The sequence below is a fragment of the Centruroides vittatus genome, unplaced genomic scaffold (genome assembly GCF_030686945.1).
Source record: "Centruroides vittatus isolate TY-2023 unplaced genomic scaffold, ASM3068694v2 contig_89, whole genome shotgun sequence".
In the NCBI taxonomy this organism is placed as follows: domain Eukaryota; kingdom Metazoa; phylum Arthropoda; class Arachnida; order Scorpiones; family Buthidae; genus Centruroides; species Centruroides vittatus.
In genome coordinates, this window is record NW_027122580.1 from 725,977 (window position 1) to 847,680 (window position 121,704).

At 35.3% G+C, this 121,704-nt stretch overlaps 6 protein-coding genes and 1 pseudogene across 7 annotated transcripts; 4 read left to right on the top strand and 3 right to left on the bottom strand.

The window, feature by feature from the left end:
* Window positions 1-1,218: 1,218 nt before the first annotated feature.
* Window positions 1,219-34,461, bottom strand: Prp19 (pre-mRNA processing factor 19). Of its 2 annotated transcripts, XM_067280729.1 has the most exons (13): window positions 34,402-34,461; window positions 21,150-21,299; window positions 15,979-16,055; window positions 12,226-12,283; window positions 10,272-10,355; window positions 10,134-10,192; window positions 9,983-10,060; window positions 9,764-9,880; window positions 9,494-9,679; window positions 8,036-8,261; window positions 3,941-4,197; window positions 3,792-3,853; window positions 1,219-1,501 (listed from the first exon to the last, which is right to left on the bottom strand). In XM_067280729.1, exons 1-13 carry the CDS (start codon window positions 34,418-34,420, stop codon window positions 1,360-1,362), a joined length of 1,515 nt encoding a protein of 504 aa, XP_067136830.1. In that variant the 5' UTR covers window positions 34,421-34,461; the 3' UTR covers window positions 1,219-1,359. The 2 variants fall into 2 exon arrangements, with proteins under 2 accessions (XP_067136830.1, XP_067136831.1); XM_067280730.1 differs by lacking the exons at window positions 21,150-21,299; window positions 34,402-34,461 and adding an exon at window positions 16,267-16,363.
* A 1,165-nt stretch (window positions 34,462-35,626) lies between these two features.
* Window positions 35,627-36,676, top strand: LOC136983850 (THAP domain-containing protein 6-like). The gene is made up of 3 exons (XM_067280718.1): window positions 35,627-35,750; window positions 36,311-36,501; window positions 36,617-36,676. The coding sequence occupies exons 1-3, from the start codon at window positions 35,627-35,629 to the stop codon at window positions 36,674-36,676; spliced, it is 375 nt and encodes a 124-aa protein (XP_067136819.1).
* A 3,928-nt stretch (window positions 36,677-40,604) lies between these two features.
* On the bottom strand, window positions 40,605-72,330 carry LOC136983817 (INO80 complex subunit B). Its single transcript, XM_067280683.1, has 10 exons — window positions 72,070-72,330; window positions 71,434-71,508; window positions 70,427-70,604; window positions 64,356-64,408; window positions 56,036-56,208; window positions 53,316-53,376; window positions 53,092-53,192; window positions 44,177-44,233; window positions 41,300-41,418; window positions 40,605-40,764 (listed from the first exon to the last, which is right to left on the bottom strand). Exons 1-10 carry the CDS (start codon window positions 72,116-72,118, stop codon window positions 40,641-40,643), a joined length of 990 nt encoding a protein of 329 aa, XP_067136784.1. The 5' UTR covers window positions 72,119-72,330; the 3' UTR covers window positions 40,605-40,640.
* A 3,564-nt stretch (window positions 72,331-75,894) lies between these two features.
* Window positions 75,895-77,047, top strand: LOC136983851 (uncharacterized; annotated as a pseudogene).
* Window positions 77,048-84,706: 7,659 nt separating this feature from the next.
* Window positions 84,707-85,528, bottom strand: LOC136983852 (uncharacterized). The gene has a single exon (XM_067280719.1). The coding sequence runs from the start codon at window positions 85,526-85,528 to the stop codon at window positions 84,707-84,709; it is 822 nt and encodes a 273-aa protein (XP_067136820.1).
* Window positions 85,529-86,529: 1,001 nt separating this feature from the next.
* LOC136983853 (protein GVQW3-like) lies at window positions 86,530-86,910 on the top strand. The gene has a single exon (XM_067280720.1). It carries the CDS (start codon window positions 86,530-86,532, stop codon window positions 86,908-86,910), a length of 381 nt encoding a protein of 126 aa, XP_067136821.1.
* A 30,034-nt stretch (window positions 86,911-116,944) lies between these two features.
* Window positions 116,945-119,564, top strand: LOC136983813 (xaa-Arg dipeptidase-like). The gene is made up of 6 exons (XM_067280678.1): window positions 116,945-117,184; window positions 118,299-118,450; window positions 118,516-118,665; window positions 118,725-118,866; window positions 118,925-119,173; window positions 119,250-119,564. Exons 1-6 carry the CDS (start codon window positions 116,950-116,952, stop codon window positions 119,540-119,542), a joined length of 1,221 nt encoding a protein of 406 aa, XP_067136779.1. The 5' UTR covers window positions 116,945-116,949; the 3' UTR covers window positions 119,543-119,564.
* The last annotated feature ends 2,140 nt before the right edge of the window (window positions 119,565-121,704 follow it).

Here is a 121,704-nt window from a genome sequence, read left to right on the forward strand (position 1 = left end):
TTTCCCTAAACATGGCGTCGCTCTAGCCACTCTAGTATATTCTAGCTCGTTGTCTACCCCAAAACTAACAAACACATATAAAAAAACAGACAATTCGTAAAATTAAAAATTCGTGGGAAGAATTTGCTTTCGAAGAACCGCTTTTCTGCGATGTGCTGTGTTAACAGTTTCTGACATACAATAACTAACAGTATGTTGTTCCAAAACATTTCCTAAATTGGAAATAATTCGTAACCATATTTATATATATTTTACCAATAAATAAATAAAAAATATCTGTCAAATTGTACGCTTTCTAAGCGTGCAAATATTTTTATCACCCAGTTGTGGACCCGAAATTACCGAGTCTCTTCAGTCACAAAACCTGGAGGTTTTAGTAAAACCAATGTGATCATCTCGCATCCGTTGATGTTGAGAGAGATCATTTTCGCAGTTCAAAGATTTACTTTTCTCGCCCTATCTGCAACCGATGAAGAGTGTAGACGACTGTTTGTAAACAATGACTGATGGATCAGATTCGGAAAGTGATTAGGTGATTCAAATTTTTTATCATTTTCTCGAGTTTTACGTAATCTACGTATACTTTTATGCAGAATAAATGGTTTTAAACATTTTTAGCAGACTTTTTGGTCGTTTTAAAAAATAAGATTTATCTTAACTTCCCAAATTTATTTACTTAATGCACTGTAGTATTTTTAGATTTGTCATCAGAAACTCACTCATCTATTTTGTCGTTTAAAATTTCGAAATATATAACTTCTCGTGCAATATTTGATTTTTATCGATATACTCGTACTTTTTTCCTACAATAATTTCATTTGCTAATTTATAGCTTTTGAAATTGAAGCTGAAAATTTAAAAACTGCGTGAAAGAAATTCTATTTTTCATCTTTGTTTACATTTATGGAGAGGACATGAAAAGCTACTTTCTTTAATTGATAATCATTAACGTTCCATACAATTACTGTAAATATTACTGAAAATAAACTTAATGTGTATCTTATTGTGTTTAATTTGCAAATTTATTGTTTTAAGAATTTCATTAAGCGATATTTAAATATATTACATAATTATGGAAGAACAAATCAAACTTTCAGTCATTAATTAATGTGTTTGAATATTTTTAATTGAATTTTATTCGAAAAGTTAAATTGTCTTATTCTTTAATATCAAATAAGATTCTTATAATTTAATTATTTAAGAAGTAAAGAGTAATAGTTTTTATTTTTTAATAAATGGATTTATTATAAATTTCACAGAGACTTGCATAATGACGACGTTAAGTGACGGAAAGGTGAATTAATTCCTACGAACGTTTCGGCCGTCTAACCTAGTTTTTGATGCTCGTTATTCTTGGCATCATATGCCGTAAATTTTTAGCGTCCTGTCCATGCTGACCGAGGCGATGAAGTGTGCGTGTTGGCCGAAACGAACGCCCGTGGCCAGAGCGGTGTGGTCGGAAAAGACTTTCAGATTGTCCCACTGTTTACATAAATATATTCTGTAGACAAAGAAAAAACAAATAAGATAATTATTCGTGTATCGCATAGACAATCTTAAATACAATTATTACAACTATATTGTGTTCAAAAATTAATAAATGTCTAAAAGTTTGAACCAAATGATAGCTGGAAATGGCACATTCGTGAAAGTTTAAATTCAATTCGGGTTGAAGTTTTTCAGACACATCTAAATGTTATTCAAATTAGTATGATTTCAGAATTATTAATTATTTATAACATTATTAACATGCAGTGTTCTATTTGCAATATAAATTCTTGAATCATTAAAATCAAATATATAACAAAGCATAAAATCCCAGCAAAACTGGGTTTTTAGTGTTATGCTGTTATAAAATCAAACGCACCAGCCGGATTGCTTTAAAGAATAAACGCGAGCGGGAGAGAGGAGCGGTTCGGAGAAATCGTCGGTCGTATCTCGCCGCTCGTTTCGACCCGGTAAGTTCGAGAACGCTACCGTAGGTGCGCACGTCCGTAGAGCTTATGACTTATCTAACTCCGCAGTTGCTCTTAATGACGTATTCGTTGCCATAAAGCACGAGTTAGTCTGATGTCCTAGAGTTTTTCACTCCTCCTTCCTATCCTTAATTAACATTCCAAATTGTCTCTAGGAATACAAGTGCCAAATCACTTTTTCCAGAAATATCTCAAAAAAATCTCCCAACTATTTACTGCTCACAACTTTTTTTTTTAAATTACTTATAAGCACCTTTAAGACAACTTATTTCTAACGACAGAGATCACTACCAAACGTATGAAAAATCCAGTGTCTATCTTATTTCCGTAAGACGGCAACTAATGACGAGACGATACGCTAACCTAGTCGTAGGAGCCGCGACCAGCAAACTTAAAACCCAGCTAAAGGAATAGGCCACAGTAGTCTCCCAAAAAAGCATACAGAGCTTGCAAAATTGGTAACCCGAGAACAGAGCCGTAACTAGGGTATGGCCAACGTGGCCCCCGCCATAGGCGCCGAGAAGGTTTCGGAATAATATGTATTCAAAATTAATAACACAAAAAAACTTTTATATTTATATTTATATAGTATTTATGATCTGTAATTTCTGCGAACATATATTTCAAAAATAAACCACCATTTTTATTTTTATTTAATAACAAAAATTAAAAAGGTGCCATTTTTATTCTTGGTCATAGGCGTCCAAAATCCTAGTTACGGCACTGCTCGAGAACACTACACACTATTTTGGGATCATGTAAGTTGTCTGTTTTCCCCAGAGACAATACCACCATCTTCTACTGGGAATCCTTCTTTATTTATAATCATCAACTCTGCAATTCTGATGTACTCTGATCACTGAGAAGCATTTGCAGTCTTTCACACTGAAAGTGATCACTTCACCCCCTAAAAATCCCCCATTTAGCCCATCTTTATTTTCTTTTGCAGACTCTCCCATATTATTTAATCTATTTAAATTGGTTCAACTTACTGTGTATATTTTACCAGGATTTTGTGACTATTTTAATTTTTATTATAATTTATGCTAATTTTGTTTACATTGTATTTATTATAAATATTTATTCTTATACATGCCTCCACTATTCCTGTTGATGTAAAGAAGACTATTCAAATTCTACCCTGAAAGTTAAATTAGCTTAACTGAAAGTACTAGAGTTGTAACTAAAGTTATTTTGTGTTTTAAAAAATTTTAACAGTACCTATTTTATTTTCTTGACATTATTTTCTAAACAGTGTGATACACATATATTACAAGTTATTTTCTGCAAGTCAGGTTTAGTTCAGTGGTGGGATCACTATGTAAATGCAGAAGAGGCTACTGAAAAGGGGATGGCAGCTAGATTTAAATTACTTAAGAATTAAAATTTTTATAGACCAAATCAAGTTTCTTTTTGATTGCACCTTGTATAATAAATGTTTAACAGTCTGCAAACACAATGCACAAAGCTAAACATAATTAATAAAATATAATAATTTAAATTTTTAACACAGTTTTTCAATTCATAACAGAAATTCAAATCAATAAAAAAACAAGTATTCTGGAATGTAGAATTAGATACTAAAATAATAAGATTTACTTAATATTAGTTTTTATAGCGAGAATTTATTATGACCAGATGTAATAATCTTTAATTTCTTAGTTTTTAAAAGAAATATTCAATTTTCAATCTGCAAGAATTTATTTTTTACATTGTTCCAAAATGTGTTAAATATCATTGAATGAAATATCAAATTAGTCATCGAAATATCTATTTTAATAAATATAATATCAATATTAAAATAAAATTATTTACCTAACATCAGTACCAGCAACGGCTAAAAATGTTCCACTCTGATCAAAACTTAAATTTTTAACCTAAAAAATAAAGAATTTACATATATAAAATTAATGGCAATTGTTATTTATCAAGAACAGAAAAGCAGATTAAAGTTTCAACTATACCTCATAACCTTCATCAAGGGTAATTGATTTAAAATTTTTCAATTTTCTTAAATCCCATAATTTGACAACTGAATCATCTGCTGAAGTTGCCAAATAGTAACCATTTTCTGAGAAAGCAATTGCAGAAATAGGCCCAGAATGACCAGGAAAGTTTGCAACATTTGTCCTTTCCTTCAGATCCCAAATTTTAATGAGAGAATCAGATGTACCAGTTCCAAAAATAAGACCATCTGGATGAAACTGTGCTGTTGTCAAAGCTAATAAAAGAACATTTTTCTAATTAATAAAATAATAATTATAACATTCCTTTGAATAATAATATTTTAAATGTTATATATTGATAAAGTGTTTTTTTGATAAAGTAAAATTATTGACTAGCTAGTCGTTACCCGCAACTTTACCCGTGCGGATTTTGCAAGCAAACACCGTTTATTCGGTATTTCGACAACCGTAGTAATTGTTATATAACACCTATCGCCGAGAATGACGAGAATTGTTGAGAATCAAACAAACTGTTTTCAATTTGATCAATTTTCTGGAACGTTTACAATCGTTCTATAATTGAACCAATACGCAATAACAAATTCAAATTTAAAACGGTTAAGAAATCGAAAAATATAATAATATTTGTAACAATGTCTGAAATGTTATCAATTTAATACACCTAAGTATTCAATGAACACCGAACGTAGTCGAAAGCAAAAAAATTGCATCTAAAATAGTACAGTAGAAGCCGTTCTTCACGTTAAGCCTTAATGCACTCCCTCTCCCCCTGCGGGGGAATTTTGAAAAATCCCTTCTTAGTGTGCGTTTCCACGACGTACCCTAACTGTGTACCAAATTTCACCTCTAGGTTCGGTGGTTTGCTCTGGTTGATGATGAATCAATCAGTCGGGACAAGTAATTTTATATATTTAGATATTCACGGTTTCAGTTATCCATGATCACAATTCAAAAATAAAATTCTAAAATAAACAATTTGTAAGCTTTAAATTGTGCACCATTCTGAGGTCTCATCTCATTCCACTGAAGACATAAATCATCTTTGTCCAACATATCCGTGCTGTGTCAATATATGTTACCCACCATTAGTCACTTAGTAACCATTTTAGTTGCCAGACTGACTGTCATACCACAGTGCTTTTGTTTAAGTAACTCTACAATTTACTTAATAATGACCTCAAAATTCAAGCATTGTGATGTTGGAAGTTTGGATATGCCAAAGAGAAACCTTAGAGTGCTTCCTTTAAGTGAAAAGATAAAAGTTCTTGACTTAAAAAGAAAAACATATGCTAAATGACAAATTTTTATTGAAGTATGTTGTTGTAATTGTTCTATTTTATTATTAGTTATTCTTGTTTACCTCTTACTGTACCAAATCTATAAATTAAGCTTTATCATGGGTGTGTATGTACAGAAAACAAAGTACAGTACATGTAGGATTGATATTATCTTTGGTTTCAGGCATCCACCTGGTCTTGAAATGTAACTCCTACAGATAAGAATGGTTACTGTGTATCAGATGTATATCATTTCATTTTGCTAATGAAATCAAAATTAATGATAACACCATTGCTATATTAATTTTTGTTTCATTTTTTAACTCTAGTTTTAACTCTACTCATTTTTTATAGTAACCATCATATACAATTTAATTATTAAATAATTTTCAACTCAGAAGACAACAGTAAAATACACTTTTGCATATATTTTCTAAATAATATGTGTATGAAATGTATTAAATGAAACAGAATTTCAGTCTTCTATTGGATGATCTGCTAATTCCAATCCACCAGGGCCCAGATTCACAAATTCTTAGAACATATAACATAGTATTTCTCCAATATCATAAAGTTAGCAGAATAATATTTTATACTTCATATTCACAAAACATGTCATAACATTTATAACAGAAAAAAATGATAACGAGAGTACACTTTATGATATCACTAGTAACTGCTTCCATTTTAATAAAGCCAATTGGAAGGCATTTCTTAGTGACATATTTTCAAATTTTCTTGCTTCAGATGTTTGCAATATCTTAGAAAAGATAATATTTTATTTCATTAGAATAAAAATGTGTGGGAGTTCCTTTTAGGTAAATTGTTTAATATGTATAAACTGACAATACTTAAACCTCACTTTAGGATTTACGCAGAAAATTACAACAGTTTTATTGCAGAAATGAACTAATATTCTTTGTGACATTTTTCAACACTGTAAATTCACTTTATAATTCACACTGAATATTGTATCACATCAGTGAAATAACTGAATCAAAGATATTTTAGAATGTTATTAGTCCTAATTAAAGAAGGCAAATCAATATATCTAATATTATAAATTATTCTTATTTTATATTGAGTTATAAAAAATGTAAATAGCAATTTTAATATGCATAATACTAACATCATTCACAATTACCACATTTTATTACATTTACTGTTTGAATTTACCAAAGGATAACATTGAGATCATCATATTAAATTATATTGTAATATTTTTTCCATAAAGATAAATCGACAGTAGAGCATCGATTATCCGACGCAATTGGGGACCGGAGTTGGTCGAATAACTGAAAAAACGAATAACCGAAAAGTATGAAAAAATATATTATTAGTATAGTATATTAGTATATCCCATGTTATTATTGGGTTGTTCGGAAAGTAATTTCGTTTTTCTATTACTAGAGGAATTAGATGTATTTTTACAAGCCGATTTTATTTTAAACCACATTTTCATTATATACTTCAACAGCTGACATTTTAAGGCTTATTTGTAAAAAATTTTGTTTGATTCTGTACAATTGTTTTTTTTCGGTGACCCATCAAATTTGGAAAATCGAAAGCATCATTTTCGGCATATTTTGCTTTTTTATAACTAAAAAATCAAAATGCTGTTCAAACAAGAAAAAAATTGTCGTACATGTTTGGAGAAGAGGTGTAGAGAGAAAGACGGTGCCAAAACTGGTTTACAAAATTGCGTTCTGGCAATTTTTATATCGAAGATACACCACATTCTGGACGGCCATTCGAAGCCAACGAAAACAAAATAAAGGTACCGATTGAAGCAATCTGCCGTATAACAACGCGTAAAATCACTAAGAGATTAAATCTGTTAAATCAAACCGTTTAGTATTACTTAAAACGAATTGGTTTCGTTTCGAAGCTCGATATATGGGTTCCACGTGTTATTAACGAGAGATGCTCTCTATGGTTGGATTTTAAAGAAATTTTTTTTTGAGCTTTTACCAGACAATTTAACAATTGATTCGAAAGTGTACCGCCACGGAGTAAACAAATTGAGTAATATGGTCGAACAGAAAAGGCCAGAATTGATTAACTAACAGAGTGTAATGTTTTGCCACGATAATGCCAAATTTCACACAAGTTTGGTAACTCGTCAGAAACTGTTATAACTTAGATGGAATGCGTTATCGCACCGACCGTATTCGCCAGATCGGGGACACTCGGATTATTACTTGTTCTGGTCTATACAAATATTTTTAACTGTAAGACATTTACTTGAAATGTCAAAAATCACTCGGATCAGTTTTTTGTAAACGATCAAAATTTTTATGAATGTGAAATCGTGCTACTACCAGAAACAATGACAACAGGTATTTGACCAAAATGGTCAATATATAATTCAATAAAATATTTATTTATTATACGAATATTGCATTTATTTTTCTATGGAAAAAACGAAATTACTTTCCGAACAACCCAATAGTATATCGCTATTAACCTACTTCGCATTGAATTTTCATCGATGTTAAGCCTAACAAAATTTTTTAAAAATAGTAATCGTCGCTATTGTATCGTTAAAAATTATTTCTTTATTTTGCACAAAATAAATACAAAAAAAGAAAAAATTGAAAATTAAACCTGGTTTAAATACTGGCCTCTCTTTCATGGTCGAGCCAGTGTTGCCAGCTAAAACACGCAAACATTTAACAAAAATAATATTAGAGTATCCAAGACACAGCCAAATATTGTAGACCACATCACTAGTGGACACTTGAATTTGCCGACTAGAATGTGGTCGGTCGATCGGGGGTCGGATAATCGATATTCTACTGTAATTTCAACTCACCATGAGGAGTAGAAGTGTCTCCAACCTTTGTCAAAACTCTGCCTGTTCTTAAATCAGAAAATGCCCAATGCTCATCTGTTGATGTACTAAGAAGATAATCTCCTGTTGCATGTAAACTAAGACCTGTAACTGGACCTTCATGAGCTCGAATTGCTTGAACAGTTTGAGAAGTTGGTACATGCCAAATACGAATAATTGTATCTGGAGAAGCTGTAATAACTGTCTCCTAAAATGAAAAACAAATTTATTTATTTTTTAATAAACTGGTAGTCAAGAGTTAAAAAAATTTAAACTAAATCCAAACAATTTAATAAAAATAAATTGTATATATATCTGAAAATACAATACAGGTAGCTCTTGGTTTACGCCTGCTCAATTTACACCGATTCACAATAACGCCACTGCACAATTTGCCATTTTGTGGTGTAGTTCCCCGATTTTCCTTATGCTAGACTGATTTTCATTTCAGTGTTGATGTATATACTGAGCCACAACATTGTACATTCATTAAAACAAAGATTTTTATTGAATAATTTATTTTCTCTGTTTAATATTATTGAGTATGTATACATTTGCATTAAATTAATATTAAAATACTAAATGTTTAGGTACCCACAAGTAAAGTTATTAAACCTAATAGTCCAATAAATGGCGTCCGAATCCAGAGCGCCAATGAATGCGAATAGTTCGTATCCCGTATCGGTTCGTTCAGGAAAACACCTTACGACGCAGTAGCACTTCTGCGATCACAAACTATTGTTAATGAGACGAAACCAACTTCAATTTTTCCACCCAAACTAATCTTATATATGCGCTACGGCAGCCAGTGGTCGATCAATCAGCGTCTCCGCTCATCTGTAGCTCTATGTTGGGTTAGCATATCATTTCAACTATGGAAAGTTTGACAGATGAACTTTGTGAGTTAGACAACAATTGGGAGCAAAGTGCAAATGTAAAAAGGAGCATCATTGCATCCATTCGACCATATTCCGAAATTCTTAATGAAAAGAAACAAAAATGTAAACGATTAAAGACGGATACTCGTACTTTTTTCCGAAAAATGTAAGAGATTCAAAATTTTGAAATATCATTTGTTTTTCTTAAGATGTTGTAATAAAAACATTTCACTTTATTTTATTATAAAATATATTATAAATTTAATTTTAAAAAATGTATGTATTCTGTATTATATTGTATTGATAAACAAAATTATTTGCTTGTTTTTCATTTATGTAGAACCAAACCCTATACCTCACTGTAAATGTGGGTTCATTTTATGCCGATTCGATTTGCACCGGCTTTTGTAGGAACGGAACTGCGACGTAAACCGAGGGCTACCTGTATATAATATAAATTTCATGTCACTGTTATTTTAATTTAAATTTTAAGAATTACTATTAATTTAAAATTAAATAATTATTATTATGTATAAAAAAAAAGAAACTTAAAGATATTTACTTCTTCTGTATGATATATAACAGATGTAACTTTCTTTGTATGGCCTTTCAAAATTGTAATTACTTGCTCAGTATCTTTATTAAAAATAGTTGCATTTTTGTCATTTCCACCAGTCAATATTTTACTAGTATCACTGGGACAAACATCCATTGCAAGAATACCCGGAACACTAGCACTATGCAAACCCTATAAAAATAAAATAAATTTTAATTTCACTGTTTATTTAACATTTTTAAAAATTAAATTAGTTATTAAAGTTTTTTCATATACAGGATGTGATGCAAGTGTGTGATAGGAACGAATATCTTCTGGCTTAGCAAGTTCTTCTGGAACAGTCTTGCCTCTTTTCTTTCGTTCTGTGGTGAGAAGAGTTGCTTTATCTTGTAGCTATATAGATCAATAAAAAATAAACTTATTAAAAACAGAACAAATATCGAAACAATTAAATTTAAAGTTTTAATTCAAATTGATTGAAGTAAGAAAAAATACCTTCTGAATAACTTCAGGTGTCATTCCTGCTTCTTCCATTGGTTGTTCAGCTAAACCACCTGCTTCTGCACCATATTGCTTAATAAATAATTAAACTGTTAATCTTTGTTATAATTAAATTGCATTATATTAAATAAATATTAAAACTTACTGGCTGTTGCACTCCTGGAACTGCTGCTATACCAGCCTGAGGTTTCAATGTTGCCAAAGCTAAAATTATAATTTAAACAATGTTCATTAAATTAAAATTATAATTTATGAAATTTAATCAGATTCATAATCCATTTACCTTCTCTAGCAGCAGTTACTTCTTTTGTTAAACGAGCAATTACACGGCAAGCAGCATCATGTTGATATAATGCATGTGAAAGTTCTATAAAAGATTAAAAAAAAACAAAAACTTAAAAACTAAAATTTTATATTAATCTAAATACCATATTTACTCGCATATAAGATGATCTTGCATAAAAAACGAAGTATGACTTTAAAGACCAAGATAAAAAAAATTAGATCTATTAATACAATTCTAATTTTATTTCATTTAATCACAAATAAAATATTATCAAATGCATGTATTAAGGCAAACAACCATGTTTTCTTGATATCACTTTTTGTCTACTCGGACTCGCTCTCTGAAGCTTCATTACAACTCTCCTCTTTTTCACTTTCACTTCACAGAGCATCATCCTCTGATCTGTCGAGTGAATTTGAAATGCAGTATTTCCCGAATGACCTTTCTGTCAGTTCTTGAGAAATGCTTTTCCACACATCTGATACCCATGTAGCAAAACCAAAAGATTATAATGCGCATGACCGGAAAAAGTTTATTTTTAATGATTCAGAATGTGCAAATATTCATTAAAAATAGAGTTAACAAATATGAAATAACTACATTTATAATCATTGCTAAGTGACCAGCTATTTTCAGACCATCTCTTTGAAAGCAATATTCACCTTGACCTCGATAGCACCCAGCTATAATGGCAGCATGAACTTCTCTACACGATTCACAAAAATTATTGCAAAAAACGCAAAGAATCCTTTGCTCGTGCGTATAGGACAACCTAGGTTTTTGAAGCAATGAAAAATGAATAAAAACCTCATCTTATACTCAAGTAAATATGGTAAACAATAACCTTGATACCATTCATATAAAAAACTAGCCTGTTTGCAATATTCATTGACACTCAATCACATGCATTTTTTTTTTAACATGCATAAGGTAGGTAGTAGATTTTCTGCTGATTTTTCAATTACACTGTACATAATTCTGAAAAATCCTGTATTGTATCTTCTTTGCACATGCCAAATTTCAACATCATATCTAAAATGAAATGAGCTGGAAATAAATGATGAGAAGGATAAGATGTTTCTCAGAAAATAAAGCTATGAAAACATTTAAACTATTGAAAGCAATAGTACCCCAGGCTATCTTACTAAGACAAGCATTTAGGATTGTAGCAACTTGCAGAACGTCCAGTCATTACAACACGTATAACTGATAAACATCCATTACTTCATTTTTGATGACATCGGGTTGCTGAAAATGACATTAGAGCAGGTAATTGTTGCATATGCATGTGATAAGTCAAAAAAGATTTTTGACTTAAATTTTTAGTTAGATGGATAGCATGGAGTATGAGGATATCATGGAAGCAAAGCCAAGACACATTTTTTAAAAATGTAATTTATTTTATAATATTATCCAATCACCAGTGAACATTTTTTGTCTTTTACATAATTTACTGTGGCCATAGACTCAAATAAAAGGTTGAACCTCCGTATATTTTAAATGAGTTCTTGGTGTGAAAAAAGACAAGAGAAGACATCTTTTGGATAGTCTACACTTATGATTATAACTAAGTCAGTTTGATCAAAAATGCCCATGAAAAAACTAGGATGCATGGAAAACTGCCACTATTACAATTTATTGCAAAAAATTTGAAATTAAAATAATTAATTATTATGTATTCTTAAAATGTTATACTTTGATCTACCAATTTCCCTATGTATCAGTTTATTTTTGACCTTTAATTAAAATTGTTTTACATAGTTATGTTAACTATTACTTTATTTTAAGAATTAATCATTTTTAACATAGATTAAAAATTCTGCTTATTGTAATAACTTTGGGACTTGCCTATATTGATAATAATGACAAGACTGGTAGTATTAAGTAAGATAAGTAAATAACACTACATTTTATAAGTCAATACTTAATATTTAATAAATGTCTTCCTTACCTTGGCGAGCTGTTTGGAGTTGTTGTCGTAATGTAAAACTATGTAACATGACAGCATCCTACATTTATTAAAAATTAACACAATAAATAATGTAAAAAGAATCTATTTATAGTTTTGCTAATACAATTTACTAAAATTAATTTTTCAAAACCTGTTGTATTTGTATTAATAATTAATCTAAAAGTAGGAGTTCGACAGCTAAGATAATTTTTAAATTTTACACAAACGTTAAAGACGATTTTAACATTATTATCTAACAGACTTTCAACTTTTAATTTTAGTGATGTTCATTAAATATATTAGTAGTGCAGCAGAGTCCTAATTAAATTAGATCCAACAAAGATTTTGCATTATCTGAGGTAAACTGGAAAAGAGTACTTTTACCAACAAAGATAAGAAGCTTTGAAAAGAATTTACTCTTGTGGAAGTCTCACTACAATATGAATTTTAAAAGGACATTGAAATTTCAATTGTAATCATCATAAAACTTTGATTTTGTAGCAATGGTTGTACACTTTGTCAATAGTTTTCTACCTAAAATTCTGTGTTATCCAAAGTATGTTCATCCATTTTACCTTGGATAAAAAAGTACTCTTCTGTATTACTTCATACAAATATTTTGTAAAATATTACCGTATTTACTCACATATAAGACGAGGTTTTTATTCATTTATCACTGCCTCAAATTCCTAGGTCATCCTATACGCGCAAGTGAAAGACTCTGCATTTTTGCAAATAATTTTTGTGAACTGTGTATTTTCATTTTTTTTACCGGATACTTATCCTCTTGTTTTTAAAAACATAAGTATTTTATCTGGGTCATTTGAATCGTTCTTGTACCAATATATTGCAAGGAGTAAAGGTTAATAGCAATAGGAAAAGCAAAGCTTTTGAATTGAATTCCAGATTGAAATTCCAAAATCACACGGGAGCACGATATAAGTTTTAATCCATTCCCACACGAAAACATGATTATTTGGAAATCAGAATTCGGAGAAACTCGTAAGTGTAATCGACGAAGAGTCGATTCGACCGTTAAGAATTGACAAAAAAGGTTTCTCCGTTGTCCGGCTTTACGTGAACAAATTATGTTGTCGATTTTACAAGATTTTTCCTTAAAGTTTAAAATGCCAGTAATTTTTGTGGGACAGTGTGTGCATTTACATTCATTTGATATTTTACTTGTGATTAAATGAAATAAAATTAGAATTGTATTAATAAATCTAATTTTCTTTAGTTTGATCTTTTAAGTCAAACCTCATCCTATATGCAAAGTCATCTTATATTCGAGTACATACGGTATATATATATTTTTTTTTTACATTTTTATAAATTTCAATGCATACTTTATTATTGAATCATGAAATTTTAAAACAACTTGGAACTCATTAGTTATTATGTTGTAGCTTTTTTAAAATTACAATTACAATTAAAACAGCAACTTTGCTTTTTACAACTCGTGACATCAAAAATAGTAAAACTTTTTGCAATTTTTTGTTTTTAACTATGTTTAGTCTTCATTGCATTTTGTATTTATTGAGTACTTAGGTGTATTAAATTGATAACATTTCAGACATTGTTATAGATCTTTTTATATATTTTGATTTTTTAACCAAATGTTTAAACCGTTTTAAATTTGAATTTGTTATTGCATATTGGTTCGATTATAGAACGATTATAAATGTTCCAGAAAATTGATCAGGTTAAAAATGTTTGTTTGAAGCAGTAAAATGATTCTCGGCAATAAAGGGTATGTGTTATAAAACAATTACTATGGTTGTTGAAGATTACTGTTGATAGTAATAACTTAATTTCCAAACGTACAATATTTACCAAATCAATCAAATCGTTTGCCCAAGCAATGCCGGGCTCATTTGCTAGTAATAATACTAAACATTCTAATGATACATAAATTACTATATTTTAATGCATTTTCATCATAAGTAGGCAAATAAGGTAGAATTAAATTACAGTGCACTCTCACTATAATCCAAATAAATTCTTTTCACTTTCTGCTAAGTATTGAAGTCAAAAACAAACAGTAGTCATTACTTTTTAAAAATCATGACACACTTAAAATGTACTAAACAATTTAAAATAAAAATCTGTACTAAATACCAAGTAAAATTGTTTAAAATACTATGTTTCCTTGATTAAATTTGAAGATTCAAATAAATCCAAGTCTACAAATAAACTCTGGGGAATAACAATGCTGTTAAATATAAACCTGAGATTGACACGCGAGAAACATGATGAAGTACTGCACTGTATAGGGTAATGTAGTTTGGAGTGGCAGTTAAAGATTTTAACTAAAATTCCATCTCTTCAAATTGTTTTGAAGTTGGACAGAATTTTTTATTCCAAGGTTTACAGGAATATTTTTTTTGGAATTATTAATATAATAACCAAAGTATGCTTGTTTGTTCATGGTTTCATTTGTTGTCTTTCTTTCTCAACAGTCATAACACATTGTAATATTTATTATTTATGATTCTTTTTTATTGTTATGTTGTTATTATTAATATTAATAGTAACAGTTTTATATTATTTATTAATTTTATTATTAAAATATCCAAAGTTTAATTGTTAATCAGATATGGCTACTTCATGTCATTTGGCATTACCATTTTTTTATTTAGAATTTTCCCTTACCTCATTTAAGAAACCAAAAAAATATCAAGATCTCTATTACTCAGAAAAAAACAGCAAGAAAACATTTTTCAAGGTTATAGAATTTTTGGTATGGTTCTGCATATGGATGCAACTGGCAAAAGTATCTATACCGTCATCATCTGCTACTTTATCCTGTTGGATCAATCTGAAAAGTAAGTAGAGTTTGTTGGGAACAATATATTGCTTAGGGGGCTCTGACTGACCTGACTAACAGAAAAGGCAGAACTATATTCAACAATATTTATAATTTTACTAGTTTCCCATCATGTCTGACAGAGGACTATGTAGTAAAACTATAAATATTGTTGAAAATAGAACATGGGAAAGTTGTAATCAAATTCATGAGTCACAAGCTTATTAGCCAAAGAATAATTAGAAGAACTTAAATTGGAAAGAGCTGATGAGTCTGAACCAGAAGATGATAGTTAGATTTTGATTCTTACAAAGACATTGAAGCAGATACAAATGACAATGTACCAGTAATAACAAAACTAAAAGATGCTGAATTGGATTAACTATGAAAATGGTAATTATTTCAAATGTATCTGTAACCCAAAAACAGTCAATAAATGGTTCTTATAGTTTGGAAAACATGTGAGTTTTAAGGTACTTCTTTCAGTTTTTACCCACTTGTCTCCTGTTACAAGGTAATAAATTCTGATCTCAAAAAAACTGTGGGTCTACAAGGGATACGCGTTTCAAAAACAAATCCCCAGGGTTTAATTGAGGAAATACAGTATATGTATTGCCCGTAGTCCTTTTTGATTTTTTCTTTACGTATAACCCTCTTAATCTTCACTTTTCGTCGAACCAAATATTTCTACACAATAAGTAGTTCCGATTAGCAAGAGTGTACTTATTTAGATAACTTAAAAATAAATTTAAATGTAAAAAATAAGCACACATCAATTTTCTATTATGTTTTTTATGATAATTTTCTTCTCAATTTTCAACTTGTAATAAAAATAATTATTTCAATAATTTAAACAGGAAATTATTTTCAGTACAAAAGATTAAAATTTTTTAAAATATAGAAATATGTTAAAAAATTTAGAAAAATCTAAATATAAAATTTTATACCCATTCATCTTGAAGAGCTTTAAGAATAGCAGGAATACTGGTGGCCGAAGGAGGACGAGGTTTCACAACCGAAGGAGCTGAAAAGTATTCATATAATATAATATTTAAATATTAATTAATAATCTTCAAAAATCATCAAGAAAATAAAACTTTCATTTTAATATTCATAAAGTTTGTGAATAGCATTTAGTTAAAAGCAATAAAAATTAAATGATTCAATTAAGTAATACTAATAATAAAAATAATAATGGTCCAGAAGTACTCAGCAGAGATAAATTACAAACTTACTACCAGACCTGTGCATTTGCTGAGAGAAATTTTTATTAACAAATGTTTTCAGTTTACTCCCATAAGCCATCATCAGGTTTTTAAATCCATTTTTAGAAAATGTTCCACAAATAGAACATTCCATTTAAATTTTGACTTTTGAAGTATTCGAAATACAATTTAAAGTTAAACAAGTTAAATAAATAAATTATGAAAAATATAAGGTTAACAAAATACAAATACAAATGAAATTAAGAAAAATATAGAATAAAAACTGAAAGTATAACACAAAAGCCAAATATGAGTATAGGCGACACATAATTCGGGGGATTTTATGTCCTAAACCTTCTTCCAATGCTGTATTTCCAAGTTGAAGGTAATGCATTTGCATTAGGTTTCTCAAACGGAATCCCGAGATCCCGGTTGTTTTTTATCCCGGGAAATCCTGCAAATTTCTTAAAGATTCACTTTTTTCTTATTCTGTGTCAAGGTTGAGGAAATTTTGCAAATAGAAAGTATAATTAACTCGTAAACTGTCAGAATACATTTGTATTTATTAATTTTAAACCTACTTATTAGTTCTTTAAATATTTGCTCGTTATGGCGTGTCACAAATGGTCAATAATCAATACGTGGCTTATTTGTGGTAGGACTCTCAAAATTCTTTACTTGTCGGAACTTGTAATATCTGGAATAATTGCGCTTAAGCCGTCTTAATTTTTAACCGTGCCCGGTAGCTTCGATAACTGCATAATGCCAGGTTAGGCAAATTAGGCAAGGATATAAATAATAAGAAAGCTGCAAGTACGAAGTTTTTCTCCGTAAACCCGATTATTAAAGACAAACAAACTGCCAAATTATTGGGCTACGATGTTTCTATTAAAGCAGTCGAGGTAGACAAATCGAGAATGCCAGAGAGCAAAAGAAGTACAATCTCAAAAACAAACTAGAAATCTTCCAGGCTGCATGTGAAAAACACATAACATCTGTCTTCTCTTAAATGCATTAAACACGATTCCAATCACATCAATTGAATCGGAAAGGGCATTCTCGGTAGCAAGACTTTTCATTATTAAAATAAAAATTAGATTGATTGATCGGAGTATTGACCATCTTTGCTTTTTAAAATCTTATAAAAATTTACAATAATATTTTGCATTATGTTTTATTTAAAAATCAAAAATTACCTTCTAAGTTAGAAGCTTGATCTAAATTTGTTTTTTTTTTTTTTTAAATTTTTAACTCAATTCAAAGCATTTTTTTTTTGTTGTATGCAGTTTACAGCAAACTTTAATAAATTTTTTCTATTTGTGAAAATTTCTACATAATTCATAAAACTCTTCAAGCCTGGAATAAATTATATACAATAACTACTCATTGAACCTTTAAATGCAATTCCAGAATAAATAATGCAAACTGTTAATTATTTATCCTGGAATTGCATTTAAAGGTTCAACAGGTAGTTATTCTATGTAATTCAAAGGTAATTTTTAATATATATCTTACACAGCATTATTAATATGAGTTTGGAAGTTGCAGAATGTATTAAATTACTTTAAAAAATGAAAAATAATTATATCATTTGATTCTAAGATATTTTGTATATCTTAAAAATAATTAATTCTATCCTGGGAAACAGTTCACTTTTATCCTGGAATCCCGGGACAAACAAAAGACCGAGATATGAGAAACCCTAGTTTGCATCCTTTGCATTTCAGCACTGCTCTTGTAAATTTCTATTTTTTCATATCCATAGCAATGGTTTGAGAATGTACCTTTTTAGCAATGTTTGCTTCATCCCACTTTATAACAGAGCCTTTCACCTGTGACACTGTCACTAAAATTGTATTACTAAGGACTTTTTCTACATTGTACCTGTACTCCTTGAGTTGCCACTATGAGGTTTCTTTTTGGACCCTTAACTGTTGTTTTTCATAGGGTATTTTGTATATCCAGTCTGTTGTTTCTTTAGTTTGTCTTTACCATTCCTCAGTAAGTTGTAACTATTAGGAGCTCTTTTGAAAACTATTCTTGAGTTTTTGTAAGTTGCCAGCTCATTTTACTATAAATAAGTTGACAACTTACAAACAATGAGTATACAAAATTCCCTATGAAAATCAACAGTTAGGGATCCAAAAAGATTATGTTGGAGTCACAAAAAGAAACCTCTTAGTGGAGACTCAAGGAGCATTAGTGCAATGTAGAAAAATTCCATAGTAATACAATTTTAGTAGCAATGTCACAGGTGGAAGGCTCTGTTATAAAGTGAGATGAAGCAAACATTGCTAAAAAGGTACATTCTCCAACCATTGCTATGGATATGAAAAAAATATAAATATACAAGAGCAAGATCAAAGAGTAATGCTTGAAATGCAAGGGATGCAAACGCATTACCTTCAGCTTGAAAATACATCATTGAAAACAGTTTAGGACATAAAATCCCCAAATTATGTGCCTCTATAATCATATTTGACTTTTGTGTTATACTTTCAGTTTTTATTTTATATTTTTCTTAATTCCATTTTTATTTGTATTTTGTTAACCTTATATATTTTTTAAGTTTATTTTTATTTATTGTTAACCTTATATTTTTCATAATTTACTTATTTAATTCATTTAAGTATCTACATACAATCATGGAACACCGGGGATGTAAACCACACTTTCAGGAACTTCTTGCCGGTGTTGGACACAAAACGAAAAATCGTCGTTAACGTTTTCGAACTTGGTAGTTCTTCTTCAGACGGTTAAAAAACTAGGAACGCAGGTTGAACAATGGAACTAATTATTTTTAAATCGAAATCGAATGCTTCACGATGCAGCTGGTTGATCGGACATGTGCATACGGTGCGAGTAGATGGCGATTAAAGGTCCGTGTCGATCAGGGTCTGCCAGGTGGTGGGCAAATTGAGTTCTTCTTTATAGTTTATGCAGGTGGTGGCGCGGCTGTGTTTGTAAATGGAGATAGCCTCCAACCACCTCAGATGTTCAGGGTGAGGCGATGTGATGATAAGCCTGGCTTGGTTGAGGGCCGCTTCGATGTCTGGATCGGTCGCGTAAGTTGAGAGAGCCGTAAAATTTCTCCCATGGAGAATATCCGCATTGTGCTCACGTATTCTGAATCCCAAGGATCTCTTGGTTGAGCCGATATAAACAAGGTTTCTGTCAAACCTGTGATCCTTAAGAGGTATGGAGTAAACGCCCGGAAGTCTGTTGGGGTCGGGGGAATCCTTCCCGTTACAGAGGATGTCCAAGATGGTGGGACATCTTCTGTATGTGATCTTAATACGGCGCTTGTGGGTGATCCTCTTATATAACGACGCCATGTACAGATTATATGTGACAGGGATCCGTGTCTCATCCTCAGGTTGATTGCCAAGACGCGAGCGGATGTCAGAGATACGTGCTGTACGACGGTGACAGTTAATTAATCTATTAATAAGCTTGTGGTACCCGTGGATGGTCGCTACGTGTCTGATATGTTCCAATTCGCGCCACCACAGACGCGCCACCACCTGCATAAACTATAAAGAAGAACTCAATTTGCCCACCGCCCGGCAGACCCCGATCGACACGGACCTTTAATCGCCATCTACTCGCACCGTATGCGCATGTCCGATCAACCAGCTGCATCGTGAAGCATTCGATTTCGATTTAAAAATAATTCGTTCCATTATTTGATCTGCGTTCCTAGTTTTTTAACCGTCTGAAGAAGAACTACCAAGTTCGAAAATGTTAACGACGATTTTTCGTTTTGTGTCCAACACCGGCAAGAGGTTCCCGAAAGTGTGGTTAATTCATTTAACTTTAAATTTGTATTTAGAATACTTCAAAAGTTAAAATTAATGGAAAATCAAATGGAATGTTCTATTTGTGAAACATTTTTTAAAGATGTATTTAAAAACCTGGGATTATGGTCTGTGGGATTACGCTGAAAACATTTGTTAATAAAACTTTCTCTCACCAAATGCACAGGTGTTGTTGTAAGTTTGTAAAAATAACAACATTTAAAAATTTATTCTGCCTATAATTTTATATAAAATTTCAATTCTAATAATATTAAAATATACTTTTATCTTAAATTTTTCAGAAATCAGAATTGGATTCATTATATTTAAGAAAATAAATATATTCATAAAATAATTATCAGATATGAAGGTGATCACCGACGATCACTGTTTTATAATTTCATCGATTCAACAGCTTGATAATATCTAACATTAAAAACTATAGTAATAACTTTAAACATTTTAGAACGAAGAAGAGGTCTTGGTTCTAATTTGTTTAAAGTGTTTGGATCAGTTTAGAAAAAGTCTAAAAATGCTTGGATGTTTGAGTTAAATATTGTACTCCAAAGAAACAGTTATTTTTGATCAGAAATTTATTTCAAATATTGTATTCCCTGTAATAATCACTCACTTTAAAGTTGTTATTATAATTGTCCATCTAACTGATATTGTGAAGTAAACTGCACTGAATAACCTAAATAGCAGTATAGTACATTAGTGAGGTTCAATATTATCAAATAATCAACTATCAATAAGATAATTTCCAATATCAAAGTCAGAAAAATGAATATTGATGAATATCATTATTGATATTTGTTTTTACTGTTATTGGAAATTATCAATATTTAAAAGTTAATGAAGGTAATTCATCCAAATGGTTCTTTTATATATTTGCATGATATTCCAATTTAACTAGTTTTACATTAGTTTTTATATTAGTCTCTTTTGGAATCGTGCTCTTTTTCCGATTACAACGTTGTTATGTTTTTACTCCAATAACTGTCCACCAAAAAATGAAAATAAATTGTTCAGTGAACAATTACAGAAAACACGGTAATTGAATTTAATGCAATGTATCGACATACATATTTTATAATAAAAAAAATTCATATTTACTTTTAATTTCTATCAACATATCTTCTGTTAATTCTTTTCCATTAATAGGGTCAGTTCCATTTTCTTGTATATATTTCACAATGAGTCTCTTGTCAAAGATACTTCCAGATATCGGAGACAAAACTGGTTGTTCGGGTACCTCGTTACTAACTGAAAATAAATTTTTACAGTAGAAAATTAAAATCTTAATATTCATTAAAAAAATTGAAAACAAAACTTCCTGAGGTGTGAAAAAGATAAGATAACACTTTTATGCATTGTCTTGTTTGGATGTTTTTTAAATAAATTTTTTAAGCTTGTAAAAAAAGTCAAACTTACTGTAATAATAAAAATAATCAAACAAAATAACTTCTTTATACAGTTTAAGTTTTACATTGATTTATTATCATACAATTAAGGAGTGGAGAATAATTGAAGAGGTCAGAAATATTTTTAGAAACAACATGAATTCAAACTTCAGTTCACAGATCATAACATTGTAATTTAATAAATAATTATTCTCTTTTGAATGCATATTAATTTGACTAAATTTTGAAAAAAATATTTGAATAGGCAAAAGTTTAATTATTATTTAAAGTTATAATCATATGGAAAACATTTTGAATTTTTACTGAAGTAGAAAATGTTACAAACAGAAATTTTCTGTCCTACACTCTAACTGCAATTTAATTATAAATAATATAGGTCTACTTAGAGGCATTAAGTCAGATTTAAGTTTGTGCATGCAGAGCTTGTTGTTTGCAGGACAAAACCAACATTTTGATGCATTCTCATTCTTATGTTATAGTCTAAGAGAATTAGACTTTAAAGTACATTATTAAGTTTATTGTTGAATTCTTTTGGTACACAGAATGAGTGCTATATTTTTTTTGCTTCAATGGTTATCAATTTGAATAGCCTCAATGTTTGTAGGTCTATTATCTAACAACAAACAATGTACTTACATAGGCTAGCTATATGTTTAACATTTAGCTATGCCAACTAATACTTATCGTAAAAAGCTCTTAGGCCTCGTTAGGGCTAGAGCTAAACTACAATTCCTAACGGAATGCAAAAGGAACGGACTATATCCGATGTCATTCTTTCGCATACATCTCCCGCCTGGTAGTGAACCTCTACTTAAGAAGGTGAGGCTATTATGTCTCAACAGGGCTATTCGAGCTACCAGAAAACAGATTTTCTCAAGACTCAAAGAGCTAATAGAGACCGAAAACTCGCTATTCATTATGGACCCTGACGTATTGGCAAGAGAGAATACTAGGCTAATTCCCATCCAAGAGCGTCTAAGTGCCAACCTAAAAAGACGCTACCATAAGAAACTGAACTGGATACTAAGATTCCAAGTACCAGAAAGACGACAACACCCTACGTTCCCGTTCGTCATATGGGACAATGTTAAACCTCCTAAGTTTGTCATGGATGTATTAAAACATGGTCCGACCTTTGCACCTCCGCCTCCTATAAGCGGATATAAGGACCTCATTCCAGATTTGGAACTCCTAGTAAAAAGCCTACCAGATACACAAAAAGAGTACTACAGATGGTTAGCCACACTAAGAATGAAGAAAACTAAAGAACAACCTGAGGTCACCGAGCTGAGAAATAAACTTCGACGCACGAGCGAGTGGATGCAACGTAACGGGATCATTCTCACCAGGGCGGATAAATCTAAAACACTAGTCCTCATGAGACGCAGCACCTACCATCAAGGCTTAAAGGAATACATCAATATCACCCAATGCGAAAAGGAGAATGAGAACGTGGTAGACAAAATGCAAAATAAAGTTAAGAGATTTGCAAACTCCAAATTGGCAAAACGCCTGGCATTGGGCAACATAATAGTCGATTCCCCGGACACACTAAGACTTTTTGCGTTTGCCAAAACGCACAAAATGGGCCAACAATTACGTCCAATAGTCGATAAAATCAGAGCTCCCACAAGAAAATTGGAGAAAGCCATTCACAACCTACTTTCTCCCCACCTCAAGGGCTTCCCATATACCATCGATAACCCAGTTGAGCTCATCCACCTCCTTCAGGCTGTATCTTCGACGCCGCAGTATATTACCATACTAGATTTTAAATCTATGTACCCATCGGTGGAGCTCCCTCCAGTCTTTTGCTCCCTTAGGGACCTTTTGCTTAATTTGACTCAAGAACAAGCATTACACCACCAAGTCATTGAATTAGCCCATCTGATCTGTTACAATTCTATCTTTGTGTTCGACGGAGAAGTCTACAAACAAAAAAGAGGAGTCCCCATGGTTAGCCCAGTATCCGGGGCCCTATGCGAAATGGTCGTTAGGCAACTAGAACGAAAAATACTTCCGCTGTTCCTCCCGAACATCTTACTCTATAAGAGGTATGTGGACGACATCCTCATCATGTGGAAGACAATACCTGACATCTCAAATTTTGTACAAACCGTTAACGATAATCCCTACGGCCTAACGCTGGAAATGGAACAATCTAGCAATACTGAGGTCCATTTTTTGGATATAAACATTAAAGTAGAAGGATCCGCCATCATCACATCGGTATACCGTAAACCTTACGCCGACCCTATATACATACCGGTGGGTTCATCTGACCCATTCACCTACAAGGCTGCAGCATTTAATACTTTGATTAAAAGGGCATTTTCCCACTCGTCCACCACGCAAGCCCTCAACACCGAATTGAATTATATCAAGAAGATAGCAGCCAAGCACGGTTACCATGGTCTAACACACCGTCTAATTGAGCGACTTCAACACTCACAATATGCACCCACTACGCACACGAAGACCAACACTGGCCAAGATGAACGTACACGCCTCCCAGTCACCTTTAACCCATATGTTAAAACGATATACGCTGAGATCGCTGGAAAACAACAATTACAAATAGCCTATAGAAGATGCCCGACAATCTACGACATCCTCAGAAATGGAAAAGGCAGTCCAGTTCGTGGCAGGCTTCCTGGCGTGTACTCTATCCCGCTGAAAGATAACAGATGTAACGAGAGCCTTGTATATATCGGCTCAACCAAGCGATCTTTAAATACCAGGGTGCAAGAACATCAAGCGGACCTTCGGCACGGGAGGTACACCACGGCCCTAACCACCTTTGCATCTGATCCCGACATAGAACCGGAGTTCGACAAAGCCGACATCATCGATGCTACGCCCCACCTGGAACAACTAAAATGGCGGGAGGCTATATCCATCTGTAAGGCTAACCATCAGACCACATGTATAAATCGGAAGGATGAGATTAATCTTTCTATAGCATGGCAGGCCCTCATAAACAACGATCTATAAATACCAACATCAGCGCACGAATGCGCATGACCACCTTAATGTTCGTTACGTGAGTTCCATATTTTTGTTTAAACATCTGCGTTCTATTTTTAGATTCGGTTTTTTATTTAAATGTTTACGTTCCTTTTTCGAAGTGTTTCGTCGGAATTTTCTCTACCTGAAGAAGAGCTATTTTAAAAGCTCGAAAACGTTTGTGGAAAGAAGATTTTTCACGCAAATCACACCGGTAACAGGTGCCATTTTTTAGTAGGCTAGCTATGCATATCTTTACTAGATCTTTCTTAAATCCCTCACCGTTTTAAATCTACAGAGTGCCAAACCAACATTTAATCATCACATTCAGTAGATAGACTTGGCTGAGCTTTTCTTTTTCTGTCTCCCAAAGATCTAGCACCTTATTCTGGCCACCATCTCGTGTCTGAAAGAGACAGTGTCCGTGTCACAAAGGTTGCTGACTGGCTAAACACGTTGAGAGATCATTGCTTCTCTCAAATGCAATTCTGGACAACCCTTTCTCTTGAAGATTTTCTTGTCTTTCAGAGAAAAAGTTGCTAGTTGTTTTTCAATAAGTCTTTTGTCTGTAGCCTTGCTTTTGTTATATTGATTATGGATGACTGGATGGGGACTTGCAGTAGATAATTGTGTTAGAGAATGTTCTGTCTCAGGAAACAGTATTGGTTCAAATTTTATTGGTAAAGAATATGAAAAGAGTAAAATTCAAGATTGGATGAGTGGAGATGCATGTGTTACAATGAAAATAAACATTAACATGTTAGCCAGATGTAGGTTGAAATTAAAGAAAACATAAGTAAAACTAATAATAAAAACCAACAGTGAAAATAACTATAATAAAAAGGCAAAGGAGGAAGAAAGGAAAAAGAGAAAAGCTACATGAAAGTAAATCTCCAGGATGTTGGATAGGGTATCAGCTTCACAGTGATTAATGTTTCTGAATTTATAGATTTCAATGGTTTCATTAATCTTGGCTAAAGTAAGTTTCCTAGTAAAATTAATAATTGAAATGTCATTCAATAGGACAGTGTTATCCTGAACAATCTTGCTCTCTCTCTCAAAAATAAATGAGAAAAGTAGTTAATGAATTAAATTACATAATGACATGCAAGAAATAACATAATATCTATATCATGCCATTTCTTGCAATTCATATTAAGATTATATGATTGTTATGGTACTAAATTTCATTATCAACAAACTATTGAACCAAATGGTATAATAATAGATGATGCATCATTTTTCTTAATTACATACATAACCAGCATCTATTCTTATTTATATACATAATTAACTGAGGTGCCTGGCTTTACTTAATTAAGAAAATGATATACATATTAAGTAAAGTTAATGTACACACTCAAAATTGCATTATGCACATGTTTGGTAGTTTCAAGAAATTTGGCACATCATCATATCAGTGATTGTTCAACATAATGCAATTATGCATCAGAGAAATGAGAGAATTCAATCTGTCAGATTTTTCACTTGAGTTGAGTCACTGAACCAATCAGTGATAAAACTGAAGCCACTTGCTCAGTGTTAAAAAAAATAATGGTGGATAACAGACATCAGAATGGACGTTGCAGCTAATAATCTTTCTTCATAATGCTAAATCAAATTTCTTGAATCAATGATAATTTCACAATAAGTGCATCAATTCATTATTCTTTCCTTGAAATTTATTGTATGACGCCATTGACTTATTTTGAGACAAAATGCAATTGTTCTAAACTTCTTCAGAATTAGATTCAATACAAGTAAAATGGCAAAATCGTATTTGGGACAAGACTGTCTCGAAGATTCACTACTAAGCGGGATCACTTTGATGCTCACGGTAGAACTCGTTTTCATTCTCCAATCTTCATTGATATTGCTGGTTTTGAGCACGATCGTTCAAACTTCGTTCAAATTTATTGTGTGGCGGCCAGGTCGAATTTTTGTCGATGCCTAACAAAAATTTCCCATTTTTGAAAAAAAATAATCGTGGCTATTGTATCGTTCAAATTATTTTTTTATTTTGCACAAACAATACTGAGTTGCATCCTATCTTGTCTGTTGACCTCAACCACGTGTTCTGCTGGTAAAAATTAACTGAGAAACCGATAATTTACTTAATTTGCATCAGCTATGCAATATTTACAATAATGTCGAGATATAATATAAATCCAAGATCGGCACGGCTATCGAATTGAAAAGTTAACTAAATGAAATAAAAAGATGTCTCTCTTCGTTAGAGTTTAGATGCAAAGCGAGGTCAAAGGGCAAAGGTCACGCGGTGGCACCCTCTGCCCTACGCGTCAAATTTTTTATCAGTCCCACGATTTTACTATACTAGATAATGTTAAAAAAAACCCACTTGTAATGATATATAACCCTGTTTTAAAGTCATATTTGAAGCACTCCCAAATTTACAAAATTAGATTACAAATTTTATTTAAAATAGAAGATACTGTGTGTTCAGTTATAAGGTCAAAATTTACTTCTTAGAATGACTGTGGGTGGTACTCTCCCCACCTGACTTCGGTGGGGTGAGATGCCTGTTTTGCCTGTTTGTAGAAGAGGGTCGCCATTTTGTATTTTATTTTGACTCGGTTCTCGGTCCCCCGACTACCTACAAGTCTGGATTTTTTTATGCGCAAATGATTTGGGCACCTAATACTCTGTGCCAAATATCAACTCTTGTCTTGACATGTACTCTTCCATACCTCTAAGCTGGTAACAAAAACGGCAGTACGATTTTATAGACAAGACATAGTCTTGCCAATAATAACTGAATGATTAAAGTTAACAACAATTCAAACCTTCTTTCTAGTTGTTTTATTATTTTAGTGAATTTTTGCCAGCCTCATTTAATAGACCATCCTCAGGCTGTATTCATTATGGAGCAGTTATCTATTATAAAATGGAACATTGCCTGATTCTAATAAATTTAAAACAGAAGTCCATTTCTTTCATGTTTTAAAATTGAACATAGTAGAAATTGAACTGGACTCATTCAAACTTTCAATTGTTTGTAATGATGTATATCATTCTGTGTGTGTTATGTTTCAGAAATTGAAAGTCTGAAGAAGTCAAGTTCAATTTCAACCAAGTTCGATTTTAAAACATAAAAGAAATGGACTTATCTTCAAAATACAAGGATTTCAATGAAGAAATGATGACAAGAGTTTCCCACTTGAAAATGACTTTAGGTTGAAGTAGCCACTGTAATTAATCTACTGAATTAAGCAATACACTTTTAACAGTAGTAAACAGTGGGTAAGTAAGCACTATCATTCCATTTTTTTCTGTCCAGGCCCAAATATGGTCCTGTAACCATGTCAAAAATGTCAGTATTTCTCCAATTTAACTAATTGTTAAAAATACATTGCTTAATAAAGACTATATTTCTTTCTTATATACTTACTATATATTAATATCAGAAATGTCCTTCAAAAATACCCGAGAATTTGAGAAATGCCTTTACGGTCTCAAATTTGCTGACGGGAAAATCCCTACCTATACCTCCTAGTGTGGGACATATTGCCTCTGGCGAAGGATGGGCAACGTTGATAAGACGGCTAACATAGGAGGGAACCGAGCAGGAGTCGGGATAAACTTCCAATTTCATTCTTGTGACGAAGAAGGGCAATCTCTTGTCCTAGGAGTAAGAAATTGCTCCTTAAGGCGGACGAACTATTTACTTATAGTCAACGACATGGGAATGTGGAAGGCAATGGAAAACCACCACATTATTTTCTTCCTAGTTATAGTATTATGACACACAATCCAGGAATGGCCCTCAGTCCCCGGCAGGCCTTCAGTGGTCAGAGGGTACTAAGAATCTCCGGACAAAACAAAAAAGTAGCTAGATGGAATGTTAGAAGTATGTTTGAAACTGGAAAGTTAGATAATACAGTGAAGGAAATGGAAAGGTTAAAGATTGATATATTAGGTATAAGTGAAGTTAGATGGCCTGATACAGGGGTTTGCAAAACCCAGAATGGAACTTTTTATTATTCAGGAAAGAATTCGACAAACCATAACCACAGAGTAGGTGTTTTATGTAACGAAAGTACAAGCAAGGCAGTTTTATTCTTCTTACCATATTCTGATCAAGTAATTTTAGTAAAAATAAAAACAAATCTTGGAATCTTAAATATAATTCAAGTATATGCACCAACTGCAGAAAAAGATGATAGTATTATAGAAGATTTTTATCAACACATAAGTGATGTTTTAAAATATACAAAGATGAATGAAATTTTAGTTATTATGAGAGATTTTAATGCAAAAACTGGAAAAGGAAGAGTTGATGATTTAGTGGGAAACTTTGGATTGGGAACCCGTAATGACAGGGGTGATAGATTACTACAATTCTGCCAGGAAGAAGAATTAGTCATTAGTAATACTTATTTTAAACTGCCAAATAGAAGATTATATACATGGAAATCACCTCAGGATAAAGAGAATAATGTTGTGAGAAACCAGATAGACTATATTTTAATTCAAAAAAAGTATAGGAATAGTATTACATCAGCTAAAACATATCCAGGGGCAGATGTTTGTTCAGATCATAATCCAGTAGAGGCTTGTATGAGAGTTAAGTTTAAGAAAAATAGTATTAAAAGAAATAGAAATATAGATATAGGAAGGCTAAGAGGTCCCAAAACAAAGGAAAGTACTAAAACTGATATAAATGAAGGTTTTTCAAAAATAAGGGAAAAATTTTGCAAAAGAAAAGAAGAAGAAAAAACAAATAGTGAAGAATTATGGAACAACCCGAGGAAAACTTTAAACAATGTAGCGGAACAGAATCCGAAACCCGAGAAAACATTAAAAAAGAAAGAATGGATGTCAGAAGAAATATTAGAATTAATGGAAGAACAAAGACATTGGAAAAATAAAAATATTTCTAAATATAAAGAACTCCATGTCACTATAAAAAGAAAAATTAAAGAAGCAAAAGAAAATTGGATAAAAGAAAAATGCGAGGAAATTGAAAATTTCCAAAGAAAACACGATGCGTAATGTACATAAGAAGATTAAAGAGCTTACCGGAACAAACAGAAGAAATAAATTTACTAATATTTTAAATGAAAAGGGTGATTTTATTTTGGAATTGGGGGAAAAACTAAAATTATGGAAAGAGTATGTTGAAAAATTATATTTTGATTAGAGAAATTTAAAACCTATAATAACTGATATAGAAGAAGGACCAACAATATTGAAAGTAGAAGTAAAGAATGCAATTAGAACAACTAAAGAAGGTAAAGCTACCAGACCAGACGAAGTTTCCACCGAAATTTTGAAATTACTGGATGAAGATAGTCTTGATATTTTAGTGGATTTTTACATTATTAACAAAAGTGGTGTAATTCCTCAAGATCTTTTAATGTCTACGTTTATAACAATTCCCAAAAAAGATAATGCAAAAAAATGTGATGATTATAGAACTATAAGCCTAATGAGTCACATTTTAAAAATTTTCTTAAGAATAATCCATACAAGAATACAGTCAAACCTGTTTTTATGAGGTCTTTTTTTGTGCGATTTTTTATTTGTGCGGTATAGTTGGCGACTAGTCTCGTGCGATTCGTCATGTCTCACGTTGACTTATTATAGCTAAATAAACTTATTACAGCATAAATGAACTTATTATAGTAATATTATTGCATGAATATGCGAAAAATGAAATAATTTATTTTTTAAGTCAACAAAACACCACCTGGACAAAAATATGTAAAACAGATGATAGACGAGATGATGCAGTCAAGTGCTGACATCTGTTGTCAATAAATTCTATTTTGTACGGTTTTGAGTTATTTTCTATGTGAGACTTTTTCTATGCGGTCCCTATTGACCGCATAAAAACAGGTTTGACTGTATATAAAAAATGTGAAGAAGATTTAAGTAACATACAGTTTGGGTTTAGAAAATCTTATGAAACGAGAGAAGCTCTTTTTGCTTATAGAGTTTTGGTAGAAAGAAGTTTAGAGGTTAACAAGGATATATATGCCTGTTTTATAGACTATGAGAAAGCATTTGATAGAGTTCTGCATGATAAATTAATAGATATACTTAGGAAAAAAGGAATTGATAGAAACGAATTGCAAATTATAATAAATCTTTATTGGGAACAGAAAGCCAACATCTTAATTGATTCTGAGTTATCTGAAAAAATAGAAATAAAAAGAGGAGTAAGGCAAGGATGTATTTTATCACCTTTACTTTTTAATATTTATTCAGATGAAATTTTTAAAGAAGCTTTAGAAGATATGGAACACATTGAGATTGTAATAAACGGGATGAATGTAAATAATATACGTTATGCTGACGATGCAGTGGTTTTAGCAGAAAATATAAATGATTTGAAAATATTAATAGAAAAGATTAATTCGATAAGTAAATTATATGGACTTCAGATGAACTATAAGAAAACAAAATTACTTATTTCATGCAAGAAAAATATAGATAATGTAATGTTGCAGATACAAAACAGAACAATTGATAGGGTTTCATCAATTAAGTATTTAGGAAGTAACATACAGGAAGATGGTAGATGCGTTAAAGAAATTAAATCTATAATAGAAAATGCGAGAGGTACTTTTATCAAAATGCAGAAATTTTTCAAATGCAATGTTTTTAATTTAAATCTTAAAGTTAGAATGTTAAGGTGCTACGTAATGTCAGTTTTGTTTTATGGAGTAGAAACATGGACCTTGGATAAAAATATGTTAAACAGACTTGAAGCATTCAAAATGTGGTTATACAGAAGAATTTTAAAAATAGCTTGGAAAGATAAAATAACAAATGAGGAAGTTTTGGAGAGAATAGGAAAAGAAAAAGAAGTTTTAAATACAGTTAAAAGAAAAAAGATGGGGTATTATGGTCACATCATCCGGAGAAGTAAATATGAAATTTTGAGAAATATTTTAGAGGGAAAAATCAATGGAAAGAAAAGCACAGGAAGGAGAAGGAAAAGTTGGCTAGGTAATATATGTGAGTGGAAAAAAAAGAAAGCAGAAGAACTCACACGGGAAGCACAGTTGAGAGTGTTATGATACTAATCCTACATTCAGTAATGAATACGGAACCAGAAAAAAGAAAAAGAATATCAGAAAGGTTTAAGGCAATTTTAAAATTAAAAGAAAACGTGTAATAGTCTTCTTAATAGAAATAATTACCACAAATTTTTTCATCTCATTAAAGATCACGGTTCTTTGAACATTTTAATTAATTGCTATATAAATGAGGATGTTTGTTTGTTTGTTCACTATGCACGCCTAAGCCGTTCGACCAATTGCTACAAAACTTGGAAAGTACATTCATATACTTCTAACTTAGATCATGTCATACATCTTACACCAAAATATTGATGGATTTCTACATCATTCTTAGATCATTTCTGTTGATATTTGATTTTCCAGCTTTATATGTAGCACCATCTATTGTCAAAAAATTTAAGAAACTAATAAAATAAATATAATTCTTAAAAAAGGATATCATTTTTAAAAAATACATATTATATTCGCTTAATTACTATGACGATATGGTGGGAAATAGACGTGCTATTATGCCATTACTGTGACGGGTAGCACGTAGCACTTGCCTACGCGGAGTAGTGTTTTTCCCCCGTACCCCATACTTTTCCCGTTACCAATAGAGTCGTGCCGGTTATGTCTCTAACTCCGTTCAGGGTAAAGTTTTGATTAAATAATGTGACTTTCAGTTTCCATCAGAAGATATAGTTAATTGAGACTTCCTGCCCCTAAGCTTTCCACATCTGGTTTTGGCATTCATCTATCTAACTCCGTGCTCGAGATTAGGGATAGACAGCACACAGACGACAGTGAATTTATAAGTCTACTAGTTGTTTTTCAAAATGTAGCCCAATAAGTGTCCTCCAGTAACCGAGTAAATAAAACCGTCGAACACCAGTAGTTGGTTGTGGTTTCATGCATGGCCAACAGACTGGCCAGGGGCAGTTTTCTGGGTTTTCTTTAGGTTAGTAACACGTAAATAGGGGACAGCTTTACACAAGTCTTCCTGGGATTCCTTGGCAGATTGCTCACGTGTTGCTTTGCCGTTTCCAAATAAACCAAACCAATCTTAATAATTTTTCTATAAATGCAATATTTTTGCAGACATGCTTAACTACCAGGAAACCAGGATATCCTGCTCCTTCCCTATTTCATCTCCCCTTATTAATTCTTAAACCTATTCTTTGTTCCTTCACTGGTACAGTACAACTTAACATTCAGCCAAATTAATGTATGCGCAAAGAGTTTAAGGCACAAAGCTCGAAGTCTTTTTTTTTTTGTGCCGACGTTTATTTTTCCTATTTATTATCACAGCAACGTTGCATCATTCAAAATTTCCTGTAGTTGTAATTTATGTAATTTGCACTTTATTCACATGTTGAGCCTTACTGTCAAATAGTTCTGTCACCTTTGCAAAATTGCCGACCCAGACGGTAGGTCAGGTTTGTTCAAACAGAAGTTCCTGACGCATGCACAATGTTATTTTACAATGCAAAGAATAATGTGCATGCTGGTTCTAAATCAGTTACAGTTAGGGACTAGGGACTTGTGTAGGAGTAACATACAAGCAAAAAAAAAAAAAAAGTTAAGAGGCAGGTTGCACGTCACACGTCAGAATGGCAGATGAGTTTCAGTGAGTGTGAGGTCTTTCATTGTTCAAATGGTGTAAACTTATAACAATATTTGCAAGAACTTTGCTTCATCGTAATTTCACAATTTCTACGAAATTCCCGGACAAAATTAATAGTTCACCCGGACAGAAAGTCAATTCCCGGACTGTCCGGGTGAAAACCGGACGGGTGGTAACACTACTGTCAAATCTGCTTCCATTATTCTTATGACACAATTTTCAAAACTTTCCTTTACTTATATGTGTTTGCTAAACTTTACTTTTTTAACCTGGTTTCACCCATTTTTTTTTATTGGATCACATAAAAATGCAAGAATAATTGCTTTTAAGAGTTTTTTTTATTTAAACAAGTCTTTTGGACATTAAGGTTAGCAACTTTCATCCAACACAGATCACGGATACCTCGACGGTCCCTTCTTCCTATCGGACCCAGCACGGTGGCATTCGGATACGGAAATTACGTAATACGAGATTACCAGCCAGCACAAAATACGTTTTAAGTAGTTTTCGTAGGTGCAGAGTTTAAATATTTGATCCGTTTTTGCACAATTTAATTCGTTGGCAGATTACTGTTTGATATGTTCGGCCACAAATGGTACAATTTCTTAGAGTTATGATGATATTTAAAAAAATTTAAAATATCACATTTTCAATTGGTGTCTACTTGAACAATGAAATTGTGCCATTTCGTACCGTCCGAGTATGGCGATAAACGTGACAACGGGAGGCTAAAATAACCAATTTCTTTATATCATTTTCGTTTTAATGTTTGTTATATCACAGTATTTGATTTGTGTAACTACAAAGCTTATGTTAGGTAAGCCTTACGTAAGATAATCTTAGTTATATAAATCAAATACTATAATATAATATAATAGAAGGGTTAGAAGTACGAAATAATCTTAACGCTTGCTTTTATTTTTTTCCCGGGTAACACCGGGCTTACCTGCTAGTATTTATTATATGAGAATATAACACATTATAATATCAAGAAATAAAAAATAATAATTAAGCCGCTTTAAACATTAAATGCACAAATGTTTGAATCAGTCGGCAATGAAATAAATTTTAAAATATTTCAGATAAAGACAATCGGCAATGCCCGAATGGCACCGCACGCTTTCACTAATAGCACGAATGCCATTTTCGCCCATAACTTTCATCAGAAATCAAATTTAAACCTTACAGCTGACGAGAATATGTTTATTAATAAATACGTGTAATTGGTAATAGATTAACTAATAATAAATACGAATAAAATTATATATTCTTTGAAAACTTACTAGCACAGCAGAGCGCCATTTTGACTATAGTTCTCACAATTCCCTGTAGAGGCGCCGTAATAATTTATAGAATAATGTTATAAAATTTGAACAATTTATAAAATCGCAATGATTAAAACAGATTCCATTTTCAAGCGTTCAAGTTATTATAAATATAGCGGAAAGAAATAATAAAATTTCGTTAATTTCGTGTTGTGATGCAATTTATTTTCCGGGAAGATATTAAAAATACGTTTTATGACCGGGACGTTATGGACTATTTTTAATTTTTATTCTTTCATCCATTAATTAATAGGACCATTTTCCGTAGCTAACTTGAATTGGTAGGATGGCCGCGCGGTTAAGACGGCAGTGTACCGTTATAGAAGACCCGGCACGGAGTCGAAGAAGTACGACGGCCGAACGATCAAGGTTGGCTGGATCGCCCAGCCTACTGTTCTGGGCGATCCAGAATCGAATCCGGACGGGTCGAAAAATCCCAGAAATTTTTTGGGGTGGTCCGTCCTTCACCACCCGGCCGCCACATCGTGGGCCTGGCCGAACCCATAATGGGCTTGTTAAAAACAGGCCCTCTTAGTGCCCACAGGGCAGAAAGTTTTTTTTGTTTTTAAAGAAAAAAGTCGAAAAGTACATCGAACTCATAATGGGTTTTCTAAAAACACCCTCTTAGTGCCCAGTAGAGCAAAGTTATAAAAATACCAATAAGATTAAAATATTTGTTGAGAATATGGAATAGATCACTATTTTAAGCAGCCTTCCACGGCTCCATTTGCGCGCTATTTTCGTGGAACCAATTACTTGCACAAATGAGGGATTACCACATTTAAAATAATTACCTACATCATTGCTTCGCAATTTTATCATTTTTAAAAATAGCTTTTTTATAACAAAATGAAAACTTTTCGAACATATTCTACACATTAATGATGTACAGTACTTTTAATACGTCGGATTGACGGGATAAGGGACCGCAACGTATGCAATCTTCCAAGGAGAATACGTCCTGGTAGAACCACAGCCTAGTCATTTGCTCTGAACACGTGTGTCGATTCCTGAGGCGGTTTGCACATAGTCCTCACTAGGAGCGCTGATGACCGGACTATTCGATCGAGTGATCAATGCTAATTCTGTTGTAAAGACGTGGTTATAATATATTTAAAAAACTAAAATTTTGAAAATATTTTACATCAAGATATTGGTAAATTTTTATAAAGTTTGATTTAAAATGGTTCGTTGCTCTGTGCCGTTTTGTACATCAAATAAATCAAAAAAAGATGGAACAAGTTTTCACGAATATCCAGCGGAAGAGAGTTTACGTTTAAAATGGATAAAAGCTGTCAGTAGAAAAGGTAAGATTTATTTAATACTCCATAATTAAATAATGTAGGAAAAACGAAGAATTTTATAACATCTATGCTACTTGCCATTGATGCTACACTTTTGCAATTATTTTATTATATGCTGTAAGGGTTCGTGCAAAAACCACGTGTCCCCATATTTCCCAAATCTTACTTCCCCTTCCCATTATGATCTTTTGTGGCTTTTATAAAACCTCCCTAAAAAAGCACATGGAAAATTTCAACCCTCGAAAATTTATATATTACTTCCTTTTATCAAATTTCTCGGATATTTCAAAAACGGTAGAAAGACATTGCCGAAAACTACATGGGTGTATTTGAAAAGCATTTAGTTTCAGCTTTTTAAAATACAAATAAAATTAAATACATATACTCCCCCTTAATGAGGACAAGTACGGTTTTTGCACGACCCCTAACTTCAATGAGATTAGGCTATATTGCAATTGCATTTTAAATTTTTGTACAATTTATCTATTTATGCATACAAATTATTTATAGATGGTATAACTAATAGATTTACTGTATAAGCTAACTCTTTTTAAAATTTACAGATGAAAACAGTTCCAAACTTTGGAAGCCAAGTGACTGGTCAGTTGTCTGCAGTAAGCACTTTCTAGAATCAGATTATAAACCGGGATTGAAAAAGAGAATATTGATTCGAAATGCCGTCCCGAGCGTTTTTCCCGAATACCCGTCCTATAAGCAGATTGTTTGTAAAGAAGCCAGAAGAGAAGTAAAAAAGGTTAGTCCCAAGAAAGGAGTTTGTACTGGTACCAAACGAAAGCATGTTCGATCTGAGCAACAAGTACGTGATCAAGTTCCATTAATGAGTCCTGTGGACGGAGCTGTTTTTTTAGACTATGAAAGCAGGTTCTCTAGTTCCACAGCCAGATGTGAACTTTCAGACTGTGACATAAGGCCATCTAGTTCTGCATCTGGTATAGAAGTTTCTGTAGGGACAAGTTATACAATGTTAAAACTGAATTCTGACAAGAGAAGACTGAAAACTTTGGAGCAGAAATGCAGGAGACAAGATTACACTATCAAGTGCCTGTATGAAGAACAACGTAGATTGAAAGCAGAAAATAAATTGTTAGCTGGAAAGCTTGAAAAATATCATATAGAAAGCTTAGAGAATGACAGTGCCCAAGGTATGTTACAATAATTCATGTGATAACATATTAATATTCCTAATATCCTATTATATCAATATAGTACATTATAACACAAAATTGGTTTTATGTAATCTGCTATTGATTGTTTAACTTTTTTGGCAGATTTGTGTTAGTGACTAATAAAATTATATTGTACTTTTAGGTAACTGCAAAGCAGATTTCATACTTGAACAGCTGGTTGTTTACAATAAACAAAAGCCTCGTTGGAGTGACAACACAGTAAAATACTGTGTCTTATGGAGCAAAAAGTCTTCTAGGGCATATACATTTGCTAGGAAAACTCCACTTTTATCATTACCATCAAAATCAACATTGAAAAGATATATAGGCTCTGTTTCTGGGGTTAGTGTGGGTTCCATAATTAAGCAACGATTAACTCGGGAGGCAAAAAAGTTGTCACAAGTGGAAAAATTAGGTTCACTTATTTTGGATGAAATGACCATTAAACCTAATCAACAGTATAACAAGCAAGCAGACGAAGTAGTGGGAACGGTAAAGATGAATGGCCTGGAAAAACAACTTGGACTTGAACATGTCACAGCAAATAGTCTCCTGTGTTTTGTGTTTTCAGGATTATCAAAAAATTTTCGAATTCCTGTTGCATATTTTTTTATCAATGATTTAAAAGGTCAGGAACTTTATACTTTAACTTTAGATGTGATTCATTCAGTGGAGACAGCAGGTCTAAAAGTACTCAGGATAGTTGCTGATGGCCATAGTAAAAATGTTAAGTTATTTGAATTACTTAGTGCTGTTAACCCTCCAATTCCAAAGATTCCACATCCAATGGATAATAATCGTTCAATATTCCTATCATACGATCCATGTCATATATTAAAAAATTTCTGGTCGTTGCTTCTTTCTCCAAGTAGGGTAATGGTGAATCGTGGAAAACATATTAGTGGTGTATTTCTCCGAAACTTGTTTCACCTACAGAGAGATCATGTTATTAAACCAGTAAGATGCTTAACTCTTAAACATGTCTATCCAACAAATTTTGATAAGATGAAGGTTAAGCGTGCAGTGGACATATGCAGCCAAAATGTAATTGCTGCACTGAAGTTTTTACAGAAGCACGGACACAGGTTTGGGAACTTGAACTTTGTCGAGGCCGAGGGCACAATTGAGTATTTGGAAATGATGCAAAAATGGTTTGCTATTCACAATATCAGCAATACTCAACACCACATTCATTCCAGAAATGCAACAGTGATGCAGTTTGTTTCTGCTAATGACGAAAGGCTCAATTGGTTGGATGGTGAGTTTTTGGGATATTTACAGTCCTGGAAAGATAGCTGTGACAGTCTCAATGTTCAATTTATCAGTAAGCAAACTTATGAAGCTGCTTGTCTCACAACCAGATCCACTGTTCTGTGTATCAGGTATTTGTTGGAGAATGGTTTTGATTTTATATTAACCAGAAAATTCAATTCAGATGATATAGAGAACCTTTTTAGTGGACTGCGGTCCATGTCTGGATTCAATGACCAGACAAACGCCTGCAGCATAATGCAAGGACTGCATACAATTCTTAAAACAGGACTAATTAGTGCATCCCTTGAAAGCAATGCAGAAAGCTTAGATTGTGAGGAATGGATGTCTCCTAATGAAGACATGTCCATTATTGTAAATCAGGTATTATATTTTGATTAATAAATTACTTTAATAGACCTAATTTAATTTAATTTAATATACCTAATAAAGTAATCATTATAATAATAATTTATTATTTTTAAAGGCATGCATGGATAAGAACTATACTATCAAGGAAGTTACTAAGCATATTGAGCCACAACTGAAACAGCTAGAGATTAGACCTTCCAATATTATAAAGCCAAACATTCAATCTGCTACAATGGCATACATTGCCGGATACTTAGTACGTATCACCGAAGAGAAAATTGAATGTTCCGACTATTTGGACATACTTGCATCAGTGAAATCCCCTGCACCTATCATGGGCATAATAAATTTAAATGATCTAGGCGGGCTCTTATATCCAAAAGTAGAGTTTATTGGGTTTTTGCAGCAACTGGAGAAGGCTATTCATGCAGGCTTACCATTTTTAATTCAGCAACCAGCTGTGATGCATAATTTATGTAAGATTATTCTTCCTTGGATGGAGAAAAATCCATTGTTTATGTGTGGTAAAGATGGACACCAAAATATACTGCATAATGTAATTCTAAGAAAATTCATCAGACCCTACATTTCCAACTACATAAGAACTGTGAACGACACTTATATTCGGGAGAATCATAGACCCAAAACGTCAAATAATAAAGCTTTATCAAGAAAAATAATAAAAGTGGTACCTCTATAAACATGGGGTGGCCACGACTGGTACAGGCCTGGTGAAAACTCGTGATTTTTGTATATTTTAAAAAATTTAAATTTTGTTTATAAAATGTTAAAATTAATAAAAATTATTGTAATAAAGTAAAAGAGAACATGTTTTTTGCATTATTTTTACTGTTTCATTGCTTTAAAAAATTGTAAGGATATAAAAATATTTTTTAAAGTTGAAAATTGTTTTAATATGACCAGAATAGGTACAGTACATCTAGCCCATTAATTATTATCGCATTTAACCGTCTAGATAATTATTGATAACATGTCTATTGTTTTAGATTGTTCTGCAGAAATCCGGGCAAAATCTTAATTAAAAAAAATCAATAATTTGCTATATCCTGTTTGAATTACTGTTTTATTTTACGAACATATGACAGCGTGTAGCTAGGATAACTTAATCAGTGTGTGTTGTTATGGTCCGTTGTGTGGCTCCATCTAGCGGGATAAAATATTTTCGTTTGGACACAACTCTTCAATGGGATTTCCCCCATTTGACTAGGCTGTTTCTTATTGTAGGCTGTGATAGAACCTTCCACGGAAAACTGGCCCCTATTTAGACGTTAGACGAAGAAAACTCGGAAAATTCCACGTGACCGACTACCAGTCGTCGTCTTCTTTGTCTTGGCTTTTTCCCACGTTTATATGGAGTAAGCATTTTCATCTTTGATTTGTTTTCTCCATCTCTCTATTCGGGGTGTCCTGCCTCTTCCATTTCCTATCACACAAATCTTTTGCCACCTTGTCTCTTCATCTCAGTTTTGGTCTTCAAACTACCAATCCTCTTTCCAACATAGTCCTCACTTCTCTCTACATATCAAAACCATCTTAATCTACTTTCTTGCATCTTCTTACTTACAGGACCCACCTCGACCGTTCCTTTTACGTAATCATTCTTAATTCTGTCCTCCTTTGTCGTAGCCTACCCCGTATCTATCTCGGCACGGGATCGACTACCGGCGTTCGGTGGTTTATCCACTGGGATAGTAGACGGTCGAGCCAAATTTTACTTGTAATAATCGAATTTATTCTTGTTTCATTGACATTTTGAGTTTTTATTTATTTATTTATTTTTTCTTAACTGAATAATCAAGGCAATATTAATATTATAAAATATTATGGTTACATCTAGGTGGCTAGTACCTAAGTAAGCAAACCAATGGCACAATTTGTTTCACACGGTACGAAACAGAGTATTACTCGTAATTGGCTTGCTTACATAGCTGCTGGTCATTCCCTAGATCTCTCTCATCTGTATTCTGTTTTTCCATTAATTCTCTTACAAATTTAATATATTTTATCTTAGATTAAAGAAGAAAACTAAATTCAAATTCTTTTATATACAAAAATATACAATTTAAATTAATTTTAAATTCTTCTTATAACATTCCAAACTACAAAGTGGAATTCCTGTTTTTGAACAAGAATACTTTTTAAAACTTTTACATCCTTTAACACCACAAAATATTCTGGAAGGTGGCCTGAAATATATTAAATGAGTATATTAATTTAACGATTTTCATCAAAATTTTTAAATACGGTAGCCTAAACCTCGATTTAATGGACTAATTCGGGTGACGGGGTGTTTGTTAAGGTCGAAAGTACATTATATATCTATAACGGGTTTTACGAATAAGTGTTAAATAAATTGACAAATTAGTTAGTTTATCTGTTTTTGGTTATGTAGATCCATTTTTGTAATTAAAATTCGTTATGCACGAGATGCTTCATTTCACAGAAAAGTTTTCTTAAGTATTATTGCTTATTTACTGGTCGTAGTTCCGAGACTGTAATAAACGAGTACACAATCTAAATCAAAATAAATAAACATTTTTTGGAAAATACTCTTTAAGAGCAATGACTCTTGAATTTGAAAAAAACCCCGTTACTTTAATTATATATAAAAAGCATTTTAAAATTAAGAGGGTGTTAATTTTCACGTACGATATATAATACAAACCGGAAATTTTGTCCGTTCGATCGAGGTTTTACTGTAATATTAATTTAAAAACGTACAGTTTGGAAACTTTAGGTGTTAACGGATACTCTTGTCCTGGAGGTAACAGCAGCAGAATTGTCTCTTGATTATTTATGTATGTCATTTTTGGGGCATTCGATTTTTTAGTTTGTTTCATCTAAAAAAAAAAAGATACATTATAAGATACAGGTCACAAAAAATACGTATAATATTCCCGTTTTTTAATATTTAATAATACTTACACTCAAACCTGTTTTTGTGCGGTCTTTTTTTATTTGTGCAATTTTTTTGTGTGGTATACCGATTTGATTGAAATTCGTATACCGCACAAAAACAGGTTTGAGTGTAAACATTTTTCAACTTTCTGTATGTTTAAAAACATTTGAAAGTAAGGATGCTAGAAGGGAAAAAAATTACCCTAGGCCCCAGCCCAAGGAAGTAGGAGCCTCTATATAGTGTTTTTTGTTTATTTCCTTTAATATAATATGTATTTTACTCCAGGCCTATTAACCCTCGGGGTGGCCCTGCTTAAAAGATAAGAAATAACATCTTTATTTTTATAGCCACAAAATTAATTGTAATTAAATGATAACATGTCAAATCATGTTAGACATTAATAGATGTTATAATCACAAAACATATTCCACAGAAGTCATTTGATTTTATCTTACAGCATTTATTTTTAAGCATGTTCAATAAAGATATGGACTTCTGTACTAAATGGAGCAGAATTATCTAATATAAATTATCTACCTACTGAACAGTCTGTTATAAAATATGATATCTCTAAATGTGTTTCAATGGTACACTAAAACATATGACAAAAATCTACTGTAGTGACATCAAATAAAATCATTTGCTTTTTTATGCAAGATAAATAAGAACGATCTTTTATTATCAACTAATCGTATAAATTTGCAAAATCTAGAGATACACTAGCATAGAAATTGCCGTGTAAGAAATAGATCCCAATAGGCACAACCAGTTTGAAAAACATCTTAAAGAAATTGTTATTTTATATAATGAATGTAATCACAAATATCAGAATAATTATACAAAAATCACTATGTTAAAAGAATGTAATTTCATAGAATAAATATATTTATGAATACAAAATTCATTCATTGAGTTTTCAAAAAAATCTTTAGATTTCAAGTTCTCCATTTCGCTTTGGAATAAAAAATAAGGATTAGAATAAAATTCTTCAAATTAAGTTTTTTAAATAAAAATTATTTGTTAGTTTGTTAAGTAAGCCTTTTATTTCCCATAAGTTCAGTGCCAAATTGAGATTGCATCCCTAGAAATACAGTTTTAACATTATAACCACACAAAGCCACTTAACTTAAGATATGACACCTAAATACAACATTTCATATAGTTTCTAACAGAAAATTCGTATCGGTCATTAAAGAAAGGTGTCGGAAAGTGACACGTATCTACCGTATAAAATGTCTACTTAACAGTAAAAATAGATATATTAAAAATGACTGTATTGCAATCATTTCTTAATAGACTAGTCATACCCAGCAAAATATTTGCTGCAAAAAATTGCTGTTAAATTACAAATAAATAGAAAAATAAAGACCCAATTAAATTTATTTACATAATTATTTTTAACATACATAACAGTTTAAACATTTTTAAGTCTTGTATTAATAGAAATATATTTATTAATATAAGACTTAAAAAAAAATGTTGTACACTGAAAAATTCTGTATATAAATACCTTCACAGATAGATATATTTCCTTGTTCTGAAGAATAAATAACTATAAATTATAATTTTGAAAAGATCTTACCCCGGTCGATTACGTTTTAGCACGTCCGAGGCACACTTGCCGTAGTAGTTTAATTCAAATTCGACCGAAAGTCGGTCTTTGAAAATTAAGTCGACAACATTTAATCAAATATAACTGTTTGTTTCTTTGTTGCCTACCTACAAGACTGCTTTGCTCGGGTGCCATTTTATTTAAACAAAACGACATCGGTCCTCCTCACCAAGATTTAGTTTACAATAATCTTTCCATCAATAATATAAAATTAAAAACTAATTGGAAATCAATGACAAGTATTTTCAGAAGCATTTTTATACCGGATGGAGATAAGTTTGATTACCGGACCGGAAGAGACGAGATCACCATGGCAAGTGTAAAACTGGGCATATTTTTACTCCTAACTACTTTAAACAATAAAATGGATGCAAAAGGGCTAAACTACATTAAATAAGCTTCAAAATGATGTATAAAACGTAAATATAATTCTTACAAAAGTACCTTAATGAACTGGAAATAGATTCTGCCTTAGCCTATTCTTTATTTACATCTCTTTTTATATTTCTTAATATGTAATTGTAATAATAAGTAAGATTAATAAAAATTTGTAAAATTAAAATGTAAATAACTGTTAAATAAAATTTATTAATTTATATTTGAAAACTATATTATTTAAATTTTGTAAATAAATAGTAATTATATGAAATTTGTTCATTTTAATCTGAATAGCTAACTTCTTATTTTAAAACAAAAACTAAAAAAAAATTTCTATTTTTATAAAAAAAACAAATCAGAAGTTCTATTTTTATCCGTAAATATTTTTGGAGATTTGCTCTTTTCTACTGTCAAATAAAAAAGTTTTCGATTTGAGTATTTGAACATTTTTGCGTTGTCGTGGCAGCAGTTTAAACGATAGATTTAAATCGGTCACCACGGCACGCAATCAAAAACTTTTGAAAAATCTCCCCGTCCGACTACGGAGAAGAGTAAATCTCTGAAAATGTTTAAAAAATAAAAAAGTGATTTAAATTTTTGTTTTACTTTAGTTTTTTTCTGTTCTATTAAATTTTTTTCAAACTCTAAATTACACGACATTCAGTTTTTAACAAATATAAAAGTCTGACAAATAAGTACAGAAACTTACTTTTGACAGTTTTGATTTTACATCTGTTTTTTTCAATAATCTTTCAATTGTTTGTTTCTGAAATAAAAAAATATTAATTATTTATAAAATTTTTAAATTTTATCTATTTTCCTGTAACTTAATGAATTTATTACAACAAATATTCAAAATACATTGTTTAATAAATATATTGATTTATCAGACAGTAATTAAACAAATATTTCAACAAACAATGTATTTAAAAAAGGAAATTAATTTGAATAACATCAGCTAATTAAAAAAATCAATTAAAACATTTGCTGATACCAGAGGGAGCAATGTTAAGCTGCCTGACAAAACTTATTCTTTTCTTTTTTTTTACATTTTGTTTACTCATTATTATTAAATAAATTATATAAAATATAATATAATATTCTTGAAGTGTACAATAAACAATAAAATAAACTTTTTCTTGAAAACAAAAAAATTTTCAAAACAAGGGACATGGCAAACTTTTATGTTCTTGAGAGGGGTTACATACAGGGGGGTGCAAAAGTAGGTATACAGTTGAGAATCTGAGAAATACAAATGTTTGGTGTTCGTCGTTATTATTTTTATTATCTTTTATTAGTTCGTATTCCTTATTTGTAATTTAATATTTAATTTGTACATAAAAATAAATGTTTTTTTCCCTATTTTCTCCCTGTATGTTTTTCCCATAATAACGACTAATCGACACACTAGAACCTTTTCTCGTCCCGGTAAGAATAAGTTTTAGTTAAAACTTGACGTTTTCGATCGTATTCGCAATCTTCGTCGGGTTTTGGCCGGTAGAATTCGAAATTGGAACTCGTGGAACAAAGTGTTTAAAATTATTTTAAAATTCCAAAATATTTAAACGTTAAAAAATAATTTTTAGCGGTATGTGTTTAAATAGTGATAAAAAGTATCCTTACGTCGACGCAAATAAATAATACGACGTAATTAACTGCGTAGAAACGGTACCTAGCTGCAGTCGTTGCTCTCGTTTTTTTGTAGCACCGCCTCCGTGCGTGCGAAACGTCGGCGGCATCCTTTGCGTTAATACGGTCGCCGGCCGGGCCGGCTTTGTATATTTCTAATGCTTCCGGGTTGCGAAGGTGCTCGACGTGACCCGAAATTTTCACCAATTTGGCCTTATGGAGGTGTTGATTATCCTTCCCGATGATTTTGTGAAGTTGTTTTATAACAACAACTGTATACCTACTTTTGCACTCCCCTGTATATGGTGTTAAAAGTTGCATCCGTGACATTGTCAGTAATTAACATATTATTAAACTATTTTACTAAAAACAAACCAATTGTTGGGGTCACTTCTCATTTTATTAATTCACATAAATAAATACAGTAAATCATGATTTAATAAAAACCACCAAACACTAAAAGCAAAACACATTACAGATGTAAAAAAAATCCAGCAACCAGTTGTTTAACTTTCCTGGCAACATTTCAAACTGCACTTGGTGCAATCTCTTACAATATTTTGTTAATAAAAAACTTTTTATATTTTAATTATTATAAAATGGCAAAAAGCATAATTTTGAAAGTAAGGATGGGTTTTATAAAAAACTGTAAATGCCAATAACAAATAAAATTGTCATTAAGTCCGACCCTACTCGATAAGATACACGACCCCCCTTTACCTCCCCACTTAACGACCAAAATTTAATAGCATCGATCCCTCTAATAAACAAACCTGCCTGAAAAATTTCAAAAATTTTTGACAAAAAGCACAGGAGTCATTAAGCTTCAAACAGGGTATGCCCCCACACACAAACATCCATAAATACAGAAAAACCCCCAAATTTTTTTGCATTTCTTGATGTTTCAAAGTCCTCTAAGTCCAAAAATTGTAAAAGTCTTGTGGGGTCATGTTTTGACCAATTGCCATACTTTCCCTCTATTATATGTAACAGAGCTGGGAAAGTAATAAAAGATTAATGCTTCTAAAATTACAAAAAATTAAAAATAGAATCTCTAGAAAAGGATTACTCTATTAGCAATATTTAAATAAAAAATATAGTTTACATATTACAGTTTTAACTCTTATAATTCTTCCTGAAAAATGAATGATTAAAAGAGATGCCAATTAACTTATTACCCATTATGCAGTAAGGATCTGTCAAAATAAATTTTTTATGGTCTCAAAAAATCTAAGTTTAAAGTATGTTGGTGGGGATAGGGCCATGGTGGACTTGGTCGGATTCATGATAGACATGAAGAAAAAAGGCCTTAGTGCCAAAAAGATGGAAAGAGTCAAAAATGAAATAAGATAGATTTAAAAAAATAGGCTACACATCACCACATTTGAAAACTTTTTGATGATAAAAGACTATTTAACCAAAATAAATGCATTTTAAAATTGATTTCTTAATGATTTGTTGATGGAATCTGTAAAGCATCTTTTTACATTCCTATATGATCATTTAAATGCATTTTAAATAATAATTAATGACCATCATGTGTTAATTTCAAACAGATTTTAATTTTATATTATTATATATTATATTTTCTTATGAAAATTTATTAAAATATAGAATTATTTAAAAATTTTACATTTATTTTTATATTTAAAGCCATAAAATTCATTAATAAAGAATAAAACTAAATTATATTAACACTAAGAATAATAAAGAACAGGTAATTTTTTTCCATAAAATACTTATCAAGATAAATTATTTATTCTAAAAATTATTCACTAAAGCCATTTTTTATAAACAGGTTCATATAATCCAACTAAATGGAGAAGAGCCTGTAAAACAAATTCAATTCTGTTTATTCTTAAATTGAAATAATTTTGACCTTGCAACTTTGTTTACAATTGATGTGCAATTGATTTATGACTCACAATTGACCATTACAATTATTACTTTATCAGATATAAGCATTGGCTATGCTCAAAGATAAATGTTTTATTACAAATAGCTTTATGACCAATAAAAACTGTGTGTTAAATCATTTTGTCTTTCAGGCCGTAATTACATTTACATCATTTTTACAAGATCATTTTTTTTATTGAAAAAAATTGTAACAAGAAAGTATTTTAACTAGATTTAAATAAAAACTTTAACTTTTTTCAGCTGAAATATTTTAATGTTTATTGTTTGATGTGTTTTATTTTATTTCATTTCACTTACCTATTCATTTTTTGAAGCCATTCTAAGAATTTGTCGTTTTTTAAGTTTTAAAGTTCTATAAATTCTATTTTCACATTCCGATCCATTAACAGTTTGATCCAAAACATGGTGCTTAGTCAGCTAAAAACATTTTATTAATTTTGTCTACTAGATAAGGCTAGAACTGTTTTTTATTCCATACACCAGTTTACGAGACTTATTATTAATAGGAAATAGTTTAATAAAAAGAAGAGAAGTTTGTATCAATACAACTTAAAGAAGATTTTAAAAAAAATATTATCATCATTAACAAAACAAAAGTTCTGTATAATATGATTAAATTCTAATTGTAGAGAACTTTGCTATTTACTGTTTTCTTTATTTATTTGTTCTGTTAGGAAGACAACCATGAACTAATGAATAACTTGATGCAACAACTTTGTTTATTCTAAAATATGCATAAAAAACTTAAATGCATATCATAGAGTAAATAAAGTTGTTTCATCAAACTATGTATTGATTCATGGTCATTCTAGAACAAATAAAGAAAAACTATAATATGATTTTGTTTCTAATTATTTGGTAAAATTTCAGAAAAATGTAATTGTGTATCATATATACAGTTCAGAACCAAAGTAACTCATGATAATTAAATAAATTATATAAAAAATTAAAAAGTAAATACCATTAATTATTCTAAATTATTATGTCCATAAGTTTATCTATCTACATATATATATTTATATCATTTCAAGTAGTATAAGTATATTAATATGTGGTGTGACCAAAAAGTAAAGATGCATCACACGTAAGCAGAAAGCTAATGTTTTGATATGTCGACAACAGTCAATTTGACTTTGAATCTTTTTGCACTCTTTCTGTGGTCGTTTGTCATTGCTATGCCGAGTCTGTTTTGAATAGCATGTGTTTATGATGGCCGTGATGATTCAGAATTTGCCAAATATGAAGTGCACTCATCATACATTTTCTCAATGTTTCTTTATCTGAAGAAACATCTTGCAGGACAACATTTCTGCAATGATGAGATCAAAAATGAAGTTAAAATGTGGTACTGGAGGCAAGTGGGAGAATTCTATGACTAGGATACAGAAGTTAAATAAGACAAAACCTTTTACACTATGTTTCTAGCAGTTTTAATCCATAAGAACAAATGTTTTAGGCTATTTTGAATGGCCTTCTTTGGGTACGATAAAGTCAGTTGGAACGTCGGTTAGCAAAAATTCAGATGACGTCACTGTTTACAAAGATTTCTTCTTACTAGTGACATCGTTGCCGATTACAAAGTTAAAGATATCGACATTGTTAATTTTTTCTTAATTTAATCTAAAATGTGCAAACAACTATTGATGATAATAAAATTGTTAAAATTGGAAAATAAAATAACAAGATAAATAACAGGTTCCATGAGGGTGGATTTGCCTATTTAATTTAAGGGGTTATCTAGGAGTGGTTGCCGTGCAGTGGAGAGAGAGTCTCTGCTGTTAATACAATTTTCTTGAGGGATTTTGCAAAGATTTCTAGTGTTTCAATTGTTCTAAGTTTGGTATTATCAAGCATAGGTATAATAATCTTGGCCTCTTCCCATTTGGCTGTTATATTCGGTTTGCTTGCAAATTGGGCTAGGGTGGAATAAAACTTTTTGTTGTGTGTGTCGTATATTACGCTCAGCTATTCTTTTTGTAAGTGATCTGTTGGTTGAGCCTATGTATGTTAATTTTTTGTTCTGATTAACTCTGTTGTCCTCTAGCAGAACTGAGTAAATCCCAGATTTTCTGGCTTCGCTGCATTTATCTTTGGTATTAGCTAGAAGTTTATATATCAGAGGATTGCATTTGTATGTGAGATCAGCTTTGACATTCTTGGCTATGATTTCATACACTTGGCTCATTTTAGAGTCAAAATCAACCACAATGCATTTACATTACTGTTTTAGAGGACTGGAATTAATTGCTTCTGTTTCTAAGCAACAATGTCATTTTTGAGCTAGCCTATCTATTAATTTACCATTGTAACTGTGGGCTATGGCGATGTGTTTGATGTTTGATTTCTCGTAGCATGTCATTATCTCACCGAGTTTCTTGGTGTTCTTTATTCCAGAGTTCTTGACATTCTTCTGTCGTCAGATCTGTTTTAAGTTCCAATATGAGCTCTTCAATGTTCTTTATTTCTCAGATGTAATTTTTGTTACTCCTTAATCTGTTTGAGTCTTCTTAATTATACTGTATCTTTCTTAGATAAGACTGAACTGCAGCCTACTGTAGAACTGTTCGAGCCATACTGCCCAGCAACATCGGACATCTGCCCACTCTCTACTTTTGCTATTATACTCTCACTTTCAAAAATAAAAACAGACGCAAAACTTAACGAGTGCCCACCCAATAGTCTCGCAAATACTATTAAAAAAATTCTTTCTGTCAGAAAAATAAAAGACTGGAATTACAAGAGAGAGTTTCAAAGTTTGGAGAAATACTATCCAATCAGTATTTACTGGGTTGAGCGTTGATGTCGACATCTCCCGCACTCCGAAAAGTTTCAAATTGTTGCCTGAAGCGAGGGAAGACCGATCGGTATTTGTTATTTTACATTGCTTCTTCTCGTGTTTGTCTGTGAAGCGTTTGTTGTCCGAACATAAAAATCTTTCGCAAAAGTGTTCGTTATCCAATTTGTTCGTTAACCAATCACCCACTGTATTTACCAGACTGCAATTTTAGACAAGTACAGTGGAATCTGCTGGAAACACAAGGGTTTTTCCATAGCCCAATGCAATAGTTACAAGTCCACACTTGGTGGAACAGTGAAAATGTGCCTCATTGCTTTACAGAATCTTCCATGGTCAAGACACATCCAATTCCATTCTGCAAAAAACATCAATGGAAAGGTCAGATAAATTCCTGCAAATAGCTACCTGGTTATGACTGATCTTATATGGATAACAATGCACCAACCTTCTCAGTACTTTGCACACTGCATTAGGATACATCTAACTGCCTTTTCATTGCACATGCACTGCTGGAACCTGCAACATTATTCATCGACTCTTCAACAATAGCTGTGGTAATGTTTTCAGTTATTTGTCAAGTGACAGATTTGCACCTTTCACCAGGTAAAATTCTCAGACATCTAGTTTCCTTAAACTGACTGATCATTCTCCTAAGAGCTTGTAAAGTCAATGGTCCAGAGGCATATATTCTTATGATGACAAAATTTCCAAAGTGCAGCTGCAGCATTGTCATTATTTTCCAGCAAAATAACGGTACTGTAATTGATAAGAATGACATTCAATAGCTGTGACCAGAGCTTGGATGCGTGTGTTTATGCAAAGAAAACTGATTTTCCATTATTTGCAATGTAAAATGTGTCAAAGTGGCGAGTTTTGTTATTAAATTTTTGTTTTTGTGAAATATCTGCATTCCTGAGATATGACATCCCAGATCTGGTTGCATTTAGACTGCTAAGTATCACTCCACACAGCATAGAATAGTGGTACTTTAGTTACAATCACTCAGCATAACAATATTTTCTTTTAATGATTAGAAAAATGAATTCCTCTTTAATATTAAGAATTTATTATTAAAACCAAATGATCTGCTATATTATTAGGCTAAAATAAGACTAATTTTATAATCAAATATAAAATAATTTTACTAGATGAAGTCAATTAGGTCTGACTGCCTACCTCTATTCAAATTACTTTATACCTAATTATATAATTTGTCTTATTATAATACATTTTAAATTTACAAAATTTAAGAAAATTCTTAAAGGAGACAATTGCAGGGACATGTCTTTTGCAATTTTTATCAAACGTATTTATTATTTTTTAATTTACTGTTGCCAGAGGGATTTTTTAACATTTTATATATTTAGGCAGATGGGTAGCCTCAAAAGAAAGGCCAACTCTGCTGTGGAACTGTTATTTTCCTTGTGTATGTGCAAAAGGACGAAGTGAGAAGACATTTTTATGAATTGTCTCCTTTAAGAATTTTCTTAAATTTTGTAAATTTAAAATTTTATTTGTCCTGGCTGACAATGTTTATCAAATGTTATTATAATACAGTAAATTGCCTTGCTTTGATTAAAAACTGGATATGTGGATTTATTGTTTATATAACTTACAGGGTGATTCACTGGTGGTGTTCAGTAGTTTTATTCTTGAAAACTGTTAGAGATTGGAAGATGGGACTAACAACCAAGTTTATAAAGCAGACAGGGAATAATTTTTAGTGACCCTGGATGACCTTGAAAATCAGTGACTTTTGACAAACAAAAAAAAACCTATTTTGTTCCATAAGGTTAATTTTAGGTTTTGAGCCATTATATGGATAGTACACAACAAAGTAAACACCTCTTATAGTAGGTGACATTTTCTTAAACCTAACGGTCTTCAAGATATTGACCAATTTCTTCTAAAAATCTGATTTCTTTTTTCCCGGAGGTTTCTATGTGAGAAATAAGTTTACCGGTTTATTTATCGAAAAGCTTTACATGGCAGAAACATGATAGTAATGAAAGTACGTTTTCAAAATTTACTTAAATTAGATGCTTAAAATGTCTACCTTCTTGATGCATACAGAGATTTGTTCTTCTAGGAAAAGCATTTAATACATTTCATAATTTACATCTACTAATTTTACAAAACCTTTCCTAAATTCTGATTTTCATGTTTTCTGTTGAAGAATGCTGAAAGTAAGTCATGGCCTAAATGGTCTCCATGAAGACTGGCATAAAGGTTTGCAGCCTGTGAATAACTTTGATGACATGCATCTAAAGTCATCAGCATATTAAATGTTTCTTCTTTTGAATAACTTATTCTCATGAAAACAGAGGAAACAAATCACTACTTTGGAAGAAAACCGGCATGACTCAAAAAAGTGTGATTTTTTTGATTGTCATAATCAAAACAAAAATGTAGTAAATTTTTATGTGGAAGAGTGTCACAAAAGTAACTTGCATATTCGGCCACTAGGGAGCAGCTATGTCAGCATTGAATAAGTGATAAGTGATATTCAGTTAAACTTTGGTTAAATCTTTGAATGGGATTTTCTCAAATCTAGTCATTTTGATTTGTACCAGTTTTCTTCCAAAGCAGCAAAATAAATACACAAAAATGAAAAAGATCACTCCAAAAAAGACACTCCTTCACAACTTTGAAATAGTAACAATTTAATTTATCCTGCTTGTTTAAATATCTATAAGATAAAGAACAAAAACTGATAAAATTAGTTCTTGGCATAGAAGCTTTCAGGAAAACAAGCAGATTTTTAGAAGAAACTGGCCAATAACTTGAAAACCATTAGTTTAAGAAAATGTGACCTATTATAAAAAAGTGTTTATTTTGTCGTGTACTATGCATATAATGGCTTAAATGTGCCTCTTATAATTTAAAAAAGCCCTATTTTGTTCAGTATGTCTAAAACCACTGATTTTCAAGGGCAAGGTCACCAAAATTGTCTCCATCTGTTTTATAAACTTTGATTATTAGTCCCATCTTCCTATCTCTAACAGTTTTCTAGAGAAAACTACTGAACAGCACCAGTAAATCACCCTTTGTATATAAACAATAAATCCAAAAGTACACACACACACACAAAATGCCAAGGAATTTATTATATTTTAAATTCTTTTGATAAATGTTATTTATAAATATTCTAGTTATGCTATTTGAATTGAATAAGTATTGGAGTATATAAGTATCAGATTGTTAAAATTCACAAAGATAAATAATTTTATAATGTTCTATGTTTTTCATCAAATTTTAATTCAAATTTATAAAAACAATACCTTATCTTTTTCTCGTTTTTCTTCAGCTTGCTCTCTTCGTTTTTTTGCTCTCAACATCTTCCTTTGTATCATTTCTTCACTTATTTCTTTCTCAGGACTAACTGCAATTATTTATGCACACAATATTTATTTGTAACAAAACTTTTAATTAAAAAAGCAAAAAAATATCAGTGTTTATACATACATATATATTAAAATTACATATAAAAATTTTGCAAACTAACCTAGTGGAGCCAAAACTACTTCCTCTTTATCTTTTTGAGTTTTACTTTCAAGCAATGCTCTCTGTAATAAAAAAGTAAATATGAAAATTTAATTTTCAAATAATGAAATTTAGCTACTGAATTGGTAGCATAACATTACTATAATATAAAGACTAAAGAAAAATCTATACTACAAAGTAATATTATTTTATGTTTTTATAAAAGATTATCACTGGGTAAAATCAAGGTATTTTTCACACTGATATTATGAAATAAACAAAACTGTCTTTTGGCATTAAAATTAATTTTAATGCCAAAAGACAGTTTTGTTTATTTTGTATAAAATATTTGGATAATAAAATCAAATGTCTAAATTTTCCTTTTACACAGTCCTTGAAACCATATACAGATATGTTCAGCTTAACGATGAAATTATTTTTCAATGAAATATGTCATTAAGCAACTTCATACTATAGTGAATATTATAGTGTGTACTTAGATTTATATTATATAAATCTATTGGGTTGTTCGGAAAGTTCGTAGTGATTTTTAAAAGAAATAAAAGAAATTGTTTTAAAACTAAAAATATACTTTTATTCCATTATGTATGCACCATTGTTTTTAATGACGTGTTGCCATCTATGGGGCAGCTTCATGATACCCTCTTCGTAGAACTTTCCGGTTTTTCCCGCGAAAAACTGATCCACGTGGTTTTTGCAAGTTTCCAAAGTATCAAAGTTTTTATCACAAAGGGAATTTTGTAGAGAACGGAACAAATGGTAGTCCGATGGGTCAAGGTCGGGTGAGTAAGGGGGGTGGGGTAAAACATCCCAGCCTAGTTCCAATAATTTTTGGCGTGTTCGTAAAGACGTGCGAGGTCTGGCATTATCTTGGTGAAACACAATGCTTTTTCTATTGGCCAGTTCCGGACATTTTTCTTTAATTGCCATGTTCGGCTTATCCAATTGGGAACAATACTTATCAGAATCAATTGTTTGATTCTGTGGAAGCAGCTCGTAGTACAGGATTCCTTTCCAATCCCACCAGACAGTGAGCGTGACCTTCTTTGGACGAAGACCGGCCTTTGGAGTTTTTAATGGTGATTCATTTTTCTTACCCCACGATCGTTTTCGGCTGATGTTGTTATAAATGATCCACTTTTCATCACCTGTCACTAAACGCTTCAGAAAAGGGTCATTTTCATTTCGTCTTTCAAGAGAACCACAAATGGAGATGCGATCCAGTAAGTTTTTTTCCGTTAAGTCGTGAGGTATCCAAATGTCGTAACGATTCACGTATCCGAGCTTCTTTAGATGTTGAAATACAGTACTATTTGATGACTTCACTATGTCTGCAATCTCTCGAGTTGTGTAATGAGGGTTTTCATCCAATAATGCTTTGATCTGGTCCTCTTCAATAACAGGAGGTCTTCCTGAACGAGGAGTATCTTCAAGGCTGAAATTACCCGTTTTAAATTTTGCAAACCACTTTTGAACAGTTGATTCTGATACAGCACTCCCACCATAAACATCACATATCTTTTTTGCTGTTTGTACAGCATTTTTGCCTTTGCGAAAAAAGAAAAGAAACAAGTGTCGATAATGCACGTTGTTCGCATCTATTTTTTGCAATGAGACAAATTAAACGCTATTTGAATAATCTTAACGGTTTTTTTGTAACAAAGGCGTCTCAAGGTCATTTATCGTAATATTCATTGGTTTGTACAATTCTAATCATTTTTGCGTCAATCGGTGTCTCAACTGTCGGCTATCAAAAATCGCTACGAACTTTCCGAACAACCCAATACTACTCATGTAGGCTATATGTAATACAACTGTAACACAATGATAAGTATAACGTCTTCCAAAAAAATGCTACCATTTTAAATTATTGTAATTATGTTAATTATTACCCGAGAAGTATGTGACATACACTAATTGATAAAGTTCCTGTTTGAGTTTTATCTATCATATGCATAGAAATGCATTGTTGTCTACTGCCTCTAGGAAACATTATAAATAAAAATGGCTACTCTACAACAGAAAAGGCATTTAGTGTTCTGCAGCCAAAAAGTTAGAATCAGTCATCAATGTGCTATAAGAATGTTTGTCTTACATGTGGATCACATTAAAATCATCTGCAAAAGTCAAAAATCATTGAAAATCATATTGCACAATGATCATTGATTCCAACTTTTTGAACTGCAGAACACAAAATGCTTTCTCTGTTATGGAGTCACCATTTTTGTTTACAGCACTTCTTAGAAGTAGCAGATAAAAAGATGCTCATATGCAGATGGCAGATAAAACTCAGACATTTACTCTATCAATTGGCATGTCATATACTTCTTAGATAACAATTAACATAATTACAGTAATTTAAACTGAAAGCATTTTTTTGGAAGAGATTCTATTTACGTATCTAAACATAGAAAAGGTCCAGATAGCTATGAATTTTTCAGCTCTGTTATAATCATATGTGACTTCTGTCATATATGTGCCTCATCATTAACTAGAACATATCTGTATAATACAGAGCAAAACTGAATGAATTTACTAAATAGATCATGTTTTTCAATTTAATAGATAAAAAATTATTATTATGAATTAAAGAAAAATTTAGAAAATATTTAATGTTAATAACATTCACATATGAATTTTAAATAATTTATACATAAATATTCAAACCCCCGATTTCCCGTAAAAAAATTACTGCAATATGTATAAAATAAAAACATTTACTTGTCGAGCAGTCATTAAATTAGGATCTTTCATTCTTCTTAATTCTTCATCTACTTCATCCAATCTTCCTGATTCTAAAGCTTCTAACCATCGTTCTTCTTCATCTACTTCTGCTGCAGGGTTTGCATTGCCATCAGTACTGGGAACAGCGACATTGACTGTTTCATCCACTACTAAAATAATAGTAATGTTATCACTATAATGATTACATTATGAAAGCATAGTTTGAAATTTATTATAATGTATTAAAAAATGTCTTTTTGTCTTTGTTTACAGCAACATAAGATATGGGCAATGTCTCCTGGAAAAATTTTCTACAGGATACTTACCCCTATTTAGCCCAGAAAACTCCAAGTGACATGCCTGTTGGAAAATCCAAGATGAACTACCAGTGTTCAGTGGTTTTCATCCATTCAGACACTGGGAGGCCCATCTTTTTGCAATTTTAAGTTATTAAAGTATTGACTGTATTTATCAGATTTTTAAAAATGTAAAAGAAAATTACTGTACACAACAAAAATATACTTAATGTTCTCTTGATTGTGAAAACATTTATGATAAAAACATGAAAAATTATGAATTTGATAATTAATATAAACTAATATCTAATGATTTTAAAACAAATATATGAAGAATAAATACTGACCTATAATTACAATAGTTGTATGGATACAAAAACAATAATGGTAGGGAGATCCATTAAATACATATACAGTTAAGAGGGGAAGGGGCCATTTACATTAAACTTCACATATTGTAAATACGTCTCACTAACCTTATATAGCTTTGCAGAAAATTTAGAACGTATCACAAACGTTTTCGACCCATTTTCTAGGGTCTTCCTCAGGTGTTCTATAAATCTTTCCTGGTTTTATTCTAATTTTTAAAATTTCCAGTATCCGATGTTTTCTATCTTTGAAATTTTCGAATTTTTTAAGATTTTCTTAAATCGAATTTCTTAAAAAATTCGAAAATTTCAAAGATAGAAAACATCGGATACTGGAAATTTTAAAAATTAGAATAAAACCAGGAAAGATTTATAGAACACCTGAGGAAGACCCTAGAAAATGGGTCGAAAACGTTTGTGATACGTTCTAAATTTTCTGCAAAGCTATATAAGGTTAGTGAGACATTTATATTAGAGCTTTGTTCTTTGGATGAAGTTAACATATTGTATATTTTAGCAATTGAACTCTATTAGTTATTTGGTAATAGATTTATAAAAATATAGAGATACAACATTTAATCTACATGACAGTTAAATAATCCAACTATTCCTCTTTTAGCTTATTCACATACTTCATCATTTCCATGAAGTTGAGTGTTGTTTTGTGCAAACTTTTGTCATTAATTATACCAAAGGAGTAATGAACCAATATTAAAATTTGCTGCGGGTTAGATATAATAACAAATTAAACATTAAAAAATTGGTGTTGTTGTTGACATATTTTTGAATAAGGTTTTAGCACCCTGAAGATGACAAATGTTCAGATGATCAGTAATGGTTTGAACTACAGAAATGATCAAGGATCCTTAGTATACAAACACAATAACACCACAAACTACTCCAGCAATAAACTTTAGATCAAAAATTGTGTTCATTAGTTTAATGGGTCTTATTCAGTTGTCAAGCACAAAATGAAATAGAACATAAAATATTTTAAAGAATAATGCCAAACAATTGCTGGATTATATCAGGCTACATTAATAATTAAATGTTAAGTTATTTGGGTTAGAGGTAGACATTAGGTGCCATCGCTTGATAATTATAATTAAATTAATATTTGATGATTAATTTAAAAGGAATTGGCCTAAAGTGGGACTCAAACCCACAACTTCCATTTACTGTGCAGATACATTGCCAGTTACATTACCCGGATCTCCAGCTAGTCTTTGCTTCTTGATTTTAATTTTATATCGTGCATGTGTTTCAACACTGATTCAAGAAACAGTCTATTTTCCAGTTTATATTCTATTGTTTAACATTTAGGTGCTGACAATAACTCATATAGAGTTTAACACTTTTAATAAAAGAAAAAAAGTGTTTGGTTTCCTCAATTAGCACTCATATATACTGTATTTCCTCGGATATAAGACAATCTCGCATGTAGGACGAGGTGTGACTTTAAAGATCAAAATAAAGAAAATTAGATATATTCATCCAATTTTAATTTTATTTCATTTAATCACAAAAACAATTTCAAATGCACATATTAAGGCAAACAATGATGCTATCACTTTTTGTCTACTTGAACTCACCCTCCGAAGCTTCGTTAGAACTCTTATCTTTTTCACTCTCACTCCACAAAGCATCATCAGGTGAGTTTGAAATGCAGCATTTCCTGAATGATTTCACTATCAGCTCACAAGGAATGCTCTTCCTACCCACATAGCAATTTGTGAAGCTTTAGCCTGTCTGATGCGGCCGGTTGAGGTCACTTCACAATTTTCAAGGTAAGCCAGTCAGTGTACAGTTTCCTCATGCAATCTTTAAATGGCTTGTTGATGCACATATCCAAGGGCTGTAATTGTAATGTCATTCCCCCAGGAATCATTATGAAAGTGCTCGTTTTTCCCTATAAGATTTTTAATGTCATCTGTGAGGTGTCCCTTGAATGCATCCATCACTAAAATTGATGGTAGTTTTAGCAATGCTCCTGGTCGACGGAGCCACACTATTTTTAACCAGTCAATCATAAGCTCGTTGTTCATCCAGCCTTTCTCGTGACATTGAATAACATCTCTTCTTGGAAAAGTTTCATTTTTAGGGATTATTTTCCACTTCAGTATAATGTATGGTGGCAACTTATGACTATCTGCTGTTCATGCCAGCATGACTGTGATTCTTTGCTTTTCCTTCCCCCGACCTAAATACTTGCTTTTCTCCTTTTTGATGGATAGTTGTATTGCTCAGCATATCAAAATAAATTGGTGTCTCATCTGCATTCCAAATTTGACTTATTAGGAATTTAGTCTGTTTTCTTAAATTGATGATGTGCCTCTGAAACTGGACCAGCTTGGCTTCGTAATCAGTGGGCAATTTCTGAACAATGGAGATCTGGTGTCTTACGGAGAATCCTGCTCTTTTCATGAAGTGGGATGCCCAACTGCAACTTGTTTTGAAATCTTGCTGTGGAATTCCACATTCTTTCATGAGATCTCTAGCTTTTACTTGGAAAATTTCCACAGTTACGGGCATACACCTATTGCGCATGTGTTTCACAAAATTTTGTAGTTCTTCTAACTTTGGATATTTACCAGTTTTCAATCCACAAAATGATTTTCTTGTACTGTCACACAAGGGCGTCGCCAGGGGGAGGGGCAGAGGGGCAGTTGCCCTCTCCTAGAAATTCGAAAAAGTTATTTAAATGCTAAGTTTTAATTAAAATAATCTTCTTAGGCTTCTTGTAAGTTAAAGAAAATGTTTTATTTGAGATATTTCTTTTCCGGTACATAGTAAATGATTAAAACTTTATGAATCGTTTCTATTTTACCTACATACAATTCATATCCTCTATCAATTTACATCATCTTGTCCCCCCCCTTACCCATTGGCTAGCGTTGTCCTTGCTGTCACAATTAAACAATGAATCTTGAATCTCTCTGATTACACCACTTCTGCACACACACTTCTGATACACTGAACTCACGGCCTGCGACACAGTTATTTGTCTTTTCTGCATGCAAAATTACTTTTCTCTTAAAAGAAGTGTTTACTGTGTTCTGTACTTTTTCCATCATCAAAAACCAATGGTGTCTTTCCACTTACACTCACTAACAGTAAAATAGACATTTGAACTTGTACTCCCCCGAGATCTATAAACATATGCCTTACATTCTTTTATTTATTATTATTTTAAACGTGTTGTATCTAAAATATCTAGTTTATATTAATAATTGTCATTTAATTAAATTAATTAATTAAATGTTATAATAAATATATTGTAGGATAAAACAATTTATGTTAATGTAATAATAACATAAGAAAAGTGGCAACCTAATTGATATTCAGACAAATGAAGAATTTCTTTATCTTTGCCTTTTCCTATGGTTATATGGGGTTGGCATTTCCTTCTCTAATACGTTTCTTCTATTTCTCCATATCAAGGGCTTCTTCTGTCTTAAGTCCCCTCTGGTTCAACTCTTCTTCTACCTTACTTTCCAATAGATCTTTGGTCTTCCTCTTTCCTTTTACTACCAGTTTTCTGTCACTTCTTCATTCTATATGACCAAACCACCTCAACCTACATTCTTGCATCTTTTTGCTCATCTTAACAAAACCTCTAATAAAATCATTCCTTATTCTATCCTTCCTTGACACTCCACACATCCATGTCAACATTCTCATCTCTGTCACCTCCATCTTTCTTTTTCGGGCTCTTGTTATTGCCCATGTCTTTGCTTCATATAACATTGCAGGTCTAATAACTGTCTTTTACAATTTTCCTAGGTTCAGATTGCAGCTAACTTTCTTGTAGCATAACACACCACTCAGCTTCCTCCAGTTCATCCATCCACATTGAATTCTATGCTGCACCTCTGAGTTCAATTGTCCTCCCATCTCGACAAATGTCCCAAGATATTTAAAACTCAAAACCAAAGGGAGCAGCACATTTTGGATTTTAACATTACACTCATCTCTACCATTCAGAGTCATATAAGCTGTTTTAGTTCTGCTAATCTTCATGCCCCTTTCTTCCAAAACTTTCCTCCAATCTTCCAGTTTCTTCTCAGCCTTGGTTTGCAGCACATCATCATCCACAAACAGCATACTCCATGGAGCTTCACACTTCACATCACACACCAACCAGTCCATTATCAGGTCAAACAAATAAGGGCTAAGGGCCGATCCTTGATGTAAACCAACATTAATGAAAAATCCTTCTGTAGTACCCACACTACTTTTAAGTTGGGTCTCTGCTCCCTCGTATATCTCCTTGATGAGACTAACATATTTTTTGGAACATTTTTTTTCCCTCAAACATCTCCATACCTCTTACCTTGGTATCTTATCATATGCCTTTTCTAGATCTATGAACACCATGTGCAAATCTTTCTGCATTTCCCTGTGCCTTTCCATCAGCTGTTTTAGAGAAAAAGATAGCATCAGTCATACTTCTTCCCAGCAAAAAGCCAAACTGTTCTTCTCAATCTCAGATTTCTGCCTAATCCTTCTTTCTACAATTTTCTCCCAAATCTTCATAGTATGGAACAATAACTTTATAACTCTGTAATTCCCGCAATTCTATACCTTTAAAGATTGGCACCAGAAAGATCTTCTTCCATTCATCTGGGATCTTCTCCTGATGCCAGAAGTTCTTCATAAGGTCCCAGAAGATATCAAAACCTCTTCAAGCCTCAACTGGAATCTAATCAGTGTCTACTGCTTTCCCCATCTTCATTTTCCTGAGCACACTTTCCACTTCTTCTCTGCTAATATCTCGCACCACTCCTTCATTTGCCTCTCCATTCTTCGTATACAGTTCTGGGATTTTCTTCATTCAATAAATTCCTAAAATATTCTTTCCATCTTTCCTTGACTCTTTCATAATCTTGTAATACCATTCCTTTATCATCTTTAATCAGTTTAATAGAGGTAAAATCTTTTGATGCCTCATCTCTTGCTTTGGCAATTCTCATCAACTGCCTTTCACAACCTTTCCTTTTGAAAATTTTATAAGCCTCTTCTAAAGTCTTTGCTTTCACAATAGCCACTGCCTTGAGTCATTTTATTTGCCAAATGGTATATTTCTTTATCTTCTGACCTTCCCATCAAATCCCACCTTTTCTTTTGTTTAACTGTGGCTTGTACCTCAGCATTCCATCACCAAAGTTTCTTTCCTTCTGGCAATCTCTTCCCTGAAGTTTTTCCCAACACCTCTTTTCCAACTTTCAAAATGCAATTACTATTCAGCAACCACCATGTTTGCACATCATCTGGGAACTGGATTTCTTTTAACACTTTTACCTTAAACTCTTTCCTTAATTCCTCCTCTTTCAATCTCCATCATTTGATCCTTTGTTCAATCCGGCTAACACAATTCGGTCCATAAGAAAGTCACAATCCACCAGGAGGACTATGTTGTGTAGCAACACTTTCTCCATTTAACACCTTACTGTTTCTCACTTCTCTCAGATGTCTCCTGTGGCACAATAAAAAAATCAATCAGGCTGAATCAACCTCACTCATGTATGTAACAAGTTGGTTCACTTTCTTCTCAAAGTATGTGTTAACTAGTGCAAGGTCAAAAACCACAGCATGATCAACTATTTTTTCTCTCTCTCCATTCCTTTCTCCCACACTCCACCTCCCAAGAACTCTTCTTTCTGCATTCTTCCTCTTCCCAATGTGACCATTTAAATTGCCCCCACAGATTAATCTCTCATTTATAGGAACACCCATTATAAGTTGGTCAAGATCTGTCCAAAAATTTGTCTTTTCTACTTCTCCACTACCTAGCTGACGAGCGCACGCACGCACGCACGCACAATCGTAATGAAAATTCCACCAACATCCAACTTAATGCTCATAATTCTATCACACCTTCATTTAACCTCACAGACTCTGTCTTTTAGAACTTTATCAATTACGATACCAAGTCCATTCCTTCCTGCCTTATTCACGCCACTCACAAACAGCTTGTACCCTTCACCAAGTTCTTTAGCTTTATTTACTTTCCATCTTGTCTCTTGCAGGCACAAAATGTTCACTCTCCTTCTTTGCATAAGATCAACCAACTCGCTACTCTTCCCATTCAATGTTCTGATGTTTAAAGTACATATTCTTATGCTTGTCTTCTTTCTCTTCTCTTTCTGGACTAACTTCTTTATCCAAACCCATCCTTGGTTCGGTAGCCCCAGCTCATTTGACATAGTTTTTGAGCAACATGAGTGCAAATCACTTTGAGGGGATGTCCTAACTTATTTGAGCAGCCATGACATTCCATGTAGTTTTGGCATAGGTTTTATGTCTGGATGCCCTTCCTGATGCCAATCCTATTTGTTATAAGGCTAGATATATATATATAATTTGTTCTAATATATATAATTTGTTCTAATATATATACATATATATCTAATTTGTTCTAATGTTTAATGATTTAGACAAACGAAGAATTAAAAACATTAAATTAAAAACGAGAAAATGTACAGTACAATAGTTTTCACATACTAATACTCGCACTTGACAATAAGTATTGGTGAGTACTTTATTATCTGATTATACAAAAATTATTGCAGCAATGCAAAGAATCTTTCACTCACACATATGGGACAACCTAGGTTTTTGAAGTTGTGAAAAATGAATAAAAATCTCATCTTATATGTGAGTAAATATGGTAATTCATTTATAGATATGTAGTGACAAGTTTCTTGTTGGAATATATAAAAATTATCCTTTGCAGCATGAATGAAGTTCAGTATTTTTCACAAATATATGAAACTTAGCAAAATAACATATTAAAAATATAATTTGACTAGGTAAACCAAATATTTCTTTCAACTAAAATCTCTGATAAACAATAAACTGGCTAATGTACACAAGTTTCCTGAACTGAAAATGATAATTAAAATAAAACTAGAATGTCAAACCAAATAGATGAAAATACTTTTAAATAAAATATTTGACTCACTCCATAACTTTGCTAATAAAAACCATTTATTGCACTTAAACAATGACATTAAATCATTTAAGTAGCTGAAAGGTGAATATATCTTGAATAAAATGTTTTTTCAATACAAGAACATTACAAACAGAACAGTAAAATGTCAAATATTTAAATACAAATATTCCACTTCAATTACTTATTTAAGTATGGTGCTATATTTAATTCAAAAAGGAATTTTTGGCATCTCGATGAAAGAATTTGTCAACTATTTTGAATGAAAAAGGACATTCAGATTTTTAATTTTTATTTTTCTATTTAATATCTAATTATTTAATATTTATTCTATTTAATTATTTTCAATAAAGATTTCTGCAGAAATCTTGATTGTTATTTATTGGAAAATAAATATTAAAAAATAGTTATTCTCAGCTTAGCATTTTTACTTCTTTAGTATCATATTTTATAGCTACTGATACATCAAATTCAGTAAGAAAATTCTACATGGTTTTAATTTTAAATAATGTGATTAAAGTTTGTATTGACAAGATAACAAATGGCATTATCAAAATAAATAGTTAAATACATATTAACACCAAATTGATATAAAAATATATAAAACAATGAATAATTATTTTCCTCCCAAAATTAAACACTCTTATGCTAACTATAACGAAAGGAAAAACAATGCAATTCTCTGAAGATAAAATACTTACCAATACCTTGAGAATCTTCACTGGATGCATCTGGTATTTCAAGTTTAGTTACACTGTTAAATTATAAAGAAACAAAATCATTACATATACATATAAGTACAGTATATACATGTTATTTACTCACTAAATAATGAATTTACAATTATTTAAGTAAAAACTAAAATATATCTTAGCAACCATAAACATTCTAAATAGTTAAAACAAATTCTGATAACTAAACTGATAGTTTTCCAACTGGGTTTAATTAAGTAAAAATATAAGTAGAACTTATTGTGGTCAAGATATATTTATAATTTACATTGGTGCACAATTGTAAAATTTTAATTCATTAATATTTTCATTGTGGTCTGAAGATTGACATTTATGTTATAATTGAAATAAATATAATAAAGTTATGTTTCCTTGCTTAGAAGATAATAATCTTTACATTTATAACTAGAATTAGACAAAATACACTCTAGTATATAAATATATTCATTATTCTATTAAAACAATTAGGTAAACAATTTTTTTTGTAAATCTAATTACTCCATTAATATAAATCATAGAATGTGTTCATAGTTCAATTCAATTAATTTTTACTTTACAGTTAATAATATGCTAACTATGTTTCCTTTGTTACTGATATGTTAAGTATTTGTTATTATATTTATATAAACAGCAGTGGCGTGCAGTGACATTTGATGATAGGGAAGCTGTGTTTCTGTAAGAAGCCGACTTACAGGGGCGATCGGTTAGTTGTGCATTGGTAACGGTCTACGGTCCATTCGTACATGGGTGGTGGCTGTAGAGACAAAGATGACAAGTATCTGACGAAAACCGTTTATTTTAACATAAAATAAACATATACTATGTACAAAATAGTTTGCTTTAGGACAATCGGCCGTTCGGACGTCCCGAGCGTCGATGTGGTTCTTCGATGGTCGATGGAAGGTGGCCCCGGGACGGTGGCGTTGACGAGTCTGTAAGGCACGGGGAGACTTTGTCCGTTGGAGTCGGGGACACGGTCTAAGTCCGAAGTGGCACGGGTTACAGGTTGGCACAATAGACGAGAAACTGTGTTTTTCCTTTTTTTTTCGCGTTGACACACGGCATTTTGGTTATTCGGAAGATTGTCGGAGATTATATCAATCTCCGTTCTTTCTTTCGTCCATTTTGATTGGTCGTTCTCTCTCGATCACACTTCCCGAGTGGTTGGCCTCTTGTTACATTTAGTAACGAGACTCTTACCTGGATAGTGAGAAAAGTCAAAATTGAAGACAAATTCGATCTTCCACCAATCATAGGTTGACTTCTTTCCGCGATTTATGGTTTCTGCCCGGCAGTTTGATATAAACAATGGGTGTCCGACTACAAATGACTTTTACCTATGTTTTTTTAAACTAATAAATTTTTCTCTAAATTAACCGTTTTTTCACGTCTTTTGTGACGGGTCAGACCTGTCTGGTACATGACATTTCCATAAAAAACTTTTATGGAAATGTTTAAAATGTTTAAGTTTTAAACAAATTCATTTGTTTAAAACTTAAACAAATACTGGAAATGACAAAAATAAACAATTTATGTATTTTAGTTCTAAATACAAAAGTTTTTTTAAAAATTTTTTATAAACTAACTCTATTCGGCGATTTTTTCCGTCAAGTCGTTAATTACTTTATCATAAAAGTCGCTGGTCGTCGACTCCGTCGACGTATTTAAAAGCACTTTTTCTATCGAAAGCAACGCTAGCGATGACAATTTTTCCTCCGACCGAGTGTTCCGGGCCAATGTATGAATTCACTCCGTAAAAACTGCGCTCAACAGACCCACCGGTAGATGGTACCGTAAAAGTTGATGATATTAAATCATATAATTCTTTTAGTACGTCTTTGTTCGGATCGACATTAATTATAATATGTTTTATGTTTAAGAGTTACTTGTGAATATAGTCCGGACACGAATATAAATATTGCGATTCACTACGTAATTTAGATAAATCAAAAAATTTCCCATAAAATTTACTTAATTTAAAGAATTAAAACACGCTTGGAAAAATTGTTAATAATTTTAATATTATGAAAAACATCTAAAAGTGATAAAAATTCTATTGTCTGAAAATCTGTCAATATAATTATAATTTTCTTTTAATTATACTGTAATTAAATATAACTTTGCAAAAAAACGTACATAAAAATAACATTGAATACTCTTTACTTTTTAAATCTTAAACAATTCACTTAGTCAGATTGCTCCCTACCAGCGGTTAAGAGATAGAATCATTGGAAGCGTTACACGTGTGTAGTTTCCACCAGCTAAACGGCTGAGGTTGGTGCTCTGTAAAGCGCATGCGCCAATGCCCTCTGGCTGCTTTACACCATTCAGTTATTCTCGCCTCGAAAGCTGTCTCGGAAGCGTGTCCATTCCGCCACTGACATTCGAATATACAATAGCAATCTTATCGTTTTTTTCACATATAGTATAGAATTTTTTAATAAGATACATAATGCAGTTATAATAAAATATTAATTTTAATTAATTCAAAGTACATTAAAATATGAAAATTTATATTTTAGAAAATACAAGGGAAGGTCATATGAAAGTGGATGTGGCGCTTCCATCGCTTCCAATGACGGCACGCCACTGATAAACAGTTAACATAAATACTGTATTAGGAATTAACCTGTCACTAGTTAAATTGCAAAATGTTGATAATGTTTTAATTTGGAGAGAGTTTCTCAGACTGCCTCATCAAAAGATGATTTTCTATTTCTTAAGAACAATGCATTACAATATTCTAACTTTCTGACACTTATTTTGCCAGAAACCCAACTGACAACAAAACAATATCTCAGGCTTAGTACGCAATGTCTAAATGTCACTCAACAAAGTTGCCTGTTATGCTGTAATTAACAGATTTTAACATAAATGTGCATAATTTACTTGTCAATAAAATTTTTAAAAATAAAAGTAGGTAATGTATTTTGTATTCTCAGTGGCAACAATAATCTGACAATGACATTATTTAGATAATGTTATTTCTAAGAGGTGAGTCATACTATGAGGGTTTCATAACATTTATTTTTTCATTCTCAATAATTTTTTGACATTTTCATTTATAGACCAGAGGAGTTTAAGGAAAATTTGCCTATAATTGTCTAAGCTGAATTAGCCAAAATGCTAGAAATCCTATTTTTTTAGGTTTAAGTCTGATGTATGTTGTATAACAGGAACGTCCAACCCATCGCTCGCGGGCCATGCGGCGGCCCAGTTAATATTTTTACGAGACCCACTGCACCCTAAATTTTTTAGGCATATTTTCATTTATTTTGGTAAAGTATGTCGTAAAACTTATTCTCGTTTCACCGGATACACTTTGATGTCGTAACGACGTAATTGGTGTTAGAAAACTGTTTTATCTAGAGAACTGTTATGCACGTGGGGTAGTACATACTATTGCAAACAATTCTTTTCGTCACGAAAAACATCAAAACTGCCAAAAGAAATAGGTCGAGTGATTCCCATTTAACTAACATTCTTAGAATTAAGACTAGTATCATAAAAGCAGATATTGACAATATTGAAAAAGGAAGGCAATGTCAAAAATCACATTGAATTTATTTTTATTTTGTGTGAGTATAATTTCTTTTTTTACTGTCAATAATACAGTATTTTTTGTAATAATATATATTTGTTATTAAAAATTTGTATTCACATTTTGAACTTTTTAAAAGCATATACAGGGTAATTCAACAGTCACAGAAATTTTTAAAAATTAATAACTTGCAAACTATTTACAGTAAGATGATGCAGTTTTCACAGAAATGCTTAGAAAAAAGTGGGATTTTTTTTGGGTGTAATAAAAATTTTAGTACCAAAATAGTTACATTTCTTGTCATAGACGATGCTGTAAAAAACTGAAATCATTTGTCAATTTGTTAAAGTAAGAATAAAAAACTAAAAATGTTCTTAGTGTAAGTTCCAGTAACAGCTTCACAAATTATGTAATCTTATCTATGGCAAGAAATGTAACTATTTTGGTACTAAAATTTTTATTACACCCAAAAAAAATCCCATTTTTTTCTAAGCATTTCTGTGAAAACTGCATCATCTTACTGTAAATAGTTTGCGAGTTATTAATTTTTTAAAAATTTCTGCGACTTTCGAATCATCCCGTATTTAGATAAAGTACCTCGGCGGCCCGCCGAATACACCTAAATTTCTAATTTGGGCCATTACGAAAAAAAGTCGGACAACCCCGTCGTATAATATAAATTGTTAATTTCCGATTCGACGAATAAATACCGTTTAAAAAATGTAATTATATTTTATTTGTCTTTATAAAAACTTTACTTAAAATTTTATATCATCAGCTACATTTGAAGCTTTATTACATAAATTTTTATAAGATAAAAAATAAAAGTATTACATTTTATTTTTGTAATAAAATTAAATAAAGTTTTGCTAAACTGGAAAATTTGTTCATAAATAATCGCTATAATAGTAAATATACTTATTAAGATATATGAATTAGTAAATATAGTTAAAAGTTACAAAACAAAAAAAATATCCAATTGTTTTATTGGATTAATAAATTGCTAATGCTAAACATTTTAAATGTGTTTCTATTTATCTTCAAATTCATAAAGCATATGAAACAAACAGTAAATATTTCAAATTCGAAAACTTAGTAAATATACAATAATCCATAGCACAATTTTAATAACTAAACATATCAAAAAGGAAAGTTAATTTTTGGGCTAAAAAATAATTTTGCTTTAAAATATATGTTTATGTAACGTAACAAATCACTATTTAATTGCAGCTACATTTTCACCAAAGAGCCGACACGCAAAACAAATTATATCCACAGTGCACGGGGATGTTTGGATTTAATTTAGCAAAAACACAATGTTTTAAAAATTAGATATCACTTATTTTGTGTGCTAGCCCTTCAATTACAAATAACTGCGAATTATCGGTAAAATATTTTAAAGTTTAAATTTAACAATTAAAAAATAACAATAAAAACCTCCGTCTTCCACAGTAAGGCCAGGAATACACATGCATAAAATTCAGTGTAAAATCTAGCATAAAACAGAAAACATAAAAATTTTTCTGAAATTTTGGCTGAAACAGAACTGAAAATAGAGTAGAGCGTGTCTCTACTTTTTATGCTAAAATTTCCCCAATAAAGAGAAGTCTTTTCTGCGACGCCAAAGTAGACGCGTGCTTTTTATTTTAACAATGGCGGCAACGAGGGTTAACCCCACGATTGCGACGGTCTCGAAAAAACAAAAAATAAACGAAATAGAGGAGTCTATCGAATCCGTTCGACCGCATAAATGTCACGTATAAAGACGCCGTATTTAAACAACGTTTACGGATAGGTGCAAAATTTCAAAATAACAGGTAGGTCTAGTAGAATAGATATATAGGCCTAGTATTTAGATCACACGTTCTCTATTTGAATTTGGAAATATAAGTCTATTAATTTAAATTCTCTCTATTATAGCAGAGGAAGTGGAGAAAAAATGGAAGGTACAAAGGGATAGATATACGAGAAGAAAAAATTAATAAAATTAGCACCGTCGGTGGCAGCGGCGTTTCCTATTCGGCCAGAATTTTTACGTACGCGTGTTCCGGTATAAAAGCGTAAAACAGAAACCGAACCAAAAGCCGATTTCCGATTCAGTTTCCTGCCACACAATTTTATGCATGTGTGTTCCTGGTCTAAATCTTAGTCATTCTAAGAGTTCTCTCTTTGTAAGTTAGAACAAAAACATTCAAAACTGTTTGAATATTTGTATTTACTATGTGATGAGAAGAAATGGAGTAAGTAGAATTAAATGTTTGAAATTGAATTCACGCTTGTAATTTTTAAAATTTCAGTTCTAAGATGAGTTAGCTTCAATAAATTCATCTACTCCATCAATTAAGTTCTAATCTATACATAAACTCTTTTCAATGCTTTTTGTGTATATAGCTGAATTGTAAAAATTTTTTTTTTGTTTTTCTAATGGCTTAAAGATTCAGCTTGATATCCAGCAAAAATCAGATTTCATATTTTAAGTTTAATAACACAATCACAATACCTTTTTTCTCCAAAAGTTTGCCCTCCGATCTTAATTTTTAATTTTAACGGAGGTTTTCCTCCTTCGCTCGCCGTCGGACTTCCGGATCCGTCTTCGGCATCTTGTTCCGAACCTTTTTTCCTCTTGTGCTTTTTATGTTTATGTTTTTTGTGCTTTTTATGCGGAAGCATGCCTCCGTCTGAAATCGTAATCAACTATTTAAACTACCGACAAAAATTAAGATTATTACTATAAATTTATCAATAATTCGTGTCTAGATTTTTATCTTTACTTCAATTTGTTCATTTTAATAATAAATTATTAAACTTTTTTAGAGTGAAGCAAAATAAAAATTATTTAATTTATACTCGAAAGTTTAAAAATAAAATTCGAAATAATTTAAAAATTTGAAGACGAAATTTAAGTTTCTAAAAACGATTCGATCGCATTCTTTCGAAACGGCCGCTCGGTCGGATTTAACCGAAACGCTTTTTCCGAGACCGAACGTAACGCGAGTCGCATTTTCCCCACAATTCCGAGTTTACGCCGTCCGCTTTCGGAAATTTAACCCGAGAACGAACGGCCGAGGGATCCGAAATCGAAGAAAGGATTTCCGACGAGCGCAAGCGTACGAAATAAAGAACGACGTCGGCAGTCGCTTCTCCGCGCCGCTCGCGGAAAAGCACCGACGCGCAATTTTCATCCAGAAAACGGTTTTCCTTCGACACGAAAGCATTCGGATCAAACTACGGGATTTAATAAATCTTCGACTCGGTTAAGTACTTTGCGAGCGTTAAGAATCCCAAAGCACCGGTTAATCTTCGCACCGGAAGTCGGCGCTCTAAGACAAACCGGCATCTCGGGATTCCGAGGACGAGAGCCGAGCGACCCGGAAAACATTTAACGAACGAAAGATTCTCGGCAGACGTAAGGGAAACGCGTATCGTTCTCCACTAAGGAGTCGAGGGAAAGTCGTCACGTCGCGGGATATAATTATAAAGTCGAAAAAAGCATTAAGGAATAATTACCTCCCGCGACGACTTCTTCGTCTTTCTCCTGTTCGATTTTAATCTTCTTCTGCTTTTCGTCCGCTACGATTTCGTCTGAAAACACGACAAAACACTTTTTATACGGGATAAAAGACGGACAAGTCGACGTAACTCTCGGTGCCGAGACGGCGGCTCGTCTCCGATTCCGGCAAGGAAACGGCGGGACGCACGCTCTAACCTAACCTAACCTATTCTAACAATTTGGTTGCCAATAATTACGATAATTTATTAGAACAGGTTAGGTTAGGTTAGGTTAGGTTAGGTTAGAGCGTGCGTCCCGCAGTTTCCTTGCCGGAATCGGAGACGAGCCGCCCTCTCGGCACCGAGGGTTACATTAACCGATGCGAATATTCCTGTAGTAATTTTACAATAATTAATTTAATCGCAATTAAAATCTATATATATCAACGGATAATTCTAGTTTCGATTATTATTCCGAATAAGTACTTTCAAATAGGCTTTTACCTGCATCGGTAGGGTAGAAGTTACTTTCGGGCAAACTACGTATAGACATATTTGTACGTCATTTACCCAAAAGTTGTACCGTAGAGAGGAAAAAACGTAATTTAGTTAGGATAACCAAAGCTTAGCATATTCGACGGTTAATCTATCTACCTGTTTGTTCTTCCGCGTTCATTTCTTTTCTCTTCGGTAAAACCATCATTTATTTGACTCTACACCGCACTACAAACATCGATACTTCTTCGGGGGGAGTTGGACGCCGGCTACGAGGCTTTTGCGTCCCGTAGAGCAGTGGTGGCCACCTCTAGTAGCGGTACTCGTCCAAGTAAGTAGTCGGGGCCTCCCGACAAGGGCAGATGGGCAAAGACCTAGAAGAGTATATGTTCTAGGGCTTCGGGAGATGGCACATCGATACCCGTCTCCTCCGCGATCGTAGCGCCATCGTCGAACAATTGTTAAAGTTACATTTTGGAGATTTATTTACTAAATAATATAATATTAATTTAAATAACACGGATGTCATTCGATAAAGTGAAAGAAAATGACCATCGATGTTATATTTCATCGTGGCGGTCGAGTCGACATTTTTGGACGACCGGCCCTTCGGAACGCCAAAAACATTTCTTTTTATTTCCACGGGAATACAGATTTCACATTTTCCACTATGAAATCTTAATTGCTGCTATGGGTTGTTCACGCTGTGCTATATGAAGATAACGCACGGTCTTCTTTGCTTCTGATTGCGACACGGTGAAAAGAGCACGTACAGATACTGAACGAGAAACACGAAAAAATGGAACGTGCATTTTGCATCGATGGTTACGTTCTTATTATAAAAATTGCTCTGTTATGCCTTAAACAATTTTAGCTGTGTCAAAGAGAAACACGCGATTTGTTCGATGAAGGAAAATAAAATTCGTTTCGTTACGGTGAATGATAAATACTGCAGTTTAATTTGTGCGTTGTCTTTTTTCCGCCCTGTTGGCACTAAGGTCTTTTTTTCTCATAACCGTAGTGGGTCTTCTACGCGTGCAATGGGTATGGGAAATAGGTGATGTTGAACGGGGACCGACATATCCGCGACAAAACGTTGATGAAAAATTTCTGGAATTCTCCAGGATTCGAGCCCGGGTTCTTCGGAGCAATAAGCTGACGCATTAACTGCCTTGGCCATCCGACTATCTTAGTGTCGTTACCAAAAAGAGGTAACTTGAAACGTCAATTCTTATTCGGTAAATTAATATAACTAAATTTGCTTTTCAACATAATTTTATAAAAGTGCGTTAATAAATTTTCATAAAAGAAAAAAAAAAATATGAAAGTAGATTGCGTCGATATAAGCTGACCAAGCCTGTTATATTTTATTTGAAAATACTGTTTGTTTTTTCTAATGTGGCTATAAATTTACTTGTTTTACTTTCCTGGCTTTTATGTATACTTAAACGAAATTTGGCACAGTATGGTAGCTTCTGTAAAGAGACACCGATGCTATTAAATTTTGCTTGTGAAAGGTCGAGGGGATGGAGAGATGGATACCTTTTCTCTACGTAAGGGTCGCATTTCAAAACTTTTGAACTGACGCGGGCCGCATACGAGAGAAAAGAGGAGGGAAATGTCGGTAAATCACAATTCTTTGTTCGTATATAATTATAAATTAGCATACCATACTTAATTTAGTTTCTGACACAGATGTAAACGTAATATATCGGAAATATTTGGTTAAATATTAGTCACTGCTAGTTTTAAATTACATTCGGTGTGTCTTTTAGCCAGTTTTTTGTTTGAATTTTTACTAAATTTATTGCGGAAAAAATATTCACATACATAAGTTGTAGAAAATAACGTTTGAATTTTTGCTGCATACTTCGAGTTGGGAAATTCAGTGGCGTAACTAGGGAGTGCGGTAGGTGCGGTCCGCACCGGGCCCCTGGCCCACGGGGGCCCCAAAATCACAAGAAAAAAAGATCCGACAAACTTTTCACGGCAATTAGAACAAAGCAAAATTTGGCATTTGGATACTCGAGCTGGGGCCCCTATAACACAGGAAAACCAACAACTCAACTGTAATCTACTTATACACTATATAAACCACTACACAAAAATATTTTAGTCCGTTTACGTAAACAAAACAAAAAAATATCTAACGCATCATTCATCAAACGAAAGAAACTGGACGTCTAAACGCAATGTTTTTAACAGAATAAATAAATTCAAAAGCCGATTTATAGAAAAAATTACTCGTTTTCGTTTGGACATTCCCGATTACCACTTTGTCATTCGATCCTACTGATCTTTAGAACTAAGCAGACAAACACGAACAGTAACAAAAAAACTTTATTAAAAAGGTGAGAACTGTCACCGACATCCTCGGCCAACACCCAGGCAAAAACCCGCGAACTTTCGCGCCTCCCTTTTTTTTACAAGTTGCCAGCCAACTCTCGTTTGCAAGTGTTGCCAGGCAGTGTTCGGAATCTCTGGCGCTGGCGGCCACAGCTACTCCCCCACCAGTGTCTGCGACACGAAACGAGCGGGAAAGGATACATGTCGGCCAGAGCGTGTGGTAGTTTGTCGCGTTGGGGCTGGATTGTCTGTGGTACGTTTAGTTGGCGCTGGTCTTGGCATTGGAGACGTTGGGGGTAACTGGTCCGACTCACTCGCTGCGAGAATAAAAGCCGGTTTCAGTCGATCAATAGAAACTACAGTTTCTTTTCCTTTTATGCATAGAGTGAATGTCTTGCTACCACGTGACACGACTACGTAGGGTCCATCGTATGGAGGCTGCAAGGGCTTCCGTACAGCATCATTGCGAAAAAATACGTGGGAACATGACTGCAGTTCTTTGTGGATAAATGGGTTGCGGTAGGAGTGGTGCACCACAGGCATTGGTTTTAACTTTGCCATTATCGTCCTGAGTTTTTCGACGAAAGAACATGGATTGACGTCCTGAGAACCTGGGACGAAAAACTCTCCTGGCAGTCGGAGGCTGGTGCCATAGAGCATCTCAGCCGCGGTAGTATTGGTGTCTTCACGGAGCGCAGTTTGCAATCCTAACAAGGCTGTACTGGTAGGTAGCACTTCCGTCCATCTTTCAGTAGAGTGACACTTGATGGCAGTTTTAAGTGAACGATGAAAGCGTTCAACAATGCCATTTGCAATTGGATGGTATGCTGTTGTCCTAACTCTTTGGGTACCAAGAAGTTGAGTGAGGGATTTAAATAAGCTAGATTCGAATTGCCGTCCTTGGTCAGATGTTATTTGGGCAGGCACTCCAAAGCGAGATATCCAGCCTTAGTACAGGGCTGAAGCTACTGTTTCAGCTGCTATATCTGGCAACGGGATTGCTTCAGGCCAACGAGAAAATCTATCGATGATTGTGAGGCAATATGTTGAGCCGTTGGAAGGTGGCAATAGACCAACAATGTCAATATGAATATTTAAAAATCTAGCGTCTGGAATAGGAAAGTGTTGCGTCGCGAACTTACTCTTGTAAAAACGGTCGCGGATTAATTACTGTAAGGTGGTAAAAAGGCCAGAGGGAGCGTAAGAGGACAGTAGGACAAAAGAAAACGACAGTCCTGAATTAGCCGCCCCGGCGTCCACAGGTAGTTAGCTACGCTCCCCAAGTTCTTCACGTATTTTACCGCACCAAAGTCGTACACTAGTCGTGATTGTAGTAGGACGTATCAACTGTATTTTTTACCCGGTGAATAAAGACTATGTTTTTATGGATACAGACGTGGTAATTGTTAGTAATACCAAACCGTTGGGAACTACCCAACATTGGTGAGCCGAACAAAGACTCGAACACGTGCAAGGATAAGGAACATTAACCGAGCAACCTCAATCCGCCAACATCGGCAAATATCTCACGCCGATTTCTCAGAAGAGACAGCCATATTCTTGTTTGGACATTATATTAAATAGTAAGTAAGAACATTTTTGTTTTCTCAACCGTCCCCTGAAGTAGAGATGCAGTGATCGCAAACGGAGACGATCGCCAAGGTTTCGGTGAAGCCACCCCCTTTTTGGAGAGCGAACCCAGAAATTTGGTTCAGGCAAATGGAGTCACAATTCTCGTTAGCAGGAGTCACGGTGGAAATAACGAAGTTCCACCAGGTGGTTTCTGCACTCCAACCCGAGGAGCTAGCGGTCGTGGCGGACATCATTCTAAACCCCCCAGTAGATAAGCCGTACGAGGCTCTTAAAGCCCGTCTGTGCCGGCAATACGCCGACAGCGAGGCACAGAGACTAAAAGACCTAATATCGGGGATGCAGTTAGGAGACAAGAAGCCGTCCAGGCTACTATTAGAAATGCGCAGCAAGGCGTCAGCTCATATAGGCGACGACCTACTTAAGTCGCTGTTCTTACAACGTTTACCATCCAACGTTCAACAGATCTTAGCCATTTAAAATGACTGCCTCGACAAGCTGGCAGAGATGGCGGACGGGATAGTAGCTGCAGCCGACAACGCCGTTTCGGTGCAGGCAGTCACCCACGGAGACCAGGGGATACAAACACTACTATTAGACATCTCCTCCCGCCTTGAATGCCTGGAAGGTAGGGATAGATCCCGGGGCAGAGATCGGTTCACGAACCGCCGGAGACGTTCAAAGAGCCGTAATGGGGCTCAGATCGAAGGGCAATGCTGGTACCACCAGCGATTCAAAGAGAAAGCGGTAAAGTGCGTAAAACCCTGCAGTTTCCAACAGGGAAACTAGAAGGGCCGTCACTCAACGGTGCGGGTGGCGGCACTCTGGAGGTTCACCGCCTATATCTTTACGACCAGTCAACGTGCAAACGTTTTCTAGTAGACACAGGGGCAGATGTGTCTGTAGTCCCTGTGCCACATAACCAGGCAAACCGATCACCCGAGAAACTGCAACTTTTCGCAGCTAATGGGACCACAATAAATACGTATGGCCAAAAGCTGTTTAAATTAGATCTAGGTCTCCGGAGAGTTTTTCACTGGCCTTTCATCCTCGCAGCAGTCTCTCAACCTATTATTGGAGCTGATTTTTTGCGCCACTTTGGATTATTGGTAGACATCCGCCGCAGCTGCCTTGTCGATCCACTGACACGGATGAATTCAAGAGGGGAGATTACGGTTGGCCCCCCAACCGCCGTTAGATCAGTCGGAGAGGATACGCCATTTCATCAGATCTTGGCAGAGTTTCCCAATCTGACGGAAGTTTCCATGACACCCCACCCTGTCCAACACGACGTTCAACACCATATCGAAACTAAGGGACCCCCAGTTTTTTCCAGGCCTCGACGTTTACCGCCTGACAAGTTGAAAGCAGCGAAGCAGGAGTTTGAGTTTCTAGTTGCACGAGGCATATGCCGCCCTTCAAAAAGCAGTTGTGCTAGCCCATTGCACATGGTGCCGAAGAGCAATGGGGACTGGCGCCCATGTGGCGACTTTCGTAGGCTAAACGCAGCTACCATTCCAGACCGATACCCCGTGCCGCATATTCAGGACTGTGTACAAATGTTGGAAGGAAAGCAGATATACTCCACCTTAGACCTAGCAAAGGCGTATCACCAGATTCCTGTAAAACCAGAAGACGTTCCAAAGACGGCAGTTACTACTCCATTCGGATTGTTTGAATACCTTTTTATGCCTTTCGGTCTCTCCAACGCAGCTGCTACCTTCCAGCGCTTCATGAATCAGGTGCTGCAGGGATTAGAGTTTTGCGTCCCATACTTTGATGACGTACTCATAGCTTCAGCTGATGTAGCAGAACACTTACAACACCTCCGTACGGTATTCGAGCGTTTCACTCGATACGGGGTAAAGCTAAATGCCTCAAAATGCATCTTAGGCAAACCATCTATTCCTTTCTTGGGCCATTTAATATCCCCAGCAGGCATCACACCATTACCAAGCAAAGTAGCGGCAATAAAGGAATACCCTAAACCTACGACCGTCAGAGAGCTCCGTCGTTTTTTAGCAATGGTCAACTTTTATAGGAGGTTTATTCCCCATGCAGCCTACACACAGGCAAGGTTACACGCCTACCTAAAAGGGACTGTTAAAGGAGATAAACGAAGCATTGAGCTGTCACAAGCAGAGACAGAGGCGTTTGAGAGGTGCAAGGCTGACTTAGTAGAAGCTGCCACGCTGGCTCATCAGTCACTCAAAGCACCACTGGCAATTGTCGTTGACGCATCTGACACAGCAATGGGAGCTGCACTTCAACAGCAGGTGTCAAACCACTGGCAGCCGTTAGCATTTTTTAGTAAAAAGTTCTCGCCAGCACAGCAAAAGTATAGTGCCTATGATTGGGAGCTGTTGGCTGCGTATACTGCCATCAGGTACTTTCGGCATATGGTCGAAGGTCGACCGTTCATATTATTCACGGACCATAAGCCGCTTACTTATGCTTTTCGACAAAAAACCGACAAATGTTCTCCTAGGCAACTTAGACACTTGGATTTCATCGGTCAATTTACTACAGACATTCGTTTCGTAAGAGGAGAGGACAACGTAGTAGCAGATGCCCTCTCACGCATCACCATCTCCACCATAGAGACACCGTCACTTATCAACTTTCAAGAAATGGCCGTTGCACAACAAGGAGACACAGAACTAAAAAATTTCTTAGTAGGTGATACTCCTAGCTCCCTTAAGTTACAGTCACTGCCAGTCGGAGAACCAGCTATCACCCTATATTGTGACACTTCCACCGGCCGGATACGAAATTTTGTGCCTAAGGACTTTCGTCGGCAGGTCTTCAATCACCTGCACGGACTTTCTCACCCGGGCGTCAGAGCTTCAATTAAACTTGTCCAAGAACGATACGTTTGGCTGTCAATGAGAGCCAACGTGTCAGCGTGGACCCGTGCATGCATCCCATGCCAACAGGCGAAGGTCTCTCGTCACACCCGAAGCCAGTTGGGCATCTTTATTCCCCCAAATGCTAGATTCGAGCACGTCCACATTGACTTGGTAGGACCCTTGCCTCCATCAGACAATTACAGATATTGCCTCACCTGTGTGGACCGCTTCTCCAGGTGGCCGGAGGCGTTTCCGTTAGTAGAAAGCACTGCACAAGTAGTAGCGGAGACGTTCTACTCCGGATGGGTAGCCCGTTTTGGTCTACCACTGCGCCTGACGACAGACCAGGGAGTTCAGTTCGAATCTTCGCTTTTCTCAGCCCTCACCTCTTGGTTGGGGACGGAGAGAATTCGCACGACTCCCTACCACCCAGCTGCAAATGGCCAAGTTGAGCGGTTCCATTGCCAGCTAAAATCAGCGATAATGGCACATTCCACCAGCCGTTGGACCGCGGCACTCCCGACAGTGCTCTTGGGTCTTAAACCAAGGCACTTCCGAGTGCCTCGGTCGACATCGAGCTGTTTGGAAGGACGACATCCAGGCAACAACAGCGGAGATGCTCTACGGAGCTCCCCTGCGTGTACCAGGTGAGTTTCTCTCTCCCATAAAGGACCATCCCGACCCGGCTACCTTTGTCGGCAGGCTGAGAGAAGAAATGCAGAAAATCAGACCTGCTCCACGCCGTATCAAGAATGCAACAGTGTTCGTGCACAAAGATCTTTCTTCCTGCTCACATGTCTTCCTGAGAACTGACGCAGTTCGAAAAGGACTACAACCACCTTACGAAGGGCCATACCGTGTATTGAAGCGAGGAACCAAAAACTTTAAGTTAGTAGTGAGAAATCGGCATATCACCGTCCATATCGATAGACTTAAGCCAGCATACATATGTGCGGACGACTTAGAGAACCTCCCGCCCACAACAACAACAACAGAGACTTCAACAGAAGCATCAACAACAGCAGAGAGGGCAACAGTTTCGCCGCAGCAACAGGATACCGTCACACGCTCAGGTCGTCGGGTAAAGTTCAACCCCAGATATTTGTAATATCCCGCTATCGCTGGCGGGGGACTACTGTTGCGTCGCGAACTTACTCTTGTAAAAACGGTCGCGGATTAATTACTGTAAGGTGGTAAAAAGGCCAGAGGGAGCGTAAGAGGACAGTAGGACAAAAGAAAACGACAGTCCTGAATTAGCCGCCCCGGCGTCCACAGGTAGTTAGCTACGCTCCCCAAGTTCTTCACGTATTTTACCGCACCAAAGTCGTACACTAGTCGTGATTGTAGTAGGACGTATCAACTGTATTTTTTACCCGGTGAATAAAGACTATGTTTTTATGGATACAGACGTGGTAATTGTTAGTAATACCAAACCGTTGGGAACTACCCAACAAAGGTTCCCGAAGGGCTAGCGACATGTCTCTGGATCTTCGACCGTTGACAAGAAATGCAGGTGCGAGACCATGTCTGGCAGTCTTTACTGATGGATGGCCAAACAAATTTTGCTTTTACCAATCTGGTTGAGCTCCTTACACCTGGATGGGACAGGTTATAGACAGTGTTGAAAGCAGTGCGACGATAACTAGGCGGAATGTATGGACGAATGCGACCTGTCGACACATCACAGTAAATTTCGACATCACTATCAGGAAGTTTAAACTTCTTAAGTACAAGTGATGAGTCACTTTAAGTCAGGAGAGACTGGAGCTCAGGATCTTGCTGTTGGTCTTTTGCAATTTTGCTATAATCTATAGATGGGCTACTAATTGATTCAATACGGGAAAGAGCATCAGCTGGAACGTTATCGATCCCCTTTATGTGTCTGATGTCTGTTGAGAATTGTCCTATAAAATCAAGATGTCTCAACTGACGGGGTGTACACTTATCGTGTCGTTGCTGGAAGGCAAACGTGAACGGTTTATGATCTGTGTAAATGGTGAAATGTCGTGCTTCCAGCATAAACCGGAAATGTTTCACAGCCAAATTCACAGCCAGAAGTTCTAGGTCGTATGCAGAATACTGGCGCTGAGAGTTACTCAGTTTGCGGGAAAAGAACGCCAGTGGCTGGAGACCTTATGCTGTAACTTGATGAAGGGCAGCGCCCACAGCAGAATCGGATGCATCGACGTGAAGTGCAAGGGTGGCACTTGGTGAAAGATGATGTAGTAAGGTGGCATCTGCTAATTGTGACTTACATGACTCAAATGCCTGAATCGAATTGTCAGTCCATTTAATCTCGCGCTGGTCGTTTTTCTTTGCTCCTTTAAGTAGGTCGTGTAAAGGAGCTTGGTGATGGGCCGCATGGGGTAGGAACCTACGATAGAAGTTCAAGATGCCTAAGAACCTTCTCAGTTGTTTGAGGGTCTGTGGTCGCTTCTGTTGAGTTATGGCGGATACACGTTCTGGAAGTGGCATAACGCCGTGGGGAGACACCATGTATCCTAAGAATGATACATGTGGAGCAGCAAAAGTACACTTGGATGCATTGATTTGCAGACCGTACTTGTCAAGGCGTTGAAACACTTGCCGCATGTGCATCTTATGTTCCTCCCACGAAGTGCTAGCAATGAGGATGTCATCTAGGTATGAAAAACAAAAGTTTAAGCCTTTCAGAACTTCGTGCATGAATCGTTGAAATGATTGGGCTGCGTTGCAGAGACCAAAAGGGAGGAAAACGAATTCAAATAGCCCAAATGGCGTTGTAATGGCTGTCTTTGGCACATCATCTGGGTTAACTGGTATATGATGGAAGGCTCTAACCAAATCGATCTTGGAAAATATTCGGGCTCCGTGTAGACTTTGACCAAAATCGTGGATGTGTGGCACTGGATAGTGATCGGGAACAGTTATCCTATTCAGGGCACGATAGTCTCCAGTAGGTCTCCAATCGTTACGGCCCTTCGGCACCATATGGAGGGGAGAAACCCAGTTGGACTTTGATGGTCTGCATATATCTAACTCCATCATGTGCTGGAATTCTTGCTTTGCTACTTGCAGCTGAGCCGGATGCAATCTACGAGGTTTAGCAAATACAGGTGAACCGTGTGTCTCGATATAATGCACTGTGTTGTGCCTGACTTTATCTGAAAACGGTCGAGGACGAGTGAGATGTGGAAAGTCCTTGAGGATATCCTGCATTGAGGAATTGCTGATTATAGTTTTGACCGAAGTAGGTGGTCCTGTATAATATCTTCCTCGTGTAGTAAGGGAAGTCAGGGGGTCAACCAGTAATCTGTTTCTGATGTCGAGAATGAGTCCTAAGTTGGCCAAAAAGTCTGCACCGATTATAGGCTTCTGCACATCAGCTATGGTTAACGTGACCATTTATTTTTTGACTCAAAACGGGACATAGGTTTATTTAGGTTAATTAACAGGTAGTCAATAAAAAAACACTTTTTTAAAGTTATTTATTCAGAAAAAGTCAGTTAGCTTAAAAGTTACGAATTAAAAAATATATATACCCGAAACGTTTAGTTATATTTATATTTATCAGAGGAACAAATTTGCTTTAATATAACTGGTGATGATTTTAAGTAAGAATTAAACTCTTGGCGCGTTTTTTTTATATTCACCTTAATTATCAACATCGCCTTTAGAACCGAAATTTGTAACTGGGTCTTCTCAGATGGCCACAATTTGTTCATCATAGAAAATACTCTTTCTACTGGAGCGTTTGTAGCGGGCAAACATAAAATATATTCAATTAAAATAGAAAAGTTTTCATGCCGAAGATTGTTGGCTCGAAAGTGTTTGAATACTTCCACCCAACGAGTTTCCGTGGAAACATTTAGATTATTCCATTCGGTTATTTTATCCGATGTAATGTAGTTACAAATTAACGAAAATTCGTCTAAAACTTCTGCATCTTTATTACAGTCAATATATTCCTTTTCAATTAATACATCCAGAGATTTTTGAACGTCTTCCCATGCGGGGACCTTTTTTAAATCTGTCCAATAAAATATCTCCATTTCTTTGGTAAGAAAGCAAGTCCACTGCTCCAGATATTCACGGCTTGTTTGATAAAACTCTGTAGCCGCCCTTTTCACAAACTCTTCATCTATGTCAGTAACATTATCCTTCGATTTCACTATTAATTGACAGACCATAAATGGAAGAAACTGATTGGTCTGTTTCTGAGTCAAATTGTCTATTAGTTGATTGATTTCTTTTGCAGCTTCAATTGCCGATACAGTCTGACCTTCCAGTTTCAATACAGCTTGATGAAAACTTGCTGACAGAGCGTGTAAAAAATAAAGCCACAATTCGGATGCGGGATCTTCAAAAAAGTTTTTTAGTAACAGGGGACATTTTTCAATACTCAAAAAGTAGTTTTTTAATGGCTGATACATTTTTAAAACCCTTTCCAAGGCAGGCATAAGAGCGAGCCATCTAGTTTTGCTATAGCCGAGCATTTGTTGATATTCCGTTTCAGTTTCGGCGCAAAACTCCTTTAGAGCTTCAACTCGAATCGTGTAAACATAAAAAATGAATATATCTTCACAATAATGCTTTCGTAATCTAAGGGTAGCCTGTCTGCAGCAGATTTTATTGCATTGTGAATTACGTGGGCTCCACATCCAATACCTATCAATGGCTTTTTCGGTGATGATTGCAATTTCGTTAACACATTGTTAGTTCCTCGCCTAGCCGGACCTCCGGAATTGACGTTGGCATTGTCTCCGCAAAATGCCACGACTTTTGCTGTCAAATTATTATCTGTCAACACTTGGTTTAAATAATCGACAATGATGTCAGAAGTCTCACCCGGTTGGTCTTGGAGATCTAAAATTTTTACTTGCGCACCTACGTAAGGTTGAAAAAAGCGCACTAGAATAGGGTATATTTTCTTGTTACCGTGGTTTGAAGCGTCGTTTAGTATTGTAATACAATTGGACTTATCAAGATCATCTTTTAATTCTTTCATAGCTGTAGGCGTCAAAACGTTTACTACAATAGCTTCTGATTTCGTACGCGCGCATGTAAATTTGGAATCAAAACACGATTGAATTAATTTCGACGCACAATCATTAGAGCGAAAACTGTGGTTTTCTTGTATCGTGTGATAAGCCCAGACGCCTTCTGCCGCGGCGATATCCAAATCCTTTAAAGTTGGTGCGTCCGATTTCTTGAAAAAGGTTAACATCGAAGAACTCGAAGCGGCGGTACGATCGGCATTTTTATGTTTTTCAGACTTTAAATGCTGTTCAATATCACTGGCACCACCATGGGAAACGCTAAATTCTGTACGACACTTTTCACATCTGACAGTCCCTTTTTAGAGTTACGAGTCCCGGTGTCCCCGAAATAAACTCTGGGACGCAAAATTGTCCCGTTTTCTGAAACCGCGCGAAAATTTGAGTAGTCGAGCCGGCCGGACGCGATCGGTGTGCGAGAGCAAACCGCGTCGTCGGTTGACGCGACGATAGCCGAGAGTGGCGAAGACGTCATCGCTCGCGCTTTGTTGACTAATTGTTTGGCAGATTTTTCGTTCGTCCACTTCTCGATATTTATTTTGTTATTGTTTGATGCTCGTGTACCTAGTAAATAACTTAAACTTCTTTTGTTTTGGAATCATAAGTTAAAATGCCGAAACGCAAGTGTACAGTACGTTCAATGTTAACTTACAAGCAAAATATCCGTTTATCAAGCAAATAAATACTCCCTCAGATCAGTCCCGTTCAAAACGGACGTCTGGTCACGTTAGCTATGGTAAATTTTCATCTGAAAGGACGTCTTAAGTTGAGGTCAAGTTCTAGCACCTTTGTTCCCGTACGTCGAGATTTTAGAGTCGTTGGCAGCATACAATTCAACCTTTGTAGGCTGATTCTTAGTGCGATTGGGAATGATCGATAAATCTGCTCCAGAATCAATTAAGAAATTTAGGCCAGTTTTGTTGTCATACACAAACAGACGGCTATATTTAGGAGCCAGGCTGGACCCACAGGCCGTTACTGCGGCTGGCTGCGCTCGTTTCCCTGATCAGCAGTTCTGTCGAAGGAACACGGCGAACGACATTTCCTAGCGGCTGATCCAAACTTATCATGGTAGTAACAATATCTCTGACGATTGAGGCTTCTTCCTCGAGGGCGTGAACTAATGCGATACCTCAAATTCGGGTCATGTCGGTTTCTCTCTCTACTACGATAACGGGGGCGAGCAGTATGCGATACATTAAGTTCTGCAACCTTCGTTGTGAGTTCTAAAATCTTCATTTCGAGATTTTTGATTACGGGATTTTCGGCTTCTAAGTTGATGCTGGCCAGTTGGGTTGGTTCTGTAAGTTCAGCAACCTTGTCAGCAAGGATGGCTAGCTTGTCTAGTTCATCACCGCTAACAGCCAGAACTGTCTGAATATTTTTGGGGAGACGTTGGAGCCACAAGTTTCTAAGAAATTCTTCGGTAATCTTGCCCGCTGAAAGCTCCTTCATTTTACGGAGTAAAACGCTGGGTTTCTGATCCCCTAACGCCAGATCTTCAAACAGAATTTTAGCCTCTTTGGCAGCGGAGTTCTGAAAAATTTCGAGGAGTCGATCTTTGAGTTTAGTAAACGGAGCCTCGGCTGGACGGTCAAATACCAAGTTACTGACGTTAGATAGAATCTCCGCGTCCATGGAATTGATTAAATAGTCGTACTTAGTGTTCTCACTTGTAATCCGATTAATGGCAAAAGCTGCGTCTAGCTGCGCAAAAAATAATTTGATGTTGGTTTTAGGGAAGATAGGCATTTTTGCCTGTACACGTCCGATTTCCAACTCGTTCTGTTCCGCCATTTCGGGCGCCTAACTATGCGGCTACAAAGAAAGCGGGATAGTCTTTGATTAGGCTTAGCCTGAGTCACGTACTCTTAGTCTTCTTATTGAATTTACGATTCAGAAACTGATCATACCTGCATGTCCTGTTAAAAATGTTCCTTCATAGACACAGAGTTGTTCGCTATCCAATTCAGTCGAAAGTCCAGGTAGTTCGTTAATCGAATCACGTTCGGGTCACCACTTTGTCATTCGATCCTACTGATCTTTAGAACTAAGCAGACAAACACGAACAGTAACAAAAAAACTTTATTAAAAAGGTGAGAACTGTCACCGACATCCTCGGCCAACACCCAGGCAAAAACCCGCGAACTTTCGCGCCTTCTTTTTTTTACAAGTTGCCAGCCAACTCTCGTTGGCAGGTGTTGCCAGGCAGTGTTCGGGATCTCCGGCGCTGGTGGCCACATCACCATTACGGAAAAAGAACACTCCTGCCGAAAAATTTTTTCGGGGGCCCACAAATCTGGCTCCGCACCGGGCCCGGAGAACCCTAGCTACGCCACTGGGGAAATTGATATATATATTTATATTTTATGCCACGTGGGCCGCGGCTTGCCCATTCCCTAGATAGAGGGTGGTCAAGTGTCATATCTCGCGCGGGATCGGATATAATGAAGGTTTTACTTGTTAACATTCAGTTTTATTTATTTGTTTATTTATTTACTAGTAGCCCGGTACGCCTCCTAGTGCGCGTTCTAGCAGCAGCGGGGTCATTCGTGATAAAAATAATAAAATTCATATAAATAATAAATTCCTATTACAAATAAAAATAATAATATATACGAGGGCTGTTCGGAAAGTTCGCGGCCTTGCCTATATGCGACGCCGCGATTAATCTAATTTTTGGCGGGAATTATTCAGACATATTTGCTGAAGACACAATACCAATTTCCGCTTGATTTGTCGTAAAGTTTTGCCACGACCGCTTAGCAGATAGTCAGTGTGCAAGTGCTTTGTCAAAAATGGAGAAGACGAAGACTCGTGCGGTCATAAAATACCTGACGAAAAAAGGATTGACGCCATCTCAAATTAAAGCTAACATGGATGAAGTTTTGGGAGAGTATGCTTCTTCGTACACCACTGTGAAAAATTGGACAGCCCTTTTTAAGTCTGGCAGAGAGAGTTTGGAAGACGACCCTCGCAGCGGACGGCCGTCTACTGCTGTCACTGAAGAAAATATCGACAAAGTTCACGATTTTGTGTTAGCAGATCCCCGTTTGAAAACGCGTGAGATAGCTGAGACAACAAGCATCTCTATCGACCGAGTGCACCATATCTTAACCGAAAATTTGGGTATGACGAAGGTCTCAGCAAGGTTGTTGCCGCATCTGCTGACCGCCTAGCAAAATTGTATTCGCACTTTGATGTCAAAGGAGTGTTTGGACTTCTACCAGAAAAATCCACAGGATTTCTTGCATTGGTTTGTGACTACTGATAAAATGTGGTTCCACTACTACACTCCTGAAACAAAAGAACAGTCAAAGCAGTGGAAACACTACAGTTCACCACCACCAAAGAAGGCAAAGACAGTTCCATCAGTGGGGAAAGTGATAGCTTCGGTTTTTTGGGATGCTAAAGGCATCATCTTTATTGACTACCTAGAAAAAGGAAAGACCATCAATGCTGTCTATTACTGTAAACTTTTGGAAAAACTGAAGAAAGAAATCGAAGAAAAGAGGCAAAACTTGAACGAGAAAAAGAGTTCCGTTCCACCACGATAATGCACCTGCATATTCCGCCAGAATCACCGAACGAAAGATAAACGAACTTCGCTTCCAATTAGTTTCACATCCACCGTACTCGCCCGATCTGGCCCCCAGTGACTTCCACCTTTTTCAAAACCTAAAAAAATTTTTGGCTGGAAAGAGATTCCACTCAAATGACGAAGTCATCTCTGAAGTGAATGAGTATTTTGCACACCTTGACAAATCGACCTATTATGATGGCATAAAAAAGCTAGAACATTGCTGAAATAAGTGCATTGCTAATAAAAGAAACTATATTGAAAAATAAAAAAAGTTTTAACATTATATTGTTTGTTGTTCTATTTGAGGCCGCGAACTTTCCGAACAGCCCTCGTACTGTTAATAAATAAATTATACTATTATAAATAAAATATATACAGTACTATTCATATAAATAATAGCTGAAAATCATCGCTAGGGACGCCCCCTAGTGCGCGTTCTAGGCATTCCGTGACAGATGACAAATGAGATATACAAACAGTGGGATCAATGCTTATATTTATTTATTATAAAACTCATCTGTACTCACAAAATTAATCCTTTCTTGGTGTTCGTTTGGATTTAATTCTTTGCCTTTTATAATAAGTAAAAATAAAGGAATATTTTATAACAATATCTCATAACAGATGGCGTCACACACAATTTTATTTATTTATTATGATTAATAGTACAGTGGGTGATCGGTTAACGAACATAATCCGTTCCAAGACTTTGTTCGCTATCCGAATTGTTCGTTAACCGATTATCGATTTACCATACGTTTTTATAAGAATTTGATTATTTCGTTCTGGAGACCCCCAAAAATAAAAGGTATATACTTTCTTACTACGTTTATTTATACGTAATAGTAAAAATACATATACACAGTCTTGCATTTTTATTAGTCCCGTTTTTTCTGTTTGTGGGGGTTAAAGAATACGTCTAATGACGATTGCTTTTCTCTCTTCAGGATTTTCCAGAAGTAATTAATAGCATCGTAATTGTAGAGATCCCAGTGGCGTAGCGTAGTGGGGGCGGCAGGGGCGGCCCGCCCCGGGCGGCATTTTTAGGGGGCGGCAAAATTTCACAATAAATAATAATAATATCTTGTAAAAATTTGAACCTGTACAATACACAATAATGATGATTGTTCTTGCTGAAAAGTTCTTTAGAATTACTGTATATTTTAGTCTTTTATATTGGGATACCTAAATAAGGGGGCGGCGAAATTTTCTTCCGCCCCGGGCGGCTGACATCCAGGCTACGCCACTGAGAGATCCCCAAGCCTATTAAGCTCACACTGGTTTGGATGCCATTCTAAGACCGTTGTTCTGACATCTTCTCACTTCTTCAAAAGACGTTTAAGAGCGGATATCGACATTAATCCTCTTTTTCAGAAGAAAACATATCTCGCCGAGTTTCTTGGTGTTCTTCGTTTGAGAGTTCTTGACGTTCTTCTGTCGTCAGATCCGTTTTAAGTTCCAATATGAGCTCTTCAAAGTTCTTTATTTCTCAGATGTGATTTTTGTTACTCTTTAATCTGTTTGAGTCTTCTTGATTATACTGTATCTTTCTTAGATAAGACTGAATTGCAGCATACTGTAGAACTGTTCGAGCCATACTGCCCAGCAACATCGGACATCTGCCCACTCTCTACTTTTGCTATTATACTCTCACTTTCAAAAATAAAAACAGATGCAAAACTTAACAAGTGCCCGCCCAACAGTCTCGCAAATACTATAAAAAAATTCTTTCTGTCAGAAAAATAAAAGACTGGAATTACGAGGGAGAGTTTCAAAGTTCGGAGGAATACTATCCAATCAGAATATATCGGATTGAGCGTCGATGTCGACGTCTCCCGCGCTCCGAAAAGTTTCGAATTGTTGCCTGAAGCGAGGGAAGACCGATCGGTATTCGGTATTTTACATCGCTTCTTCTCGTGTTTGTCTGTGAAGCGTTTGTTGTCCGAACATAAAAATCTTTCGCGAAAGTGTTCGTTTTCCGATTTGTTCGTTAACCGATCATCCGCTGTATAAAAGCTATATTTTAAAATAAAATCTCATAACAACATGGAAAGTTACGCAACCCGTTGCCAATTTTTTTATCACAGACTAGATGGGGTCTTGGTTAGACTGGCCCGCCAGAGACCGAGTACATAAAACCACTAAAGAATATGTAAATTCATTAATTAAAACCAATGGGATCGGTATATTCAATGTCCACTTAAAATAAAAAATTATTCTCAGTTAAAAACAAGTAAAAAATACTCGATCTACTTCCGACTTCGAGGACCATACAAGTCAAAAAAGCTATCAGATTAAGAAGGATGGAATCGGCTTGGATCTTGCATTGTAGTGAATTTGTTTGTAACATAAATAGGAAAAATACTAAAATATTGTATCCAATAGGGGTGTACTATAGATTACTCCCTATGGAATTTCAGGACTTTGATTATATATTTGAACTCAGGGGACCGAGACGAGTTCAACGGTACCCTATTTTTGGACCGGAGACGAAAAATAAAAAAGTTATCACACTTTTTCACTTACCATAGTTTTTTAATGCTCTCGTGCAGACGGCACCGTAGTTGCTAGTATTGCCATCTTGCGGTAAAGTCTGCAAACCGTGACGTCGGACTACGGTCATCTCCCGGAGCGTTAAACACGCGATACGAGAGCGGAGAGAGCGACGCGACTTCCGATCATCGCGCGATCGCCATTTCGGTTAATGTTACTTATGGCAGCAAACGTGGCGGCCCGACTGACTTCTCGTATAGGAGCCACCACACGCCGCCATGTGCTAAACTAGTGATCGATTCACGGTAGTTCTTGAACAAAGTAAAAAAGGGGGGGAAACGTCTACTAAAGGCAATTTTAACGGCAAGCGACGGGACTCCCGATCGCGATAGCGAGGCCGACTTAGCAGAGAGCGACGCGACTCCCTATCATCGCGCGATCGGCGGAAAAAAGTATGATAACTTTTTTATTTTTCGTCTCCGGTCCAAAAGTAGAGTATCGTTGAACTCGTCTCGGTCCCCCGAGTTCAGATATATACCCAAACACACGAAATTCCATAGGGAGTAATCTATAGTATACCCTAAAATAGAATATGGTATCGAAAGAAGAATAGTGAACATTTTTGCATCACCGCGTATGCAAGTGTACTTAATTTAAATACCGGGATGAACGTTGATGCATGCTGGGAAACGTTGCTGGATATAAAACAAGAGCAGCGCTAACTTCGTGTATCCACTGATGAGGCTTACTAGAGAGGCGAAATGCATTTGGAGTATATCATTTATAGCGTTGGTAATGATGAAAGTTTAATTTGTTTCTTGTCATTTGTTTGCCTTTTTTAACTTCTGTGGTCCTCGAAGTCGGAAGTAGATCGAGTATTTTTTACTTGTTTTTAACTGAGAATAATTTATTTATTTTTTAGTGGCTTTTAGAGTCAGGGTGTACTGTGGTGGCGGGTTGGCGTCTGACCAACGGGCTGTCCACCCGGAGTGACCTTCACGTGCCCAACACCTAGATAGGAGCTAACTTGCCATAGAAAGTCCCCTCGGCAGGTACCTAGTTGGCAGATTGCCCATGATTGTTGCATTTCCAATCAAACCAAATTATACCAGTTGGAACGTTCAAAGTGTCATTAAGATAACCGAATTATAGAGGAGCAGATAGCACCAATAATGTTAATTATTTCTTCAGTTAGAGGCGTGTAGACATGTTCTCTTCGAAGTTGATTCCCGGTTTTCGGAGAACAATTGAAATATTGTGGATCGCGTAAGAACTTCTTCGCTATATCGTGCCGGTTTTAATATTTCGTAATCTTCCGTAAGCGAAAGTAAATTTCAATGCCAAGCTCATCATCGCCAATTTCTGTTTTGTTTCGGGCGGGCAGCAACCGATATTTACTCCGCAATTTCTAGCGACCAAACAAAGCGCTATATTTTCGTGCAATTTTTTTGGACAGATGCCTCGATAGTTATTGTTTATATTATCGTAGATCCAGAATTTGTTAGTGTTATACTTTCGACAAGATAAAAATAAAAAAAGTATTGCAATTAAATCAACATTTCTAAATCATTCTTTAGAAATGTATTTATTTACTTCTTTCTCATACATATGCCCATTGGTCTTAGGAATTTAGATAACATTATAAGATAATCTAGTATGATTCCTAAAAGTATTTTTGCACCTAAAACTAGTATTCTCCTCCTTATTGATGTATATCGAATTTATACATCAAACGATACGTGCGAGACAATCAATATTCAGTTAACTTTCGGTAACGAACGGTGCCGAACGATAAATAATCAGCCTGATACAATTAAAGAACAAAAGAATGAGATACAATACAACGCGAAAACAAAAATTATTCTATTCTCACCTCGAGGAAATACAAAGAATTAAGAAAAGTCCCATCGGAAGGTCCTGTTTGGTAATTTTCACTCAGCTGATACGGAATTTTTAAATATTTTCGACGAAATTTCGCTTTCTTAGGATGGTTAAAATTACCAATCTATTTAAATAAATTCACAAAACTCACCCTTCTAGTGACCGTGTAGGCTAAACGGATACGGTGTAGGATATGTCGAATGTACTGTATATATTGTACAGTATATCCAATCTTACATCCGAATGTATATTTAACTAATTTAACCATACATAACCCATAACAGATATTTATTTGCATAATGTATAGGTTATATATATATATATATATATATGTTGCCGGCTAAACTTGATTTCAGGCCAAACTAGTTTATCCTACGCGTGTCAGGCCAAAGTTTGTCCTAGGCCGAACTGATTTAGAATTATTATTCGAGTATATTAATGGTTAAAATAAAATTAAAAGGCAATCAATTAGACGAACAACATTTATTCAAACATAGTCTACTTAATTATAAAAAACGGGGTTAATGTTACCCTAGGTATCGAAGTTGGAGACTCGTCTCCGATTCCAGCGATCAGAAGACAGGGAACAGTGGGGACGCGCGTTCTAACCTGACCTAACCTATTCTAATAATTTGGTTGCTAATAATTATGGTAATTTATTAGAATAGGTTAGGTCGGGTTAGAACGCGCGTCCCCACTGTTCCCTGTCTTCTGATCGCTGGAATCGGAGACGAGTCTCCATCTTCGATACCTAGGGTAACATTAACCAAAAACGGTATTTATTAGAAATGGCACAACACTTGTACAAAACTGTAAAATAAAAATAGCTAATCAGTACTTATCAGTTTGTATTTTTTTTTTTATTAAGCCATGCACTTTTAAAGATAATTAATGTAAGTCCGCCGACCTTTAGGGGGGAATCGTTAATCCCGCGACAGGATGGTCTAGGGTCGTTCGCGTGTGGGTGTGAGGGAGGTGACACAGACAACAAGTGTCTCACAAAATATCGTTTATTTAGACGTAAAGGAACTTACACCTAGTACAGACTTCTTGTCGAACGATAAATATTTTCGAAAAGTCTCAGTCACGCCGGCGTTTTCCTGACGTCTTCTACTGTAGGCCCCGGGGCAGCAACAGGTGGAGATGTTCGCCTCTGGTCACTGGTGGGTCTGTCCTTAGTGGCACTAAGTAGCAGATCGGCACGATACATGAAAAATAAATTGTCTTTGTGCGCGCTTTAGCCGTTAGCGGATTCACAGTTTTTGTCCGGCCTCTCCGCGCGTAGAAGGAAAAAGACTTTTCGATCCCCTCGCTCGGCGATTATCTCGATCTCCCTTTTTCGTATTGTTCATGTTGATTGGCTCTACGTCCCTCCTTTCTCGCTTCTCGATTGGTCCCTCGCTTGTCTCCAAGCGAAAAACAACTCCGGTTCGAGTCACGAGAAAGAGCCGCCTGGACGAATCTACTTGACACCCTCCGTTTACTCAGGATGGAAAGAATTGATGGAACTTTGAACTTGCGCTCATATTTTCCCCATTGTTGTCTAGTCTGGGACATTTTTGAAATTTAATGCTTTGATGTGATGTTCCTTTTTATTGAAAACTTTTCCCTTTTTTCAAATATTGATTGATCTAAATTTCGTACACGAGCGACTTATCAAAGGTCCATCTCTACTGGAGGACGTTCGTCTACAATTATTAATCATTACAATTATTGCGTTTCATTTTACATTAGGCCTTTTTTGCCTTTCGACATCTTTCTCCTTTTTTTTTACATGCGTCGCGGTTTCAAATGACTAACGCGTCTAATCCGATCTTTTATCGGTTTTTGTCCCTTGTAACAATGGACGATTTTCTACATTCGTTTTGACAAATTTTCTAATATAATTGATTAATGTCAACCCGTTTTTGGGACTTGACATTAACTTTCGAAAATATTTTCAAAACCAAACGAAATAATAAAAATAACTTTTAGAGTCAAACTAAAATTAAAAATGAACTTATTTGTGCTTCTTAGCGTAACATATAAAAATATTTTATCTTTTATTTATTTCTACAGGGTGTACTGTGGTGGCATTTCGAATTACACAAAATCATTTTTTTACACTGGCATCTATTTAAAGTACAGTACATAAATCAGTTCGGCCTAGGACAAACTAGTTTGGCCTGTAACATATAACACATATATAACCCGGACAGGAAACATATAACAGGTCTTTTGATTTACATAGTGCAAAATAAATTGGTGTGTCGAACTACGTATTTATCGTACAGTACAGCGCTGACATCTATTGCATTTTTAATTACTTTTGAACAAACGATAAGAGGAGAATGCCCGCAACAACAAATTTCATTATAATTGCAAACACTCGTTTCCGGAGGAGGGATTGAACCCGCGATTCGAGGAATTACTAGCAACGGCCTAACAAATTCTTTCAACAGATGCAAATGTTTTGAAGGAATTCGGTACTCGGCATCGTTGCTATGTGCACTCTCTTTCGGCATCCGCGCAGTCGTCTATTTGTAGAAGACCCGCAAAACACTTACAGAAATGTCCTACCTCGTATTAAAGTGTAAAAATTTAAATAAAACAAATATATATATATTAAAAGCAAAACACGAACTTTCAGTTATCTCTTTCCTCCGGTTGTACCGATTAGTTCAATGCATTTGTAGGATTTCGATTCACACGGTCATTTGGAGAAACGAATGGACCGAACAGAACATGTCAAAGACGATAGCTGTATTTATTTAAAACTTTACTTCCTTCCTCTATTACAGTTATAATTACTAAAATTAAACAAGCAATTATTTATTGTGACATGGTCATAATGCCGGGCTGCAATTTTTAATTTATTTAATTTAAAATAAATGCTCTCTCCACCTTAAATTAATAGTCTCTTGCTCCTGTACATCATACTTTTTCTTTAACAATATTGTCGTGTCAGTTATCTATTAGCTACTTTCGGGGAAGTTTTGAATAGAAATAACGTGGCTTCCGGTTTGTATCGGGCGATCATATATAGGCTTTAAGGTTTCCGTATCTGTCTCGTCTTTCATCGATCTAACTCCGTTCTCGAGAATAAAGAAAGACAGGCGGACAGACCGACGGACGGACGGACGACAGTGGGAATTTATAGGTCTATAATTTTTACTTTCTCGGCTGTTATATCCGGCAAAAAATAAACCCTCTAGATTTTTACATTTTTGAACTTAGGACATTTCGAAACGTCGAGAAAGGCAAAAAAATTTGGGAGTAATTTCTCTATGTTTAGATGTTTGTGTGTGGGGACCACGACTTTGTTCACCCTGTTTGAAGCTTAATAACTTTTGTGCTTTGCGTCGAAAATTTCTGAAATTTTGCAGGGAGGTTTGTTTATTAGAAGGATTGATGCTATTAAATTTTGGTGGTTAAAGGTCGAGGGAGTGGGAAAATAATAGAGGTCGTACGTATCTCCAAAGCAGGGGTCAACAAAATACGGCCGGCCACGAATGAGGTAAAATATAATTATTTATAAGGAAATATCATAGTTTGTAGATAAACTTACTATGTAGAAAAAATTAAAGTAAGTGTAAGTAAAACTTCCAGAAGTGGTCCAATCTGATTTTTGTATCTGACTTTTAGGAAAATCAGTAAAATAAAAAATTTGGCGATTTTTTGCTACTCTGGAGTAAGTACCTGCAATGAAGTTTCTAAAGCCCTGGTCACACTATGCGATTTCCAGCCGCGCAGGCCACCGCGACCGCGACAAGCGCGAGTCGCGCGCGTCTTCTCGTGGTCACACATTGTTCGTTGACATTGCAACTCGGAACACGTGACCCTATAATAAACCAATAAAATTACAGTAGCTTGTTTTTGTCTACTTTCGTGAGTTTACCGACATTTTACGTTTCACTTCAGATTATTTACGGAATTTTAACCTTTTTTTTTTAATGGCTAGCAGTTCCTTTTCTGGAACGAATAAAAGAAAAAGGGCGATAATTTTGATAGAACTGGCGAAAATATACGAAGAGAGAAATAAGAGAAAACATTCGTGCTGGGTTAGAACTTGGCGAAATGAAAATCAACGTGCTAAACAATCTCGCTTTCGGATGCCGAAGGTTATAGGGCTATATCCGTATGGATACCAATACTTATATATAATTTAGGAGAAACGTTTCGTAGTTTGGCATATCAATTTAGAGTGGCCCATAATTCGATATCAGTCATTATCCCAGAAGTTTTGGATGCTATTTATCAATCTTATAAAAGTGAATATTTGAGGGTAAGTGTTGTTTAGAGGAAAGCTTGAATGATTTAATTCATTTATAATCGATATATTTTTTCTTTTATATCTGCATTTATTTTATTCAATTGTATATTATTAAAAGTAATCAAACTTTTTAAAATAAAGTTTCTAACAATAACTTTTATAAATTCGGATTTGATTTATATCAAATACAGCATTTAAATGTACTGAAACTCAGTTAATACAAATGTTATAATCGAGATATGTTGACAAATATACAACACACAGTATGACGTGGCACAAAGACGTTATCTGATTGGATGCGCGTTTGCAATCGTCGCGAGTAGAACGAACTTTTGTTTCTAGTTGCGGTTGCAGTCGCGCCGGTTTTCGAGGGGGAATTACTAGTTAACGGGAACAGCCGTCGCGGTCGCAGTCGCCCGCGCGGCTGGAAATCGCATAGTGTGACCAAGGCTTAACAAAAGAAGTTACCAGCTTGCCGCAGCCATCGTGTTTTTGTATTGGTAAATAAATTTGTCGGTTGTCTTTAATTTTTGTGTATTCAGTGTATTGAATTGAACACAAAATAGTTATGCGCCCGCTCACGTCATTCTCTTAGTTATCTGGCTCACTGCGACAAAGTTTGGCGACTCCTGCTCCAGAGGGTCGGACTTAATGACGATTTTACTCGTTATTAGCATTTACAATTTTTTTTAAATAAACTCATCCGTATTCTCAAAATTAAGCTTTTTGCCATTTTATAATAGTTAAAAATATAAAAGTTTTTAAAATAAAATATGATAACAGATGGCGCCACCAAAATTTTAAATGTCGCGGGAAAGTTGAGCAACTCGTTGCTGGTGTATTTCAAATTGCAGCCCGATCACTACTAGTGTTCTATGGCTTAATTTTAATAATTATAATAATGGTCGAGTTCTTGCGTCCGATAGATCTAACCCCGTGAAGTTTTCCGTGTTTACTTCGCGTTTATTAAAATACCCGAAGAGAAGCCGGTTTCCTGTAGAAAGTCCTATCCACGAGCATTATCCATTAGCATATCACCCGAGTGTTGCGTCGCCTTATCCCACGAATCCAATCCAAACTAAACAGACGACCCAGAAATTTTGTTGCTGCAAAGAATTCAGTTTTTAATTCTGACAGTCATACAGCTGGACTTTATTCTTCGTCTGTATGCCAACGAAACCATCGAAAGTCGAGATCTCTCGTCGAGTGCAAGGAATAAAGTAAATCCATAAAATTTAAAATGAACTTTTATCCGAAATGCGGTAGGTGGAAATCCTTTATCGCTACCAATTGTCTGCAACGTTTCAAATACGAAGGAGTAGGGAAATTCGGAGACGTGGCCTGGAGTTCGCTCGATGTTAGACTTGTCTAAAGAATGACGTTTCTTAACAATAGAACTTTTTACGACAAAAGATAAAGATGACATTCTTTATATGGAACTCCGCATCTTTTGTTACAAGGGATTTTCATTAATCCTTCCAAGAGGTTGACTGAACCGATCAGATTACGAAGAAATTCAAAAAGCAATGATGCTAAATTTTTAACTATAATCGAATTTATATTTAGATTTAATCGATCGTGGCTGCATTTTTGTATTATAAATAAAATAATAATCGTTTGTGCTCCATTGTTAAAATATTCGATCGTCGGTATTTTATCTGCGATTAAAATTCTGTAGAATTCGGATCTTTACCGTGATTCGGGGTGTATCGAAATTTTTAAAATCGTTTCGGAGACTTTGGTTTATTTCAACGAAACAAAAGAAATGGCTAGATAAATAAGTAAAGGAAATAAATGACATTATTGACTATTGGATCGGGATCGATGGGATAATGCAAAGCAACCCGCGTATCTGCCAACCGGCGGTGCCTTCCGAGTGGACTTCGATGGAAAAATGGCTTATATTTTAGTGTTAGACACGTGAAGAAAACCCGGAAAACTGCATGCGAGTTGGTAAAACACGAACCGAGTGGATAAAACTATCTAACAACTGGCAGTGTTCGGTGGTTTTATCCACTCGGACTCCGATGAGTGCATAATTCCGGATAGTGAGGGTTCGCGCCTGACCAATGCCATCGCGTGGAATATTCCAGTTTTTTCAGTGTCCGAAACCTAAATAGGGACCAGTTTCTCATAGAAGGTCCTACGAGGACATTTCCAATGCGTTGCATCTTTGTATGTGAACCTTTTCAATGACACAAATGTAAGTGTTTACCAATTGGATTGCAAAAGCACTGGCTGTTAAGAAAGTATAATATTTATATTTCCATCTTAATACATACATTTTCAATAGCGAAAGTTAATTTTTTCATATTTTAATTTGAAGTGTTCAGAAAGTAGGATAGCCTTCGCTCACGCTAACAATTTTCGCTTCGATTTTAAGAATGATGGCTGTTTTCAGGTATGTGTAAATGTTTTCCAGTCGAGTAAATACTGTATAAAATATTTGGCAAAATAACTGTCAAAAAGTAGAAAAAAGGGTAACCTTTATCAGCTGACAATTATATGTTAGCAACCACCTTTGAATTAGTAATAATTTACTTAAAGTCAGATGAAATTTGTGTAGTGGGAGAATTTCATTTATCAGTTCTTCGTTGAAATATCGTCTACACTTTGTTTACATTTGGATTTATGACTGAAATTAACCCACGTTTCAATAGCTATTTGAATTAATTTTAAGTCTTTTGTAAATAGAGACGATAAACGTTTTATTTTAATCTGTTTTCTGGATCTGTTTACATAAATAATTAAAGAATAAAAGATTGTAATAACTGTAATAACACTTCATTAACAATATACGTTCGTGCAGGACCGGATTTTCGCATAAGTTAAACAAGCTCCATTTTAAGGCCTCATATTTTTTTACGTATCACTATTTGGTGAAGTGGAAGGGCCTGTTGTTTTAGCTTAGGACCACTTGTGTACTGTACATATACTTGTGACCGGAGGGTCGGAGTCTCTTTGACCCCTCGTCAGGATGTGACACCACCGAGTCGATCGAGACTCGGAAATCGCGACGCAGAGTTCTTGCGTCACGCGAGCGGTCGCGAGTGAGCGGGTACGTTCGCGGTGGAGATGGAGGTAGGAGATCCGAGGAAGTGAGTCACTCAAGACACCGGCTAAGTAACAAGGCTAATTTTAATAAGGGAGTATAACAACGTTACAGCGAGACGCATGGTTATTACGGACGTATTTTTAGATACGCGGAGAGAGAGAGTTTACAAACGATTCGCGAGTTGATAAATACTTTAGAGAGTCTTGGAGCCGGCGTCGGGTATCCCTGAGATGATACGGTCCACGGAGAGTCACGATTTGTAGGAACAGTTCACAAGATAATCTGCACCGCACTATGGTCTTGGTATAATTCCCGGTTGGGAAGATGGCGGAAAGAGTTCAGGATTACTGTCCCGATAACTAAACGACGACTGCTGGATTTGTCATCGTTCGTTCGTTTTATTTTTTCACTCGGGTTTTTTCCATGAGGGTCGGGTGTCCAATACGTAAATTTCTTCTAAAAGTTCCTGGTGGCATACGCCTAACTAGATGGGTCATCCTCAACTAGGAAGCAAGTTCGTGGGAAATAATTTTTATGGGTTCCTACAGATCTTTTGATAAAAAATGGTGGAGAAAAAATTCGAAAAAGTTTTGATAGAACACCTTCGTCTTTTCGTCCGTCACATACTGCCCTGCGTATATGTACAGTACAATTATATATATGTGGTGTCTGTGGATGGCTGAGCTGAGCGTTAAGAGGCGTATGTAGAACTCAGTTTAAGAAAACACGAAGAACTTCTTATAACATGTAAGGACGTACACTTTAATATAATACAGAGCACGTTACAACACAAAGAACACTAACAAATCGTCTCGAGGCGGACACGTCGTAGCTTCTTCCTTTCCTACTCTTACCGTCGTCTTCTTTTCGCCTCGGGAGAGAAGAATGCGCTTAAGCTTCGTCTTCGTTTTTTCCCGCGTGCGCCAGAATGGGTGCGCACGACATTCGGCTCGACCATGTCGCTAGCGCGGGGGACGGGCACCACATATATGTATTTTGTAGGTATAAATTTTCACAAAGTTCGATTTTATAATTATTATAAAAGATATTTAAGAGATAACCACGAGACTTTCTACCTTTGTATTAAAGTAATTACTTAAAGAAAGATTTAGAGAAATACCACCCACAACGTTAAGCTACGGTTGAGCAAGAAGTTAACCTACTTCTCTGGGGATCCGAGATCGAATCGGGCGGAAAAACCGCAGACATTTTCGGGTATGGTCTGTCTTTCGAGACGGACCATCCTCTTTCCGCCCTGAGGCTTAAGAAAAAACTTGGATATTTTTGCGATTTGTTTTTGACGTTATAAAATAAGGGAAAAAACTGTAATTTGTCGTAATTTCTTTTATTGTTTTTTTGTTAAATTCTTCATTAAAATTATGATCACATTATACGTTCTTTTTCTTTGTTAGTATTCGTTTGTCACGGATCCAAATTTATTTTCTTTTTTGTAAAAAATCGTAAAAAATGTGTTTAAAAAGGAGGTACTAAATTCTCATTAACGCACTCAAATAATACGTCTCGCATGCCCCGTTCTATCGATTGTTAGGTATTTATTTATACCTTAGTGATTACAACTCGGTGTACACGATTTCTTGTTCGATAATAGAGAGGTCGAGGCGCACGTATTCGGCCCAAAACGTAAACGGCGGACGGACGAGCGCCGCCATCTGGCAATTCTATACGGTCCATAATGGCGTTCGTTACGTCTAGAATGGCGAGCAGACGATCGGCTTAAACTTCATTTTTTTTGTGCTTGTGGTTAATATTATAACGTATTTTATTAAAATAACGATTGTTCAAGCATTTACGAATAATATTGTAAAGAAACAGACGATTTTAATCCAGAAATTATTTAATTATTCAATTTTTTAGCGAGTGATGCGAAGTGCCTATAGAATTTACATATATTTGTCTTCATAATATTAATAGCTTACGTTAAGGAAGGTTTGTTCTTCCGCGGCATCTTCTACCGTCAACGGCGTAATATGTTTGTAAATTTTCTAAAAATTATTTTTCGAATTTACATAAGCACGTCTTCCCTGGACATAAGTATAAGGTAGTCCTATCGTCCGATCGTACGGTAGGAAAATAATTATTAAAAATAATTATTTAGTGTTATTAAACATCCTATAAATACTTTTAAACAGTTTAATTCGTTTATTGACCTTCGCTGGTAACCCTCCGTGTTAAATGTATCCGCCATTTTTTCAACAAATTTTCCGTGAGTCAATGCGCGACGTTCACCGAATCACGTGATGTGAAGGAGCGCCGCAAGGTCTTTTACTTGGAACGTTAAACGTGTACCGTACTTCCGCTTGCCGTACAAGTTTAACGTTTGTACTTGCGCCTCAACCTCTGTAATTTTGGAATTCTTCCACCTCTAGTATTTCGCGTTAAAGTACGAATTCAACACACGAGAACAATACAAATAGCAAAACATAAAAGCTTTGGTGAGGATGAAATTTGCGATATTTAAAGGATTCTTAAAAAATAAGATTGCGAAATTCATTGGCGTTTCGGTAATTTCTCTGACGGTAGATGGGTTAGATTGATAATTCGCGTGTGAAATCATTCTTCGTTTCGTCATCGAACATATCACGAGTGTCAATCGTGTAGGGTTAACACCTAAACGGATGCCAGCATCCCATTGAAAACATCTGGTCTGCCATCCCCTTGGCATATTGCGCAATCATTTTCGCATAGTTTCGATGCGACAAAAGTTTAAAATTCTATCCATACGATTTACTGTTTAAAAAAATCTACAAAATTAGCGGAATTAGGCTAAGAATATTTATTTTTAATACAAATTCTTGATATTTTGGATAATTAGAAGACCATCGCTTATCTCGTTAGTATTTTTTGTTCGCGCGAGGAGGAGTCCGATGACACGGTTCCACCCGATCGGACGAAGTATTAACGTCCTCGGGAGATTTTAATAAACATAAATAAAACAAAATTAGTGAATTGAATACTCTCGTTTTAAATTAATACGAGTCACGATGAAACTTTGGAGTATCTAAGAACTATTTACATTAGTTCGTGACTCGTTCTATATTTCAAGTTTCGTCACGATAGGTACCGCCAGCGCTCGTAACAGTGTCGAGCAGCTAAGCAAACCAATCGTATCTTTTTTACATAAAAGTAACCGAGGCGATTCATAAATTACGTAACGTATGTACTGTACAGTAAAGTGCAGGTGGATGGGAATGCTCTCGTAAACGGCCCATCTCCCTTGTAACGACAAGGGACGAGTTGTTTACAAAAGCGTTACCAGCTATGACTTATTCCTTAGTACACGGAATAATATACAATAGTTTTAGGGGCTTGGTCGAAGATACGAGTTGCGTAATTTGGGGTGGGTACGCGCGACAGCTTTAGGAGCGTTACGGAGGGATGGGGTGTTAAAAAGTATAAGAATAGCGTTACGTAATTTACGAACGATACCATCGTCTTTATTTTTTGCCCATTGCGGTAGATCTCGTTCACAATAAGGTCACGAGTGATTAAACGCGCGAAGAAAACGCGGAAAATTTACGCGACCAGCCCGTTAATCGGGTGAGAACCCGGCACTAACTACCAATGTTCGGTGGTTGTAAACTTTAGGAATTTGTATTATACGGGTCTCCATGCCTCTTTTGAAAAAAGATAGTTACGTCTGTTAATGGTAAAGTTGAAAATGCAAGAAAAATGTTCCGGATTTTATCTCGAGACCAAAAAGTCTTAAGATAATCCTACGGAAGTCAGCGACACTCCGATCGTTCTTAACCGATGTCGAAACGAATGGGCGACTAACGAAACTATTTGTCGAAGGATTTGTCGTAACGAAAGCCGAGTCGTGTTCCTCCGAGCACGTACTTATATTTGCCAATGACACACGACAGTTAAACAGCTATATTTTTAAACTAAAACTAAAATCGTGTAAACGACCGAATTTTAGCCATACGCAATCGAGCCCGTAACAAAAAGTTTATTTTAAGAATCGAGTTGGGGTCGAAAGAAATTACTGACGAAAAAGAACGAGATTCCAATTAGAATGGCGTATAAAAAAGAAGAATCGTCGATTGTAGTTCAATATTTTATTTATAAGGTTCGATAGCAAAATAGTAAGATGCTTCGTTTTTAACGAAGGACCTCGTCAACGCCATTCGAAGTTTCTTCCCTTTTTTGCAACTAATCCTTTCGAAGAAGGATAAACAGAAGGAAAAAATATCGGCTTAAACGACGTATTTCTTTATGGACGAAGAGAAATAGTAACGAGTAACGACGGCTTCTTCTACTTACCTTAATTAAATATTAATCTATCGATACAAATTACACTGTTTTATCGAGCGGATACGGAATTAAATAGATTGGATCGATGGGCTAAAATAAAGTAACACACGGGCAATCTGCCAAGGCGGTTTTCCGGGAGGACTTTGTACGGGTTTGGTTGGGTTTAATGGGATACGGCCACCCAACGTGTGGGTAATCTGCCAAGGAGGTGCTTCGTAGCGCGTTATCCTACGGGCAAAAGGGGCAATTTCCCGCCGCTTCCACCAACCGGAGGCCCGAAACAATCTTTTATAAACTTATTGCTGTAGTAAGAATATCGAAATTTAAATTCGATATTCGGCGCCATACCCCGCGACCCTAGATTGCCGGTGTGGAGCGGGCGCGGCGAAGAACTTAGACGCACGAAGAAAACTCCGCGTGGCCAGCCCGTCGGAGAAGTACAAATCCGCGATCGGCGTTCGGCGGTCGTATCGATTACGGCACCAAATAATAAACCTTAAGTTATGCCGTAGACTAGTGTCCGATAATAATGATGATTTGCACGATTGTGGTCAACGCTGTCCAGAGTTACGGGAAAATAGAGAAGAGAGTATTAATCGAAGATTTCCGGACAGAGACTGCAGTACTATATATGAAATTAGGATATAGAGCGAGAGTTTCGTAGAAGCCATCTTCTATATCTACGACAGCGCTGTCCAACTTATCATAGCCCGCGGGCCATATTTTCTTCACCAAACGTTTCGGGGGCCAGGAAAGTTGATAAATGAAAAGTCAGTTTATGTTAATTAAAATAATATTTCATTTATACTAAAAAGAAAACTTTAAAATATTCGTAATATATTAATGAGAACATTGTAAAATAATTTTAATATTAATAATAATAATTTAGTAACATAAATTTATTCATAAGTAAAATGTACTCGCGGGCCGCCAGTTGGACAGCCCTGATCTACGACATCGGTGACATAATTAAGTACCTCCAGAAGTAAGGTTCGACGGCAAAGACCATTTTACGAAGAAGAGAAACACACAAAGGAGATGCCGAAGTGAAAATTGTAAATATAAATCACTCGCATACTGCGAAAAATATGACGCGACATTGTTTTCAAACTGTTTCGAGAGCTACGACGTGCCGGAAAGTTAATTTCTCCGAGGTTAATAAAAGAATATGCAGCGAAAACAAATAAATACAGTTAAAGTTCGTGTTTATATTACTGTAGCGCAAAATAAAATAAAAGTTCAGACATTAGACACAGATTTACGACACGACTCGAAACTCATCGGCCAACGTCGTATAATATCTAATTCGTAAACTGTTTAACGAATTGTTTCTGCAGGGTGTCCTATTTATAGGACGGTTAATTAAGGGCCATTTCGACAATTACCCGGAAGAAACGCAGTCGCGGCAGGGCGGGAAGTAATTATTAAAAAAACTAAATTTTAATGTAAATTCCAAAATAAATCATTTTGGCGTTAATTAAACTGGCGTATTTTGTAGAGTTTTCGAAACGGAGAAAGTCGACGAGATCGCGTATCGAGTCGATTCGTAATGCGATGTGTTCGACTGATACGTACGACCGAAAAAAGTAAGGGTTCTATTTTTGAACGAAGCTAAAATAAAAAAAGGAAATGTCTTGTAATCCCGAGTAAATTACAAAATCAATTTACATTTTACTTGTTCGATATCTTACGTACTATAATTTTGGCCAACGTTTCCGACCAATATTTTAATAAACCATTTGTCCTTATTGGTTTAGCGGAGATCCTTATTTACAGGAATACTTAAATTTTTAGAAATAAGCAGTTTAGGTGGACGTAGAGCGAGTGCGCGTATTTGAAATCTTTCGAGCGTACCACTAATAAATTTTTCCGATCGGCGAGTAGATATTACAAAGACCGGCCGCTGTGTATTTGAAAGAATACGGCTATTCTTTTATTATAATAAACGGATGGAGGTTATTTTGTATTCATTAAACTATTTAAATTTTGAATTTCCAATACTCGGAATAGTTTCTCTCTCTAAAAGCTTAATTACTATTTTGTTTTTTAAATTGATATTTACATTCGAACAACTCCGATAACGGACACCTCTAAACGGCGCCCATTTTTAGGAACATTTTTTAGGGAAGGGGAGAAATACAAAAAAAAAAAAAAATAGCCTTATGTTAGCCTTATGAAATCCAATAAATATTTTAAAATGTATTCGTTATTTAAACCGGTGGCTATACGCCGCATTCTACACTGACCGGTAACTACGAATCGGTTATGGTAATAAATTATGGTGTGGTAGATTACGGAAAATTCTATTATAATCTTACACTTATTTCATTTATTTTTTTGACTCGGCCCTCCGGAACAAAGAGAGCGTTTCTAGACCCGTGGCGTATTCGGCCGGGACTACGGTGGAATGGAAGGTTGCCGAAGGGTTCGACATACTCGGGACACCTTACAGATCCCTAAAAAATTTCCAGGGTTTTCGACCCGCGAGGATTCGAGCCCGTATCCCGCGAGCGGTAGGCTGACACCTTAACCGAAAGCAAAGTATCGAAGTTTCCTTTAAAATTGTTACTGATTTTTACAGACCGGGCTAAACATAAATTCAAATAGTATTTCTTTCTATACGAGTTTAGTAAAACCCGTGCTTGGAAGAGCGAAAACGTCAGTAAGTTTTCTAGCCTACCGAGGACCGAGTGGATAAAATCACTAAACATTGGCACTCGTTCGAGGGTTCGCGCCCGCCAACGTAGAGTTTTCCGCGTTTTTCTTCGCGTAACTAACACCTAAATAGGGGTCGGTTTTTCATAGAAAGTCTTCTCGGAAGTATCCCCTCTTGGTATATCGTCCGTATACCGCTTTGGCAGGGGCGGAGGAGGCACGTTGTCCGGGCGAGAAGACGACGGGGGTGCCAAAATTGTTACGTGGTCCAACTGATAAATTCGTAGAAAGCTGTCTCGTACGATTATAAAATATAATATGCGCGACATTAATAAAAAGTATTTTGTTAAATGATTTTTAAATTTGTGATAAAAGGCTATTTTGTATCCCGCAATTCTGTAATGTTTTATCAATTCGGCTATTTTCTGTAATATCAGAAAATAGCCGAATTGATAAAACATTACGGATTAGAAGGATATCGAAGTATCTTCGGTACTATTAATCTGGTATTTATATCGATTTAAAGAATATTGTCGCATCGCTGCTAGTTGTATCCTAAGAATTACACTTAAAAAAGGTTCGATTAATCGTAAACATTGAATTTCTTCAACGATGCATCCCCGGAATTGCGTGTTATTACAGTTCTGGATTGTAGATTGTTCGGAACAACGGATGACCGACGACTAAAATTTAAGCAAAAGAGTTAACGAGTGATTAGAATCTTCGTATTTTTAAAAGAAGCGATATTCTTTAATTAATAAATAAATAAGAAAATTGACAGCGATTAGTGTGACGGAGAAGGATCCTCCATCACACTAATCACTGTCAATCGCTAACCTTTCTCATCTAAATGTTAGACAGGTGAGAAAAAAAACAGAAAATTTCACGTGGCCATTCCATTTGTGAGGTGCGAACCCGCGACCAGCATTCGACGTTTTATTTACTCGGTCACAGGGATAAGAAGACAATAGAATAGTAGCGTACAAGAGCGTGTAATGGATTCGTATCCACGCTCTTATCAAATTTACTATAAATTTAAGTGATTAATTTAGTGTTCAATATTCGTTCGATAGGGAAAGCTGCAATTATCAAATTTCGTGCGAAGACTAAAATCGATACTGACTTACAACGTTTCAATTTACCTAGGTTTAGAGTCGAAATTACCATCATACTCTTTGCATATCCCCCGTCTTAACACCGGTAGTTACACAAGATTCGTTGGTAACTTTCGTAGGTGAAACGTCAAAATTTTCTCTCGTCGATGGAAGCTAATTAATTCAGAAAGTTTAATCCCAAATATTATTTAAACTTTTAATTTAAATTCAGTTTAAAAAAAATCCAGTTATCGATTTATTCTTAATATTAAAGCAGTTATTTACATATCAATTAGTTAAAAGGAAATCCCTAGACAAAATATTGGATCGATCGGACATTTTTTTGTCAACCGACAAAATAATTAATTATGAAAGATTTAACTCTGTTTAATTTTGTCTAAAGGCGATTTATATAACTAAAAGATAATGTTTAATTATACGACCTTCCCCATTGTATTATATACGGTCCGTAAAGGAAAGTTTAGAGTTTAGGTGAAAGCCGAACTTTAGTTTCCTACGTAGATCAGAAGGATATTGAAAGTATTTTTGATACTGTTAATCTCATATTTATACGATTTAAAGAAGCCAGCCCGCGACCGTGTTTTATTCGTATGTCCATCCGAGGATTTCCCTTTCTCACATCTTCCAGTTGTTGCCCGGCCACATCTCGTCGCATCAATCTTCCTGGATATTTTCCCGTCTCTCCCTCGCTCTTCCTTCGCCAAGTTCTCGCTACAGCGATACAAAAGCGATACAGAACGTTCTAAAGACGATCTGTTCGATCGTCTTTAGAAAAACACACTTCCATTAATTCCGGTTTGAAACGTAACGAATAATCGAGTAACGTATAATTCGAGCCGGCCGGATAACCGAAGCAGTTAAGGCCGGAAATCCGGGCTTCTATTTTTTTAACGCCAGTTAGGCTAAGCCTGTAACGAGGCGTCGGGTGGGCCTGGAAAATTCTTTAACCTCGGCAATTTGTACGATTTAAAAGGAATATTTCGGTAGATACATAAAGTCGATTATTCGAAAGTAAATATTTACTGGAAATTTCTATAATACTCTTACGCCAATAAAAGGAATATTATGTAAATCCTCGTCGACCTATTATTAGTTAATAGCGCCAGAGTGGCAATTCTGGTTCGATAAATTCTGTATCGCGGGTCGTGCGAATCGTAGTTGATTTAACGAAGCATTAAAGTTTAAACGTCTGGTAAAACTCACAAATTCGACGAATAAAAAATCCCTTAGGTGGAACGGTCTCGAATTTCTGTCTTTATATCGACCCCATTATTTACATTTGTTCTCTTCTGTTTTTGTTAGCTCCATATATTTTCCTTTTATGACATTTTCCTCTGATCTAATATTGCTGTTCTTTCTTTATTAAGGCAATAAACATTTGGTCGCTACTCCAGAATTAAGATAATTATATTTCTGTCGAGTAGGCTACGTGTTCTTCTAACCTTATCTTTACCCGCTGTTTTTAGCTTCTTTCGTACATTAATTTGCGTCTGTACTTTATGTATTGCATTATATTTATCTAAATTGTTCATTTTTATTTTTTCCGGTATGAATTTACAGAGGCCTTTGCCCGCGTGTGGTGTTGTACTTGCTTCGAATACGATGGCATCTCCCGGTCGGAACAATATTTTTCCATTCTTATATTCCGATTAAAGAAATTAAGCAAATAAAATATATTCTGTTTAATTTTCATCGAAAAATTCGAAAATAAATGAAATGTTTCATCTAAATTGTACCCTTTATTCTTTTACATTGTTACTTTTTACGTTCTTGTTTTATTGACATTACGTCGGCATTTCGAATTTGAATTTAAGTCTAATATATTAATTAATCTTAAAATTTCCATTTGTTTTTCATAATTAATTAACGAAATCGATCGTATTTAAATGCACTGTACGGTGCAGTACACTCGGATGTGTGTAAGAGGAAAAATGAGTCAATTTAAATCGCATCCTTCGTAATTTTGTTAGTTCGGTCTTCGTCCTTCTATTATAGTTAATTCCGAAATTATTGTTGTTAATATTCATATTTTAATTTCTTTAAAATTATTTACCACTTTTATTCGAAAATGATCAAATTTTGCTGCGTATATTTTAATTTTGTATAATTCGCTCCTCGGTTATTTATTTACTTTTTTTACCGTTCTTTCATTCAAATATCAATTTTCCTTTTCCAAAACTTTTATTTTCTTCCAATATTTCGGTCACGGGTATCGATTACCGACAACAGACCTATTATTTACACAACAATCTTGTCTTCTTTCGACGAAAAATTGAAAAAATTTTATCGAAAACTTTAATCAAAAATATAGTTTATTTACGAATAAGTAAAGAGAGTTTCCTTCTATAATACGGCGGTTGTCGAATTATTCTATCGAGACACAATACGTGTATAATACTTATTAAATTACGTATACACGCATTAAACCAGTATACGGATTTAAAGATATTAAATACTAGCAGATAGGCCCGGCGTTGCTCGGGCAAAAGTAACGATACCGAAGATTAAGATTATTACGTTTTAGTCACAGAAGAAAAAGAGTAATTTCATCAACGAAACTAAATATTTTTAATAAAAGGTCGAATTTGAAAATCGAATATTGTAATATTGTTCGATTTTCACCACGTGTTCTGATTATATCGTTCGATTTTCATCGAATGTTCTAAAGAAGAAAAGTCGAGAAAAACCGAACTAATCTGTTTAAATTTGAAAATCGAATATGTTCTAACATATTACTTTTTTTTTCCTCCAGCGCCCGTAAATCTTGCACGTCGCCTTCTCTTGTTTTCCATTGTTACTTAACACTTCTATTGATACTTAACACTTCCATTGTTGATGGAAGTGTTAAGCCTTAATTCTGTCCCCCTCCCCCGTGGGGAGGAATTTCGAAAAATCCTTTCTTAGTGTGCGTTCTCGTGACGTACCCCTAACTGCCTACCAAATTTCAACTTTCAAGTCCTAACCGTTTAGGCACGTCTCGATAATGTATATAGAAGCTTTAATCCTGTCCCTCTCCCCCGCGGAGAAGAATTTCGAAAAATCCCTTCTTAGTGTGCGTTTTCGTGATGTACCCTAACTGCGTACCAAATTTTACTTTCAACTCCTAACCGTTTGGGCTCTGCGCTGATTATTATTATGTTGGGTTAAGTGAGATATACTCGGTTAACACCGGTGGCTGTGTACTATGCCGGACCAAAGTCAAGGCATAGTAACCAAAACAGAAATTAAAGAAGTGTATTAGTGCGTGTGTCTGTATTCAGGAATTTTCTCACAATATGACATGTATTCAATATAGTGGCCTTCTGTAGTGTGATTAGGGATTGCAATCCAGCAGTGTTTTAAATCCAGCTGGATTTTTGCTGGATTGAAATCATTCCAGCTGGATCCAGCGTGGATGTATTTTTGGTGCAATAAAGTGTTATCTATCTATCTATCTATCTATCCTGCAATTTATGTTTTTTTAATGAAATAAAACATTTTAAAATATACTTTAAAAGCTTTTATGATTTAGACTGGTCACTATAAATCAGTAAAACTTCTTACATATTTAGGTAGTAAAATTAACTTTGGTTCGGTTTAACATTTGAGATAGAGATAATTAACCATAAACGTTTAGTTAGATTATAATTATAATGTAATCTTTAAGTTAAATAATAGCAAAGGTAATTCTACTGATTAATTTATATTAATATATTATAATAATGTAAGGACGGATAATCAGTGGCTAAGTGGCTATCAGTCTTACCAGTTTTTATATATATAGGCTCTACATATTAGTCTGTAGTTATTTATAGGTATGTAAAACAATAAGTTAACAATAACAATAACAAGTAAACAATAAGTGGAATAAGTTAAATAAACTACACCTTTATCAATCTAGCCAAATTTAATAAAATAATAACGTTTTCAATCGTTTTTAACGATCTTCCCCGGTTACAAAAAAATAGAACATTAAATATAGAACACAAAATGTGTTCGGAATAAATATGAAAATTAACGGAAAACGCCCAAACGGACAAAATATAGATAAATAAACAAAATAAATAGCGGAAAAAATATATACAGGGTGTTTTTTTTAACTGACGGTACTCAGAAACATCTGTAGAGCAATCTAGCAGCCGGACTGTCGCCAAATTTGGGAGAGTGACTAAGGACGACATGGAAAAGAGATTTCGCGAAGAAAAAAGTAGTACCTAAATTCGCCGGTAGAGGAGGATTTGGCGCTGTTGTAGCGAAAAAGCTACCAGCACTTCACTGAAGAAAGGGTCATCAGTCGCTTTTTTCCACTTGCATGGCCGCCTCGCTCCCCGGATCTAACCCCGTGTTACTTTTTCCTGTGGGGTTACTTAAAGTCCAAGGTCTATCTTAGTACTGTCCCAAACTTGATGACTTTGAAGGACAACATTTCTCGAACTGTGATGAACATTCCTGCGGACATGTTACGTTCGGCCATAGAGAACACGGTGTTCGGGATGCAATGCCTTTTTCAGCAGGACGGTGATCACATTGAAGAATAGAGAAAGTTATTTGCTGATTAATTAAACTTTCGTTATTACACTGAAACCTCTGATTATTCATTCGTGTGTTTGTTAATTGCAGCTGAATTTTATGCAGATTCTTAGCTGTTTTGCTACAACAGCGCCAAATCCACCCCTACCGGAAAATTTGGGTACTACTTTTTTCTTCGCGGAATTTCTTTCCCATGTCGTTCTTAGTCACTCTCCCAAATTTGACGACAGTTCGGCTGTTAGATTGCTCTACAGATGTCTCTGAGTACCGTCAGTTTAAAGAAAACACCCTGTACGTAAGATCCAACGAAACCACTATAATACAACACCTTAATTGTCCGTTAATAACATTAATTAATGTAAAAGGATCTCCACATGGTAGACAACGAGTCCGCATCTCTATGGTTTATACAACCAGTTGTCATGTGCGCCTTGCAGATTTCCAATCTCTCAAGATGTTTGACCGTTTGCCTATTCGTCGTCGTTTTTATAATTGCCACTTGATCCCATTGGACGTTAACATCCTTCTGTCTTGCGTATGATGGCAGCGCAGTGTTGTCAATGTTCTTACTGATTGTATATTTGTGTTCTCGAGCCTTTGTTTTAAACTGCGCATCGTTGCACCCACATAAACGAGCTTGGAATTGAAACGTCGGTTGTGTAAAGGCACCGAATATATACCCGTTGTCGAATTCCGATCCTCTTTCTTTTTATCGTTTCTTAAAAGTTTGAAAACAGTGGGATTACGTCGGTATACAATACGAAAATTATCAGACCTGGCAGTACATCTATGTATCTTGTTTAAAAATGGAATGTAATTAAGCACTATTCTTTTTACATTTATTCCAAACACATTTTATGTTCTATAGTTAATGTTGTATTTTTTTGTAACTGAGGAAGATCGTTAAAAGCGATTGAATACGTTATTATTTTATTAAATTTTGTTGGATTAATTAAGGTATAGTTTACTGTATTTATAAGTAATTTAATTATTAGTGTTAGTAAAGTAGTGAGTAAGTAATTAGTAGCAGTCTAGTAGTTAGCAAAGCGGCAACGCGACGACGTAGACTTTTGCGCAATTATTTAGAAAGTTAATTGAGTATATGCGGATCCGCAGCGCTGGATCCAGCACTTGGGTGCTGGATTCAGCAGGCCGAAGAATGCGCTGGATCCAGCTGGATTGCTGGATGAGGGATCCAGCAATTGCAATCCCTAAGTGTGATGTATGTGTTTCTATTCAATTGTAATGTACCCAGGCTTTTGTGTAGTGTGTGTGGTATGACACCTGTAGAGGAGAGAACAACAGGTACAATAAGCACCCTATCCATCCTCCACAGATGCCTTATTTCCTGGGCGAGTTCTGTGTACTTGCTAATTTTTTCAGTGCATGCGTTTTGTATATTGTGAGTGTTTGGAATGGATATATCTATAATGTATGTGATTTTATTGTGTTTGTCAATGAGTGTGATGTCTGGTCTGTTGTGGTAAATTGTTTTATCTGTGATTATGGCTCTGTCGTAGTACATTTTGTGCGTGTTGTTTTCCAATACTGTCTGTGGAATGTATTTGTAGTATGGTTCGTGGATGTCTACTAATTTGTGTTTCCTTGCAAGCTCTTGGTGTATTATATTTGCTACTTGATTATGTCTGTGTAAATAATCTGTTTGTGCCAAGAGCTTGCAACCAGAGGTGATGTGTTGTATAGTTTCTGGCATGACGTGACATTTTCTGCATGTGTCATTTGTGAGTGTTGTATCTTTGAGTATGTGTTTTCTGTAGTTTTTAGTATTTATGACCTGATCTTGTATGGCGATCATGAATCCTTCCGTCTCCCCAAAGAGGCATCCCCGTGCTAACCAGTTGTTTGACGCAGTTTTGTCAACAAAATCCTGGGCCAGATCGTAAGGATGCCTGCCATGGAGTGCCTTTCGAGCCCACGATTGCTTAATGGTGTCTATGCTTTTTATATGTTGCGTTGTGTCCATATGATGTGAGTGTAAGTTTAATGGTGTGTTATTTGAGTCTGCTAGAGTTACTGCTTTATGTAATTGTGATGTTTCTTGTTTTTTGTAGAAAAACTCTCGCAGTGACTGTATTTGTTTGTAGTGAAGGTTAACTATGTCAATCAGGCCACGTCCGCCATCTTTACGTGGAAGGGTTAATCTTTCTGTGGCGGATTTAGGATGATGTTGTTTATGCTTAGTAAGTGTAGTTCTTGTTTTCCTTTGGAGTTGCTCGAGATCTGTGTGAGTCCAATGTATAACTCCAAAAGAATATGTGAGTACTGGGATGACATATGTGTTTATTGCTTTAACTGTATGTTTTGCATTTAACTGTGTTCTGAGAATAGCATTTAACCTACTTTGGTATTCTTTAATTAATCTTTGCTTTATTTGTGTATGTTCTGTTAGTTTGGCCTGTTGGAATCCTAAATACTTGTAGAACTCGCCCTCTTCCATGGATTCAATAATGTCTCCATTTCCAAGCGCAAAATCTTCTTTCTTCAGGATTCCTTTTTCTATGTGAAGTGATTTGCATTTATCTAAGCCAAATTCCATTTGTATGTCCTTGGTGTATGAATGTGTGATTTGTAGGAGTTGATGAAGTTGTTTTTGTGTGGATGCATAAAGTTTTATGTCATCCATGTACATGAGATGTGACAGTGTAAACTGTGTTGTTTTTTCGTGTCTGATATTGTAACCATATTGCGTGTTGTTTAACATGTTGGATAATGGATTCAAGGCTAGGCAGAACCAGAGAGGACTCAAGGAATCTCCTTGAAAAATTCCTCGCCTAATAAAAATTTGCTTTGTTTGTATGGAAGTGTTACTAACCCTGAGATGTAGTGTTGTTCTCCAGTGCTGCATAGTGTTTTGAAAGAATGCAATGAGTGATGGATGTATTTTGTACATGTGTAAAATATGTAGCAGCCAACTGTGTGGAACACTGTCGAATGCTTTTCTGTAGTCTATATATGCCATGTGTATGTTTCTGTGTTGTTTGTGTGCTTGCCGTAGAATGACTGAATCTATGAGTAACTGTTCTTTGCATCCCCTGTGATTTCTACGGCAACCTTTTTGTTGTTCCGTTAGAATGTCGTGTTCTTCAATATGTTTGTATATTTTGTTTGCGATACAGGATGTCAATAATTTGTACAGTGTTGGAAGACATGTAATTGGTCTGTATTGTGTGGGGTCTGTGGTATTGTTGTTTTTAGGTTTCATGTAGGTGATGCCCTGAGTAAGAAAATTTGGCATGTCTTGTGGATTGATGATGATGTGTGTTAGGTGTTTAGCTAGTTCCTGGTGCAGTGATGTAAACTTTTTGTACCAGAAATTGTGAATGTTGTCTACACCAGGTGTCTTCCAGTTGTGTGTTCTGTTAACAGTGTATTGGAAATCATGTATGTTTATTTCAGCACAGGGCATAGTTGGTATGTTGTGTAAGTTTCTGTTCTCCTCCTCGATCCAGCCTGCATCGGCATTGTGCGTGACAGCACTGGACCAAAGAGAAGACCAATATGTTGTGAGTTCTTCTTCTGTTGGTGTGCCACTGTGCTGTGTATCAGTGTTTGCTTTGTTATTAATTTGTCTGTAAAAGAGTTTTTCATTGTTTGTAAATAATTTATTTTGTTGTTTTCGTAGTGTACATGTTTTGTATCGTTTGAGTCTACGTGCTTTGGCAGCAAGTTTTTGTTTTAGTGTATCAATGTATTCTGTAATGCGTGTGTTGTGACGTTCATGTTTTGTGTGTGTTTTTATTTTCTTGAAAATGTTTTTGAGCTGTTTTCTTAATTTGGGTGTTATGTTGTTTTTTGTGTATTGTGTCAGCCTGCCTAATTGCTGTCTAATGTCATTTATTTGTGTTTCTATTCTTCTCTGCCAGGCAGGCTTGTGATAGAATTGTGTTTTCTGTGTATTTGTCTGTGATTGTACTTTCAGTCCATGGTGTGTCACTACTGTGACTGCCCCAGCATAAACTAATGTATGAATGTCTGCGAGTGTAGAAATTGAATGAATGTAGTGTGGTAGTAAGTGAGTGTTTACATAATTTAGTGTTTTTCCTACTTCCTTCGACGTGTTGATTTTTGGTATTCGTGGTCTTTGTGTGGGATCTGTGCCTGTATATTTAGTGAGTGTTTCCTGAAATATAAGTGAGAGCGTATTAACTAAATCCATGTCTATGTTATCAGTGATGGACGAGGAAGTGTCTGTAGTATCATTAGTGGTAATTGTTGTATGTGTGTTATTATCAATGCTTGTTACTGGATTATCCTGACAGGTTACATGATCTTCATTAATGTTAGATGTTTCTGTCTGTTGATGTATTTGATCAGCAACCTGTTGTTTGATAAGTTCAAGTGTTGTTTGTGGAATAAGGTTGTTGTGTATAATTGTTCTTTTTTGATCAACATCCCTTTGTTCGGTGACAGTGAGATGAGGATACTGTTGTGTGAATCTATGGTATAGTTGTTGTCTGTATGCTGTCATGTTTGTTTCGAGTTTTGTGATCGTGTAGTAAGTACGGATGATAAACTCGTTCATTTCTACTGTCCATTTCATCCGTTGGCGTGGTTTTCCAGCCTTTGTGGTCTGTGGATGCATTGCCACAGAAACACCAAGGCTGGGTTTGTTCCTCACATCTGTTGAGGGCATTGCAGTAGCCATGCTTGGGCCGGTGCTGCTTTCGCCACCGGTAACCAAGGGAGACTGTGGCCTATTTTTCGAACGTGAGCCTCTGCCTAACTCACGAACGCGGACCTTGTTAACCCGGGCGACGTCCGAGCCGGTATCACATTTAGATCTGGTTACTACCATGATACGTATCTCCACAGAATGTGGGTGTGTGGTCACTCTTAGCTTCATTTCTCCCCATAGACCTTACTGGCATGGGTGTCCCTACCAGGAGCTTGTGCTCCAGCCTGCATTGCCCTATGGATCAGTAAAATTACTGGGCTTTCCCACCACGACCAGGTGGTGACCATGGGAGAGTTATTATTATTATTATTATTATTATCAACTCGTCTCGATTATATATATAGATACGTACGTGTTAAACGCATATACAGGTATCGTACACGCGTTAAACACAAATAGACTATAGACGAAAAGAACGAAGCCGAGAGGAAGAGCCGTTGCCGATTTCTAAAATTGCTCTTTCGAAAAATGCAGGGAACAATTCGAACGATACCCTCACCGGTATCTAAATAAAATTTAGAACCGACGCGGGGTCGGTGTCGATAAAAACTCGGTGTTTCGTAACAGGGTGGATGTTACGACGGGTTTTCTTCCAGTCGATTTAAGGAGGAAAAACTAAGGAGCAACGTTCAAGGTTTCGTGCACGGTATAAATTCTTATCGAATACGCGAGGCGATAGTTAACGGGGGTGAGGAAGAATGACGATGGACGCGTACGCCGCATGCATGGCGAAAATAGACGAGGAACTTCGCTCCCCCTCGGTCGAAGAAAAGAAATATTATCGACTGAGCAGAAAATTATGGGAAAATCCCGAATTGAAATTCGAAGAGAAATTGGCTCACGATTTTCTGAGCCAGTTTTTGGAAGACGACGGCTTTCGCGTAACCAGAAATTACATATTACCCACGGGGTTTAAAGCCGAATACGAAGCTAACGACGGTATGACCCTTTCTTTTAATTTTTTAAAAATTTGTCGTAACGTTTCGGATTAGAATTAACGTCGACTCCCTCGGAAACCGTCGTTGGCAATAATTGCAATTAACGTAATTGGATACGAGATAAAATTCGGAACGGAGGTTTCCGTCCATTGTTACGTTTAGCTCGGGAGGAAAATATATGGAAGAAAGGAACGTTGGCAATTTATTATCGACGTCCGGACGGGAATCCTCCGAAGGACACATTCGACCGCGCCACAGAATTTATCATCGGAATTTTTAAAGCGAAATCGAATATTTATAGCCATTTTGAATTTTTCCTTTAAAAATATTATTCGCAAACAAATACTTTTAAAATCCTCGGCATTAAATCGCCAGAGAAAGGTGTTTACGTTACCGTAGCCTTAGCGTACGACGGGTTCTTCTCCGTGGATACACGTAAAATATGAGGCTGTAAGCTGCAGCCAGGCGCAAATTCGTTCCCGTTTACTATTCGCATTACGGCGAAATCGACGTCGAACCAATTCGATTAATTAACGACATCGAGTTTCGTTTCGTTCACGAGCCGAGTGCAAAGAACTGGCATTTACCTCGTTAAAGGCCGACGTATTAAGGAGGAGAAGAGTCGTAATTATTATCATTTGGTCGATGGCCGGCTCGATCCGAACGAGAGGATTTTTAACAACATCTTTTTGTATTTTTACTTTTTGGAGAGCAATTGTTTTGGCCAGAAGAGATAAAGTAAATCGAAAGCTTTCGAGATCGAGATATAACAACGATAACAATTTCCTTTTTTCGCCAACAACAATATTACTGGCCCGACGATAAAATATCGAATAATTCTTCTCCGCCGATGCTCGGAGGCCCGGTCACAACCTTTACCTCGTGTAAAAACCGCTTTAATCGTTTGGAAATGGTGGAAATACCCGAGGAATCGCCTTACTCTTTTGTTACCGCCAACGGGAAATGCGAATTTTAAATATTTCTAACCGGCGATGCCGTATATTTCCTTCAAGGCTGTCTCTATCGGAAAAAACAGATAATTTTTCGTACCGTTTGTTTCTAGATATATGACACCTGTTGGGTCTCGAGCGTGAAATCGTATCATTTTTTTGCAGGTGCGGAAGTGACGTTGGCAGTTATATGCGAATACGACGCGCTTCCGGGTCTGGGACACGCCTGTGGTCACAATTTAATAGCCGAAGCGGGAGTTGCGGCGGGAATCGGGATCAAGGACGCTCTACGAGCAGACCCTTCTCTTCCGGGAAAAGTAATTGCGGGTACTTGTTCCTTAAAATTTCTTTTTTCCCGTATTTTCAAGTCTGGACGTTTCAGATAATAGTGTTGGGAACTCCGGCCGAAGAAGGAGGAAACGGAAAAGTGGAAATGATAAGAAAAGGAGCCTTCGACGGGGTGGACGCGGCCATGATGGTTCATCCTAGCAACTCCGATTACCTGCTTCCTCCTTTTATAGGAAACGTCAAAGTAAGTGCGACTGTTGGCTTCTTGTCAAAACCCAGTCGGAACGAATCGGCATTTTGCAGGGTAGTGCCACGTTTCTCGGTAAGGCCGCTCACGCTTCCGGATTTCCCTGGGACGGAGTCAACGCCCTGGACGCTGCCGTCATCGCCTACAACAGTTTGGCCTGTCTGAGACAACACGTCAAATCCACTTCCAGAATAAACGGTAAGTGCGTTAATCCCCGATTTCGGAAGGTGTCCGGTGACACGATTGGCTTTTCCAGCGGTGATCACCCAAGGTGGAAGTGCTCCCAACGTCATTCCCGACCAAAGTCGAATCGAGTTCTACGTCAGAGCGGCCAAGTGGAAAGAATTGGAAGAACTGAGCGTAAAAGTCCACAAGTGTTTCGATTCGGCTGCCCAATGCACGGGGTGTCGCCTGGTTTATAAATTGGTAGAAAACCACGGACCCAACAATCTGATATCCAACGGCAAAATGGCGGAGATATACCAGAGTCACGCCACGCGATTCGGTAAGTCTCTCGCGCTTTTTATAAACTAAACGAATAATATAACGGGGTGGATAATGACGTCTGGATGTGTGCGCAGGCGTGAAATTCAACGACGGAGATTCCCGAGTGGTTCCTTTCGTGGCTTCCACCGACTTCGGGAGCGTTTCGCACGTAGTTCCCAGCATCCACCCCAATTACTCCATAGGGACGTCGGCGCCCAATCACTCCACGGAGTTTGCACGAGCGGCGGGATCGTGGAAGGCCCAACCACCCACTCTGATCGCCGCCAAGTCCTTAGCCCTGACGGCCGTCCAACTGATGAAACAAGCCGAATTACTGGCCGAAATTAAAATTCGATTTAAGAACGATCTGCGGGAAGACGAGAAATGACGTAAATAAACAAAATATCCCTCTGAGTAGTGTCTTGCTGCTTCGGGTACAGCGCGTTAATGTTCAGTTAAGAGAATAATTTACATAATTTTGCGGAGAGGAAGGAATATTAAAGACTTCAGAACGGCAAATTTGGGAAATCCTTCCATAAATTACAAAAAATGGCGCCAACGGGACGAAAATGGTTTCGACTCGCGGCGCAGTAACCAATTGATTGGTCGTTACGCCGCGAAAATGGAAACCCAGACGCAACAGTTCGTCCATTAAATGTAATCGAGGAAAATGGTAATTTATAGCACGTGGGTCTGCCATTGTATCCGAGTGGAAGGGGTCTTTTCGGGTTATAGAGCAATGAATAACGATTATTAACGATTGTCATCCGAATTAGCATTTAAATAGAGTCGAGTTAATCGCTTCGTTTGGTCTAGAAATTGCGGAATTGGGCTAAAAGTCCGCCTTTAATTGTACAGAAATCGCAGTGACCGTCCGGTCCGAAAGACGCAAAAAGTGGAAAAACCTAAGCAGTTATAAGAGCGGATAATTGCGCGTTTATTTCTTTTTAGCCAGATAATTGCGTGGAAACGAATTGGGACGCCAGACAATGGGCCATTGTTACAGCCGTTCATCCCAATCGAGACTCGATGAATATTTAGATTTCGGTTCGAGTCTTTGCTGTTACCTTTTCATTCGTTTATGGTAACACGAGGAGGGAGAGAAACGGAAATTCTTCTACTTCCTATCTAATCCTTCTATCTCGCGTTAAGAGCGGAAACCTCTTTATCGTAAGTCAAAATTAATTTCTGTTACCGTCAAATCGCTTTGTCGTCCGAAGGCGCATCCGATAAACAAATTTCGGTTCTCCGACGCGACGCGACCACCCCTTTATTTATAAATATCGCGTGAGTGTCGCGTAGGAAGATGAGAATAATTTAGCGAGGAATAAATTGGGTGTATTTTTCCACTTTTAAGGAGTGGCGCGAGTTTCTACCCTTCTTCACTACACGCGTAATTACGAACGACTGGCCACGACTCGCAGTCTTCGTGTATTCTAAAGAGGGGAGGGTCGTCTAGGCGACGGGTGCTTAACGTCCGCAACGGGAGGCGAGAATAATTCTCCGAGATTCCCTCCCGCCTCGAGTTATTTAGTGTTTTTATCGACTTTCGACACACATAAACCTTTCTGGTTTCGCCCCTGATTTCTTCGGCAGAGAAATAAAAGTTCTAGTAGCTCGACGTCTCCGGGAATTTTCCCTTCTTCGCTGCTCTATAGTAAGGCGTTTGAGACAGACGACGAAGCAAAATTGCAAATTAGAACCGTAATGGTTAATCTGGTTTCCGCGGACCGAAGATCAAGGGGCGAGTTGGAGGGGGCGTAAAAAAACACGGTTTAGATAAAGTTTAGAATACGCGTCGTGTTCTTGGAGCGAGGGAGATTGTGAATGAAATATAAACGAGGCCGAGATTATTTTTCCGTCCTTTATTTTATTTATGAATAGAGATAAAAGTCGTATTCTGGGCCATAAATAAAGTATAATTTTCCCGTCTTATAAACGTATTACGTCGGACCGGAAATGGAAGAAAAAGAAAATTTCAATTAAAGTCGACAGTGAAGTGGCTAATCTCTTCGCCACACGTTAACACAGGAAAAGAAAGGAAGTTCGCTGGGGTGGGCGCGACGTTAAGGGGCACGTCCCCGAAGGTGCCAAGTTCCTTAATGGTCCGGGGCTTAAATCCGACTGTTCGCGATATTGTTTCGACCCTCGGAGACCAGAAAATTACAATCGCGGAGAAACTAACCCTCGATATCCTTTCTTCCCGTTTAATGCGCCCTGGAACCTGGTGTATCGTCTCGGTAAGAGCCCATTTCTATTCTTCTCGGGAAATTGCGATCGCCCCCATTTTTCTTTCCGGTCATGCCTTATTTAAGGTTAGAGACGTTCCGTGTTCTTGGGCATCTTTTATCATCCGGATCGTGTCAATTATACGCAGGAGGAAGGAAGACGGCCGCTCTCTACCGGAGATTCCTACAAAAATCAACTATTATTTTTCCCCGGAGCTCCCTTTCTTCCGGATAATCTCTTCTAGATTTACCTCCCTACCGGCGTCTTTCCGGAAATACCGCGCGCTAATAAGCGGTCCTAAAAATAAGCATTTAATAAAGT

What these genes read in the sequence shown, in the direction of transcription:
- Prp19 (XM_067280729.1), bottom strand. An exon ending in TTCCAGGAGTGCAACAGCCA is followed by an intron (nt 10,061 to 10,133) that starts GTAAGTTTTAAT and finishes TTATTTATTAAG; the next exon opens with CAATATGGTGCAGAAGCAGG. An exon ending in AGACACTTCTACTCCTCATG is followed by an intron (nt 4,198 to 8,035) that starts GTGAGTTGAAAT and finishes TTCTTTTATTAG; the next exon opens with CTTTGACAACAGCACAGTTT.
- LOC136983850 (XM_067280718.1), top strand. Translation starts at nt 35,627, where the DNA reads ATGGTTCGTTGCTCTGTGCCGTTTTGTACATCAAATAAATCAAAAAAA. An exon ending in AAAAGCTGTCAGTAGAAAAG is followed by an intron (nt 35,751 to 36,310) that starts GTAAGATTTATT and finishes TAAAATTTACAG; the next exon opens with ATGAAAACAGTTCCAAACTT. An exon ending in CCAGAAGAGAAGTAAAAAAG is followed by an intron (nt 36,502 to 36,616) that starts GTTAGTCCCAAG and finishes CTGTTTTTTTAG; the next exon opens with ACTATGAAAGCAGGTTCTCT.
- LOC136983817 (XM_067280683.1), bottom strand. Translation starts at nt 72,118, where the DNA reads ATGATGGTTTTACCGAAGAGAAAAGAAATGAACGCGGAAGAACAAACA. An exon ending in AGTAGTTTTGGCTCCACTAG is followed by an intron (nt 53,193 to 53,315) that starts GTTAGTTTGCAA and finishes AAATAATTGCAG; the next exon opens with TTAGTCCTGAGAAAGAAATA. An exon ending in AAAAACGAGAAAAAGATAAG is followed by an intron (nt 44,234 to 53,091) that starts GTATTGTTTTTA and finishes TTTTTATTTCAG; the next exon opens with AAACAAACAATTGAAAGATT.
- LOC136983852 (XM_067280719.1), bottom strand. Translation starts at nt 85,528, where the DNA reads ATGGCGGAACAGAACGAGTTGGAAATCGGACGTGTACAGGCAAAAATG.
- LOC136983853 (XM_067280720.1), top strand. Translation starts at nt 86,530, where the DNA reads ATGGAGAAGACGAAGACTCGTGCGGTCATAAAATACCTGACGAAAAAA.
- LOC136983813 (XM_067280678.1), top strand. Translation starts at nt 116,950, where the DNA reads ATGGACGCGTACGCCGCATGCATGGCGAAAATAGACGAGGAACTTCGC. An exon ending in ACCCTTCTCTTCCGGGAAAA is followed by an intron (nt 118,451 to 118,515) that starts GTAATTGCGGGT and finishes TGGACGTTTCAG; the next exon opens with ATAATAGTGTTGGGAACTCC. An exon ending in CTTTTATAGGAAACGTCAAA is followed by an intron (nt 118,666 to 118,724) that starts GTAAGTGCGACT and finishes GGCATTTTGCAG; the next exon opens with GGTAGTGCCACGTTTCTCGG.